Source organism: Mytilus edulis, chromosome 9 (assembly GCF_963676685.1).
Source record: "Mytilus edulis chromosome 9, xbMytEdul2.2, whole genome shotgun sequence".
NCBI classification, from domain to species: domain Eukaryota; kingdom Metazoa; phylum Mollusca; class Bivalvia; order Mytilida; family Mytilidae; genus Mytilus; species Mytilus edulis.
The window spans coordinates 5,566,788-5,689,689 of NC_092352.1; the positions used below are offsets into that span (position 1 = coordinate 5,566,788).

A 122,902-nucleotide genomic window follows, 5' to 3' on the forward strand; every position below is an offset into this window, starting at 1 on the left:
ATTCAACAGGATGGCAATTGAAAGAAGATATATTTGTTTTGTTGTTATCACGTTTTCATTTTCAAATCTGTAGATATTTGATTCGTTGTCTTTTGACCAACAAGCTCCTTTCAGAGATGTTTGTACTTTTCATGGTCAGATTTAAGACCTTATACTTTCCAATCTTTTTCATTGTTGGGGATAATTATAAAGAAAATTATTAGTGATAAAGTTCAGAAGGCTCTTTTGATTATTCCTTTTGGTCTGCTCAGAGTTGGTTTTCTTTGCTAAGACCAATTTTAATTTATTTGACAGTTAAAAGTTCTGCTAAACATAAAAGTTAGTAACAATGTTACATACTGAAAAATGCCTTTCTGTTAGGAAGAGATTTGATTTAACTGTGTATTGTAAAAAATATAAGTGAACCAACACCTGAAGGGTTGATTGTGCGGTAGGGTAAAAACGTGTGTATTATATTCAGAAATCACTTTAATATAAACAGGAGATTTCGAAATCATTTGTAAAATATATTTACACTTCATCTTGGAGATCATGCATCTATGGTCAAGCATTATCAATATTTTTTGAGAAATTTCATTATTTGGTGTGTTCAAAGAGAACCAATTCCTTATCACCATCTAAAAAGGATGTTATTGATTATTGAAAATTTTTGTAAAACACAAGCTTTTCATATTCAGCATGTTTAATGTGAATTTTACTTGTTTTATGTTGAAACAGACTTGATCCTTTAAGAAGTAGATGTTACTTAATTTGTTTGTTTACTACATGCATATGTGAAAGGTTGCTTAAGCCTGAATCTGCAATTGAAGAGTAAGATACTCGTTCACTGTGGAGATGAATTTAGTGCTATCTTTTTGAGTTCTTTATATTCATTAGAGGATTTTACATTGAAGACTGTCTTTTATACTTGTGTCTTTATTTGCCTTGACTACAACTGCCAAAGTACATTCTTTATCAGCTGTAGATTTACATTCTATGTCTTTCATTCAGAGACATGGCATTTCATTTTTTCATATACATGAGTTTTTGAAAAATACTAGATCTGTTAGTTAGTCTACCTAATGAGGTGATCAAGGGTTTTGATAAACCAAAACTTTGTGTTGTTAAGACAATGATTTATCATGTTTTGTGTACAAAATATGTGAGAGAATTCATCTAAGTCTTTTCGTAAAGTTTAGATAGTTAGAGATAGTTCTAATTTTAGCAGAGGTTTTAAGGATTACTCATTTAGAGGAACCTCTTCATAAGTGCATTTAGCTTCAGGATGTTCTATTAAAGACATTATGGCAACAGCTTAGTCTGGACATATGATAAAACTTTTTATAAGTTCTATAAAAGGGAAAGTGAATAATATCAGTACTAAAACACTTTTCTTCAGTTGTAGTTACTGGATGATCTTGTGATTTCTATGCTTTATTAAATGTTGGCATTTATAAAAATTGTTTTTAGTTTGTGTCTACACTTTAAACAAGCTAATTTATTACTTGAGACCGAAGGCGAAATATGAATAAGAATGTTCCTTCATCCAAGCATATCTTGGATGTGCAGGATGAAGGTCATTCTTAGAATATGAGCCTGAGGCTCGAAAGTAATTAATTCCCACCCTAGGGATTTTCAGTTAGACCCACCCTTTTTCCAATGGGTTTTATATTTGGTCGACACAAACTTGCTTTAAATTATGACAAGTTATTATGGAACAGGTGCTTATATACTAGGGTCAAGGTCACTGGCCAGCTATTATAGTTATAGTTTGTTTCTTTAAACAGAGATATTACATGTAAGCTTCACCCCTCATAGAGAAGTTAAGCTAATTTATTACTTTCGAGCCTCAGGCTCATATTCTAAGAATGACCTTCATCCTGCACATCCAAGATATGCTTGGATGAAGGAACATTCTTTGATATACCCATAGGCGGATCCAGGTGGCCCCCCCTTTTGTAGGAAATATTTGGTTGATTATATAGGGAATCACTGAAGCATGACTGGAGAGCTCCCCCCTTATGAAAAGTTATAAATACCACACACTGCTGTATATCTTTATTACATATCACAGATAAGTCATTATAAATACAATTATAATATTTTACAATATATAAAGTTGGTGTTCGGAGTTAAAGATCCTACTTTTACCATTAAATATAACTCTCATTGTTTTGTAAATATAATGTATATATTTTGTGAATGCTTCAAACATGTAGTTTATTTGGTTTCAAAAGTTTCAATGTGTTTTTCAAATTTAAAATGCTGCATTATGAAAAAATAATGTACTATTAGACAAATGTTCCTTTGTTTCATATGAATATCATCTAATTATTTAATTCATAATATATAAGAATAAAAACAATGATTTTTAAATGTAAAAGTTAATAAATGAAAATAAAGTTCATATCAAGTCTTGTAATAAGAAATTTTACAAACTTTAAGAACCTTCATAATTAAAGAATATTTAAAATATGTAGTCCGGTGGGTTTTTTTCCTCTCAAAGCAGCATCATTATTTTGAGAATGACCCATAAAGTTTTCGAAATATATAAATCTAATTTCAATTCAATAAATATTGTTGTAATTTTTATTTTTCACTACATCTACAAGTATTCTGAATGTTCCTCTCAACTGGTCTCAATCTTGAATGACATTTCGACCAGCACTTCCAGATATTCTAATAATTTAAACATTTTGAATATTCCACCTGTCAGCTATTGTCTCCGTCTCTCCAATTATAATTTCTTACATGTTGTTTATTCATAACTTTTTTCTTAGCCGGTTTGACTGAGGGTCTATAAGGCTGGGATTTAGATCTTTGTTCATATGTGGGTTTGGATCCTTGTAAAACAAAGTCCTCTGAACTTGACTTCCCCTCTGCTGATCTTGTGTTTCTTGTATCTAAATACAACATATTAAAAAGATTTTTAATTAATTAATCAACAGTACCAAGGACATTGCTTTTTTATATCTTTTTTTCACAAAAAGTGTTCAAGTTTGAAGTGATGCTGAAGAAGGCTTTTATGTACAGAAAGAAGAAAAAAACTAAAATATAAGTTTATAGCATTTTTAAAGACAATCTCTTTTATTTTCTAACAAAGAGATATTATTGGCATTTTTTTTATATAAATAATGAAATATTTGAATAGAATGTCTAGTTTAATATAATTTCATTGTATCCTGTCATGGAAGAAAAATGAGAAGACATTTAGTAGGGTCTTTTAAATCAAATTAAGTTTTCTGATTCTATGTCTATGACATATCAACATCTAAATTGTTTAAGTTATGCAATACAGAAATACTTTAAAATCTTTTAAACTTTTGGCCTCAGATGTACATGAGTATCATAGTTAAAGGTGTGTAGAATCAATAAAAATATAATGGTTTAAATTGAAATGATAGCAATATTACAATTTAACATATCACAGCTACCCATAACAACATCTTATCACAATAAGGTGAATGATGAATATACCTTTTCTAAGTGGAGATCTTGGTGTAGGAGTAGGTCTGTCTTCCAGAAGTTTCCATATCTCCTGTAACGATTCCCCTCCAACCGAGGACATACTGATCCCTAACTGTTCCCTCCGTGTTTTACCATCAGACTCGGGTATACTGATGTTTGTAGAGGCTAGAGATCTATCACCATAACTACCCCGTACATCCATATATTCATCCTGATCGGCAAAATCTTAAATTAAAAACAAAGCAAATATATAAATTTTAGTTTTGCACGGTGAATTGCTATTTAATTGCAATTTGCTCAAAACACAAAGGCATGAAAATAAAATGACAACTCATTGTATAAAAGAGACCCTTTTACAATTCTTTATGTTAAATCTATTTCCTAAAGGGTGACATCCTGTTTTTTATTTGGTAAACAAATTCACTTCGAAGTTTTACAAGTAATCTAGTAGCATTTGACTCCATAAACCTCTTCAAAATATAAGTGGAGGATTGAATAGTCTATTTCCTTTCTGGAGTGTGCAAATCTATTTGTTGAATGAGATATGATACACGTAAATATAGATATAAAGATTTTTCAATCTAGAGGGAGTTTTGTATGCTGCTAAAGATACTACAGTACCTATATCCTCCCCTAATTAAACAAGACTAAGATAAACTTCCCATTCTGTTAGACCAGAATAAAATAAACATCAGGCTGTTGTCTTTTGACACATTTCCCATTTGCATTCTCAATTTTATTCATACATATATATATATACTTTTTCAGCATTAATTGAGTCTACATTTCCTAAACTCCATATTCCAAGTAAGTTAAGAGTGTAATAAACCTACCTACCTATAGACTTTTTCATTATTGAAAGAGGTCTGGAGCCTTTTACTCGCCTTTCCTGTTAGATCATGTATAATAGACCTACCATTAGACTTTTTTTAGCATCAATTAAGGTCTACATCCACCTTTCCCCCATTCCCAAGTAAGATGAGTGTGTTATAGACCTACCTATAGACTTTTTCAGTATAGATGGAGGTCTATATTCCTCCTGTCCGTTGTTGTTATTGTTAGATGTAGATCCCATGGTACTTTTGCCGTCCTCTGGAAACTTTTGAGCATACTGTAATTGCTAAAACCATAAAAAATTTTGTACAATAGTGAATATCTTCTTTCATTTGATATATATATGAAGTAAGTTCCTGATGACCAAATTTGTACTTGATTAAATACAAGGCCCATAAATTCTATATATTGTGACCCTTGTTTAAATACAGTTTACCTCTGATTTAAAAATGTTTTATTTGCTTTGATTGGGCTTAATAGTCAATCAAGAATTGCTTCTGTAGAGTAAACCTGTCAGCACAAAATTGTTGTTTTTTGTTGGGCACATTTGGTGTGTAATTGTTCTTATGTGTTATAATGACATTAAAATAACCTAATACTGAAGGTTACAATCTTTGTCAACAGGGTACTTGTTGGTGTGAAGGTTATGCATAGGGAGCTGAATCATTTTACTTTTTAATCGATTGATTAATGGTGTTTATTGCCACTTTCTGCACTGTTGGGTATATTATGGCAGATAATTGTTAGTGGTGGGAAGATCTGGAGTGTCCTGAGAGATCCACTGTTCTTTAGCAGAAAAACAGAAATTCTAGTCAATTAAGACAAGAGTTGAACGAACATGCCACATAGTATTAGGATCAACATTGTATTGTAGAACTGTACAACACATTTATTATTTTGATGTTGGGCCACTGACTGAGTGCTCACCATTTTGTTGAGTACATACTTTGGCTTCTTGCCATTGGTCAGTTAACTGATAATTTATTTTCTCATAGGGTCACTGTTTAACTAGTGGTCACTCACCTGTTTGGTCAGTTCATACTGTAATTTCTCTAGCTGGGTCAGCTTATTTAGAAATTGTTGTGACAGTGGATTTGTAGGATCCTCACTTTGCAAAGACGGTGGAATATGTCTTGTAGTAGGTTGGTTGGATGGTGGAATATAGCTTGTGCTATGTGGCTTGGATGGTGGCGACACACCTGTGAATTAAGATTTATAAATTCAAATATGCTGAAACATATAGAATATTTCTAAGACAAGAGTGATAGTTGGAAATTAATCAAAGAGCTGAATAGCTCTGAGGGGAAAGACGGCCCTTGTTTCAATTATTATTTTATTTTTTTATTTTTTTGGGGGGTATCTTTTGATAGTCTTCATATAAAGAACGAAAAAAAGAACAGCTAGAACATGTAGAAAGGTTGAAAATATTGAAATCAATTGTTGTTTAATGTAATTTGGTTTCCTTAGTTTATGATTCAATTTGGACCATGGAAGAGATCTGCATCTTCTAAATCTAAACATTAGATTAAAGTTGATAGTAAATTATCTAAAATTCAACTGAATTCTGTCATTTAAAAACAACTACAATATTTTTTGAAATATTAATTGGGTACCACTGAACTGCAGGCAATGGCCATTTTCCATTTTTTGTGACAGTATTCTAAGATTTTTAATTTTTAAGAAAAATAGGACTGAAAAATCTATTTAGTTTTAAATTTCCATTGATAAAGATCCCAGTTACAACTCTCATCACAGGGATACAGGTACAGGTACTAATAAAAAACAATATGATCCTACATTTGTAAATTTCATGAATAAATAGGTTTAAACTACAAAATGCAACATTTATATTTTTTATTTTACCATTACAATGATTTATTTTTTGGCACACACAATTTAGTTTTAATGGAAGACTACTAAGCATATACTAAATGTCACATTTTAAGTGTTCAGATACATTTACTTTCATTTTAGTGGATAATTACTCATCAATTGAGTTGCTCCTGAATTGGAGGAAGATTCTCAAAACAGAATTTTACAGAAAAAATGAATAAAATCGTTTCTCTCCCCAATCTTATGTATACACACGGTCCTTGTTTACTTTGAAAGTTGTTGACCTACAAATTAAAGTATTGCATGTTTGAATCATCAACAGCAAACATAATTATGTTTAAATTTAACAAATAACAATTTTTGATTTGTGCACAAACTCTGAGAATGATTTAAATAACCAGGGAAGGATATCCCTGCTTCTGCGTAGTGTGGCATTCCCACAATGACGTCACTATTAAATATAATGTAGGTTGGATGTATTTAGAATATCTCGTCATACTGATTTTTCCGGATTGTAAAAGAAACGTATAAAGTGTAAAGGAGAGCTCAAGATACGACAATTTCATGAGAAACAGAAGGGAAATGTGTAAAAAAGTGTTTAAAGTCAATCTTTTCATGTGTGTGTCTACTTTTCATCAATCTCAGTAAGATTTGGGGGGGGGGTTCCACACTATCTAAACAAAATGAATGACGTGAGGTGATGTCACTCTGGTCAACCCCATAGGGGATTGATAGCTTGAAGCCGTCTATCCCCAAAAACAAAAAATAGAATTAAATAATAACAAATAACTGCATAAAATGAGTAAATGCATATTCTTTTAAGAAATGGATTGCTTCAGTTTTAGCAGCTATTAATTATTGGATGAAACAGATCCTTATGAAATACTTTGTCAGCTCTTTATTTAATACTATGATAAAACATCATGTGTGTCATTGTTTTTTTTTAGTGATATCTTCCCTTAATGCATATAAACTGGAACCTAAACACAAACCTGCTTTCTTTAGTTCGGCTCTTAGTCTGTTACCCATCTCTATCAACTGTTGTCTTTCCTTTGCCAGCTGTGCAATGTGTTTAGCAGCAGACTTCAGCTTTTCTTGTAGTTCCTCTACTTGGACATTAGAAGACTGTTTTCTGATTGGACCAGATGATGTCACATGACTTGCTTGTTGTTTTAATCTAGACATTTCATCCTGTAGTTGTTGTATAACTAGCTCCTATAAATCATTCCAAGAATAAATGTATGTATGCTCAAAACAAGAGGTAAAGAAATATGTGTCTGCAAATTTAACTGTAAATGCTATAATATGAAGAACATTTAATTAAAACATACATACAACTATAGCAAATGGATATGTTTGTAAATTTCCTAATTTTGTAATAATTTACTCACTTCTTTCTTTATAATGAATTTGGACTTTTGATTTCTCTATAAATTTCTTGTTGATTTATCCCTTTGTTGACCAGTTGTTTACTTTCTTTTATCAACGTGTGGTTCATTTGATTTCAGTTCTTTATTGGTCAAAATTCAATTATAACATCCAATTTTCTTACTTTCCTCTGATTCCTATTGTAACTAATGAAAAAAGCAACCATGCCCGATAGTGTCAGCTAGAAAAATCAAAGCGCGAAAGCGCTGTAAAGGCAGTTAATTACAGGTTGTGTGTATTTCTAGTCCAGTTATATCATTATCTTCCATAGAACAGAGGTGGTTTGTAGTATTTAAGATTTAGAGTTCTCTTGTACCTAGTTCACCTATATCTATAGTCTACTGTTTACAGTATATTTTCTGTACCTCGCCATGAAATGCATTTTTAAGACATAAGAACTTTTCCTTTTTAATGTAAATAAAACTATTTTTAATTATTGATTATATACACATATTCAATTACTCCTATCCTATGAAAAATAATTCACAAAGATTGACTAGTCTCCGTTCTGTGTGTATTGCTAGAACATCAAGTAACATAATGGTTAATGTACATAGTAACATGTCAACTCTTTTGAAGACAGAACTTTTTTTAAATTCTCCCTCCAAGCAAAATTATTTTTCAGTATAAACATGATAAAGTTATCTACCTGTATTAATGACCTAGAGACTCTCAAGAGCCTGTGTCGCTCACCTTGGACGGTCTATGTGCATATTAAACAACGGACACATATAAAATGACAAAATTATGTTTTTGATGATGGGGATGTGTTTGTAGATCTTTCTTTACTGAACATTCTTGGTGCTACAATTATCTCTATCTATAATAAACATGGCCCAGTATTTACAGTTGAAAATATTTTTTAAAAATTAACAAAAAATACAAAAATTTATGAAAATTGTTAAAAATTGACTATAAAGGGCAATAACTCTTTAAGGGGTCAACTTAAAATTTTGGTCATATTGACTTATTTGTAGATCTTACTTTGCAGAACATTATTGCTGTTTACAGTTTATCTCTATCTATAATAATATTTAAGATAATAACCAAACTCTGCAAAATTTCCTTCAAATTACTAATTTGGGGGCAGCAATCCATCAACGGGTTGTCAGATTTGTCTGAAAATTCCTGGGCAGATAGATCTTCACTGAAGAGACAATTTCACCCTATGTGAGATTTGCTCTAAATGCTTTGGTTTCAGAGTTATAAGCCAAAATCTACATTTTACCTGTATGTTCTATTTTTGGCCATAGTGGCCATCTCGGTTGGTTGACAGGGTCTAACCACACATTTTTTAAATTAGATACCGCAATGATGATTTTGGCTAAGTTTGGTTAAATTTGGCACAGTAGTTTCAGAGAAGATTTTTTGTAAAAGTTTATGGACGACAAAACCATAGTGATGAGTCAGGTCAGGTGAGCTAAAAAGGAGTTTTTAATCAAGGTAACAATGACATCTGGTGGCCATAAAAGCTGTCTCATTAGCATTTTAACCACTTCCCATATTTGCTTTTAAGACAATAGAAGAAAATTATTCAATGCAAAAACAAAACTTACTTGTAAATATGAAATTCTCTTTACAGTATGAGTTTTTCTCATTGTTGGAGATTGTACAGTAGTACAGTCCTGTAACTGCTTATACCCATTTCTTATCCCCTTTAGTTTGATAAACTCACAGAATATCATATATTTACATTGTGCCACATCTCCTTATTTTTATATGCATTACAATAACATGAACAATTGTAATTCAAATCTATATATCAAAGCAAAATGAATTTCACTACTTTCATTCATGCATCCTTTGGAAAAATATAAGTTCTAAAATGACACAATATATGTTTATTTATATAAAAATTATATTTAGTTTTCCACTCTTAACAGGTATAAACAAGAATGTGTCCCCAGTACACGAATGCCCCACTCGCACTATCATTTTCCATGTTCAGTGGACCATGACATTGGGGTAAAAACTCTAATTTGGCATTAAAATTAAAAAGATCATATCATAGGGAACATGTGTACCAAGTTTGAAGTCGATTGGACTTCAACTTCATCAAAAACTACCTTGACCAAAATCTTTAACCTGAAGAGGGACAGACGGACGGACGAACGGACGCACAGACCAGAAAACATAATGCCCCCCTACTATCGTAGGTGGGGCATAAAAATGCACAGCTGTGTCATGATTTGTGAAATCTGTGCTGGAAACATAGGCATTTATGGTGTTTGAGTAATTCCATCTGTGAAGCTCAACATTAGCTCGTCAGTTGGTGGTGGACAGTTATAAATCTTTCCTGCAGGATGAATGTACATCTGTTCAGGAAAACCAATTTCACAAATCAAAACTTTCCTCTAGATTTCTCATACAATATTCATCCAGTTTAGTTCTTTTGGTTTAACGGGACACCGTCCTGATTTTTAATTTTGTAAACCATTCAGTCTCTTGCTTACAAATGGTGCATGAAAATAGGATGGGAATGCATGGCAGTAGACAAGTCTCTATAAAGTGGGTATGTGCCCTGAAAAAAGTTTTATAACATTAGCTTTTTGAAACTTGTGAAAGACTTGTGCAACACACATACCTAAATAACTATAACATAGGTGGAGAGCATCATTCATGTCAATGTTTTGTTCCTGTTTACATTGTCATTGATATTTTTCAAGAAAGCCCGAGGCATAGCTCATGAATTCTTGTCATTACAACCGAAATTTACATAATTACTGCTAAAATAATTATCAGTATAATATATCTCTTGTAGAAAAACCATACAATTGTAGTATTAACCAAAAAATGTCAAACAGATGATATTGAATCGTAATCCCAAAAGTTATGACGTCTTGAATTCACCCCCTTTTTATTCTAAAACGATAATTGCGGTTGCAAACAGACTTTGGTTTACTTGCATGGCGATTATATAAATAACAGTATATATTTCTTAAAGAAAATAAAGTTTTACCATGAATAGTTTCCAGAACGTAGTCGTTTTCAGTAAAATGTGCCCTGCAAACAGCAGCTGATTGATATGGGTTCTACGATTGCATCGCACATGACAATCTACGTTTGAGCCATGGCGTTGATCCAACTTTTCCTTCTTATTAAGTCATTTAGAAATGCAAGTCCTCCTCTTAAATGACACTCAGGTACACACCAACAAGGACTAGGCATCGTTAATTGTGTGATTGTTTTGCAGTGCAAAAACGGAAGTTAAGGACGGAACTGACTGGTCTCACTAATAAGAGACAAGAAGAATTTTAGAGACAAACAGCGACAAGATGTTTAATTTAGTGACGAAGCGACAATAACTAACAAGGGACAAGCGAATCGTAATTCTCTCACGAGGCTATTCTCATTTGATGTGATAGGGTGAAGCTACACCTATCAAATATGTCCCTATGAAAAAGAAGAATTGCACTGTTAGAAAGGAAATGATATTGCATGGTTTTGATTCAATAAATTCTTTAAAAGGAAATTGATTTTTTTTTGTTTTGATGGCCAATTTTTAGCGTGTGCATAAAATATATTTTTTTTTTATATCTAATAAAAACTAATCCCTTTCTTCTTAATAAAAACATATTTTTATCTATCAATGTACAGTAATATAAAAAATGTTTTATAACCGCCTCTATAATAAAAAATAATGCATGTTTTTTTTAATATCTATGGGGAATAAGTTGTTGCAATGACATTTTTTTTTATTTATGTATAGTCGCTATATAGTCTTCTTGACGCTTCTTCTCGCTAAATTAATTACATTGTCGCTTCTTATCGCTATTTTAATTTTATTGTCGCTTCTTATCACTTTTTGACGCTTCTTGTCTTTAATTAGTGGAACCCTATTCAGGAACGATAATTTCATATTTTACATAACTGAGACCGAAATAACTATAACGTCATACGGCTTCACGTACAGAAATACTTTAAATTGTATATTATGCAATATAATTCACGGTCAGTCGACTTTTAATTATAATATCATGTTATATCAACGAGTGAAATGATTTTAAAATATCTTTAGATCGCAAATAGTACTCGAAATTGAACGGACCTCTTTCCACACGGAATTCGAATAATGATAGTTTGTAATCAGATTGACTGCTTATAATCAAGGACGTATATTAGAAGGATAGGAAACTCCCGATACCGTCTTGATAAAATCCGAGAAATGCCGCGAATCGCGAGAAAACACGAGATCTGCAGAAAATTTCAGCGGGAACCGTCGCCTCGAAATTTCTTCATCAATTTGTAAGTATAAAAACATTATATGAATAATTAAAAACGTATTTAGTAGAAGTATTTTTATGGTATTGAATGATATTTCACTACAAAAACAACATAAGACGCTTATAAACAGCATAATAAGTGATCATAAGTAAGGATGCGATATGCAGCCCATGATGCTGATACCGAGGTGGTATGACCCGTCATGTTGCATTGAAATAATTTATTCTTATTGCATTTACTTGTACAAAATTATTTGATTTCAAGTTTTAGATAATATTTCCGTTTGCAGATGAAAGATGGGCGTCTTTTGTTGTGTATTTCACGTGTAATATAACATATAAACCAGCCCTTTTCAGTAAACAAAATGGCGACATGTTAGTTATACGTCCTTGTTATAATGCAAAAGACACATTAATAAACAGATTTTTAAAACGAACAATACACACTGATCGTTTCTTTATTTCCCAATGTAAATGAAAGGAACAAAAACCAATACATACCACAAAAAGTAGAGGAGAAATTTAAACATTTCCGGATCTATTTCTTGCAAAATGACCCCCAGCAAAGATTTGCGTAAGGAAAGATGAACCTCATGACTTGAAAGTCAGGCCTTAAAGCACTGCCTTTAAAAAACCATCTTTCTGTGGGTTGTTTGAAAAGAATGAATTAAAGATTCCACCACCAAATCTTGTTCATTACCTGATGCCTTGCTTTTCAAATTTTCAAATTTAAAAGTCTTGAGTGGATAAATAGTATATCACACTTGGTGCAGTTGAAGAATCTGTATATATCTTTCTCTCATGTGCAGAACTGTCACCTATACACCTACACTTTATCCAATTAAATTTTGTACAAACTAATGTTATTATATTTCCATATTTTAGTTATTTTTTTATACAACAAAAGTATATACCTGAGCACCAAAGTTAACAACAGGTCTTTTCTCTGATAAATCAATCTTCAGTTGTGATATCTGTAATAGAAGTTACAACAACAGTCTTATAGTACAGACAAAGAATGTTATTTAATTCAACAAAACAAACCATACTGAATGAACAATGTGTAATATGCTTCATTTAATTACAAATATACTGAAAACTTAATATGTATTCACGCACTTGAATATTCAAAATATTTATGTCGGAAAACCTTAAAGAGGTTTCTCGACAAACGTCTCCATTTGCATAATATATTCTATCATTGTTTTTCTTTTTAGAAAAAAGACAAAGGTAATGTTACATATCGACTTTTAAAGTTACAAATATATTTTGATTGGCCAGAAAAATCCAAAATGTTTTTTAATAAGCTTTTGTAAAAAAATTGAACTTTAAATTAACTGAATGATAAAAGCAGAGTGATTTCAATATTTGTTCTTTTAAATGTTTGTAACAAAAATAAAAACATAGGTTTCTTTTCTTAACTTAACTGTCAAAAATATAGCTAATGGTGTTTATTTTAAAAAGTTATAGGAAAATCATTAAGTTTTACACCTATAAATCAAAAACACATTTGAAATTCTGAAAAAGCAGGGTTCTACAAATGTTTTGATTTTTTTTACTAAAATCTTATAATATAATTTCAATTTCAGGATAATGCTGTCAAACTGAGATCAATACTTTTACTTAAATTATATTTCCAAACTGTGTAAGCCTGAGAAATAGTTACTTTAGGATGATTGAAGTTTAAAATCTTTATCTCAGTTTTCCCATATTCTCAGGGGTAAACTTTGGCTGCTCCAGATGCTGTTAACACATGGTTAAACAATATGTTGGTCTATAACTAGAGTTTGTTCTAAGGGAAATTAAACTTGTACTCAGGAAAAAAAATACATGGGAAGGTGTGTTCAAGTAAATATAATAAAATTGAGAATGGAAACAGGGAATGTGTCAAAGAGACAACAACCCAACCAAACAACAGAAAACAACCAAAGGCCACCAATGGGTCTTCAACACAAAAAGAAAATCCTGCAGTGTTAATATATAATACCTGTTGTGATAATGAAGATATATCCATGTTTTTCTCCAGATTCCCTTTATAATATTCATCCGCCTCTTTCCGAGCCTCCACCAGCTGTATCTCGAGGTCTGATACTCGCTGTTTAAGGCTGGCTATTTCTGCTACAGAACGACGACCTTGAGCTCCAACCTCATACTGTAACTGATCTATCTCTATCTGTTTTGTCTTTGGCTGTATTAGAAAATATAATTCATTAATTATTAATTTTGCTTGCATAAGAAGATTTCTTAAAATAACACAAAACATTTAAAGCATAATATCATTTTGGTATCTTTTTATCAATATAGTTTATTTTAGGTTTAACAGAAATACATGTATTTGAAAACAATTATTAGGTCATTTCTGAAGAGACTTAGTTTGCTCTTAAATTTTACTGCATGTGACCTATGGTGAGTATTTTTTATACTAAATACCACACTTTTTTCTTTTGTTCATTTCACTTTAAAAAAAAAATCCTACACAAAACTGATATAATATTTTGTTAAAAATATTAGTCATAAAACCAAAATTGTAATTCTTTATAAGCATTTTTACTCTGTAGTTTATAAAAAATAACAATTAAACCAGTCATAGCAGCTAAATAAATTACTACATACAAAGAGCACTTGAAAATTAAACCTTCTGTAAAATAACTCCATGTATAAACTTATCTCACCTCTTTGGATAGTTTGTCTACAAGGTTATCTAGATATATAATACGAGCTTGCTGTTTCTTTACTTGTGCTGATAATTCTATTTTCTCGGTTCTGAAGGCCCCTGTATTGTTAAAATATTTCAAATGAAACTATATGAATCATTGTAAAATGTGCCTGTAGAGAGAATTGCTATGAAAAAGCTTTACAGGTGGCATATGTGTAAATATAAACAATGCAATTTTCCATAGAAACTCCCTTTACAGCTAAAACTGTTCCACTTTTACTATGAAGTTTGTAAAAATTTATATCGTAGAATGAAAAGCTGATATGCATTACTTTTTTAATCAAAGGTCAAAACATAGGATTTTGCGGCATATTTTCAACTTTTATATGCCCCAAACTTCTAAGAGTTCAAGTCCCCAAGGGTGACTGGGGAATAGAAATATGGTCACTTGGTCTTCTTCCGACCGGCAGTAAAACGCTTGCCGAAGTGGGGCGTCCGTTTGGCTGTGCGGGATGTATCAAGTTCGCAGTCACGTCCGGTCAGATTGGGGACGTTAAATCCGATGCCTCGTGTAAAGAGAATGCCACGCTCTTTGCACGTTAAGAACCCTTGCAACAACTCTTTGAGGTGTCCGTAGGTGGCCTGTTGTAAGGCAAAATTTCTGTCCCTATCCAATATACCCTCATTTTCCAGTGGCAGTCCAAATTTCCCAGACCATCATCCTAGATGGCCTCTATTACAACAACCTACCTATTGTATTTATTGTGAACTTGTTCTCGTCCTGAATATGCATGAAATATTTGCCACTGGACGTTAAGCAACCAACAATCAATCAATCAATCTAAGAGTTTAAACTTATACTAAAATTCTATACTACCCCACAAAATTACACAGAATTTTAATTCCAGCGACACCATGTGCATTGATACTGATAACATTTCCAAGTTATGTCTCTATGAAACAAAACATGGAGATCATATCTGGGAACCAGTACGTAAACAAAACAAAATATCTATGAATATTATATTTCTCCCAAAGAGGTGTTGTTTATGAAACAGCTGTTTTTCCAAAGTGCAATCTATAGACCTTTGAATATTACTTTATCATCTTCACCAAATTGTTATATTTCAAATTAATTTTGAAAGTCACAATTTCTTTTATAAAACCTTCACCAGTGGAATATTCCTTGCTGGCAATAATTTTCTCATCACAAGCTGTGCTCACTGATAAATATTTTAGTTGGACTATCCTATCTTTATTCGTATACAAAAATAAAAGGAACATCCTGATTTTTATGCAATTTTTAGGTTTTTTAACTTAATTTCAGGATTAACAGAACATTTATTTTTCAACTGGTGGTCATAAATATCCAACTCAGTTTAAATAGGGGATCTAGATAGTACTATTGCAACATTCAGTCCAAAGATGTTCTCAAGATTCATTTAATTACATCAAAAACATCAACTTTCTAAGAAATTAGATGACATGAGAAAAAAAGACAAACAAAATATAGTGGCACGCTTGACTATTTTACCTAATGATGTCTGTTTTGTTTACGCATCGTTGTAAATATAATGGAATTTGATGCGACTGTCATACAAGTCAGAGGTTTACCACTATAAAAACCAGGTTCAATTCACCATTTTCTACATTTGAAAATGCCTGTACCACTTTAGGAATATGACAGTTGTTGTCCATTTGTTTGATGTGTTTTATAATTTGATTTTGCCATTTGATTACAGACTTTCCATTTTGAATTCCTCTCTGAGTTCAGTACTTTTTTTTTTGTCATCAATTATTATCTAGAGTTTTGAGATATCTTTCCTTGAGATCCTCTTTTCTTTACACTCAAAATGTGGAACTAACTGGTGATACATACCTAGAGTTTCATTGAGGGACTGGATGTGACATTTCACAATGTGGTTGTCCTTGACCTGTGACATCACATCATGTTCATTAGTTACCATGGATACAGCAGGAATTTGTCCATGTTTTCTGGTATTACTTATTTGGCTTTCTAAATCTCTTGTTTTCTGTCTTAGTTTTTTTATTTCAGCTTCCAAGTCTGTGACATACTCTGCAAGAAAAACAGCTGGGTTCTTTTAGTGTATTTATTGAGAAAAAAGAGAGAAGTTTCAACTTTAACATTCTTTTGAAAAAAAGAAAAAAAAAGTCTTCAAATATGATTTATAAGCCATATTTCCTGTTTAGATTTGAGTTTCTTCCTGTATAACTGAGGTAGTGCTATAAGTTTCCTGTTTATGTCATACACTTATAGAGAATGAAACATAGATTTCAATTCCTTCCTGTATAACTGTTGAAGTATTCTTAAGTCTTTCCTATTTGTATCCTCCATTACACAACAAAAATAGAAAAATGAAATCTGATTTCCTGTATGACTGTAATATTCTCTGAAGCTTTTTATTTCAATACCTTTAAATCCAGTGGTTCTTCATTAGAACTGCTAATATAACTGAAATAGTCCTCCCCTTTTCATTATACTATCTATACTAGTTACCTAAGTAATTTTTCCTTACTTTGTGTGTGAACATATATGCTCCCACAACCCATCTGATGTATCAACTTTCAATGTGTCTGATAATATTTTTCAAATAGCAATCCCTTTAAATTATATAATTTGTCACCAAAAATTAAAAAAAAATGTTTTTCTACAGGCATGAATGCAGAAATCCTGAAAGCCAAGAAATTAGGTATCTATGAAAATTCCTTTTTTTCCTGAATCCAAGAAAATAAATAAATACAAAGTATTAACAGAGCTTTATGGGACTTTTACTTATCAAATAGAGTTATTGCAATTCTTTATAACCACCTACCATTTGAAGAATCTTTCTTCACTGGGTCCATAAGTGTCATCTGAGGTAGGTCATGACCTAAATTTTCCATCTGAGTTCTCATTTCTTTGATGACTGATTTTAAACTTTGATTTTGCTGTTTAAGATTTTCAACTTGTTCTTTGTCCACAAAGTTTAAACCTTTCTCAATATCAACCTGTTGTTACAAGAAATAATAGTAACGGTAGAAATTTAGTATTAAATAATGATGCTCATAAATAAGTAGTTGAATTCTTTTTCAAAACAATTACATCAGTAAACCCAGATCTACCAGATTAGGGTAATTCCATTAAAATGTATGTGGAGAGGTAGGAAGGGAGTTTAATTATTAAATGTGGGTCATAGGTCTTTTTTCAGTATGTGTCTGTTACTATAATGCAAAATTATCTAAAAAATGGTTCTTGGTTGTAGGGATATTTTGAAAGTCCCTTCCTACCCTCCCACATACATTTTAATGGAATAACCCTTAACCAAACTCTTTTAACTTGACATTTCCCTTTTATAAACAGTGTTGCATCTCTCTATTGTTGGAGACTTTTTGATGTCTTTTGGCTATTTAATTTGCATTGGGTTGCAGCCTCATTGACATTGACCCTACATCTCCTTTATTTATATATTACACTGGATTTTTTAAATGAACTTTCTCATGTCAAAATTATAGCTTATTTGGTTATTGGGACCAATGAAGTTAACAGTTTATAGCATTTTAAAAATTTCATTTGTTTTCAAAACCATCTTTTTTTATACATCCAGGGAGTTGATAAAGGTTATCAACATTTATAAACTCATATAATCGTCTTCTGAGATCATTGGCAACACACTTTGATTGAATTTTTTTATACAATGGGTTTGGAAAGGGGGGTTAAAGTGCCAAAAAATTAGAGAAATATCACTGCAATTGACGTACATTAATATTTTTATCTACTGTTATTCCATGTTTTTTCAGTGTAGAGAGAGCTTGTTCCCTGTCCCTGTATAGTGTCCGTATTAGTGTCTCTCTGTGCTCCAGTTCTCTGTTCTTTTCTTTAACAGTTGCTAAAGCCTGAAAAGGAAAATCAGTACACTCAAAATACTTTACTGACTAAGACAATGTATCCAAATATCAAATGAAATCTTTCAATATATTTTTCTTGTTTTGGACTTGTTTTGAAGCTGGATACTGTAAAAAGATTATCAATTGATTTGCCACTATAACAATCTGTCAATCATAAACCCTGAATTATTGATTGATTATATTTTGACAGGTTTAGTTAACAAACTCTGAGAAAAAAAGGTCATACCACTATATCTTAAAATGTCAAAACTCCTACAAGAAAACACCAAACACACTCTGTGGAATCAAAATGCTATCTGGTGTAGTCCTGTGGTATTATAAAATACTGGATGTTTTTCTTCAGTTTTGAAATCCAAACATGATATCTATTATGGTTTATTTTTATGAAAAATAGTTAATTTGACAATCTGAATCTTGGGATATGTAATAAGATAATTATCATCTCCCCTAAAACTGGTGTATATTCTATTGCTTCAATTCATTATAATACTTGGGAATCTTAAATCAATGCTGAACACTTTTTCTACAGTGAAATGAATAATAAGAAAAGAGTGAAAGACTAAAATGAACCTGATGTTCAGTAGTTGTTGTTTGTTAATGTGGTTCATACCTGTTTCTCATTTCTATAGAACAGACCTTTGGTTTTCCTGTTTGAATGGTTTTAAACTAGTTATTTTTGGGGTTCTTTACAGCTTGCTGTTCGATGTGACTTAAGGCTCTGTGTCGAAGACTGTACTTTGATCTATAATGGTTTACTTTTACAATTGTGACTTGGATGGAGAGTTGTCTCATTGGCACTAATACCACATCTTCTTATATCTGAACTATATACATTTTTAGCTTTTTATATCAGTGCTCTAGCTAGAAATCAAAAGGGGCAGGGTGCCAGTGGAGGGCAGGGCACTTTTTATGATAAGAAAAGGCACTGCTCATTTTTTTGTCTACGTTTCTGTGTGTATCACGAGTTAACGAATCTCTTTTTTTTTTTTACTGTATATGTTGTTTTTTTTAAATAAAGATTCTTTTCAACTATAGTCTTTATTTCATTGTTTGTGTAGTTATGAATGATATAGTACATCTTCATCAACATATTATGTTTTTACAGTTTAACTTCACTCTACCCATTATCAAAGAATATGTGTTTTTTTTTTTATCTATATAGGAATTATAGCTTTTTTAATACATCATACATGTCATATGATCTGAAACAACAACAAATGGAAGTTTTTAACGACCTTGACTGGCTATACAGCCCTTGCACGGTCGGCTCATGATCTGATACTGAGAGCATTACTAATTTAAAAATGTTTAGAACATGGATTGCTAAAAGTATAATTATCAAGTAGAAATTGCAATATATATTTTTTAATATGTTCAAAGACAGTTAATATCTTTAAGGTAACATTATTATGTTATTATATATTCAATTGGTAATTTATTCCTTTTTTTGATACTAGATAATATTTTTAGAGCACAAATTTGTAATAAGCTAAAACAGGGGAAGTAACTCCAAAATCAATTTCCACCACGTTTGGGTTAATTAAAAACTGTGCTTGTCGCTAACAAGTTGAGATGGAAGGCATTTCTGTAAAGGCATAGTTTTGTTTTGATGATTTAAATTCAATTCTAAAGTCATGAAAGTCTTCATTTATATACGCTCTTCCATTGTGACTTGGAGATCGAAAATGCCGACCCAAGCTAAACACACTCAATGACACATTCATCAAAAGTAGGACAAAAAGATACATTGTCCTAATTAAATTACCTAGTTATTAACACCTTTGAAGTCTTTATCATTGTAATTGATTGTAATGACATGATTAACCTGGGGGCAATCACACAGGTGTCATATATGTAATTAACTTGGAGATCAGAAATCGATGAAACAAAATTTTACCAAAACGGCACAAGATAATTTTGGAAAAAGACGTCAGGGCAGAAGGGCGCGGATGAAGGCACCCAGGGCGCTGCTGAGGGCACCCAGGGCGCGGCGCCCTTCTATTTTGGGCTAGCGAGACCACTGTATATAATATGGAACATCAGTTGACTAAATCTGAAATGTCAGTATGTACATGATGAACTAATCACTGATATAACATTAAATTCTATTCTTAAACTCACGTCATCTCTATTTCTGGTTAGTTTCTGTATCAGTTCTTCTGATTTCTCATACTGGTTTCTCTCTACATCCTCAAATCTTCTCTGCCAGTCAAGTTCTAATTGAGCCTGACTCCTGTCTAAACTGGCCTCTCTGTCAGCTGCCTGGCTTAACTCTTTTTTGTACCTGAATAAATGTACACCAAATGTGGTCAACTCTTTCACTTATAATGATAAAAGGCAAAAACAGGTTTAGGTAGATGAAAAGTTTAATCTCCAGCAGCAAATATTACATGCATGTCTTTTTCATTCAAAAAACAAACTCAACAGTTGGGATAAAAAAAATACTGTACGTATCAGATTAATATTAAATTGGCTGGATAAAAACAATATTTATACAGAGCAGGGAAATATAAAACTTATTGGCAAGCTGAGCTTTTTTCTCTGTTTCTAAATCTCTACACAGTACAAATACTATTTTAAAAGCAAATGACTTATTCAATAACATACAACCCAAACTAATAAGAATAATATATATATGTGTGTGTCAATGATGGGCAACACCATGATCTGATGGTAAAAGATGAATAGTTACAAACAAAACATTGTACCAGTATGAGACTAAGAAGTGGTACTGATGGCTAATAAGATATTTTTACACCAAAGTCCAAAGGCCCGGGTTGTAAACAGCTGACAAATCTTATAAACATCTGCATCCTGTTAAACACACAAACCTTTCTATATCTTGTTTCTTTTGGTTAATTTCTGCCCTCAGTTTTTCTTCATTTTCTCTCCGAGTTTGAACTTCTATGTCTTTATTGACCTGACTTCTCGACACTTCTACAATCTGTTTATCCCATTTCTCTTTTAATTGTACAATCTCATCATTCAATCTAAAAAACAAAAAACTTGTTTTTTTCTTTGATTTGACATCTTAATTCTTTACAGATTTGTAATTTTTAAATTTAAAATGAAAAGAAAAATTTTGATCAGAAAGCTAAATAAAATATATATATATAAAAATAGGTATTTAGTCACATGTAAAACATTAAAAACCAAATTACAATATGATTATTTCTATCATATTAAACAAATAGTTAAATTTTATTGGCTCCACTATATATATGCATGAGTAAATAATCACATTTTTTGTATATTAGAGAAATTTTCTATGTGACTCAGATTAAGTCTGATGTAAGTTCTTTTTATAGAACATAATCAAAACCAATAGCATTTTTGTACCAATTTTGCACATGTATGTATTCTTACATACCTGTTTTTTTTCAATACTCACTTTTCAGCCTGTATTTCTTTTTCTTTCTGTAGATCAGAATAAGACCATTGTAGTTTTCTTATTTCCACTTGACTGTCTTCTAACTTTGACTGTAGGTCTCTGATTGTATTCTGAAGTGACTGTTCTCTCTCAGCATACCCCTCCTTCACCTTGGCTAATGCTGCCTCCTTTTCACGCCCATATCTATCCATTTCAGCATGTCTGTAGAAAAAACAGTCATGTGTCATTCCTTTTTAGCTCACCTGACCTGAAAGGTCAAGTGAGCTTTTCTCATCACTTGGCGTCCGTCGTCCTGCGTCCGTCGTCCGTCGTCTGTAAACTTTTACAAAAATCTTCTCCTCTGAAACTACTGGGCCAAATTCTACCAAACTTGGCCACAATCATCCTTGGGATATCTAGTTTAAAAAATGTGTGGCGTGACCCGTCAAACCAACCAAGATGGCCGCCATGGCTAAAAATAGAACATAGGGGTAAAATGCAGTTTTTGGCTTATAACTCAAAAACCAAAGTATTTAGAGCAAATCTGACAGCGGTAAAATTGTTTATCAGGTGAAGATCTATCTGCCCTGAAATTTTCAGACGAATCAGACATTCCATTGTTGGGTTGCTGCCCCTGAAATGGTTATTTTAAGGAAATTTTGCAGTTTTTGGTTATTATCTTGAATACTATTATAGATAGAGATAAACTGTAAACAGCAATAATGTTCAGCAGAGTAAGACCTACAAATAAGTCAACATGACCAAAATTGCCAGTCGACCCCTTAAGGAGTTATTGCCCTTTATAACCAATTTTTAACAACTTTTCATCATTTTTTGTAACTTTTCTAAAAATCTTCTTCTCTAAAACTACTTTGCCAAATTTAATCAAACTTGGCGACAATTATCATTGTGGTTTATAGTTTAAAAAATGTGTCCCATGACCCAGCCTACAAAACAAAATGGCCGACATGGCTAAAATTAGAACATAGTGGTAAAATGCAGTTTTTGCTTTATATCTTTGAAACCAAGACATTTAGGGCAAATCTTTCAAAATTTTAATGTCCATCAGAATAAGATATATCCCCTCACAAATTTTCAGTTGAATCGGACAACCTGTTGTTGGGTTGCTGCCCTTAAATTGGTTATTTTAAGAAAATTTTGCAGTTTTTGGTTATTATCTTGAATGCTATTATAGATAGAGATAAAACTGTAAACAGCAATAATGTTCAGCAAAGTAAGATCTACAAATAAGTCAGCATGATCAAAATTGTTAGAGGACCCCCTAAGGAGTTATTGCCCTTTAGAGTCAATATTAAACAACTTTTCCTCATTTTTGTAACTTGAATAAAAATCTTTTCTAAAACTACTTGGCCAAATTTAACCAAACTTGGCCACAATCATAATACTAGGGTATCTATTTTTAAAAAGAGTGTCTAATGACCCCGCCTACCAACAAAGATGGCCGACATCAGTAAACACATTAACAGGTGAGCGACACAGGCTCTTGAGAGCCTCTAGTTCTAATCACTACTTATATATGAAAATGCAATCATACAATTATATGTACCTCCCACGTTCTCTTATTTAAGCTGACCTAATCTTTGAAATACAAAACCATACATGCTATAAAGAGTTTAAAGTTTTATATCATTCAAAGGTAAAATGCCATAGATTTTAGTTTCCTATAAATATACTGTCCATTGCAATCAACAGGAACATTTTAGTTCTTATCCTTCTATCCTGTCAAATAGCTTTTAACAGTTATGTATAGGAAGTCTATTTCATTCATTTTTAGAGTAACTTTCATAACATGTGCTTTAAGGGGAACAACCTATTACTTGGAAAAGTATAGTATCTATTGGTGCATGATCCGAGCATAATCTTCACACTAAACATCAATATAAATGTAGTTTTAACATAAACAATTTAGAGTTGTAAACTGTGTGAAGATTACATATAAAGTACTGGTACTAATTGATATTATGGAGTAGTACTGGAGTACTTGCTCTGGAAAATATTTACAAAATGGGAACACAATTTTACACTCTGTGTTACCCCGTATTTGTCATATCTTTTCTAACAAATGTTAATCCTTAACATAGAAATTTAACTGTCTTGAGTGGAGAAATATGGTAAACCACTTGTTGCAGTGGTGAAATCTATATTTCTCTGACAGTATCAATGAGCTAGAAATGTCATAAATGTAAAGTGAACAAAATGACTTCTGTGTTTCTCTACAGACAGACAAAACTAACTAACCCACAGACATACTAGTGCAATTAAGTGTATATACAAGGAAATGAAAGAAAAGAAAAAACGTAACTGTCAAATTGTATGTTTCCTTGATTAGACAGAAGAGTGTGATTGAGGACAAGTGTTTATGTAAATACTTTAAATAATTACAATAATTTACTTATGACTGATGTACAATAATAACCTATTAACTAGGACAACTTACTTCCTTTGAAAGTCTTCCTTCATTCTGTTCATAGACAATTCTGTCTGTTGCAATTTATTCTCTAATTCTGTTGTTCTGAAGTAAAAAAAGATTTATTACTATAAAGGTAACCAGATGCTCAGGGCGTAGATTTATATGCCCACAGAGGTTGAACCCTGAACAATTGGGGCAAGTATGGACACAACATACAAGCTTGATACAGCTCTGAATTTAGATTGTGATTAAATAGTTGACTCAGCAAAGGTTTCTGACACAGAATGAATGTGGTCCAATGAACTTAAAAAAAATGTTTTTGCTTTTGAGCAATACACTTTGCTGTTTCATATTTATCCCCTCAAAAAAAATATTTGAAGAAATTTCCTTTTTTTATTTCTGAAATCAGAAATTAGAAAATTTGTACCCCTTCTCCGATTTTTTTTCACCTCCCCTTTCCCTTATTTGAAAAAAATAACCTCAATTCAAATTTCTAATAAAGTTTGCAACAATAACTACTCATTTAAATACATCATAAACGGTTAAAATATAAATTAAAACTACAAAAATGATTATTTGGGCCCCTTTTTTGGCCCCTAATTCCTAAACCGTTGGAAACATAATCCCACAAACTCATTCCCAACCTTCCTTTAGTGGTATTAAAACCTTCTGGTAAAAATTTATAGAGATCCATTCACTTAAACTAAAGTTATTGTCCAGAAAATAAATGCGTCTTCAGTCGAAGACGCAGACAACATGATAGCATTATACGACGCACAAAACTTTTTGCGGTCGTATTAAAAATTGAAACTGATTTTTTTTCTGCTCTTTGGTTGGGATGTTGTCTCTTTGACTCTTTCTTTGTTTCCATTCTCAATTCTTTTGTGTATATACTTAAAACCTCCTGTTTCATTGTTATTGTTTTCCAGAAACATGAAATTATCATGTTTACATTGCTTAAGACTTTTAATGTCTTTCTGTCTGGAGTTTGTCAGTTTGAATGTCTGTCTGTCTGTCTGTCTGGGGTTTGTCAATTTGAATGTCTGTCAGTCTGGAATTTGTCATTTTGAATGTCTGTCTGTCTGTTTTTCATGTTCTTACTTAGCAGTATACATAGCTTTGCAATCAGCTAACTCCCAGTCTTTCTCTTTCAATATTTTATCTAGCTGTACGTTGCTTGTTTCCACCTGTTTATATTCATCTGAATTCTTCTTTTGCATTGACTTCATGATTTCTAGTTCCTTTGCAAGTAACTTGGCCTGAAAAAGAAGGATGTTTTCTTTTTATATAGTTTGAAACTTATAGATTCCTTAAAAGGTCAAACAAACCAATATGCAAGTGTATGACAGAAATGGAGGAAAACATCAGTGTATTGATTGATTGTTGGTTGCTTAACGTCCAGTGGCAAATATTTCATGCATATTCAGGACGAGAACAAGTTCACAATAAATACAATAGGTAGGTTGTTGTAATAGAGGCCATCTAGGATGATGGTCAGGGAAATTTGGACTGCCACTGGAAAATGAGGGTATATTGGATAGGGACAGAAATTTTGCCTTGCAACAGGCCACCTACGGACCCCTCAAAGAGTTGTTGCAAGGGTTCTTAACGTGCAATGAGCGTGGCACTCTCTTTACACGAGGCATCGGATTTAACGTCCCCTTCTGACGGACGTGACTGCGAAACTTGATACATCCCGCACAGCCAAACGGACGCCCCACTTCAGCAAGCGTTTTACTGCCGGTCGGGAGAAGACCAAGTGACCATATTTCTATACCCCAGTCACCCTTGGGGTAAAACATCAGTGTATATTTAATCTAAATCTGTCAAAAAAAATGAAGAGTGCACATGCTGAAATGTGTCAACTATTTTACTAATCATTGAAAGTCTGAAAATTGAAGGTTTTGCTACAAGTATCACATAAACCTTACGACCAATGAATTATAAAAATGAGGTCAAGTTCAAATGAACACTGCCAGACAGACATACACACCTTACAATCATTCCATACACCAATCATAGTTGACCTACTGCTTATAGTACCTGATAAACTAACAAAATTAAAAAACATATCATTGACCAATGAACCACAAAAATGAGGCCAATGTTCAAAAGAACCCTGACAGACAGACATGTACACCTCACAATTGTTCCATACTCTAAATATGTTGGACCTACTGCTTTAATATAATACCTGAGAAATAAACTAAACCACAAAAAATTTATGAAACCTGCCAGACAGACATGTAAACCTGAAATCATTTCATAAACAAAATATAGTGGTCCTATTTCTTACAATATCTGAGAAGTAGACCAATAGGCAATACACAACAACTAAACATTGTTCTAAGAATCAATAAATTAAGGTCATGGAGACTAAGGTCAGACAGACATGTACCCCTTATAATCATTCCATATACCAAATAAAGTTGATCTATTGCCCATAGAACCTAAAATACGGACTTGACCACATAACTTTAACCTTGAGCACAGATCCAGGGAATAAGGAAGGGGTCAGGTGAATCCTACCTGACATACATGTAGATGTTGCAAGGAACTCATACCAAATATATGAATCACATTAACCATCATAAGTGAGTATTTCACTGAACAAAAACACTGGTTTTTTTTTTAAAGCAGTCACTGAACCATGAAATGAGGTCAAGGATAATGGACATATGACAGACAGAAACTTGGTAACAAAAGGTATATGCACACAAGGTATGAAGAATCCACGTCTTCTACATTCTGAAATATAAAGCTTTAAACAAAAGCTTTAGCCATAATGATTGCCATTGTCACAACTGCCACTGCCAGATTGTAATACCTATGTATCGCAAATTGCTTTTGTCACAGGAAAAACTAGAGGCACTAAAGAGCCTGTGTCGCTCACCTTGGTCTTTGTGCATATTAAACAAAGGACACAGATGGATTCATGACAAAATTGTGTTATGTTATGGTGATGTGTTTGTAGATCTTACATTACTGAACATTCTTGCTGCGTACAATTATCTCTATCTATTATCAACTTGGCTCAGTAGTTTTAGAGGAGAAGATTTTTGAAGAAGATTACAAAAATTTTACTAAAAATTGTTAAAAATTGACTTTAAAGGGCAATAACTTAATAAGGTGTCCACTGACCGTTTTGGTCATGTCTGACTTATTTGTAGATCTCACTTTGCGGGAAATTATTGCTGTGAACAGTTAATCTCTATTAATAACAAAAATGGCAAAATTTCCTTAAAATTACCAATTCAAGTGCATCAACCAAACAACTGGTTGTCCGATTCATCTGCAAATTTCAGGGCAGATAGATCTTGACCTGATAAATAATTTTACCCCATGCCAGATTTGCTCTAAATGCTTTTGTTTCAGAGAATTAAACAAAAATCTGCATTTTACCCCTATGTTCTATTTTTGGCCATGGCTGCCATCTTGGTTGGTTGGTCAGTTCACCAGACACACATTTTTTCAACTAGATACCACAATCATGACAATGATGATTGTGACCAAGTTTGGTTGAATTTGGTCCAGTAGTTTCAGAGGAAAAGATTTTTGCAAAAGTAAACGACTGACGATGATGACGAACGACAGACGACGGACGCCTTTGGGCCAGATGACCTAAAAATGTGAACGTCAAATGATGTAGTCAACCTTATGTTATGTGATGATTTAAGATATTGTACTTGTTAGATCATTACTTCCTGTAAAGAAGTGCAAAACTTTACAATGGTTAATTTGGTCTTCTCAAGTGGTGTGTTCAAAGTGATTTTCTGTTTACGTTTTCTGATATAACTTGTGGCCGGAAAAAACACTTATTTAGTATCAACCAAAAATGGTCAAAAAATACATTTCTTTTATCTCATTGGATAAACAAAAGTTCATTCTTTCCTTGGAAGAACATACATATCTATTCATATTCATTCATGAAAGAATGTCAACTAAAATGTCATCGGAATTTACTAGATTTATTTTAAAGTTATCAAACATGTTGGACGAACAAGATGTTTCTAAAATAAAGTTAGTGATACAATTGAATTGTGAAGGATTTGCTGAAGATGAAGAATTTTCACATCTCAGGTTTCCATCTGATTTGTTAAGATATTTATGGAAAAGAAATTATTTCTCCAAAGAGGATCTGCATCCATTAATTGATCTACTGGACACCATTGAACAATATGATAAAGTTCGTTTGATACATCAACATACTGGACAGGCTATCTAAGGTTACAACCTACCACATAAGTTAAATTATGGAATGTTAATTGTACATAATTATTCTTAATTATTTATTGTGACAAGCTTATTGTGATTAACTACAGTAGTGAGAAGACTAGATACAAACAGACATGAGGAGAACAATCATCAACTGTAAAATTACTATAAATTTATTGACTTTTTATGTAAAATTCCTCTTCACCAAATGATCACGTTATGCACTAAAAACAGTTTAAAACTTAAAGGACTTAAAAAAAAGAAATAAAAATAAAAGCAGTGTTGACATTCGTTAGAAGACATTACATCCTAACAGGAAACGTTATTCTGACAATTAGCAGACCCATATCTATCATGTCATGCAAAATAGCTAACAATTAAACACTTAAAGGATTTGAAAATAATAAATGAACAGGTGACAGCTTATGAAGGTAATATCAATAACTGGACATTAAGTGACCAGTCATCATTTATTCATCAAAATGAACTGTAAAATAACTCATAACATTATTGTTCACTCATTTTGTGATTTGAGAGAAAATATGTATTTATAGACACAGATGATGAAATAAATTTGTTTTTGTTTGCACTTGCATTATTTATCATATGATGGAATGATGTTTTGCATTGCACTGTAAATAAAGGTACATGTACATTGTACACTGAAAGTAAAAAGCATGCACACATTTAAATGAAAAAGATACATTATCATTTTTAGTAAAGGCAAATAGGCTGTATAATGGACCATGAAAGAGTTATTAGAATTAGGTAAACTACAATGAAATCTGTAAAAATGATCTATGATGCATAACTGTCCACCAAAGAAAAACTATCCACCAAATCACAACATTGCATAAAAAACTTAACATCTACAGGACAGAATAAAGTGTTTTACAATGGACCATAATATAAGGTCAGCTGAAGCTCTATGAAAGAAAACATTGGTATGTTGGAAAGGGCACATATTAAGTCATGAAACAGGTAACATACAGAATCATCTGAAAATCAAATTTGTTGAAGAGTTCTTTTACATGCACAGTATGGCACTCACCAAACTTAACATGATCACTAATACATGAAATAAGGTCATGGTCAAGTAGAACCTGACAGAGATATGTATACCATGCATTATTTTACATGCAAAATAAAGTTGTCCTATTACTCATAATAAGTGAGAACTTTATGTGCTAAGTTACCACTAGTAACTGTATAAGCAGTAGATGAACAATGAAATGAGTTCATAGACAATGGATCAGGCTGAACCTTCACAACAAAAGGCATCTGTATACGAGACATGAAGTCATCTACTATCTTAAAAAATTAACTTTCATTAAGGTCACTAGATTGGCATCACTATGTGAAACAATGACAAGTAAAGGAGCTAATTGATAGAACTTCAAGTATAAGAACATTACTAGCCTGTAGCATTATCATTTCTATCAATCTGTAAGTGTGTGTTGTATAAGTGTCAAGAGTGGCTGCATAACAACAATAGCCTTTAAGAGCCCATTTCCTTATAAAGGAAATATAAAGTGACAATCTGTCAAAGTGTTTCAAATTAAAAAGTGAAGAATCTTTGTGGTCTCCTGGTTTTTCAAGAGATTTATTAAAAAAGAAACTTTCTTCCTGTATGATTTAACCATTTCAGTTTTCCTGGATTTTTTTTTTAATTTTCCAACAAAATGATGATATGTGTGCTATTTTTATGCAAGTTTTAAACATCTTGGTGCATCCTTGAGCTCACCAGTTTTCAAAATGATGAGTCCAGAAAGAATTGTTGACTCGCCTCGGTTAGAACCCTGCCCAATTTTTTATTTTTTTTTTTTTTTCAAAACCATAAAACAAATAACTAACTATATTACTTCTTCTTACCTTCAGTTCATATTCCAGAACTTTACTGTTCATTTCATTACTGTTAATTCTGAACTCATGTTCTCTCTTTTTCAGAACATCTTCATAACCTGTTGTTTAACCAAAATAAAAATTATATTTAATCCACTTTACTCTTTTCTACGTGTTTCCTCTTTTCTAAATCCCTGTCAGTGTACATGTAGGTATTTTATTTAATATCAACTTGAGAAGAAATTTTCCAGATGTTTTTTTTTCTCTCAAAATTCTCAGGTAGGTTGAAAAGAAATAACAAATTATAAACAGGTACTTTTGCTTGATTAAATGAAATATGTTCGTTCTTTTTCCACATAATGTGACATTTTTATTACAAAAAAAAAGATCTTGCAAAACCTAAATGTAAAAGCACATTGTCTTTTTATCTCAGATTCTGCTAGGTGTTCAACAACTTACACTTTGCCTTGGGAAATGCATGAGAGATGGATCTACTTTTCTAAAAACAAAGTTTTGTAGTCCTAATCAAAAATTATATTTTTCCTTACTGAATAAGCTAATATTTCCCCAGAAAAATTAAACGATAATATTGTATGCTATTTTGGATCTTCATAATCTCAAAAAACTATAGCAAGATAGAACTTTATTGAATATGAAAATAGCTATCTATACCATTGACAACAAGAGCATACAAAAATTGAAGGAAACAAGAATGTGTCCATAGTAAACTGATGCCCCACTGACACTTTCATTTTCTATGTTAAGTTTAGCATAAAATTGGGATTGAAAATCTAATTTGGCATTAAAATTAGAAAGATCATATTGTAGGAAACATGTGTACTCAGTTTCAAGTTTATTGGACTTTAACAAAAACTACCTTGACCAGAAACTTTAACTCATAACTTTAATCTTAAGCGGGACAAACAACAAAAGAACAGACGCACAGACCAGACAACAAAAGAACGGACGCACAGACCAGAAACATAATGCCCTTAGGTGGGGCATACAAACACATTAACATATTCAAAACAGTTTATAACGGTTATACAGGTTTATAAAGTATCTCATAAATATCATGTTGAAATGGTCAAACTTTTCATACAAAAAAGGAAAATGTAATATGACTTCCAATGAGAATTCTCCACCAGAAACCAAATGACCAAGAATTTAACAACCAAAGGTCACAATGAGGCCCTGCATTGTTAATTCTTCAATTATAAATTGGTGATAAGTAGTTACAGTGTAAAAAAGGCAGAGAAAAAAAAAAGGGGGAGTAGATAATTGCATTGTATGATGAAAATATCAAATATTACAAAATCTAAAATACAAGCCAATTATCTTCCTTGTATTTTCTTGTTTATTATATACACATTATGATGACAATCTTATTCCAGATCTATGAAATAAAACACATCAATAATTTACTTGTTTATGAAATAAAACACATCAATAATTTACTTGTTTATGAAATAAAACACATCAATAATTTACTTGTTTATAAAATAGAACACATCAATAATTTACTTGTTTATGAAATAAAACACATCAATAATTTACTTGTTTATGAAATAGAACACATCAATAATTTACTTGTTTATGAAATAGAACACATCAATAATTTACTTGTTAATAATTTACTTGTTTATGAAATAGAACACATCAATAATTTACTTGTTTCTAACTCCCTTCTCTGAGTATCAAGCTCTTCTTCAACTTCTGTCATTTTCCTCTGAAGATTTCTTTTAAACTGCTCAAATTCTTTTCTTTCATCTTGTAACTCAGCATCTTTATTGCTGTAGTAAAAGAAATGAAATTACTTTTAACTGGTTTAAATGAAAAAACAATTCCTTATTCTAAGATTTAGTTACATAGTAGTGTTTTATACCAAAAATAATCTAAATCCAATACAGAAATGACCAACAAAACAGGGATAATTGTGAAGGGTTGGGATCTATAAAAAATACTATAAACATGCCAAATTTGCATGTGCCTGTCCCAATCCTATCCCAAGTTGTTGTGTGTCACACCTAAATGTTTGTCTCTATTTAGAGTGTTTGAGATAAAAGTTGGTCTTTGGTTGTTTCTTTTAAATTTATTCACAAATTCTATAACCGATTTAAGAGCTTGACATATTGTAAAGACCCCTACATGTATTGTCAATGAATGAATGTTGTCCTCTAGAATCTAGATGTCTTTTTTGGTTATATTAGTTTTGTCATTAGAGTGATGTCTGTTGACTGCTGTCATACAAGTAAGAGGTTTACCTACCTTTAAAAACAGGTTTTATCCACTACTTTCTACATAATAAAATGCCTGTACCAAGTCAGGAATATGACAATTGTTGTCCATTTGTTTCAAGCGTTTGAGCTTTTGATTTTGCCATTTGATAAGGAACTTTCCATTTTGAATTTTTCTCGAAGTTCAGTATTTTTGTGATTTTACTTTTTGTTAATGTTAACTCCACAAATGTTTGTTATTCATAAAATAGTATTAAAAGTGAAATACCATTTAAATGAGTCAACTTCTGCTTGTTTTTCCTTAAGTCTTTGTTGATAATGTTTCTGTAGTTCATCCTTGGCTTGATTATCTCTACCTATCACAGATTTCAAGTCATCTATCTGTATCTTTAGTTCACTTGTCTCACCATTCTTCATGCTCAGTTCAGTTTTTAAATCTAAATAAAAAAAGGAAAAACAGGTAAAAATCAAAGAGCAGATTGCTCTGAGGGATACAATTGCCATTGTTTTCATTGACACATGTACATGTATAGCTGGATAGTATTATTTTCAAAACTAATTGAACTGCACATGTAAACTTTTAAAATAGCCAATCCCGGATACAAGTGTATGAACAATGTACTTATTGTGTTTTATTTTTGTACTATCAATTCCAAGTTTACTTTCCACAGCAGTCACTGAGAGTGAGAGAATGTATTTTACTTCGTATCTTATCACCTATTCTCCTACGTTAATTCTAGGAGGAACCCCATTTCTAACTATTTAAATATTTAATTTCCTTTGGGTCAGTTGGCATGACTCCTTTCTGTACACACTCCTCTGTTTAAATTGCGATCGTTTTTAATATAATACGACATTTATCAACATCTAACAAGTTAATTTTTCTGGAAGTGTCGAATCGTGTTTTGATTTTGACGGAAGTTACTTCCGGAAGGGAGACAACTCGAAACGAACATATGGAAGACTCCATTTCGGCTGAAGGGGTGTTGTAGTTACACCTTTACGATGTGGACTACCTTTATTTTAATTTAAATGATGCATATGATTTAAAATTATGTTACAACGATAACCCTCAATAGCAGACAGACATAGAAAGGATCCCATGAGTTTCAAATTAATCAATGGAGTGGGGAATCCAGAGCAACCATTCAATCTGATACCCCTTGAAGTCAAGAAAACTATACGCATGCGCATGATTACCTAAACAAACCCTAGATTTGTGATTTGGCAAGAACGTATATTAAATGTTAATTAAACGACCTAGATGGTTCTCCATTTCCTTATGAAAGTACAATATCAAATATCAGTTTCATAACAGTGACATATAAGAAAAACTCCACTTCAGCTCTTATATGACAGAAATAGATACCAATACTGTAGTCAACCAAATGGATGGTGTTCAGAACTGAGATAAGATCAAACTCAACCAAGAAAACAAAAGATTGTTAAGATTTGTTATAAATAGATTTATCGGAATTCAGAGAACTCTCGCATTTTATCAAAACTGGGGAATTCCTGAGAGATTCCCTCTGACGTGTTTCTAAATTTATAAAAACACTAAATATAAATACTGCTTAATTCTGATTTTCCGTGTTGTTAAAATCAAGCATATAAGTCAAGGGAAATATCAAACATGAAGATTATGAGAAGAACATTATAGGAAAGTTGTTTAAGTTCAATCCTTTTGTTTGTTTTTACCTTATAAAGCAAGACAATCATAAGAATCTGAGATGTTCCTTAATGTTTAGAATAAAACGATTGACGTGAGGGCATGACCCTGAGTCAATGGTATAAGTCTACAGATTGCTTGAAAGCAATTGTATCCCAAAAATATGAGTTGTAGAGGATGTCCTGCACACTATTCACAAATAAAACAATTTTAAATAATTTTTTTTTTTTAAGTTTTAGTATCTTGAATATAGTTTCCATAAATTATAAATCAAATATGAGAATTTAACACAAATGAGAGAACATAAATTTGACAGCTTGTGCCCCTTATTAAGAGGTCTATGGGAAACAAGGGAAAGACATAATTGAATCTGACCAATTGTTTCAGCTTATCACAACTGTAGTCAAGATTAACACATGATAATGGTATATCTGAGTATGCTAGAATTTATTCTTCAAGCAAATTAAATACTATTGAAAGAAATCAGTAAAGACAGACCAATCAAAATCTCAATATGGTGGTTTTTTTATAATGTTATAAAACAAGGTTCACTTACAATAACTTACCTACAAATATTTTATCATATCTGTCTAACTCTTGATCTCTCTCTTCTAAAAGCTTTAAATTATACTTAAAATCTTCCTTTAACTTCTGAAGTTTGGATTTTTCTTCATTTAACTGTTTGTCTTTTTCAACATAAGCTGCTTCTAAGGTTTCCATTCTGCACATACAAATATACAAATAAAGTCTATAAGTTAGAGATTAATTAAATGAGATATTATGTACCTCAATGAGACAACAACCTTTCAACAAGCTTCCTAATATAGAAATGATAAGAAATGTGAAGGTCACCTTCAACAACAGGCATCCTCCCAAATCATACCAAAAGCTGTAAATCAAGGTCTACATTTGGACAAATTGTTTATGAAGACAAAAGATGACTGAAAATACTGTTTAATCAAGAAAAATAATAATCAATGAATGTGTCCAGTACCTAAAACAAGCATACCATATAAGACCACCATATACATGTACATTGTAAATCTTAATTTTGTTGGTATTTTCATGATAGGTTGTCATTCTTATCAATTCTATAAATTTTTATAATTTCATTTATATTGTATAACCGTAAAGCCCTTTTTGCATATAGATATTAAAAGTGAACAGCAAGTGGCTATATTTAGTGACATATAGTTGTATATGGTACTGAGTTGTCTTAATGGCAATCATACCACATCATCTTATTTTCATGTACAATAATATAAGTTATATGGTTCGCTACTGACCCCCCATGGATTCATAGAGGGTTAGTAAAATTCATAGGGGATGAGGCCGGATAACTAATTTATCGCACGCTTAACTTATTCTGCTGCGTTTTGTTGAAAAATAATCGATGAAACACAACAAGATTAATAGATGACGTCACCATTGGCATTAACGCGTCATTAACCCCGTATGAAATTTACTAACCCCCTACAGTTTCGTAGGGGGTCACCACATGACAGTGTAAAACCAATCACAACGTGATTATTTACCTGCGGTGCAATAAGATAACAAATGAGGCTGTTTATGTCTGAGTAAAATACTGAGCCAGCTATTATTCTTTCTCTGATTCAGTGTTTTAAGTGTCTTCTAAGTACAATGTAAGTGCTATAATAGTACTAGGTGTTATAACATGTAATCCATTTATGAGGTGATTTAAGAGGTGGTTTATTTGACAAGGGTTTACACTTTGAATTCGGTAATCAGTCAAAGTTTTGATTCTAATAACTAATAAAATAGAACATCTAAGTTTGTTGTAATTAAAATAAAAAAAACATTTATACTCTGTATCAGACAGTATAACTCATTTTTCAAATATTTTTCATCCTCACCGGCATACTGCATTGTACTTTTCACTAACCGATTTATTTACATGAAAATTTTCAGATTCATCATCATATTTGCAATTCAACCCACACACAAATAATTTAAACAACAAGGATTGGCCTTCTACATTTATAATTTGACTTAAGTTTTACCAACTATTTTTGATGAAACACTTTTATTATATACACATAACATTTATACTTATGTCTTTAGAAACCTTGAAGTAGTATCTTTAAATGATTGATTGGTGTACAATGTTTGATTGATAATTGGCATTATAAACATGTTATAGGATACCATTTCTATAGCTGTATTGCATACTGATTTATAACTGTAATAATGCTTTGGTGACAATTTTATTAGGATTTGTCTTAATACCAATTATCACCAATGACATTTTCAGCAATTGAAGTACATAAGAACTTGCATTCTCACATTTTCATTTTCAGTAAATGCATTTATCTTTTATATAGATAACTTACAATAAACATGTGTATTAAAAGAGGGACGAAAGATACCAAAGGGACAGTCAAACTCATAAATCGAAAATAAACTGACAACGCCATGGCTAAAACTGAAAAAGACAAACAATAGTACACATGACACAACATAGAAAACTAAAGACTAAGCAACACAAACCCCACCAAAAACTGGATGATCTCAGTTGCTTCGGAATGGGTAAGCAGATCCTGCTCCACATGTTACACCCGTCGTGTTGCTTATGTTATTACAAATCTGGTAAATAGGCTAATTTGGTAGGTCAAGTTAAGTTTCAAGTTAATGTTGCCACAAATGTAAGCTAAAACTTTAACCTAATAAGAAACAGATGGACAGATAGACGCAGAGTCCAGAAAATATAATACCATATTAACCCAATTCAAATGACATTAGGATATAAGTACTGACAATTTTATATGGTCTCTGTCTTTGATAGGTAAATGAACTATTATGAGTTTCTTTAAAATTCTTAAACCAGAAGCACTGCAATATTTGCATTGAAACCTCAAAACAAGAATGAGTCTATAGTACACAGATACAAATGGACAGACAGAGGCACAGACTGGAAATCATAATGCCCCTAGGTGGGGCATATAAATAGATATGTACAGGTAATTCTTTACATAGAAAGTTTACAGAAAGATGAATCCATGACATTAAATAGCTCATATTTACTTTTCAGACAAGAGAGTTGATAATAAAGAAACCTTGTACATGTTGTATAACATACCTGAGCTCAGTTACTTCTTTCCATTCTCTTTCTTTCTGAGCAGCCAGTTCTTTCCAATTACTCTTCCTTTCTGTATTGTCTGCCATTCTCTTCAATTAAAACTTGTTTTCAATGTAGCTGGATAAAATATCTGTAGGCATCTACCAATTGTCCACATTTATCATCTGAGAGACAACAAAACTACTTAAACATATTATCACAATAAAATTTTTGAATCTTTTTTATCATATCATTCAGCAGTTCATGACAGTTGTTTGTATCTACAATGTATTTTAGCAATTCAAATAAATTAAAACTGAAAAAAAATATCAGATTTCCCTTTCACATCATCTCATCATGTTGTCTAATTTGCAATAATACCACACTTCCTTTTTTTTTTTTATCAATTACACAAATAAAGGACACACTGAAATAAGGTATAATAAATACAGATATCCATCAACACACTTCATTTCTCAAAAATAAATAATGAATTGAATAATATTCATCTAAACAAGAGGTTAGGGCTAAGTAAGTTTATACTGAAATATCAGTGAAAGTGAAATCAACCCTAGACATGTGTGCATGACCAACCCTATTTAGTTTCGTCAGTTTTTATTGTACATTTCTAATCAATTTTCTAGAATTTAAAATTATTCCTTATCTAAATAATGCCTTGCTTCTAAGTTTTTCTTAATAAATATGACATTGTTTCTTCATGATTATCATGGCAGTCAAATGGACCAATTCTGTTAATTTGATAATCTCTACATTTTTTTTTTTTTTAATGTTGAATGAACCAAATCACATAACTGATGAAATGGATCTGGGTTAGTTGGCCCTGAATCTCTTTCTCCCTTAACTGATGAAATGGATCTGGGTTAGTTGGCCCTGAACCTCTTTCTCCCTAGTCCAAATAATTATGATGTCTTGAGTAGCCTTTCAAGACGACTTAGAGGACATAACTATTTGGAATGCTTTCTCCCTTGATCCTGTTAGCCCAGATCTGAAAATGTTTACTATATGTAAGAAGCTTTATATTTGATATTCACTGTACAGCCTCCAACAATGATCAAATCCCATACTGTATAGTCAGCTATGAAAGCCACAAAATGGCAAAATTCAAAACAATTTGATGGTGAAATCTTAAGACGTTATCATTAATTGGAAATCTGTACCTCCTGAACAATTGATGTCATATAACAATCACGTTTGCATTGTAGCATCAGACATTTTCTATTGTGACATCAAAATTATACAGGAACCTTAGTGATGTCCAGCAATACATCATTGCTGGAATCATGTCTTTCATCAGGAAAGATAGTCAATTTTGCATGCCTTAATGACATCATTAACCAGATAGTAGCTGTGTCTATATCCCTGCTCTATTTAAAGTTTCCAGCACTTTTAGAATCTCCATTCTATAGGGTAGTTTAGAAATAATTTATGTTTCATAAATACGTAATCTTGATTCCCATATGACTGAGGGAGGGTGACCATATTATTAGATTTCAATTTCCCAAATATTTAGTGCAGTATCAAATTAAAATTTTTCACCTGAATTCTCAACATGTGTTGGAAGTGACAATGCCTACATTTGGGTCCCATGGTGATGGAAATCACTGTCACATGACAGGTTCAACTAAAATCTGTATCTCGGAAGTCTGAACTGTGGTATGGCAGACTAATGAGCGATAAGGTGTATTGTCTGACCACGGCTTAAGGGTGCTTATCCTAAATTGTTTGGGATAGAAATATATATGCCAGTCTACTGAAATGCGTTATGAATTGTGTTAATAGCTATATGCCAGTCAACAGGTATGCTCTATTAAAAACTTATGCAGATATTTAACTTCAATCTTAGAAATGTGAAATAATACAAGTAAAAATTGATACAGGTTTTAATGATAACATTTGGTGAAGAGTTATCTTTCTTTTGCTAAACTAACGACGTCTTATAAACTGTTCTTTTGTTTTTATATGAATCATTTAATTTCATATTATTACTAAACATGTATTTATGTTTTTTGTCTATGATGTATTTGTTTGATGCCTATAACAGCCCTTTGATTAGGAAATAAACATATTTGATATTTGATTTGATTTGATATTAACACAATGTATTACGCATACCAGTCAACTATAGTAGGTCTCATTGGGGTCTTAGCCTGACGAGGGATTGGTGATTTTTTGTAAGTGTGACACGTGAAAGTCAAATTATTGTGCTGTATAAACGAGAAATGAGGTCTTGTGGGACACAGGAAATTACAAAAAAAGAGAATTGCTTACATATGTAGTGTAAGCGGGATACTGGAATCTGACAAAACAGTAAAGACTAAAGACTAAGCGGGATCTGGATCAGAATCCCCCCAATGAGACCGCCACTATAGTATTTAGGGTTGATTATTTGCTGTATAATTAAGTTTCAAATTATTTTATATTAAGTAGTACTACGTACGATAGGTAGTCTTGTAATGAATGTTTGTATATTTGATTTATTTAATTTCACACCAGAAAACTCATTTCATTTGATTTTGACACTTCTGTAACTGACAGTTGAAGTGTGAAAATTTAAATATGAGTAAGGATGAATCTTAATTTGATACAATTAAAATTACGTTTAGTAACTGTGGTTTGGTAATATGCAATCAAATATAGACTTTTCTTGTAGTTTTGATATCATTTTCAAGTCAAAACAAGCGCCGTCTAAACACCGGAAATTAGTCTCATATTTGTCGTAAAAAATTATTAATGATATTATTTCTTATTTAAAGTAATATAAAAGAATTATCGTTTACACCAAGGATAAATGTTAATAAAAAAAACTATTTAATAGTTCTCTTTTTTATATCTGATTTAAATCAAACAGTCGTAAAATTGATATCATTTTTGGTAAAATGTGGATTTCACTTCCGGTGAGTTTCGATTTATTTTTATTCTGCCAAATTTTAATTTAATGTCACGTTTCGAGCTCTCCTGCTTTTGATAACAAACATTGAATGAAATGTTTAAATAAATATGGTACAAAAGTAATTATTTCTCAGTGAAACGTTTGCTAATTTATAATTAATAGACAAAACTGTAAAGTAGTCTTTTGTGGAAGAGCGCATACATGTATATGGCCGACAGGGTTACAAGTCAAATCAGCACCTGGTTTGGTCTTGCATCTTTTTTTTACTAGAAAGCTTGAAAGCATTTTCGAGGCTTCAGCACTGGCTCCTTGGGCCCAATCAATCCAATCACAATTTTATCTCCGTGTGCTGGGTATGGTACTGTCTAAGAAACGAGGGCAACATGTTAGAAAGTAACTTTTAAAATTTATGGTTTTCTGTACTGTATTCTGCACACAGAAAAAATAGACATTGTCAAAAAATCATGCCATCTTGGGCCTGTTTCAATTTAACGCCCCTTGTTGGTGAACTGTGCTAAAGACTCGCATGTACACGTACATTGTACATATATGTGTCGTTTTTACTGCTTATATACTTATTCACTAATTTCCTAATCTATTCACTTCAGTATCTGGACATATAGGCACATAGCTGTAATTTAAATCTGGTTTATTTGGTAACCAAGGTATTTTATTTCTGCACCCATGTTAAGGCTCAGCAAAAATAATGCCTACTCATGTTAAAATAAGAATAAAGCTGAGCATGCCCATGACAGTATCAGGTTCCGTTCGCACCCTATACATTTACACCCAATTTTAAATCGAAATTCTAGTTTAATAATTAGAAAATCATGGTTGTTTTTTATGCCCTATTTATGGGCAGTACGTTTTCTGGTTGTGCGTCCGTTCGTTCGTCTGTTCGTCCCAGGTCAAAGTTTTTGGTCAATGTAGTTTTTGATGAAGTTGAAGTCCAATCAACTTGAATCTTAGTACACATGTTCCCTATTATATGATCATTCTAATTTTAATGCCAAAATAGAGATTTCCCATCATTTTCACGAGCCATTCAACATAGAATTTAGAAAATGATAGTGCGGATGGCCATGCATCCGTGTACTGGGGACACATTCTTGTTTTAAATTGCTTTGATGTAAATATATAGGAATACACTAACCTAAACATGATTAAAATTTATTCAAGCTAAAAAAAAACATTGTAAGAATCTCACTTACAATATTTTGATACAATGAAAAAAATTATAGCAATACACTAACCAAAAACATGATTATCAGATTTATTCAACACGAAAAACACGTTGTTAGAATCTTTATTTATTTAGAAGCAATGATTTTTGTCGAGCCTGCAACTTTTGTTGCAGAAAGCTCGACATAGGGATAGTGATCCGGCGGCGGCAGCGTTAGCTAACTTCTTAAAAGGTTTATATTTTAGAAGGTGAAAGACCTGGATGCTTCATACTTTGTATATAGATGCCTCATGTTACAAAGTTTCCGTCAGTCACATGTCCAATGTCCTTGACCTTATTTTCATGGTTCAGTGATCACTTGGAAAAAAAGTTCAGAATTTTTGTAATGTTGAATTCTCTCTTATTATAAGTAATAGGATAACTATATTTGGTATGTGCGTACCTTACAAGGTCCTCATGCCCGTCAGACAGTTTTCACTTGACCGCGACCTCATTTCATGGATCAGTGAACAAGGTTAAGTTTTGGTGGTCAAGTCCATATCTCAGATACTATAAGCAATAGGTCTAGTATATTCGGTGTATGGAAGGACTGTAAGGTGTACATGTCCAACTGGCAGGTGTCATCTGATCTTGACCTCATTTTCATGGTTCAGTGGTTATAGTTAAGTTTTTGTGTTTTGGTCTGTTTTTCTCAAATTTTATGCAATAGGTCTACTATATTTGTTGTATGGAATGATTGTAAGGTGTACATGTCTAGCTGGCAGATGTCATCTGACCTTGACCTCATTTTCATGGTTCAGTGGTCAAAGTTAAGTTTTTAAGTTTTGGTCTTTTTATCTAATATTATATGCCAAAGGTCAACTATATTTGGTGTATGGAAATATATTATGATCTATATGTCAGTCCCGCAAGTTTTATTTGACCATGACCTCAATTGCACGGTTCATTGCACAGTGTTAAGTTTTTGTGTTTTGGTCTATTTTTCTTAAACTATAAGTAGTAGGTCAACTATATTTGTTGTATGGAAGCTTTGTTAGCTGTACATGTCTGCCTGGCATGGTTCATTTGACCTTGACCTCATTTTCATGGTTTAATTGGTCTTTATTTAGCTATCTTGGTTAATGTTAAGTTTATTTGACAGTTGTAATAAAGCTTTATACTTAGGACTATCAACATAACATGATAATATCAATGATTAGTAAAGAAGGCGAGACATTTCAGTGTGTGCACTCTTGTTTTTATAGCAATAAACATGATAAACTATCCAAAACATGATAAAGATTTATTCAACACAAAAAAACTGTTGTCTCACTTTATTTTAAGACAATGACAACAAAAATATTTATAGCAATACACTTGCCAAAACTTGATTACAAAAACAAAACCAATATAAAAAGGGTGCGAACGGAATTTGGACGCAAACATGTAGAGCATTGTAGAGTGCGAAAGTGAAAGGGTGCGAACAGACCTGGATTCGGTCATGACATGAAGGAATTAGTTCTTGAGTATGCTTACATGTATATACAGACTTTTAAAAACAAAACACAAATTTTGGTGATTTCTCAACTCATGATTAATATCCATATAATTGCTGTATACGTTGGTATGCTAATTTCTTACATTTGTACTATACTACTTCCTCTTTAGAAAATCCTGACTTAATTGAGGTGATTGTGCCTACTGTATATTTATCAATAGTTTTGGACCATGAATTAATTAATAAGAAGAATGCCACAGTCCAGTATGATTGTGATGCTATCACTTTACACATTTAAATCATTTTGTTGTATACATTTACAGTTTTGGACCATGCATTGATAAGAATGCCACAGTCCAATATGATTGTGATGCTATTACTTTACACATTTAAATCATTTAAATCCATATATTTACAGTTTTGGACCATGTATTGATAAGAAGAATGCCACAGTCTAGTATGATAGAGATGATAGAGAACGATTGTTGTTCACACTCGGATGAATGTGAGGCCCACTGTGTGGATCTCTCAGCAAGAGACTTAACATTGTTTCCTGTGGAAGGGGTCAACTTCTCACAAATCACAAAACTTCTTCTAGATCATAATGATATTGAAAGTATCCCTGATTCCATTGCTAGTTTTCCATCTCTCCAGGTATTATCTATGACAGGTAATCGTCTGATTGGACTGCCAGATTGTATTGGTTGTCTCACATGTCTCCAGGAGTTACTTTTAAATGAAAATGAACTTTGCAGTTTACCTGATCGTATTTCAGAGTTATCACAATTACAGATTTTGAACTTGACAGGAAACTGTTTGAAAGAGTTACCAGAAAGTTTTGGTGATATGATCAAATTAAAAACATTGCATATTGAGGAAAATAAACTTGAGATATTGCCTTCTACATTAGGACTGTTAGAGAACCTAGAGGTACTAGAATTGTGTGATAATACAATATCTTATTTACCAGTGAGTATTGGACGTCTGAAATCATTGAAGATATTGAACATGTGCAATAATAAACTGGATAGCATACCAGAGACTGTGGGTGATATGCTTTCTTTAGAAACTATTGACTTGTCAGGCAATAATGTAGAACTTTTACCTAGTCACTTCTCCTCTTCTGTTACCCTGAAAAGATTATTTTTGGATAGGAACAGGATTACCCAATTACCGGATTGGGTAGCAGAACTTAGTTGTATTGAGGAATTTACAGCTAGTGATAATAAGTTACATGAACAATCTCTAACAGAAAAGTTTGGAATGACATGTAGAATGATAAAACATTTGGACCTAGGTGGTAATTTTATGAGTCAACTACCAGACTCCTTTGGCCATTTAGAAAATTTAGAACAGTTACATTTAGGAAGTGTTATTGATGAATTAGAAAGACGTAATTTTCAAAACGGCAATTGGATTGGATATTTACCAACAAACTTTTGTCAATTGATAAAACTTACTGAGCTTCACTTTGATGAGAATCAGCTTCATGAATTACCTGATGACTTTGGAAACTTAATTAACCTGGAGTTTATAGATCTTGGTAAGTACATGTAGTTAATTATGCATGGTTAAATGTATTGCATTCGAATATGAACAGTAAGAATCACAACATTGGGATTTTTATTGAGAAAAAAAATGATTTTGGGGTCTGGGGATGAAAAGTAAATTAAATGTTTGTAATCAAAGCCAAATCAAGTTTTAATCATACTCTACGTGAGGCTTCCATCCTCACTGAGATCACCTTAGGACACCTGCATTACCTTTTGACGGATGTACCACCCCAGTCAAACTCCCCGCCTGACACTGTCTTCAGAGCGGATCACCCCAGAATAAGGCCGAGGGCTTAATTCCAGAATTGAGGAGCTCACACCCTGCTCTCAGCTGGAGATGAGAACTATGTAGATGCACAAATGTAAATTCTCAAAATTTCACGTTACAAAGATGAAATTTATAAGTAAACTTATTCATAATGAAATTATTGCACATCTTATATTATGAACATGTAAAATTTTAACATGAAATAAATCAAAGTGTTCTTTATTCTTTTTTCACAGGCCAGAATTTACTGTATGAACTACCTCAATCTTTTGGGAATTTAAAATCACTCAGAATTTGTCAATTATCTAAAAATAATCTACAACTGTTACCCTCTTCATTTGGTAATTTAACCTTATTAGAAGACCTTAGAATGGATAATAATTTGGTAAGTAAATAATATCCTTATGTACATTGTACATGTATGTTTATTTAATGTTTTATTAAGTTTGTGTCTTGAGTGTTTACAGAAAAACCCAAAAACCCAAAATAGGATAATTTATACATGTATGTGATTTTATTCTTGTACACATTTTAAAAGATCTACTCTTTTTTTAAACCAAGTTTTATGAAACTCATATACAATGCTGAGAACCCCAACATGCAGACAGAGTTTGAATTTGGGTTGTGAGTCATTTACCATTCTAGAGTTATGCCCATTTTTAACTTGTAAACTTTCAAAGCTTAAGTGAGGGGCTTTTTTGTCCTCAGAAACATTTTTGTCGAGCCTTCGACTTTAGTCGAAAAAGCGAAACTAAGCGATCCTACATTTCGGTGTCATCGGCTGCGGCATCCACAAATATTCACTCTGTGGTTAAAGTTTTTGAAATTTGAATCACTTTCTCAAACGATCCTGGATTTCTACCAAACTTGGACAGAAGCTTGTTTATGATCAAAAGATAGTTTCCAGAAGTAAATTTTGTAAAAATAAAATTCCATTTTTTCCGTATTTTACTTATAAATGGACTTAGTTTTTCTGCCGGGAAATATTACATTCACTCTGTGGTTAAAGTTTTTAAAATTTTAATAACTTTCTTAAACTATCCTGGGTTGGTAACTTGGTACCAAACTTGGACAGAAGATTGTTTATGATCATAAGATAGTATCCAGAAGTAAATTTTGTAAAAACAAAATCCATTTTTCTGTATTTTACTTTTAAATGGACTTAGATTTGCTGCGAAACAACACATTCACTCTGTGGTTTAACTTTTTCAAATTTTAATAACTTTCTTATACTATTTTGGATTTGTACTTAACTTGGAAAGAACCCCTTACAAATATAGATTTATTTCGTCTTCAAGCCATTGTTCAACTACTAAATTGTCTATTCTTCTTACCAGCACACTTGGTACAATTAAAAACCTGATAATAAATTGTTCAAATAAGGCCTTCGAAAATAGTGGAATAAATTACTTTTGGAGTGTCAAGAACTCGTTGGAAGTACTTGATAAATTGCATGCTTATATTGGTGATTTTGAATCTGTTCAAAGTTTTGATTTTTCTACCCTGTATACCACATTGCCTCACATTCTCATTAAGAAAAAATTCACACACCTAATTAAATGGGCATTCAAAAAATCAGAATGTGAATATATATGTTCAAACTCTTTTAGGTCATTTTTTAGTAGCAATAAACAAAAAAACTATGTTAATTGGACATGCTTTGATACTATATATGCCCTTGAATTTTTACTAGATAACATTTTTGTTCGCTTTGGGGATTCCGTACATCGTCAGATTATCGGAATTCCAATGGGGACTAACTGTGCACCACTTATTGCGGACCTGTTTTTGTATTGTTATGAGTTACAATTTATGACAAAAATAAGCAAAGACCCATCGAAACAACATCTGATAAACAAATTTAATAATACTTTTAGATATTTGGATGATATTTTGGCTCTCAATAATGACGACTTCAGTATGTATATTAATGAAATTTATCCTGTTGAACTTACTTTAAATAAAGCTAATACTAACAATGACCACTGCCCTTTTCTCGATCTTGATATCTATATCACTAATGGAAAGCTGAATACTAAAATTTATGATAAAAGGGATGATTTTTCATTTCCTATCGTTAATTATCCGTTTTTAGATGGTGACGTTCCCTTGTCACCATCTTACGGTGTTTATATATCTCAACTTGTACGATTCGCTCGTGTATGTAACAATGTTTTAGATTTTAACGAGAGAAATTTATGTATTACTGAAAAATTATTACACCAGGGTTTTCGATATCACAAACTAGTCAAAACATTTACTAAATTTTATCATCGGTATAAAGACATTATTCGTAAATATAGCTCAACATGCAGACTTTTAATACGTTCAGGTATTTCACATCCAATTTTTTATGGTAATATTCTTTATACAGCACAAAGGTGTCAGTATTCACCTCAGAAACTTACAAAACCTTTGAATAGACTTATTAAGAAGGGATATAATTACGATACTGTTGTCAAGTCATTAAAGATTGCATATTTTGGCGTTAATATTGAGTCATTGATAAGGTCTTTGCATCGGAACTAAACACATTTATTCTAAAAACAGTTGTTGGCATGACACGGGTTATGTTCTTCTCATATATGTTATGATGGTATGATACTAAACCCCTAACGGGAAGGATTGTGCCTGATGTTCATATGATGAAATCATAATCTTTCAGTCAGTTTAGTTGAAGTCTGGAGCTGGCATGTCAGTTAACTGCTAGTAGTCTGTTGTTATTTATGTATTATTGTCATTTTGTTTATTTTCTTTGGTTACATCTTCTGACATCAGACTCGGATTTCTCTTGAACTGAATTTTAATGTGCGTATTGTTATGCGTTTACTTTACTACATTGGTTAGAGGTATAGGGGGAGGGTTGAGATCTCACAAACATGTTTAACCCCGCCGCATTTTTGCGCCTGTCCCAAGTCAGGAGCCTCTGGCCTTTGTTAGTCTTGTATTATTTTAAAGTTTCTTGTGTACAATTTGGAAATTAGTATGGCGTTCATTATCACTGGACTAGTATATATTTGTTTAGGGGCCAGCTGAAGGACGCCTCCGGGTGCGGGAATTTCTCGCTACATTGAAGACCTGTTGGTGACCCTCTGCTGTTGTTTTTTATTTGGGCGGGTTGTTGTCTCTTTGACACATTCCCCATTTCCATTCTCAATTTTATTGTTTATGATCAAAAGCTAGTATCTAGAAGGAAATTTTGTTTTCTTCTAGTTAACATTACATTCAGTGTGCAGTTAAATTTTTTAAACATTTATTACATAAACTATCCTGGATTTTTACCAAACTTGGACAGAAGCTTCTTACAATCAAAAGATAGTATCAACAGGAATATTTTATTGATTTGTTTCCTCATTTTTGTTGAGCTTGCGATAAACAGAAAGAGTAGGCGAGAAACTGTGTTCCGCGGAACCCTTACAAATTTTTCTATCAATTTGATAATGAATTTTAAAAGAAAATTGAAGGAACAATATACATTCAGAAGAAGCATAAAATATGAATCCAGATTGATTATATTTTATGAAATTAACTGAGGTTTGTAGAAGTTCCTGGCTCCCAATTGCAAAAGACAGACATGTTAATTAAATCAGATGGATTTGAAAAAAAAACCATCAATTTATACAATTGTCTTCAAACACAGAAATATTAGATTTCTATATATTTTTTTTTCAACGGCAATAAACAATAACTATATATTAGGAACTTATCAATGACCAGTGCATTGTTGTATTATTCTATTTATTTTTTAGTTGGCAGAACTTCCAGAATCTTTTTGTCAACTTATTAACCTGAAGACCTTAGATGTATTTAACAACAGACTGACTGAGATCCCGTCAGCTTTGATGTATTTAACTAAACTGGTCAGGCTTGATTTAGTAGATGTAAGTTCAAGTAGTTAAACTGGTTATGCTTTACCTAATAGATGTATACTGAACTCCTAGGAAATTTCAAAACGGAAAGTCTAGTCAAATGGCAAAATCAAAAACAGACATTATATAACAGGCTATTATTTCAACTTTAATAGAATTATTTTAAATTATGGATATTGCAAAATTTCTGGTTAATGAAATTTTTTATAAATTCCATGTTTATTCTGTATTTTAATACAGAGCAGATAGCAGATTTTCAATAGAATGTACTGTGCGGTGCACAACACTATCTATACAAAATACATTGTATAGAAAGTGCTATGCACTGCTCGAAACATACAGTATAAATATGGAATTTATGAAAAATTTCAACCGCAAAAATTATGCAAATTCCATAATTAGAAATATTTCCAAGTTGAAATAATAGCCAGTTATATGTAAAATTTCCTGACTTTGGTACAGCAGTCTTTTCCTGACTTTGGTACAGCAGTCTTTTCATGACTTTGGTACAGCAGTCTTTTCATGACTTTGGTACAGCAGTCTTTTCATGACTTTGGTACAGCAGTCTTTTCATGACTTTGGTACAGCAGTCTTTTCATGACTTTGGTACAGCAGTCTTTTCCTGACTTTGGTACAGCAGTCTTTTCCTGACTTTGGTACAGCAGTCTTTTCCTGACTTTGGTACAGCAGTCTTTCCATGACTTTGGTACAGCAGTCTTTCCATGACTTTGGTACAGCAGTCTTTTCATGACTTTGGTACAGCAGTCTTTTCATGACATTGGTACAGCAGTCTTTTCATGACATTGGTACAGCAGTCTTTCCATGACTTTGGTACAGCAGTCTTTTCATGACTTTGGTACAGCAGTCTTTTCCTGACTTTGGTACAGCAGTCTTTTCATGACTTTGGTACAGCAGTCTTTTCCTGACTTTGGTACAGCAATCTTTTCCTGACTTTGGTACAGCAGTCTTTTCATGACTTTGGTACAGCAGTCTTTCCATGACTTTGGTACAGCAGTCTTTCCATGACTTTGGTACAGCAGTCTTTTCCTGACTTTGGTACCACAGTCTTTTCATGACATTGGTACAGCAGTCTTTTCATGACTTTGGTACAGCAGTCTTTTCATGACTTTGGTACAGCAGTCAACATTGTGTTATATTGTAAACCATCTTATTTTCAGGGATGCTTTATTTTGCATTTAGTCCTTTCTAGCTAAATTCATGACTATTTTAATTTGCTGTTTTTTAATTTACTTGATGTAATTAAACAAGAAAAGATCCAAGTTTTAAATATGGCAACGATTTATACGAAAAATAAATCGCTGGCAAAGATTAGTTGGTTTACAGTAATCTTATCACTGTAAAAACAATCAAAGAAACACAAAAAGGCATAAGATACAGTAAATGGCTCAATATCTTTAATTGTTTTTCCATAGGCGATAATGGTAACGTTTTTTCCTGTAGCTCAGTCCATATCGTAAACTTGGATATGTATGATACCTTGTTTCGAAGCTGTGACATTTTCACATATGTGGTTAAATTTTCGGGGTACGAAGTGAGATTACTTTTTCCGTAAATTAGCAAACCCCGAACATCCTTTTGTGATGCGGCTCCTTGTGGTAAAATATCCCCTTTTTAACACAATGAGTTCTTTGAAAATTTAATACTTTGAACACATTCAATAGCTCCATAGTTTTTACACATTTATTCTATGTTCCTCTACTTTCCTAATCACCACAAATAATTAAGTTCAGTCATTTGTTAAAAATAGAAACATGTCCAATATCACTACACAGAGATTTTTTCTTTACACGTGACTTTTGAGTTCCTCATTTCAAGGCGCATTAGGGATGTTGTCCCATATTGCAATCCATAGTTCTGATTTTTCCAAATATTTTTATGTGATCTTCATCGGTATGACATTCTGAATAAATCTGTTTATTTTTGTCCATTTCTGAAAAAAAATAAAGTTGTTTCAGCACTATAAGGCAATGACACTTTTATCGTTATATTTATTTATTTTGAATACAAAGTGTATGCATAATTAATTTCTAACAGTATACCTTCACTAGTCAAAAGAAGGACAAAACATCTGAATGTAACCTTAAAATACAACACACAGACCCTGTTAAAGCATTCAATAAAATTTTCTGGTGCCTAAAAGTGCATTTTGACAGAGAAATTATGCAAAAATGAAGATTTCATAAAAAAAACACCAAAATACTTAATTATTCTAGCCGGTGGAAACCTGGTATTTTATACTGTAGAAACCACTATAAACTACTGTAAAAGTCATTTGAATCATATAATTAGAGTGCGATGAAGTGCAAATTTTCAAAACTTGGTTCTTTCACATAATTGTATTTGAGAAAAAATGTTTTTTACATGTATTTCAGTGAAAATCTTTTATCAGTGAGATATCGGCATGAGGTTTTTAAAGGAAACATTGTGACATCACACGTAATATGGCGTCATTAAATAACGACATATCAAAATAATGCTAATTATAGTTTGCAGTGTTACATGAGGAACAGTTGCCGCAAGGTTTAACTTGAAATATGGAGTCGAAAAGATCAGTAACCAAGCATTTTCATTTAATGCCAAGACCATAGCAACAGTTTGCATATCAGTATATTTTTAACATACCGACTGTAATTTGAATTGCATAAATACCATAAATAAACAATTTAGAGCTTGCCAAATAAAACAAAATGCTTACCAGTTATTCAGGACCTTTTAAAACCTCTAGTTTGTCATCTCAGGTTAAAAAGTAATGATATGACTGGAACTGAAATAAGACAAAAAAATTACTCAGGCTGTGTTATTATTTGGTTTGAATGCATAAGTATTATTGAGAGAGCAAAAATCAAATTCTTGAACGTTTTATCGCAAAGAAAGAAAAATGCTTCTCCCTTGTGGCTTATCAACCTTCATTTAAATCTTTTATATTAGAAGCAACGAGTGGTAGCTAACTAGCTTAATAGTTGAAAAGGTGCAGCAATATTGTTTTCGAAAGGTTTGTTGACCCTCCCCCTTTTTCACTGAGAAAAGACAATATCTTGTGATTTGCTAGTGTGCATTACAAATAATAATTCATGATTTCTTTAATACATGTACATGTTTGTCTGTTTATTAACTGCCTATGATATCTACTGACTGACCATGGGTCAAATTATTGGATAAAAGCACATGATGATGATGTATTTCACTTTACTCGTATGGAGTGTGTTATCTCCCTTGATTATCAGTTATTCCTGTAAACCGGAGTGATAATTACATAACAAAGACTGTATTGTGTCATGTTTACTTACAGATAAAACTATTATGTTAGTTCATGCCCTTTTCAATTCATAAACAAATTCCTTTCGGATCTCTCGGGGGTGTAAACAAAGTTAGAATTGTGCCTAAAAAAAGTGTTCAGCCCCGTGCCTGTAATGCTTTCTAAAAGCGAAAATTTCATTGAGTATCTGCTGGTATTTATCTATAATGGTTATCTGAAATCATCTGGGATATCTGGGTATAAATAAAAAAATACTTACCATCATTTTCACAATTTTCCCGGGTGTACAAGGTGAAATCATCCATAGATCACTCTGATAACTTCTGATTTATCTTTTGTAAATTGGCTCAATATCTTTAATTGTTTTTCCATAGGCGATAATGGTAACGTTTTTTCCTGTAGCTCAGTCCATATCGTAAACTTGGATATGTATGATACCTTGTTTCGAAGCTGTGACATTTTCACATATGTGGTTAAATTTTCGGGGTACGAAGTGAGATTACTTTTTCCGTAAATTAGCAAACCCCGAACATCCTTTTGTGATGCGGCTCCTTGTGGTAAAATATCCCCTTTTTAACACAATGAGTTCTTTGAAAATTTAATACTTTGAACACATTCAATAGCTCCATAGTTTTTACACATTTATTCTATGTTCCTCTACTTTCCTAATCACCACAAATAATTAAGTTCAGTCATTTGTTAAAAATAGAAACATGTCCAATATCACTACACAGAGATTTTTTCTTTACACGTGACTTTTGAGTTCCTCATTTCAAGGCGCATTAGGGATGTTGTCCCAAATCTGGAGTGTCATGATTGTAAATGATAATAAGCTTTGGTATACATGAAGAGGGATTCAACAGGGAGCCTTGTGGGAATTTGCAGAAGCTATTATACCATTTTACCTCTTTTAAATGCCTTTATGAATGTATGTTTTGATGTTATTAATTGCTTTTTTGTAAACACTGGAAGAATACAGACAATAACAATCAAAACCAAGGAGTAAACAAAGACTCATAAAACCAAAAGACATTTACATCAACAGTTATGAATAAGAAATAAGAAACAACACGAATTCCACTAAAAACCGGGAGTAAAATCAGGTGCTACGGAAGGGTAAGCATTCCCTGCACTATTTACGGCACCCGTCATGTTATTTCTTTGTTCAGTTTGGTAATGATGGAGGGTTATTATGACTGAGGAAGAATATCAGATATGATTTCTGACACACTTTTGTCATAATTGCCAATCAGCTCATGATGGCGACCGTAAAATTTCTTGAGTAATGACCTTAATTTGATTGATTCATAGCCCTGTCTTAGCAACTTTTGAGAAAGCAGTATTCCTCGTTCAACAAAATCAACGTACTTTGAGCTAGCTGTAGTGTAATGTATCTCCCATGATCAAAAATAATATAAACAAAACAAAATATAACACATTTTATCTGATTCAGTATTGTATGACATTATGTTTATACTTATAGAATCAGTTTAACATACCATGGGATGAAGTTCCACAGATTATAAACAGTTCTCAATATCCTGATAGAGATCCAACTTTGAAGAACAACTGGAGAGGAAGACCAAGACAAGATCTATCTATGAATGATGTTCCAATAATTAAGGTATCAGTAGGTCTTCAGTGCAGTCAGAAGTTAATTGTGTTTCACACCTTGTATATCACACTATACATTTCTGTGATAAAAGTCTCAAAATGTATGACACATCATCGGACATGGATGCTAAGACTGCCGTAGCATTAATCCAGCATCTTTCACCAATAAACATCCATGAAATAGCCCAAAAGCAGTGCTTAAAAAGTGGTGTTAAGAACACAAAAATTAAAATCAAATCATAAACCAGTAAGAATGTTTAAATTGTCATTAATGTAAAACAAAATGAAGACAGATCTCTACAAACAAATACATAAAAAAACATAAATTAGTATTTAAGTGATTGTGATTGATTTTATTTTATCAGCTGGAAATGCAGGAAGTTGAAGAATTTGAATTACCTCCACCATCTCTAAACTACAGTGAAGATGTTTTAAAATCTGCAGCTATAAATAACTTATCTATTTGGAGAAGTCACAATGGGAATCAAAAGAGAGAAAGATTTATCAGGAAGTTTTCCACTATGCCACTATTTGGTCAATACAACAGGAAAGAGACAGAAAGTGAGGAAGACCAGGATGATAGTGATTATGAGGTGGATGGAGATGAGGATGAAGACTATGAACCGCCAATATTTGTATCTAAAAATAGAAATGGTAATATTAGAAACCAGACACACAAAAAAACACATCGGGGTATGACTAGGGTCCTCCATTTCTGTTTCTTTCAATTTTTAGGCCATTTTTCTCTATTTTGTTATTTTTTCCCCCATCTTTTCTCTTTTCTTTATTATATTTGCCTATTTTAATATGATCTATATTTTTTGGCTGATTAATTTTTCACTTTTTGCCCATTATTCTTTATTTCTCACATGAGGGGGGGTTCTTTTTTCTGAGAAAGGGGGTGTTTTTCAGTTGATCTGACCAAAAACCAGAATAATGTTTGCTATCATTATGCATCCGGTCCGAGTACACAGTTATCGTCCCTTGATTTTCATTGTCCACGGATAAAGTCCCTAGTATGGACAGTGTGTTACTTGCCAATCCTTTTTATACCCCTTCCAAATTTATTTCTTTATGTTTTATGCCTCAAATATAGGGGGATAAAATTACACTGTGAGAAAATTTGAATCATGAATTTTAAAGTAAAGTAGTGATTTGCTCCAGCTGAAAAAGGTTAAAAATAAGTATTTTGGAAGCTGTCAAAAGATATCAAGACCCCCTGAACATAAAATTGTCCATATTTTGAGTTAGAGCCGATTATGTTTTCTATAATTTTGATATAATTTGTTCCAAAAGTAGTACATAACACTGTAAAAATGTTATTGAGAAAGCGCAGGTGGGATTTTTAGCTCACCTGGCCCGAAGGGCCAAGTGAGCTTTTCTCACCACTTGGCGTCTGTCGTCCGTCGTCGTCCGTCGTCGTCGTCGTTAACAATTTACATTTTGAACTTCTTCTAGAGAACCACTGAATGGAATGGAACCAAACATGGCATGAATGTTCCTTATGAGATGCTGACCAAGTGTTGTTACTTTGTAGCCGATCCATCATCCAAGATGGCCGCCAGCGGGGGACTTAGTTTAACATAGGACCCTATGGGAAATGCATACAAATGACTTCTTTTAGAGAACCACTGAATGGAATGAAACCAAACATGGCATGAATGTTCCTTATGAGGTACTGACCAAGTGTTGTTACTTTGTAGCCAATCCATCATCCAAGATGGCTGCCAGCGGGGGACTTAGTTTAACATAGGACCCTATGGGAAATGCATACAAATGACTTCTTCTAGAGAACCACTAAATGGAATGAAACCAAACATAGCATGAATGTTCCTTATGAAGTGCTGACCAAGTGTTGTTACTTTGTAGCCGATCCATCATCCAAGATGGCCGCCAGCGGGGGACTTAGTTTAACATAGGACCCTATGGGAAGTGCATACAAATGACTTCCTCTAGAGAACTACTGAATGGAATGAAACCAAACATGGCATGAATGTTCCTTATGAGGTGCTGACCAAGTGTTGTTACTTTGTTGCCGATCCATCATCCAAGATGGCCGCCAGCCGGGAACTTAGTTTAACATAGGACCCTATGGGAAATGCATACAAATGACTTCTTTTAGAGAACCACTGAATGGAATAAAACCAAACATAGCATGAATGTTCCTTATGGGGTGCTGACCAAGTGTTGTTACTTTGTAGCCAATCCATCATCCAAGATGGCTGCCAGCGGGGGACTTAGTTTAACAAAGGACCCTATGGGAAATGCATACAAATGACTTCTTCTAGAGAACCACTAAATGGAATGAAACCAAACATAGCATGAATGTTCCTTATGGAGTGCTGACCAAGTGTTGTTACTTTGTAGCCGATCCATCATCCAAGATGGCCGCCAGCGGGGGACTTAGTTTAACATAGGACCCTATGGGAAGTGCATACAAATGACTTCTTCTAGAGAACCACTAAATGGAATGAAACCAAACATAGCATGAATGTTCCTTATGGAGTGCTGACCAAGTGTTGTTACTTTGTAGCCAATCCATCATCCAAGATGGCCGCCAGCGGGGGACTTAGTTTAACATAGGACCCTATGGGAAATGCATACAAATGACTTCTTTTAGAGAACCACTGAATGGAATGAAATCTAACATGGCATGAATGTTCCTAATGTGGTGCTGACCAAGTGTTGTTACTTTGTAGCCGATCCATTATCCAAGATGGACGCCAGCGGGGGACTTAGTTTAACATAGGACCCTATGGGAAATGCATACAAATGACTTCTTTTAGAGAACAACTGAATGGAATGAAACCAAACATTACATGAATGTTCCTTATGCCGTGCTGACCATGTGTTGTTACTTTGTAGCCCATCCATCATCCAAGATGGCCGCCAGCATGGGACTTAGTTTAAGATTGAAATAAACAATTAATTTCCCATAGGCGACAATGGTAGCCTTTTTCGAGACACAGACTTTAGGAAGTTGATTTTTTTAACGAAACCTTGCTAGAATCAAAGAAAAGTTATTAGGACAGTATTTTTTGGTCCAAAAAATATAGGTTCGCGTTGCTTTTCTTAGCGTATTTTGTACTTATCTCCCATGCCTATCAATTTTGCCCTTAAAAATACGTGTCTTGTCCTAGCGTTGAAAAGTCATCTCAGTGCCTTTAGGGCTACGGAATAATTTTTATTTTGCCTTTTGTATAAAGCAGAGTGCACGAAGTCTCTAATAATAAAAAATAACGGGCGCACATATCGACCAATCAGGATTCGCCATACTCTTAATTCTGAATACCATGTTATGCTCATAAAATGGCTGCGCCCATAAAATCTAATGGTGTATTGTAACCTATACGGTATTTAATACTTTCTTGTATCGTGCAATTCATAGTGCGTTAGATGCACAAATATATATGCCACAAATAAATCATCTTCAAACCGTTCTGGCTTTACTCTCTGAATTTTCACAATTTTTTATCGGAGGTGACCCCAGTCGAAAAATGTGAAGAAAATTTTTTTGTTTTTTTGAGTAAATGCGGTACTGTTAAAAAGGGACTGAAGATAATGCCCACTTTCTCCAATGATTCTTTATATATCATCAAGTACTGATTATATTGATACCAAAACCAATCCAATATATAACTACTACGGTGAATTTTGAACAACAGTTTTAAATGAAACCATTTTCGTATAAAAGTACATTTTTGAAACAGACTATAGCATTTCAAAATATGGAATATGTGTAAATATTTGTGTTTTGACATCGATAACTGTTTGTTAACTACAAAATGGCATGCTTATTCTTATTCTTTTAGTTTGTTATTCGTGTGAACATTTCAATGTTCGAAGGGGATCATTTCCGTACATTTTCGCTGAATTTGGTAATTTCGATAACAGCACTTGGGTCGAGATTGTTATGTTTAAAAATCGATTTATATTCACAAACTCTAGACGTGTACTTGCTCTATTCGAACAAATCAACAGAACTTCAGAAAATGACATATTCGTTCCACAGTAAGTCAAAAGTCGAGCCCACCCATGTTTCTAAGGTGAAACGCAATACAAATATGAAACAGACTATAAATTAAAAACTAGATAATCAATATTTCATTTGTCACCAAAAAATACGGTTTCACATAAAATGTCAAGTAAAATGACTGTTCTTGACACTTTTTGAGCACTATGATAAAGAAATGTCGATGCTGTATAGATTGAAATAAACAATTAATTTCCCCATAGGCGACAATGGTAGCCTTTTTCGAGACACAGACTTTAGGAAGTTGATTTTTTTAACGAAACCTTGCTAGAATCAAAGAAAAGTTATTAGGACAGTATTTTTTGGTCCAAAAAATATAGGTTCGCGTTGCTTTTCTTAGCGTATTTTGTACTTATCTCCCATGCCTATCAATTTTGCCCTTAAAAATACGTGTCTTGTCCTAGCGTTGAAAAGTCATCTCAGTGCCTTTAGGGCTACGGAATAATTTTTATTTTGCCTTTTGTATAAAGCAGAGTGCACGAAGTCTCTAATAATAAAAAATAACGGGCGCACATATCGACCAATCAGGATTCGCCATACTCTTAATTCTGAATACCATGTTATGCTCATAAAATGGCTGCGCCCATAAAATCTAATGGTGTATTGTAACCTTAACATAGGACCCTATGGGAAATGCATACAAATGACTTCTTTTAGAGAACCACTGAATGGAATGAAATCAAACATGGCATGAATGTTCCTAATGTTTTGCTGACCAAGTGTTGTTACTTTGTAGCCGATCCATTATCCAAGATGGCCGCCAGCAGGGACTTAGTTTAACATAGGACCCTATTGGAAATGCATACAAATGACTTCTTTTAGAGAACCACTGAATGGAATAAAACTAAACATTGCTTGAATGTTCCTTATGAGGTGCTGACCAAGTGTTGTTACTTTGTAGCAGATCCATCATCCAAGATGGCCGCCAGCAGGGGACTTAGTTTAACATAGGACCCTATGGGAAATGCATACAAATGACTTCTTTTAGAGAACCACTGAATGGAATAAAACCAAACATGGCATGAATGTTCCTTATGAGGTGCTGACCAAGTGTTGTTACTTTGTAGCCGATCTGCGATCCAAGATGGCCGCCAGTGGGGGACTTTTGAATGAAATTAAACATGTTCCTTTCCTTATCAATGAGGTTGTGTTGTCACTTTTAGCCAAATTTTATATTTTTTCATATGATTTCAAAAACCCAAGTAGAATCAGGTGAGCGATACAGGCTCTTGAGAGCCTCTAGTTTTATTTCCATTTATTGTCTAAAAGAAATGCACTACGAAATAACTATGTACTCATACCATCTGTGGTCTATAGGCTTCTCAAAAACCACTGAACCAAATGGAATAACACTTTACTTTACATGAATTATTATTAGTGTTTTTAGAATTTAGTTGGTTGATTATAACTTCTTAATCAACCAACAGGAACGCCATAAATTAAAAATATAATGTACACACTTATCTATAGGTCATTGTTTCTTGAAATGTGTATGAAGTAAGGCTATGAAGATCAATATAAATTTAAGGAGATGTGGTATGATTGCTAATGAGACAAATATCCACCAGTGAACAAATGACATGGATACAAACAAGTAGAGGTCCCAAAGCAATTAAAAGGATGGCCTAATTTATAACAATACAATTTACACTAAAACAAAAGCAACCGCTGAACTACAGGTTTTGGCCTTGAATCAGGCTCAGAAAGAATGTAATCATGTTAATCATGTTTGTGATTCTCAACCCTCCTCTAGCCTGGGGCAGTGGTGTAACAGTACAACATAAGAATAAACTATAAAAGTCAGTCACAAAAGGTTTAACTCAATAGATTGGCAAAAAGCAAATAAAACGAATTACATACATGTAAGAACATTAAGAAAAGAATCTGGTATTTTCTAATTTTAAAGAAAGTTGTCTACAATATTACATTATTGTATAATTAATCTCATTACTTATAATTTATTAAGTGTCATAGCCATAACAAGTCATGTTGTTGCACTTAATTTTAGAGACAGAAGATAAACCAGTAGAAGCAGCGACATCTGGTGAGAACTGGGATGATGAGATAGAAGATATTGAGATACCAGTAGACAACCCATACAGTAAGATTTGATTACTTTAAGAAATATATTTAAGATAGAAGATATTGAGATACCAGTAGACAACCCATACAGTAAGATTTGATTACTTTAAGAAATATATTTAGTTAATCTAATGACCATCTAACTTGGCTGCCATTACTGAAAGGAGGGGTAAAAAGTAAATTTTTTATAGGACATCATTCCCAGCTCACACTAGCATGTGTCCATGTTCAATGAACTGTGAAATTCAGGTCAAAATTGTAATATGGTATATGATTTTTAAATATATAACATCATAATAAACATGTTGCCGTATTTAGTTTACAACGTAATGGATAACTACCTTTACAAAAAGCTTTAATCAGATATAGGACAGGTGGAGATACAGACCAGAACACACCCCATCCTCTCCCGTAGAACTTTTATCAAAAATAGAATTAAACGTAAAAATTGTCTTTTTAATAGAAATTGCATAAGGTTCTTCACAACAAACAAGTTTTTATTTTGCTTTATGTTTCAGAATTCCAGGATATATATGTTCACCCTGCACCAAAGACTTTAGCTGAGGCTGGTTACACTGTAGATAGTCATTTATTTCTGCCTTATGACATGCACTCACAGCCGTTTGTTAGACAGAAATATATATACCCAATAGAGGATGGACAGTTTGATGATAACAGTGATGAAAATACAGAAGAAACATGATTTATATAGGGGTAAAAACAGAGAGCAAATAGGATTATCATAGTGATGAAAATAGAGAGGAAATATGAGTAATATAAGGGTTAAAATCTAGAACAAATACGAATATTATAGTGATCCAAAATACAGATCAAACATGATTGATATAGGGTTAAACTCAAGATCAAGTACAATTATTATAGTGATTAAAATACAGAGGAAATATGAATGATATAGTGGTGAAAATAGAGAGCAAATAGGATTATTATAGCGATCAAAATACAAAGAAAACATGAATGGTATAGGGCTGAAAAAAAGAAAGGATATAGGATTATTATAGTGGAGAGAACAGAGAGGAAATAGGATTTATATAGGAGTGAATAAAGAGAACAAATTGGATTATGGTGGTTAAAATAGAGAACAAATGATTATTATAGTGGCGAAAATACAGTACAGATATGATCATTATAGTGGCGAAAATACAGTACAGATATGATCATTATAGTGATGTATACAGTACAGATATGATCATTATAGTGATGTATACAGTACAGATATGATCATTATAGTGATGAAGATAGATATTGTTGACAGCCTTTTATTATCTTAAAACAAAACAAAAATGTCTGTCTTCTTCGTTTGTGAAACTGTTTTTAGAAACAAGCTGTTTAGTAAGATCATTTTAAGACACCTGAATTTGGTTTCTCCTCAATTAAATGGAAAAGACATATCTCTTGGTGTATAATCTCTTATTGTATAAGTTTGGTTTAATTATTTAGTGGATGTAATTCAATGAAAATAGGAGAATGTATACAGAGTTTCTAGTCAATGAACAAAGTAACTGAAATATATAGTGTTTTCAGTATCTAAGGTTAGAATCACCATGTTAAGTTTTTACCTATGATATGATATAAAAGATAATTATAATCCATCAATATCCATGATTAAAAATTATTGTACAAAGTCTTAACATCTGAATAAGTGGTTTCTGAATAAATCTGAATTTTTTGAAACAACAACCTGTCATGTTGGTATGTGGTTGTAATTTATTTTGCCACATTCAACAATGCCACATACAGTCAGGAAGACAATGATAAGGCTTCTTAGCTATATTCGACAAATGTTTTATTTGTACAAATGATGAAAATGAATGTCTCATTAATAAATAAAAAAACACTGCATTGTATATATAAAACATGGTACTGTTCATTGTGTTGATTGATACCTTTTGTGTAAATGGTAAATAAATACAAATTCAACTGTAGATATGAATTAAGAAACCTAAATGTGAATACTTTTAGGAACTATTACTATCAATTGGCTGACCAGTCTGAAAAAAAAATAGTTCAATCTATATCATTAAAGAACTTGTTATTCAATTTGTACAATTTTGATTCAGAAGTTGATTTTTTACAAACCTGAGTATATTTGGTCAGTTGACCTAGTAAAGTTTTAGATTTATATTTGTAAATTGTATTATTTTATATAACACCAGATAGAGGTGTTTAATATTATTTTTCAAATTGAAATACAAGGGAGATAATTATTAAACTGTTTTTAGATTTATCTCCTTTTATAATAAAAACTGAATTTAGATCTTTTTCTTTTTTACTCATTTATGTAGTACATAATAATGTCTGATGTTAGTACATAATAATGTCTGATGTAGTACATAATAATGTCTGATGTTAGTACATAATAATGTCTGATGTAGTACATAATAATGTCTGATGTAGTACATAATAATGTCTGATGTAGTACATAATAATGTCTGATGTTAGTACATAATGTTTTATGTAGTACATAATAATGTCTGATGTTAGTTTTACTCATTTATGTAGTACATAATAATGTCTGATGTTAGTTTTATGTAGTACATAATAATGTCTGATGTTAGTACATAATAATGTCTGATGTTAGTACATAATAATGTCTGATGTAGTACATAATAATGCCTGATGTTAGTACATAATAATGTCTGATGTTAGTACATAATAATGTCTGATGTAGTACATAATAATGTCTGATGTTAGTACATAATAATGTCTGATGTAGTACATAATAATGTCTGATGTAGTACATAATAATGTCTGATGTAGTACATAATAATGTCTGATGTTAGTACATAATGTTTTATGTAGTACATAATAATGTCTGATGTTAGTTTTACTCATTTATGTAGTACATAATAATGTCTGATGTTAGTTTTATGTAGTACATAATAATGTCTGATGTTAGTACATAATAATGTCTGATGTTAGTACATAATAATGTCTGATGTAGTACATAATAATGTCTGATGTTAGTACATAATAATGTCTGATGTTAGTTTTATGTAGTACATAATAATGTCTGATGTTAGTACATAATAATGTCTGATGTAGTACATAATAATGTCTGATGTAGTACATAATAATGTCTGATGTAGTACATAATAATGTCTGATGTAGTACATAATAATGTCTGATGTAGTACATAATAATGTCTGATGTAGTACATAATAATGTCTGATGTTAGTACATAATAATGTCTGATGTAGTACATAATAATGTCTGATGTAGTACATAATAATGTCTGATGTAGTACATAATAATGTCTGATGTTAGTACATAATGTTTTATGTAGTACATAATAATGTCTGATGTAAGTTTAACTCATTTATGTAGTACATAATAATGTCTGATGTTAGTACAAAATAATGTCTGATGTTAGTTTTATTTGAAGTTTGGTTGTTTTATATTTTACAATCAATAGTTTTCACATGTAGACCATATCCAATTAAAAAAACAAACTCTTTCTTATGAGATGAGTCTCTCCTGTAGATGCATGATTGTTTTATGATTTAACTGTATACCATTGGTTTTCCTTTTCTATAAGTCATTTAAGCAATAAGTACAGACTTTGGAACTAAGTATGAATTGTATATAGGCTTGTATGAAAATATTCACAATCCGTGAAATCAAATTTCTCTTCAATGCATTTTTCTTTAATCCAGAAAAAATGATACCAACCAAAATAAATAAAACTTCATTATATAAAGAATAAAGCCCTTTAATTGTTTTTGATTTTTAAATTCTTGGCTTTCAAATTCTCTGATTTGTGCATTCCTGATGAAGGAAATTCCAGAAAAGCGCTTTGGATGCATGAAATTCATAACATGTTGTTTTCATTTTATTGTTTAGAGAAAATCATGTAAATATTATGAAAATTCTCTAGACTAAGGAGTAATTTGTACATTTTATTTTTAGGAACACACACACTATAATAGAGTGTATAAAATCAATTATTACTCTTGTGTAGATTATGTACACATATTAATGTATTATAGTTGTGTAACAAGAACATAATCATTTCAATTAATGATATGCAAGGCATGCATTTTATAGAATATAGTTTGAAAATTACAATTCTTGTGGAGAATTTGTGAATAATGAAGTAAAATAAATTATCATCAACTATTGAAAACAAATGTGAATTTTTCATTGGTCACTTGTATCTTTTATGTGCTTGTTTATAATACTGTATTTCTTGTGATAATTTGTACAATATAAGTATTCTGATCTCGTTTTTCGCACATTTTCAACATTTGTATGATTTAATATTTCTTATCTCGTTTATCACATGATTATAGCAAAGGGAATCATATTTGAATAAAGCTTGAATATTCCTTCAAAATGTTAATTAATATTAGAATGGTTTTGTATGACCTGTAGATGTGTCATGGAGTTTGATTGGTGTTTCATAGTATCACCATTGTCCAAGACTTGTATTACCTGTGGATGTGTCATGGAGTTTAATTGGTGTTTCATAGTACCACTTTTGTCCATGACTTATATTACCCTTGAACGTGTCATGGCGTTTAATTGGTGTTTCATAGTACCACCATTGTCCACGACTTGTATTACCTGTGGATGTGTCATGGAGTTTAATTGGTGTTTCATATATATAGTACCACTTTTGTCCAAGACTTGTATTACCTGTGGATGTTTCATGGAGTTTAATTGGTGTTTCATAGTACCACTTTTGTCCATGACTATTGTTTTACCTGTGGATGTGTCATGGAGTTTAATTGGTGTTGCATAGTACCACTTTTGTCCATGACTATTGTTTTACCTGTGGATGTGTCATGGAGTTTAATTGGTGTTTCATAGTACCACTTTTGTCCAAGACTTGTATTACCTGTGGATGTGTCATGGAGTTTAATTGGTGTTTCATAGTACCACTTTTGTCCATGACTTGTTTTACCTGTGGATGTGTCATGGAGTTTAATTGGTGTTTCATAGTACCACTTTTGTCCATGACTATTGTTTTACCTGTGGATGTGTCATGGAGTTTAATTGGTGTTTCATAGTATAACTCATGTCCATGATTTGAATAAACTGTGGATGTGTCATGGAGTTTAATTGATGTTTCATAGTACCACTTTTGTCCACAACTTGTATTACCTGTGGATGTGTCATGGAGTTTAATTGGTGTTTCATAGTATAACTTTTGTCCATTTGATGGCTTGCTCACTGAAGTTCTTTAAAGGAGATCAATATTAGTAATTGGTATAATATACTTGCATAATGTACATGACTACTGCATGACCAGTGAATATGTCACAAAGCTGAATATAGCCAGCAGATGTACATGTGTCATGGGGTTGAATTGACGATTCATGGTATGATTTTTATTATACCCCTGCTTTGAAAAAGGGAGGTATACTGTTTTACCTCTGTCTGTCCATCCATCCATCTGTCCGTCCGTCAGTCCATCAGTCACATGAATATTTTTCGTCACATTTTTCTCAGGAACTACAATACAAGGATTTCTGAAATTTGGTTTCAGGGTTTATACAAGTCTGCTATACTGTGTGACATGTTTTCAGATTCATCACTTGACAACTTCCTGTTTACCGAACACTTGTATGATTTAACACATGATAGCTAAGTTGAAAATTTTCGTCACATTTTTCTCAGGAACTACAATACAAGGATTTCTGAAATTTGGTTTCGGGGTTTATATAAGTCTTCTATACCATGTGATGCATTTTCAGATTCATCACTCAACAACTTCCTGTTTACCGAACACTTTTATCATTTTACACATGATAGCCAAGTTGAAAATTTTCGTCACATTTTTCTCAGGAACTACAATACAAGGATTTCTGAAATTTGGTTTCAGGATTTATACAAGTCAGCTATTCGGGGTGATGCTTTTTCAGATTCATAACTTAACACTTTCCTGTTTATCAAACACTTAAAATTGAGAATGGAAATGGGGAATGTGTCAAAGAGACAACAACCCGACCAAATAAAAAACAACAGCAGAGGGTCCCCAACAGGTCTTCAATGTAGCGAGAAATTCCCGCACCCGGAGGCGTCCTTCAGCTGGCCCCTAAACAAATATATACTAGTCCAGTGATAATGAACGCCATACTAATTTGCATTTTTTTACACTTAAAATTATCCACTTGTGGCAGGGGTATCATCAGTGAGCAGCAGCTGGCAGTTTCACTTATTTTTCAAGACTTTTATAATCAGTGGATGTGTCATGGAGTTAAGTTGGTGTGGTTCATTATATGATTATTGTCCATGACTTTTATAATCAGTGAACAGGTCATGGTGTTGAGTTGGTGTGGTTCATTATATGATTATTGTCTATGACTTTTATAATCATTGGACAAGTCATGGAGTTGAGTTTGTGTGGTTCATTATATGATTATTGTCCATGACTTTTATAATCAGTGAACGGGTCATGGAGTTGAGTTAGTGTGGTTCATTATATGATTATTGTCTATGACTTTTATAATCAGTGGATGTGTCATGGAGCTGAGTTGGTGTGGTTTATTATATGAGTATTGTCTATGACTTTTATAATCAGTGGACGGGTCATGGTGTTGAGTTGGTGTGGTTCATTATATGAGTATTGTCGATGACTTTTATAATCAGTGGATGTGTCATGGTGTTGAGTTGGTGTGGTTCATTATATGATTATTGTCTATGACTTTTATAATCAGTGGACGGGTCATGGTGTTGAGTTGGTGTGGTTCATTATATGATTATTGTCCATGACTTTTATAATCAGTGGACGGGTCATGGTGTTGAGTTGGTGTGGTTCATTATATGATTATTGTCTATGACTTTTATAATCAGTGGACGGGTCATGGTGTTGAGTTGGTTTGGTTCATTATATGAATATTGTCTATGACTTTTATAATCAGTGGACGGGTCATGGTGTTCCGTTGGTATGGTTCATTATATGATTATTGTCTATGACTTTTATAATTAGTGGATGGGTCACGGAGTTGAGTTGGTGTGTTTCATGGTATAATCATCGCCCATTACTTTTGTGACCAGTGGATGTTCACTGGAGATTATGCAAAACTAGAGGCTCTAAAGAGCCTGTGTCGCTCACCTTTGTCTATATTGAATATTAAACAAAGGACACAGATGGATTTATGGCAAAATTGTGTTTTGGTGATGGTGATGTGTTTGTTGATCTTACTTTACTGAACATTCTTGCTGCTTACAATTATCTCTATCTATAATAAACTTTGCCCAGATACCCCAATGATGATTGTGGCCAAGTTTGGTTTAATTTGGATTTAATTTAGTTTCAGAGGAGAAGATTTTTGTAAAAGTTAAAGACAACGACAGACGACGACAACAGACGACAGACGCCAAATGATGAGAAAAGCTCACCTGGCCTTAAGAGTAAGAAAACATAGCCAAGTGTCTGTACTTGTTTTTCAGTGAACTAAGGGCCTGCATTCCATGAAACTAGCTGAATTTGCTAGGAAATATTTGTTATATACAATCAGCAAATTTTACTTTCAATTGGCTGTTTAACAAAAAAGAAGAAATAATTTTTACATAAATTTAATGAATTGTATGAATATAAACAAGGTTTTGGCAAGTAGAGATATTACAACACTACACATTAATGCTGCAACAAATATAGAATGTTCAATATGCTGTAATGTAAAGTTGACACCAGAAATTAGGTTTTTTAATCGCTGTCTTTCACCTTAACACTTTGAGCAATTACTGTAAATACTTTTTCCAAATTAACATTTCCTGGCCTTGTAATCAAATAAAAGTGTAAGTCATAGCCTCTTAAATATTCTCTTTTCTTCATACAGAACAAAGTTATATAAATTACAAGGAAATTAAACCAATGTTCATCAAGTAATGAAAAAATAACATGCATTTCAAAACATTTAGGTACAACACAAAAATGTTAAAGGAGTAGGTCCGGTAAGGACCGATTTTGGCCTCAAATTTCAAGTTTATCTTACGAAAGATTTTGACCCATTTTTAAACACTTAAGTGTCTATTTCATTTGAATCAATTAATTTATGTGAAAGATTTCAACTGATATAGTCATAATAAACAACCCGATTCAAGCTCAAATATGAAAAATCTACCAAATATGCCGAAAAATGTCACTTTTCAGATGATTTTTGTCAAAAATGAAAGTGGCTGCATCCGTGTTCATCCTCAACCTTTTATATTTTATGTATTATCATAAAATACAACTTACATTTCAATATTAAGGATGAACACGAATGCGGCCACTTTCGTTTCACACGAAAACTGTCTAAAATTTAACTAAAATGCTAGAATTGTGAAGATTTCAGTAATTTAGCATGACTTAATGGTGCTAGTACCCGATATATGTGCATTGTATTGTCAAAAACAGCCCATATTTATGTAGCAGAAGCATTCTACTGTCTAATAAATAACTAAAAGTTTACATTTTAACAATTTTGTAAAACTGCTATATTTTGGGGCCAAAAAGGGGTCTTACTGAATCTACTCCTTTCAGATCTCAAAACACATTTTTTTAAATGAAATACTTTAATTTGTAACTGAAGGGATAAATTCACCACAGTAGACAGTTGCTATGAAAAGTAAATAGTAAGCAGGTGGTCTTGGGTGGCTGCACGCCCCCAGAAGATGAACATTTATAGTAAAAAATTCTTATTGAAACAAGATGTTTTTTTTAAATTGTTTTTAAGCTCATGCCTACAAAGCTACTACACTGGTAGACAAAAATTAAAGCTATAAAGCTTTTTGCACAGGATTTTTAATGAGGGTCAGGTGTCACAATATACATGCATATAAGGAATAGATTATTCTAAAATCATTAAACAATTTACCCTGACAATACACTCTCTTTAAAATAAAATTTATTTTAGCATGAAAATTGAGCAAATAAAACATAAATAGACATCTATAAACTGCTGTTGGAGAAGACAAACAATATTTAAAGAAAAGACTAGGATTAACTGCCAGACATTTTAAATCTGATTACATGCACATAAAGAGGACCTTTATGATGGCATTAACATAATGGAAAATAAACATTCTAGTAAAGATAAACTGCTGGAGATGTACAGACAAACTATGTAAAGACAGGGGTAAAACAATATGTTTGTTGCATGGGCCAAAAACAAATAAAATAAACATCAACTTTCTAAAAGTGGCTCAAGACTGTCCCTAAATCTATGGAAAGTATTTTTGAACAAGTAAAAGAGGATTTTCATTTACTGATGGTATGTACATGGTGATTAGCAGATATGCTGTAAAGATGTCATACAAAAGCAATAAGCAAGCTGAAATAACAAATTATACCGGTATACTATATAGCTTATTAAACAAATCAACAATATATATTTGTAGTAAATAAATAAATATATTTCTTTATAAACAACATAAACAAAATCCTCTGTAAAGGAAGACTGAGGTATTTCATACTCATTTATAAGTTAAACCATTAACTACCATATGTCATTTCACATAAACTCAGGACCATCGGAATTGTCTTGTTCTAAACAAAAATCAAATTGAAAATTTTGGAAAGGGGTAGGGGTTCTGATGTACCAGCAGGGCATCCAAGCAAAGTTCCCAAATCCTGGTTTATGGTTATAAACTTCATGATAATGCAAATTTTTCACGGGTACAATATGCTAATGCAGGGCAATTCAAGGGAGTTTTTGGAAAATTCAATTCAATTTAGACCCACCAGTGATAAGGTATTAAGAGAAAACTATTCAAAGACTTAATTTTTAAATATAAAACCTACCCCCCACATATAGTAACTGGTTTTTTTCACTCCCAAGACATACACAGTAACATGCCTCACCCTTATCTTCTAGTGTGTATAATTCTTGTGTTACTATTAAACAACATTCAGATCATGCATGGAAAGTTAATTTCCATCATTAAGTGCTAGGTAAGAAAATATAAAACAAGTAATGTGACCACAGGCACTTGTCTCAGAATTTTTTCCCCTTATATACCTTAATACAATATGTTATATTAAGGTATATAGGGGGGGGGGGATCTGAGACAAGTGCCTGTGAATGTGACTTTGAAATACTTCAGTCTTATATTCACACAAACTACATAACAATGAAAAACACAACCCTTCTTTGGTAAATACACCAGAAATTCAATAAACAATTTTACTAATATACATACATTTTTACAAATGACTATTCAAATACATGTAGTGAGAATTTATACTTATACAAATCTATATCAACATTTTGCAAAAGGTAAATTTTTACACGTCTTTTTTAAAAAGATCAATATAAAATAAATAAGAAGTACACAACAAAATGTAATGCTTATATGATCTTTGAGAATTAGATTGCTTTTGAAAAAAAACATTATGCTGAGCTTTTATATAGTAAAGCACCTTAACAATAAACATCCTCAGCTATAATGTATGTGTACTGGGGCAGAGAATTATCTCCCCTGTCAAACAGGCTAAAGGGAGATAATTGTCTATTGAATGTCAATTTTCTATACGTAGATGGTTTGAAAGAAACATCATTTATAATTCTTATTATAAGAAATATTAGTCAAATGTAAATGTAACGAGTTCTCACTTTGGTTGTTTATATATATGTGACCCTTTTTAATAAGTTGAGCAAAACAAGGGTAAAAAAGTACATTAATACATCAACCAAGCACCAATTTACAAATATCAAATATAACAATATAATACAATAAAAATAATATAACTAAATCTTATTAACAAAGACAGTTGTATATGATATAAACAAACATTCATGAGAACCTTCAGTCTGAAGATCACAATTCTTTTAAAATTTCCTTATTGAAAAATCTGAACTCGTTTAAGATGCTGTACTGAACTTTGAAAGTCCCCATAAAAAAAGCTAACTTATGGATCACAAATTTTAAACAGCAAATTGTGATACATATATTATATCACTGTTGGTGTGTATTTCAAACATTCACACTTGCTCTTCATCTGTGCCAATCTTCAAGGTCGTTTCATGTTGGCCATTTTTTTTAGATTTTAATGAGTCTCCTCATTTGAGATTACTGACTGTCAGAATCAAACGTTGAATTCAGTCACATGCTGATGGATTCTGACACATCATACATTCAAATGTCAAATTAAACATGTAGATTTCTAGACAGAATGTTGATGGTTAGGTTGTTCTTGTCACAACAAAGAACATTCAATAAAGTATTCTGTAAATTGGATATATCTGTGTACCTGGTTAGTCTAAAGGCATATCAATCATCTTACAAAACTCACTTCACAAAGTTTATACAAGTATTAGCAGTCAATCAAATCTTTGGTGCAGATCTGTCCTTTGTTTCAGTCTTCCGAAGTTGTATTCCAGCAAACTTAGGATTTTTCTTGAATCTAGTGAAAAAAGAATGAGTAATAAAATATATGACAATAATTAAAACTAAGTATTCTAATTCTATATCTATAGTTCAATTTTAATATGTTGTTCATAGCTCTAAGATTTTAAACTTGTAATATAAAGTGTACAGTGTATTCTAAAAGTATTTATGAAATAAAGAAAAAGGTATTGTCAGAGACTGTAAAATATTGTTAAAAAGGTCCATAATGGAGGCTACAAAATATATCCTGTATTGTTCATAGCAATATTGTAAAAAAATTGACTTATGGAATTAATAATAATCATTGTTATAAATTGTTTGTAATTATACTGCTCTCTTAGGGCATCCTTGATTGACAATAAAAAGATTGTATTGTATTGTATTTAGATTATCAGGGGTTCGATCACCATACAAAGTTGGTTGTTTGCATTTTCCCATTAATACTGCCTTATAACAATATAACTTCAAAAAAAAAAAATGATTTTGTTATTTGCATTTGATTTTAACTGAAAAAGAAATTTCCTTTACCAAGCAAAAGGTCAAAAGCAGGTCAACCTTACTGCCACTTACAAAATATGTAAACTACTCACACACATATACACAAAAATTCAATAAGAATTAACTCAATTGTTGTAATGAGGTCAGAAAATAACATAGAAAACTCCATTTTACAAGGAATGTTTTGTGATCAAGGGTTGTTTTTGAAAAAAAAAACTCAATCAAAACTAATGAGAGTGTTATAAGTAATAATTTATTACATAATTGCCAAATTTAAAAGAAATATCCCCTTCAAGGTTTACTGGAAACTGGTTAAAAATTACCTTTTCATAATATTTTCCTTAGTCCCATGGTTGTACTAGGGGTAATGTACCTTACATTTAACCCTATTACAGCTATAGGGCTGAGATGACTTACATATAAAGATCTACTTGCTTTTTTTCTTTTTATTATGTTTTAAGGATACAAAAAACTACACTGTGTAAAGCAGTGAAGATAATTTATATATTTTTTTAATCAAATTTTTCATGAAATCTTCTGAACCCTTTCCTAACATTTAAAACTAAATTTGATTATTGCATTTGAATGCTTAGCTCAAAACATAAATATCTAAATCTAAAATGAAACCATCACCAAATTGCATGATATACCAATGTATAATTACATGCATGTAAACATTCTCTAATATTAGCACTGACTGGTCTTTGGACATTACAGCCAGGAACATCTTAGACCAGAAAGTTTAAGAGAGGTTTTTAAAAGATATTTGGCTAATTAATCCTTAAAACTTATTCTTCAGAATTCAGAGTAGATGTATGGAGTTTACAAAATTTAAACAATTAAAATGAACTTGTATATCAAAGCAACTGTTGACTTGAAATGATGAAGTGCAGGACATAGTAATTTTATTTTAGTTAACATAAAACTGCAATTACTTGCTTCCCCCTTTTTTAGCCTGAGAACCATTAAAGTTATCAAAGTTGGACATAAAATAAAATCTCTATGCACCAAATAAAAGTTTAATTTCTGGCCCTTGGACTCATATTACTAGGAGCTAACTAAATTTAATTTGAAAAAAAATTATTTTGTAAGTTTATCCATAGTTTTAGGGAGGATTTTTTTTTTTAAATAAACAAATTATTGTGGGCCTTAACAAGTATACAAATAAAATGATTTCCACATCATGCTGTTTCATGCATCCCATCTCCTGGTTTATATTATATACTACATAGTGATACATCTATATGAATATATATGTTATCAGACTTGGACTTCTCTTGAATTGAATTTTAAATGTGCGTATTGTTATGCATTTACTTTTCTACATTGGCTAGAGGTATAGGGGGAGGGTTGAGATCTCATAAACATGTTTAACCCCACCACATTTTTGCGCCTGTCCCAAGTCAGGAGCCTCTGGCCTTTGTTAGTCTTGTATTTTTTAAATTTTAGTTTCATGTGTACAATTTGGAAATTAGTATGGCGTTCATTATCACTGAACAAGTATATATTTGTTTAGGGGCCAGCTGAAAGATGCCTCCGGGTGCGGGAATTTTTCGCTACATTGAAGACCTGTAAATGACCTTCTGCTGTTGTTTTTTCTATGGTCGGGTTGTTGTCTCTTTGACACATTCCCCATTTCCATTCTCAATTTTATACTATGTAATATATTGTAGGAAAATTCAGTTGTATTTTATTGTGGTTCATAATTTACAGTCTGCTTATAAAATATTGATATGTAGAACCGTAATGTATTGCCTGATGACTTAGTTGTGTAAAAAAGTCCACATTGACATAACTGTAGTCAGAAAGAAATAACTTGAAATGTGTTTTACATACTTTTTTTTTAATCTTTGGGTGGGAGTTTACGCAAAAATAAACACACAAAACATAACTCAACAATGAGTATTAGTTTGCTAAATCTACTTTTATAGGATATGAAACATTACAAAAACCAATAAAGGATCCTCCTTAATTTCTATTGATGAAAAATGTGTGACAATTTGTTTCTGACAGAAAAAAAACTACCTGCTCGAAATGTGGTTATCCCTTCTCCAAAAAGAACCTTTTCAATAAGCTAGCTTTATACAATGGAATGATTTTTTTTTCAAATAAAGTGTGATGAAGTTTGCCTCAACTTTTAATTATATGAGAATATAAAGAAATAATCTAACACTGGTCATTTTTCACAATTTTTTGTTCATCTGTGCAAATTGTAATACTTTGCACTATCTTCTTCTGTGTGGTTGTAGTCTGCTACTGGAGTACTTGGTGGCGCCATCTTTGGTCCTGGTCCAGGAGGAGGTGGTGGTGGAGCTGGGGGCGGCTGGCTCATCTGTTGTCGATTGCTGTACGCTGCTCCATTCTGAGAAATGACAGAAGATTTAGACTGTGCCCCAGGTAGAGGAGGGGGAGGAGGGGCAGTAGGTATAGGAGGTGCTGGGGGGACAGCAGTGCCGTGAGATGGTGCTGGGGGGATAGCAGTGCCATGAGATGGTGCATGGAAGCTTGGTTTCCTGCTTAGGGCAGGAGAAGGAAGGCGACTGGCAGAGAACAGAGTGGCAAGAGATGTAGCTGGGTTAGAATTAGTAGTGATTGGAGGGGGAGGGGGAGGAAGTGGGGGTGAGGGTGCAGAGTGTCCCATGTTACGACCTCCTTGCTGTAACTACAAAGAAAGAACAGACTATCCTAAACATGCTATAGATCAATAACCAATGTTAATATTGACATGAAATTATTCTCCTTCATTTATTATTAAAACCAAACTTAAAAAATATTGAATTGCAGATAAAATATTTCTAAAGGAATTGATAAATTTGGTTGAATTAACTTTATTAGTTGTTTTAATTCTAATTTTTTTTTTACTTTCTTGAATAAGTTTATAAATGTAAAAAAAAATCATATTTTGCATAAAAGCATTTTGAATTTAAATTATATTATTTAATACATTAATATACAACGAATTAATTTTACAATACCTAAAGGGAACTCAATTATATGCTTGGGTAAAGAACAACAAAATCATACCTTTATTTCAGACTGAATTACCATTATTAAAAAAAAAACTTAGATTTTTACAACAAAACACGTAAATTTTAATAATATATTTGTTAATTTCCCAATCAAAACCAACTCATGCTTTTTGAACGTATCTAAATATATTTAAAGCAAAATTATGACATTAGACAGGAATGTATACACCAGATATTTGGACATGCTTGATACAATAGCCATATTACAAACATATACTGAGCATGCCCAGGACTACCTGAGAAAGAGGCGGTTGTTGAGAATAATGGGTATGATACTGTCTGGCATCAGCTGGATGCCGCGGTAGGGAGTAATAACCCTGGTGTACAGGAGGGTAATCAACCCAGTCACTATAAGGCTGAAAATTACAAACGCAGATGAAAGGTAATAAACTGAAGATTTTCTCATCACAGAATTCTAGGATGTAAATTTCGTAAATGGAAGGCTTTATAAAAGAAATTAACCAAGAAAGGAGTATGTTTCGATAAGGTCCTAAAATGGCCCCCTTTTTTAGCGTAAATTTCAAATTCGGATTTATTGACCAATATCACGATAAATTATAGCTAATACATTGACTAGATAGGATATAAGCCATTTTGTTGAAAATTTTACGTCTCTGCGTTTCATTATGACGTCACAAGTTGTACTCATATTGATTTTTCACGAAAAAATCAATGAAAATGGGTAAATTTCCAAAGATTATTTGACAGGAAACACAGAGCGCTTACGTCGACAACAAAGATCTTTTAAAATAATGTTTGTGAAGACATTTAACATGTCTTGTTTAAATATTAAGCTTGTCGATGCCTGCGCTCTATGTTTCCTGGTCCTTTATTTTGTTGAAATCCAGCTGATTTTGTCAAATTTCACCAAAATCCCTTATCTTGACCTTTTTGGGATGTAAAAATCAACGTGTTAAAATTTAAACTTGGACAAAAACAGCTCTGTTTAACTTTCTCACATGTCTCTAAGGCAACTTAAAACAAGTATTGTCTTGTAACCATGAACTTTATAATTGGGGCCAAATATGGCGCTTACCAAACTTACTCCTTTACAGTTGACTCTTTGTAAGACTGATATCCATGCATCATCAGAGACAGAATTAAATAATAATTAGTGTTCAGATGTATAAATTAATTTTGTTTATTATTGAGAGTCAAATAAAATCATATCAGTTAATTCAAAACTATTTAGTGCAATTCTGTTTTGAGAAAGTCTTTTCTAGCTAAAAGAATGGGAAAAGCAAATAAAGTAGACAGATTCTAATGAAATGCATTGTGTAAGTAGTATAATGTATATATATCATTAACAGACAATGAAAATAAAAACTTAGATAGTTATTATTATTTCAAAAGATATTTCAAAGAATCTTAATCATCAATCTTTCATAAACAAACTTTATTTTAACCATAAATGTATTAAATTAATTTCAACTTTCTTGACTAATACAGCTTGATTTAAGATTTTTTAAAAGTATTGTTAAATGTTATTTTTCATTTAAGCAAAGTACCAGGGTAATAAAAATAAATTCAATACTGCAACAAAATATTCAAAACAATAATTAAACCTGATATATTCATAAAAATTAATGAAACTGGACCCAAATTGCCATGCAAGTAAAACACAGCCAATACATACCTGATTTGTGGCGTTTACAAGTCTGAGATTTGAGCCCTCGTACATAGATTTAGGTCGTGAGGTTCTCCCTGGAACATCATCCATGAGGTAATCACCATGGTCTGATAACGACCTGTTATCTAACAGATCACCCATACTCTTTACTCTCCCATTTAACCTAATTTAATATAAATATAGATAAATAGCAAGTATAAAATGGAATATTTTTTTAAATGTTCTTTAAATGTTCAGATTAGTTATAAAGAAATTCAGTTTAAATCACTTTAAATACTATGAATACTTATTTTAGTTCATTTATTACAAGCCTATGTAATATTTAATAATAAGTCTCTTCTTTAATGAACTGATGAACTGATAAATTGGACAAAGACAGACAAATCTGAAGATACCAAACGCAGCAATAACAGAAAATGCGTGTTTCTAAGGTAAAATAAGTTATTGTATTACCGTGGGTTGTATACTGTCACTATAGAAAATCGACAGTCAAAGACAACTCTTTAAACGTTCCATGAATTCATTATCTTCTGATTTTTTATAATAAAGATAAATTAACTTACTGAGGAGGTGGTTCTCTTGGAGGAGAAACCGTAGGTTCTGTGAAGGACATTGGAAACCAACCATATCTGTAAACAAATAAACAACAGTGTATAAATATTCTTATTCATCTATAGAAAACAGATACACTACAAAAGAACATTAACAATAGTGAAAAAAATATTCATTAATTCTAGCTTTTAATAATTTTGAAATTTCTACAACAAATATACAATGGTTGCAATCACATTGCCAACAATTTGAATTGTTTCCCTGGTACATAATGTGAAAACAATCTGAGTTATCTCCCATTGTAGTTATTATACAGAACGCATTTTTTCACCATGTTACCAACAAATTTAATTATCCTGTAAATTTTAAGCTTCAGCATATATTGCTATCAATTTGAAACATGTAGCAAACAATTGTAATCATTTTCCTTGTACCTACTGTCCCTTTACATATTTATAGTATACATCAAACCCTTCACATTTTCCCACTTGTTCACAATGATTTTAAATTATAAGAATTATCTCCCTTGTACTAACTGTCCACTACAAGTATTTACATCACATTCAATGCAAAGCATTAGAATTTTAAATCTTATGCTTATTGCCAACATTGAGTATTACCCAACATAATTATCTCCCTTGTACTTACTGTCCACTACGAGTATTAACACCATATTGCCAACCCTCTGCCGGTTCACCTATCACATTAATCATATCACCTTCTGTAAAACTTAATTTCTTATCTCCCTCTCCAACATGACTGTAAATTGCACGAACCTGCATGGTACCAGGGGGAGCTGCTGGTGGCACACTTATGCCACGGGAATGTGGCATTGTTTTGGCTGGAATTAGATAATTAAACCTATTAATTTTTGAGAATGTGGCAATGTTTTAGATGGAATTAAGATTATTGAAACACTTATAACACTTCTTCCATGAGAAAGTGGCATTGTTTCAATTGGAATTGGATAATTGAAACACTTCTTCCATGCAATGAGAATGTGGCATTGTTTTGTCTGGAATTAGAAAATTAAAACCACCTATCCTACGATTTATAGAAACTAAGATTTGTTTTGTCTTGTTTTCACTGATGGATACATCATGCATTCTTAGTAATGCTTCATCTTCTGGCAAAGAAGAAGTTTATTGATAGTGATTCTTTTTTAAGTTATTTTCAGAGGAACATGTCCACTTCTACTTTTAACACTTTTAGGTATTTTGCGTTTATAAAATATTTACCACCAAAGTTTCCAGCATAAAATGATTCTGGACTAGCATATTCTGACACAGGTCTCCGCTGCATATCATGAGCACTATTGGACCTTCTGTATGGACTACCAAGAGATCTGGTCTCGTCAGGTAGATGGCCATTACCCCAGTATACATTGCCATTGCCTACTTCTTCCTATATTCAAAATATAACAAAAATAAGATGTGGTGTGATTAATAATAATTATCCACCTGAAACCAAAAGTATTTAGATGAAAACTACAGGCTACACTACCCCATTCAAATATAAGCAAAACAATGCTGACTTTGTGTAGACTTTTTCAGTCTATATTAAAATAAGATGATGTGGTATGATTGCCAATGAGACAACTCTCCACCAGAGTCTAAATGATATAGAACAACTAGAACAACTATAGGTCACTGTGTGGTCTTCAACAATGAGCAAAAAAAATCTTTTTACAAGAACTTAAGATTATAGTTGTAACAAAACATACCTTTGTTTGGTAAAGAAATCTTTCTGCCTCTGGAGGTAATATCTGAGGCCGTGATGACAACTGTTTCCATTGAGGCAAACCCGCCAGTAAGGTGTCTGCAGACTTAAAAGTAAAGAATATAATAATAAGTGTTTCCATTGAGGCAATTCAAAGATTCCGATTTCTGCAGACAGCAAAGTCAATGTTATTATTTAATAAAAGATTACTAATAAAAAAATCCAAAATAAGAAAATTACAAAAATTTCATTCAATTTTAAAAACTAAAAAGGTATAGTTATCTCCCTTTTCATACAGAAATTTCTTGAATTAAATGCAAATCTGAAACATTGTTGACCTGTCATGCATATATAATGAGTTCCAGAGGAAGATATCTAATTTTGAAAACCTAACCTGAAACGTGGAAATAAAGTCAAGGCCATACAATATCTATAATGTCAGATGGACTTGTATCAACATGCTCAACCATACCTGTTTATGATGATTTGCATATAAATAAGCTACTGCACTGAGTCGATCTAATAAGAAACAGTGACATTTTCTGTCCTCTAATAAAGCCTACAAAATAAAAAAAACACTTATTATTAGGATATTAAATTATTCATGTAAATAAAACTTCTTTTATTATGTAATGCACGCATTGATGCTCTGCTACAAATTGGTTATTAACCAATTTCATTATGCTAAGAAATTGTTGGGTATTTTAAATGTTTTAAATGAAAGAACTTAAGATTTATTTGTTCTTCAATGAAAATTTGATTGGTATTTTTTTATATCATGAAATTTTTTTTTAATTTTGATATGAATCATGATTTTTTGTTTGATTATTGATGCATTTTATTAAATATATTTATTCAAACACCACTCAAGTGTATGGTTATATTACTCAAATTAAATTAATGTAAATAATAATTTTTATAAAAAAACAGGTTCTATTTAATTTCTTTTTTCTAATTTCATAAGGTATAGTTAGTGTTGGACTATGATGAAGTGAAAAAGTGTAAAGAAAGCTGAAATAAATATTAGAGTTATTCATTAAATACCTAAATTACTTTAAAGTGATAAACAGGAGGTAAGATATTTGAATGATATAAAAGGGGGACTGTCTGATTTTCTTTAAATAAAGATTTGTGGCATGCCAATTGTGTGTTGAAATAATACATCCAAACTTGTAGAAAAAAGTTTCACTTACTTATCTCAACATAGAAATTATTACATATACTTGTGAGTTATCAGCCGAAAATGCAAATCTCATATTAACATAATAATCCATTCCACATGCACTCATGTGTGTCCTTTAATTTGGTTTCAAAATACCTAACCATCATTAGGTATGCATAGCTACTATTGTTTTATTTGTTAATTTTGAAAGGCAAAGGCTTAATTAGCTAAAACAGTGTAAATATGAGAGATGGATCCAGTCATTTAAAAAGGGAGGGTACCTCACCCAAAACCAATTGGGGTGGGGGGGTCCTACTACATGTCCCCATTCAAATGCATTGATCGTCCCAGAACCACATCCCCCCTGGATCCATCACTGAATACTGAATAGCTCAGCAAGGTGAAGAATTGTTTCATGTTTGGACAATTTTATGCTAAAAAATAATACATATTCCAATCACAGGGTATGCACATACCATTTCTTTCCCCCTAAATTGACCACTGGTTTTTGATACAATCAAAATTCAATTGACCAGTTGCAATATAATTGGTTACAACTTGTATGTTTTATGATGTAATAATAATTTTATCTGACAAAAAGTTACATTCCACTACTGCTAGGCTTTATTCATAATGCTTTAATAAATTAATTTATGTAAACTTCAGAAGTATTAAAATGATTTTCCTACAAATATCTGATTTGATTGGACCTTTGTGACATTCAGGATGAATCTAATTATCTATATATCAGTAGTCAAACATCCTATTTGGTCAATATTTATATTTGTATAAGTTATCTTTAATTGATATGTTATCGATAAAAACATAACAAACAGCTTTCACACCAAATATGGTCATAACTACTATGTACTTATGTATTGGTAACATGTTATAGTCAAAACAGTACAATAAACAGATAAGAGATATCAAGATAGTGGGAGTGGGGATCTAGGCATTAAAAATATTACCTTATTTCATTTCTGAACTTTTAACCTAAAACTAATTACAAACAGAAAATTTGACAAATTTCATTCTAATACATTTATTTGTTGATTTGTTAATTTTAGAACTTTATTAATTTCCAATGACAACAAATTTCTACTCTCATTTGTTCCGCATACAAAGTGATAGAATCAAGGATGTTTTTTAAAAGTCCTTGAAGGTATATAGCTTTCAATATAACATAAAATTACCAGTTTTAGACCCTGTACTCTGTATTCATATAATTTTTCATGACATCTTTCTAATGCGTTTATGTACTGAAAAAAATAAGAAAAAAGCATAAAAACATTTATATCACACATTTTTTATTCTGGTTGTGGTTGGAAATTGTTTGGTTTTTTTTATTTTCTACATAAATTAGGAATTTAGTTTTCTCTTATGAATTGTTTTACATTTGTAATTTATGGGCCTTTTATAGATTTCTATGTAGTATGGGTTTGCTCATTGTTGAAGGCTGTATGGTGACCTATATTGGTTGTCTTCTCTGTCATTTGGTCTCTGGTGGACTGTTGTCTCATTGGCAATCATACCATGTCATATTTTAACAACTCCACGTACCATCCCTGTTGATACCTGAACCATCTGATGCTTTACCAAATAAATATCAGATTCAGATTGATAATTTTTCAAGATTCTTTGTTTTGTCTTTCTATTTTTGAAATCCTTTGTTTTCACAAGATTTGATAGTAAATCTGAATCATCTGATAAAAGAAATGTCATTGATCAAGGTTAAATCTTAAGTTCTTAATCTTAAATTGCTACTTCATTGGTGTTAACCCTTTGTTTTCATTTATACCTGAACTATTACTGTTATTGAGTTTAATTTTCTATTAAGTTTCTCTAATTTTTATCATCTGATAAAAGAAATGTCATTGATCAAGGTTAAATCTGGATAACATGAACTTTGGTTCACCTCAATTCTTTTATCAAATTTTTATGAGTTTCAGTTCTTATCCTCTTTCTTTAATACAGAACTTCAAATTTATGGTTTCAACATAGTCAAATTTGACCTGATACCTTAGAGGTCTTGCTGCCAACCTTGTCACCAGACATCTGAAGTGATCTGGTGATCTGAGGCAATTTTCAAATGTGACCTTGTGATCTCAGAGGGGTACCTTACTGGAGTCACAATTTTTTCTGATTTGTCCCTAGATGATATGATATTATTTTTGTCTGTCATTTATTGCTTGGTTGCTACTTCATTGGTGTTAACCCTTATATGTTTTCATTTATACTTGAACTATTACTGTTATTGAGTTTAATTTTCTATTAAGTTTCTCTAATCTTGAACTTAATACTTGTCTTACATGAGCTTCTTTTTGGTCATCATAGACCACTTTGTTCTTTGTTTTCTTCCTGAACTTTTTCAGATTATCACTGGCCTTGACATATGGACTGATGACTGCTTTGTGACCTTGAGTATATCTTCTGTGTTGTGCCTGTAGATATATCATCAAATAAGGGAGATAAGAACAAAAATATATCACTTCAAAAATATATTTCGGTATTCATGGACTAAAGAATTGGTAAATCACATTCTATCTTTTAACATTTCAAAATTTAATTAAAATTTGAAGTGTAACTTCAGTATAATTGTTTAAGATATTAAGACTGAATCATAGCTACCAATTCAAACTCAAATCAATACAAGTATTATATAATATTTGCTTTTATAATTATTGTTAAGTGCATGGCTTCCTCTTTTTAAGTATTAAAGACACATTCAGTTAGCTTTGCAAATTTATGTATTGTTTATGCACAAAACGTGACAAAGTATACAGAAAGTCATTTGGTTACTATTGCTCAATACTTTTGTTAAATACATTCTATATGACAAATGTCAATTCAGTAGATCAATCTTATACAGAAAACTGATTAGAATTACAGTTTCACCACTTAATTATCTATAAATATGTCCATAAACAGGGGCGGATGCAGGAATTTTCGAAAGGGGGGGTGCTAACCCAGGGCAAAGGGGGGGGTGCAGGGGGGTGCAAAACATATGTCCCGATACAAATGCATTGATCGGCAAAAATAAAGGGGGGGTGCGCACCCCCGGAACCCCCCCCCCCCCCCTGGATCCGCCACTGCTAAAACCAGGAAAAAAGTCTTTTTTCAAAACAGAATAGAATTCCATCCATCAAATGTTTTCTAATATTTGTTGTTGGTTTTTCATATTGTAACCAATGATTTGAGAAATATAGATTTCATAACTGCAACAAGTATGTTACAATATTTTGAATTTTCTCCACTAGAGACAGTGAAATTTCATATTCAAAGTGCGAGGCTTGCAGAGCTTTTTAAATAAATGTAATATAACTGTTGAGAGTGGAGAAATATACTAGTACACAAAGTGGAATCTGTTTTTCTATTGGTTTTCATCCTTCCTTTTCAGACATTAGCAGACAGTTGTGTTCTTTTTAAAAATTTCCTGCATACAAAACTTTGAATTTTTCAAAAAACAAAGGATTTTCTTATCCCAGGAGTAGATTACCTTAGCTGTATTTTGGCAAAACTTTTTGGAATTTTGGGTCCTCAATGCTCTTCAACTTTGTACTTGTTTGGCTTTTTAACTGTTTTGATATGAGCGTCACTAATGAGTCTTATGTAGACAAAACGCGTGTCTGGCGTATAAATTATAATCCTGGTACTTTTGATAACTATTTTAAATTACGTCATTAGGTATGGTCACATTTTTCATGGTGTCACAAAGACTCACAATTCAGAAGAAGTCAAGAAAATTTGTCATAATTAAATTTCAACCAATCATTTACTGAGAACAGATTTTCACTAGTGAGGAGAAATATTTTTCTGACACCGCTTAAGAAATGTGAAAATAGTACAAAAAATAGAGAAGAAAATATCTCAGCCCAGCAAATCCTGTTTGCCCTTCTTGATGTATTGAAAACAGGTGGCTCTTCATATTAAGGATGTACACCTCTGAGGAGCCAAATATTTCTAGAATTAAACTTTTTTTCTTAACCTGATTTTGGGGTTTATAAAACTGTAACAAAATAATTGGTGAAGAAAAATCATATGGTGGTGCACTTCTTTTTTTACTACCGCCCTTTGAAAATGCACAATTTTGATGATTCTCCCATTTTTCATTGATTTTTACCTATTTTTGGGCTATTATCATGAAAAAAATCAGTTTCACAATTAAACTTTTTTTCATACTTTCTATAAAGATGAAGTGGACCAATCTGAATAAATTTTATTAAAAAAACTATAAGTAGGTGTTAGTATAAGAAAGTTTTATCATATTTTGACGCTGTTTTGTGTAAAATTTACCATCCTGTCAATTTTGTATTTTTGTGATTTTTATCAGTTTTAAGAACAAAATGTATATTATTTCAACTTTTTTGTTATAAAAATGATTGAAAAAATACCATTTTCTCAAAATTTTGGCTAAAAATACTGACTTGATTGGTCGTCAAATTTGAAAACTGGAAGACTCAAAAACCATTCATTGTAAATACACAATTTTTTCACAGAGTTAGGTTTGATTATAATATTTTTAAATTCCTTGATATTTTCCACTTGTATCACATGTTTTGTAAATAATCCAAGAACGAGATTTCAACGAGACTGAACAAGACAGAAAAGTCAGAAGAATACATCCTTAAATCAGAGTGTAATTGGTTAATTCTATACATTGTGTTTTATAGCCATGGCTCTTCACATTGAATTAAGAGTTTAATTGGTGACTCTATACATTGTATTTTACAGCCAATGGCTCTTCATATTGAATTAGAGTTTAATTGGTAAAATCTAAACATTATATTTTACTATAAAAAACAATAAGACTCTTCAATGGTATAATCCAAAATGCCTGAACCTAGCAACCCAGTATTGGATTGATTAGTCTGTAAGTTTACTATGTTATTTAGGATTACATTTAGCTTGACCTTGACAAGGACAACATACCTAGGACTCTGTGGACCTACCAAATCTTCATATAACTAAAAGCTTTAAATAAATACAAAACTGTCAATGTAACTTCCTTATTATTACTCAGACATCAATTTGGGTACATTTATCTACTAGTAATATATTATCCTATATTATAGCTCTATAAGCTATTTTGGGGTGGCCATCTGTTATTGGCGGAGGAAGCTGGACTGCAAGGCGAGAACCATGACCTTTGGCATGAAAATTTAATTCTGCACACTGGAGAAGGACTCCTAAGCGCATAATAAACTGGAGGACTCACATAATGAAAGCTTTGGTTTATTTGCTTCATCAGTTTAAGATTTAATGGCCATTTTATTTTGTATATGAAATGTGATTTTACATCTATGTACTTTAATGAACTATTGTAATTTTGGTTTTTAATATGAATGAAAAGAGTAGTAGAGTATAGGTTAATGAGAGACAGCAACCCTAAATCACAACAAAAATCAATGTCTACTATTCATGGATAATACAACTATTAATTAACTGATATATCTGTGATATGACAAATTAAAATAACAGAATCTTAAATTTTTAGATTCATCTGGTTACCATAGTTATGATGTCAATATATTCTAATATTTGACATTTTTGCAGTAGTTTAAAAAAAAATGTTAAGTACAGACATCTTAAAAACCACATGAATAAAATATGACATCTAAATTAATAGTACAGAAATGTGATATTACTACAAAAGATATTTTGGAAATTTTAAATTATGTCATACTTTTTAAATGACATGGAACTCAATGTACACAATTTGATCAACTTAAAACGGTTTTGTATTATTTCTAAATGAAGCTGTTAAAATAAAATTGCCTTTTAAAATTCAATTCAATTACTTTAAATTTCAATCACCTATCAAAAAGTGCAGGTTTTATCTGTGTCAAATATGTTTATGAATGTAATTTATAGAATTATAGCCTAACTCTGAGTACATACAAATTTGTAAATGTTCATAACAAGATTTTTTTCCATAACTAATAAATTGCTCAGACATTTCTGGTGTTTTAAATATCCATCTTTTCATAACTTGATTTTTATATAACTATAGTTTATATTCTGTTTAACTAAGTTTTCCCTGTAATTATTTATTAACGCAATTCTACTCTTTTTAAAAAAAATATTTCTTGAAAAAAAATATCAGGAAATAAATCAGTTTATTGTACCAAACTTATCGAAAGATGTGTTTATTTAATTATTTTAGAAAGAAGCATAGTTTGTCTCTTTCAAAAAAAAATCTAGGTTATAAATCATCTAAAGTAACAAATTCATGCTCAACTTTTCATTAACTTTAAGGTTATAGCACTTTTTTATAATTGTTTGGTGACAAAAATATACTAAACTATTTTAAGCATAACATTTAAAAGAAAAAGATAATTAGGAGAAAATAAACAACGATTTAATGATAATTTCCGTGAGTAAATAAACATTTAATAGGATTTTACCCAAGTAACCAGACAGGCTGACAAAACTCTCTCATTAACAAACAATTGACATTCTCAATGTTCAAGTTTTGTAATGTAAATTGTCAAAATGAGAAAGGTGATTTGTCCACAAACATTGAGGGTAGAAATTAGGTCCTCATCAGCGCAATGAGACAAAACTATGATGAATATGTTTAAGGTTTTATCTTAGAATGTGGAAAGTGATTTGGCCACAAACATTGAAGGTAGAAATTAGGTCCTTGTCACCCCAATGAGACAAGGACTATGATGAATATGTTTAAGGTTTTATCTTAGAATGTGGAAAGTGATTTGGCCACAAACATTGAAGGTAGAAATTAGGTCCTTGTCACCCCAATGAGACAAGGACTATGATGAATATGTTTAAGGTTTTATCTTAGAATGTGGAAAGTGATTTGGCCACAAACATTGAAGGTAGAATTAGGTCCTTGTCACCCCAATGAGACAAGGACTATGATGAATATGTTTAAGGTTTTATCTTAGAATGTGGAAAGTGATTTGGCCACAAACATTGAAGGTAGAAATTAGGTCCTTGTCACCCCAATGAGACAGGACTATGATGAATATGTTTGAGCTTTTATCTTAGAATGTGGAAAGTCAACAACACTTAACATGGCTCTTCAAACCTATTGACTATCTATAGATTTATCATCATCAAGATAAAGACACATTTGTTGTGTACAGTATGATATATAATCAGATGTTATCCGGGTCTTCAATTATCAAAGAGAAGAACCCTGTATTTAAAGGTGTAAATTTTGATGTATCATTTAATTAGTGAAACAGACATTAAAACTGTCAGGCATCAATTACAAATAGTTTGATCCAATGTAATTTTCTATTATTCAATTTTCTTTCTTTTAAGTCTGTTCTTTTTAAGAAAGATTTTTCTTATTAGGATCATATAATTTTATAGACAAAACATTCATGACAGAATAAATTGTTGACAGCCTTATAAGCAGCCCTCTGCACCAGGTCATTCAGGTTAAATTAGTTTCTGTTTATCAAAGGTAGCCTTCATTGTAATGTAGTTGATAAAATTGTAAAAATCAGACTTTTTCTACAAAAAATCGGTATTTACCATATATTACTCAAATGTTGTTACTTGCAATGGGAAAACAAACGCATGAAATTGATTTCAATGGTATGACACACACACCCTTTTTTTGCCAGCCCTTATATTTTAAATCCATCCTGATCAATGAGGTTGTGACTTTATAACTTAAAAGTTTCTCATGAAAAAATATTCTTATATACTTTCTTGAAGACAACTAGTTAAATTTTCCATCTTATATTCCTTCTTTTAGGCCACGAACTATGAACTTATGTAAAAGGTGTACTTTAAGCAATTATAGATATCTTAATACTAATATGTCATGTTTATAACATAAATATAATGGGCTAAATCTGGCTTACCCTAATGGTCTATATATCTTTACACAAAGAGGGTTCACTACAATAGCATCTTGAAGGACTTGAACAATCACAACAATACAACAATTTGATAATTTACTACCATTTCTTTTCTTATTGATATCAACCTTCTTTTAAACCCACAGAATGTGATACAGATTACTACAGCCATTAATAACTTTATTTCTCTAGTTTTTACATATAATATAAACCAGTATAAAGTATTAGGGGGTATAGGTGATAACAATCACAATAAGTGCTGGTATCTAACCATTTATGAAAGGACAATGATTTTTATTGCTGCACTTCATCTGAACGATTACAGTCTCATGAGATATTAGACCTATCTATCAGTTGTCTCTAGTCATGGGCGGATCCAGCCATTTTTAAAAGGGGGTCCAAACCCAGGATAAGGGGAGGGTTTCATTTATATGTCCCCATTGAAATGCATTGATCGTCAACAAAAGGGGGGTTCCACCCCCGACCACCCTCCCTGGATCCTCCACTTCTAGTAATACACCTTTATAGTACATTCAACCAAGGAAGTTTGATATTGAGCTTCCTGAATGTAATCAATCAATAGAGATTGTTTATGAACCAAGGTATCAAAGTGCACTATAGTTGATTGAACATTTGATTTCCACCTTTGGATAGACATCTCACATATACATTCTACAATAATTTAATTGTTATGTCTTTCTATTGTGTTCTATACCAATCCATCTACAAGAAATGAATATCTAACTACAAAAGACTTACAAAGGTATGTCATATACAGAAAGATCAAAATATGGGCGTGGTTCATACAGGTAATCAAAAGTGATTACAACCAAAATTACAATCAAATCTTACCGAAGATCTTTTAAAGTCATTTTCTAATCTCTGCTCCAAGGGGAGGATAAGTTCTGAAAACAAAGCTTTGCTCTGTAATAGAAACAGCAAATAAAATTAATTTAATAGGATCATTATAAAACCTAGAGATTTTCTCTTGTTGAAGATGAAATCTCTGAATAAATAGAATATGTAATAAAGATATATTTGTTTTGTTCATGTTTTAATTCTTTAAAGAATTTAAAGTTCAATGATGAAAATTTTTGTTTTTCCTCTTAAAATTTTGAATTAAGAAACAAATTGCATTACCGCTAAAAGAAAACCTTTTTTTTTATTTTAGAAAAAAAAAGCATAAATAAAAAAGCCTAGTAAGTACCATGGTGGATTCAGAAATTTCTCACAGCTGATCAGATCCAGAACTATTCATTTTGACCAAGATCACATATTTATGACTGTATTTGTGCATCCCGTCATACATTGAACGACAAAATTATTTCATGTCTACCTGTGCGAATTTCAAACGCGCAATTTTACACCAGTACCCATACCCTCCTTCCTTGATGGGTGCATTTTACATAGACAAATATAATCGTATAATATAATCAAAATGAGGATGTTAATTTGATGTATGCCTTTTTGTGCTTCTTCGTTACATTTGTTGTTTTATAGTGATTAAGATGATAACACAATGTTGACTGCTGTACCCCTATTTTTGACATTTTTACCTATTATGTCTGTTTGTTTTGTTCACGCATCGGTGACTATATAATGGAATTTGATGCGACTGTCATACAAGTGAGAGGTTTAGCTAGCTATAAAACCAGGTTCAATCCACCATTTTCTACATTTGAAAATGCCTGTACCAAGTCAGGAATATGACAGTTCTTGTCCATTCGTTTTTGATGCGTTTTGTTATTTGATTTTGCCATGTGATTATGGACTTTCCGAATTGATTTTTCTCTGAGTTCAGTATTTTTGTGATTTTACTTTTTACATATATAATAAACACTCACAATTTATTATTACTAAATTTTTGAGTTTTTTAAGTTGAATAATGTCCTCATATTGAATTGAAAATCTGTTCAGAATATGAAAAGAATATTTTAGTACATAGTTTTATTCATTTTATAAGAACTGTCTCCATGGTGACATTATGCTTAAAAAGTATTTAATATTTTCTGACATATTTCTCAGTGCTTCACAAATATAAAATTTCAATCCCAGTCTTAAATTCATTGACAAAAAAAATGTAAAGATTACACCTATAATTAAAATTTACCTGAAAACTTATGTTAATATAGGGGAGGGCAGACATAATACACTATATTTAAATGCATCATATTATAAATGTTTGATTTAACAATTATTCTTTTCAATATTCATGGTCTGTTCACTATTTCAATAAATATGCACTTTTGAAAATTTGCATCTAACTGGTGCATGTGAAGTGTAAAAAAGTAGGTCCTTCAGAATTTCAATGGCAAGTGGATTTAAAATATCAATTAAGCCATGAAAAATTCACATAAATTTTGTTATCTGTAATATGAATAAAACGAGTTTTGGGGACATATGAATAGGACAGCAGCCAAACAATACAAAAAGACATTAAGATGCCATCAGATGCCCACTATATATTTTAAGGCTCTAATAAACCCAAATCTAGAAACAAAATGTCAATAGATTTACATCTACTCAAAGATCTATCACCAAAACCATCAGAGGAACACATCTTAGCTTTGTACATTTTGTTATTTCGTGGGGGGAAATTTTCTCAATAAAAACGTATGGAATGGTAACACAATACCAATATTGAGTATAAGAAGATGTGGTATGTGTGCCAATGAGACAAATCATTTGTAAAAGTAAACCATTATAGGTCAAAGTACACTACGTTTTTTTTCTTTCATTTTTTCCCTTCATATTTCTGTTCTACACTTTCCTATCAAAATAAAATTCCTGAGCTCATACTACAATATTCCAGGAACGGTTAGTTAAAGGCTGGCCTGCTAACCGTTTGATAGACGAAATTATGATAATACTCACATTTTCCTCGATTCTTGACTGGATTTCTTTTTGAGCTTCGGCAATCTGATATATAGCTTCACCTACAAAATAAATTTGTACCTTTATATGTTATATTCAGGTTATATTTGTGTCATTGGGACGCTGTTTCGTTGGTACATGAGATCGTACATACTACCCCCGATGATATCCATCTAGACATAAGAAGATGTGTTATGAGTAAATGGCTTAACTCAATCAAAAGACATATTAACACAAGCGCCCTGCGCTAAACGAATAAATGTGATGTGTACAATAGAGCCCTTTAATTGGTACTAAAATATTACCTTTTCTTATTCTTATACACACATATGCAGTCTTTTTGTAAGTCTTCTTCTCCTGACAAAGTCATATCCATTACAAGAAAAAGGACAGCGTATCAAGAACCAAAAGAAAGTATTCAAAAGGACTAACAAGTATGCAGATCCTGCTCCACATGTGGAACCTGTCGTTAACAAGGTTCACATCTTTAATGGCATGTTTTCTTTTATGGTAAATAAACATAGCAATAACATTTAAATAATTTACGGTGTCAAGATGGGCTCTGCAAAACTAGAAGCTGGGGTGATTACTTGGGACAGTATGACTATATTGGTGTTCATAGCAAACAGTTACACGAAAACACCATGGATTCATATATATGCAGATATGCATGCCGCATAAACTGAAGAAAATAAAAGATTTTCTCATTAGCGTACACAACAATACTACATTGCCTTATTACAGCCGAAGTGTGCATTCGTCCTCCTAATAACAAAAGCCTTAATTTGCTCTGGTTCTCCGTGTGAATGCAGATGCAGTACTTTTAACAAATTTAAATGATTTAAAGGGATATTGTATATTAAAATAACTCTTATATTCAAGCCATTATGTAATATGTATACAGGTGACTTCTAGGTAACTTTTGTTTTCAAAACAAATCATAACAAAGATATTGATAGGCAGGTCTTATTTGATTTTCCACTGACGCACACACAGACAGGCGTTGGAACGGAAAATAGTTAACCGATGTGCTAAATCTTGTCTGTTTGTAGTGACATCGTCTTCGGTGATCGGAAATAACATTAGGATGATAGAAATGTAAATAAAGTTAATAGTTTAATGATGACACGTGTGTCCTGTCTGTAGGAAGTTTGTAACTGTTTTAAAGTTCAATGTCTTTAAAGTTAACATGTAAAATAACAAACTTATCCATTACAGGGTTACGGTGTTAGTCAGTTTAACTGTCGAAAAAATGAAAACTCAGTTCAAATCCTAATGCATCACACTTTGTGTCTAGTATTCAGAGGTATACTCTGGTAAAATCCTAATGCAACACACTTTGTGTCTAGTATTCAGAGGTATACTCTGGTAAAATTATAATGCAACACACTTTGTGTCTAGTATTCAGAGGTATACTCTGGTAAAATCATAATGCAACACACTTAGTGTCTAGTATTCAGAGGTATACTCTGGTAAAATCCTTAAGCATCACACTTTGTGTCTAGTATTCAGAGGTATACTCTGGTAAAATCATAATGCAACACACTTAGTGTCTAGTATTCAGAGGTATACTCAGGTAAAATCCTTAAGCATCACACTTTGTGTCTAGTATTCAGAGGTATACTCTGGTAAAATTATAATGCAACACACTTTGTGTCTAGTACTCAGAGGTATACTCTGGTAAAATCCTAAAGCAACACACTTTGTGTCTAGTATTCAGAGGTATACTCTGGTAAAATCCTAAAGCAACACACTTTGTGTCTAGTATTCAGAGGTATACTCTGGTAAAATCCTAATGCATCACACGTTGTGTCTAGTATTCAGAGGTATACTCTGGTAAAATCCTAAAGCAACACACTTTGTGTCTAGTATTCAGAGGTATACTCTGTTAAAATCATAATGCAACACACTTTGTGTCTAGTACTCAGAGGTATACTCTGGTAAAATCCTAATGCAACACACTTTGTGCCTAGTATTCAGAGGTAAACTCTGGTAAAATCCTAATGCAACACACTTTGTGTCTAGTATTCAGAGGTATACTCTGGTAAAATCCTAATGCAACACACTTTGTGTCTAGTGTTCAGAGGTATACTCTGGTAAAATCCTAATGCAACACACTGTGTCTAGTATTCAGAGGTATACTCTGGTAAAATCCTAATGCATCACACTTTGTGTCTAGTATTCAGAGGTATATACTCTGGTAAAATCATAATGCAACACACTTTGTGTCTAGTGTTCAGCGGTATACTCTGTTAAAATCATAATGCAACACACTAGTTAATCTAGTACTCAGAGGTATACTCTGGTAAAATCCTAATGCAATACACTGTGTCTAGTATTCAGAGGTATACTCTGGTAAAATCCTAATGCAACACACTTTGTGTCTAGTATTCAGAGGTATACTCTGTTAAAATCCTAATGCAACACACTTTGTGTCTAGTACTCAGAGGTATACTCTGGTAAAATCCTAATGCAACACACTTTGTGCCTAGTATTCAGAGGTAAACTCTGGTAAAATCCTAATGCAACACACTTTGTGTCTAGTATTCAGAGGTATACTCTGGTAAAATCCTAATGCAACACACTTTGTGTCTAGTGTTCAGAGGTATACTCTGGTAAAATCCTAATGCAACACACTGTGTCTAGTATTCAGAGGTATACTCTGGTAAAATCCTAATGCATCACACTTTGTGTCTAGTATTCAGAGGTATATACTCTGGTAAAATCATAATGCAACACACTTTGTGTCTAGTGTTCAGCGGTATACTCTGTTAAAATCATAATGCAACACACTAGTTAATCTAGTACTCAGAGGTATACTCTAGTAAAATCATAATGCAATACACTGTGTCTAGTATTCAGAGGTATACTCTGGTAAAATCCTAATGCAACACACTTTGTGTCTAGTATTCAGAGGTATACTCTGTTAAAATCCTAATGCAACACACTTTGTGTCTAGTACTCAGAGGTATACTCTGGTAAAATCCTAATGCAACACACTTTGTGCCTAGTATTCAGAGGTAAACTCTGGTAAAATCCTAATGCAACACACTTTGTGTCTAGTATTCAGAGGTATACTCTGGTAAAATCCTAATGCAACACACTTTGTGTCTAGTGTTCAGAGGTATACTCTGGTAAAATCCTAATGCAACACACTGTGTCTAGTATTCAGAGGTATACTCTGGTAAAATCCTAATGCATCACACTTTGTGTCTAGTATTCAGAGGTATATACTCTGGTAAAATCATAATGCAACACACTTTGTGTCTAGTGTTCAGCGGTATACTCTGTTAAAATCATAATGCAACACACTAGTTAATCTAGTACTCAGAGGTATACTCTGGTAAAATCCTAATGCAATACACTGTGTCTAGTATTCAGAGGTATACTCTGGTAAAATCCTAATGCAACACACTTTGTGTCTAGTATTCAGAGGTATACTCTGTTAAAATCCTAATGCAACACACTTGTTAGTCTAGTACTCAGAGGAGATCTTCTATCACATCGTTAAGCAACACACTTTTTGTCTAGTACTCAGAGGAGATCTCCAATCACATCTTAAGCAACACACTTTTTTATTAGAACTCAGAGCAGAACTTTTGACACTTTCTAAAGCAACACACTGTGCTGATCAACACTCAGAGGAGAACTCTAGTCACACCCATAAGCAACTAGATTTTTGTCTAGTACCGAGAGGAGAACTCTGGTCACACCCTAAGGCAACAAACGAGCAAGTACTCAGAGAACAACTAGGGTCACTACCAAAAGAAACTAACTGTTTTGTCTGGTTCTCAGAGAACAACTAGGGTCACATCCAAAAGCACTAACTGTTTGGTCTAGTACTCAGAGAACAACTAGGGTCACTACCAAAAGCAACTAACTATTTGGTCTAGTACTCAGAGAACAAATAGGGTCACTACCAAAAGCAACACACTGTTTTGTCTAGTATTCAGAGGACAACTAGGGTCACTACCAAAAGCAACTAACTGTTTGGTCTAGTACTCAAAGGACAACTAGGGTCACTACCAAAAGCAACACACTGTTGTGTCTAGTAATCAGAGAACAACTAAGGTCACTACCAAAAACAACTAACTGTTTTGTCTAGTACTCAGAGGACAACTAGGGTCACTACCAAAAGCAACACACTGTTGTGTCTAGTAATCAGAGAACAACTAAGGTCACTACCAAAAACAACTAACTGTTTGGTCTAGTACTCAGAGGACAACTAGGGTCACTACCAAAAGCAACACACTGTTGTGTCTAGTAATCAGAGAACAACTAAGGTCACTACCAAAAGCAACTAACTGGTTGGTCTAGTACTCAGAGGACAACTAGGGTCACTACCAAAAGCAACTAACTGTTTTGTCTAGTACTCAGAGGACAACTAGGGTCACTACCAAAAGCAACACACTGTTTTGTCTAGTACTCAGAGAACAACTAGGGTCACTACCAAAAGCAACTAACTGTTTTGTCTAGTACTCAGAGGACAACTAGGGTCACTACCAAAAGCAACACACTGTTTTGTCTAGTACTCAGAGGACAACTAGGGTCACTACCAAAATCAACACACTGTGTTGTCTAGTACTCAGAGGGCAACTAGGGTCACTACCAAAAGCAACACACTGTTTTGTCTAGTACTCAGAGGACAATTAGGGTCACTACCAAAAGCAACTAACTGTTGTGTCTAGTACTCAGAGAACAACTAAGGTCACTACCAAAAGCAACTAACTGTTTGGTCTAGTACTCAGAGAACAACTAGGGTCACTACCAAAAGCAACTAACTGTTTTGTCTAGTACTCAGAGAACAACTAGGGTCACTACCAAAAACAACACACTGTTTTGTCTAGTACTCAGATGACAACTAGGGTCACTACCAAAAGCAAGTAACTGTTTTGTCTAGTACTCAGAGGACAACTAGGGTCACTACCAAAAGCAACTAACTGTTGTGTCTAGTAATCAGAGGACAACTAGGGTCACTACCAAAAGCAACTAACTGTTTTGTCTAGTACTCAGAGGACAACTAGGGTCACTACCAAAATCAACACACTGTGTTGTCTAGTACTCAGAGGGCAACTAGGGTCACTACCAAAAGCAACTTACTGTTTTGTCTAGTACTCAGAGAACAACTAGGGTCACTACCAAAAACAACTAACTGTTTTGTCTAGTACTCAGAGGACAATTAGGGTCACTACCAAAAGCAACTAACTGTTGTGTCTAGTACTCAGAGAACAACTAAGGTCACTACCAAAAGCAACTAACTGTTTGGTCTAGTACTCAGAGAACAACTAGGGTCACTACCAAAAGCAACTAACTGTTTTGTCTAGTACTCAGAGAACAACTAGGGTCACTACCAAAAACAACACACTGTTTTGTCTAGTACTCAGATGACAACTAGGGTCACTACCAAAAGCAAGTAACTGTTTTGTCTAGTACTCAGAGGACAACTAGGGTCACTACCAAAAGCAACTAACTGTTGTGTCTAGTATTCAGAGAACAACTAGGGTCACTACCAAAAACAACACACTGTTTTGTCTAGTACTCAGATGACAACTAGGGTCACTACCAAAAGCAAGTAACTGTTTTGTCTAGTACTCAGAGGACAACTAGGGTCACTACCAAAAGCAACTAACTGTTGTGTCTAGTACTCAGAGAACAACTAGGGTCACTACCAAAAACAACACACTGTTTTGTCTAGTACTCAGATGACAACTAGGGTCACTACCAAAAGCAAGTAACTGTTTTGTCTAGTACTCAGAGAACAACTAGGGTCACTACCAAAAGCAACACACTGTTGTGTCTAGTAATCAGAGAACAACTAGGGTCACTACCAAAAACAACTAACTGTTTTGTCTAGTACTCAGAGGACAACTAGGGTCACTACCAAAAGCAACACACTGTTGTGTCTAGTAATCAGAGAACAACTAAGGTCACTACCAAAAGCAACTAACTGTTTTGTCTAGTACTCAGAGGACAACTAGGGTCACTACCAAAAGCAACTAACTGTTGTGTCTAGTATTCAGAGGACAACTAGGGTCACTACCAAAAGCAAGTAACTGTTGTGTCTAGTACTCAGAGGACAACTAGGGTCACTACCAAAAGCAACTAACTGTTGTTTCTAGTAATCAGAGGACAACTAGGGTCACTACCAAAAACAACTAACTATTTGGTCTAGTACTCAGAGAACAACTAGGGTCACTACCAAAAGCAACTAACTGTTTGGTCTAGTACTCAGAGGACAACTATGGTCACTACCAAAAGCAACTTACTGTTTTGTCTAGTACTCAGAGGACAACTAGGGTCACTACCAAAAGCAAGTAACTGCTGTGTCTAGTACTCAGAGGACAACTAGGGTCACTACCAAAAGCAAGTAACTGTTGTGTCTAGTACTCAGAGGACAACTAGGGTCACTACCAAAAGCAACTAACTGTTGTTTCTAGTAATCAGAGGACAACTAGGGTCACTACCAAAAGCAACTAACTATTTGGTCTAGTACTCAGAAAACAAGTAGGGTCACTACCAAAAGCAACTAACTGTTTTGTCTAGTACTCAGAGAACAACTAGGGTCACTACCAAAAGCAACACACTGTTTTGTCTAGTACTCAGAGGACAACTAGGGTCACTACCAAAAGCAACTAACTATTTGGTCTAGTACTCAGAAAACAAGTAGGGTCACTACCAAAAGCAACTAACTGTTGTGTCTAGTACTCAGAGGACAACTAGGGTCACTACCAAAAGCAACACACTGTTTTGTCTAGTACTCAGAGGACAACTAGGGTCACTACCAAAAGCAACACACTGTTGTGTCTAGTAATCAGAGAACAACTAAGGTCACTACCAAAAGCAACTAACTGTTTTGTCTGGTTCTCAGAGGACAACTAGGGTCACTACCAAAAGCAACTAACTGGTTGGTCTAGTACTCAGAGGACAACTAGGGTCACTACCAAAAGCAACTAACTGTTTTGTCTAGTACTCAGAGAACAAATATGGTCACTACCAAAAGCAACTAACTGTTTTGTCTAGTACTCAGAGGGCAACTAGGGTCACTACCAAAAGCAACACACTGTTTTGTCTAGTACTCAGAGAACAACTAGGGTCACTACCAAAAGCAACTAACTGTTTTGTCTAGTACTCAGAGGACAACTAGGGTCACTACCAAAAGCAAGTAACTGTTTTGTCTAGTACTCAGAGGACAACTAGGGTCACTACCAAAAGCAACTAACTGTTTTGTCTAGTACTCAGAGAACAACTAGGGTCACTACCAAAAGCAACTAACTGTTTTGTCTAGTACTCAGAGAACAACTAGGGTCACTACCAAAAGCACTAACTGTTTTGTCTAGTACTCAGAGGACAACTAGGGTCACTACCAAAAACAACTAACTGTTTTGTCTAGTACTCAGAGGACAACTAGGGTCACTACCAAAAACAACTAACTGTTGTGTCTAGTACTCAGAGAACAACTAGGGTCACTACCAAAAACAACACACTGTTTTGTCTAGTACTCAGAGGACAACTAGGGTCACTACCAAAAGCAACTAACTGTTTTGTCTAGTACTCAGAGGACAACTAGGGTCACTACCAAAAGCAACTAACTGTTTTGTCTAGTACTCAGAGGACAACTAGGGTCACTACCAAAAGCAACTAACTGTTTGGTCTAGTACTCAGAGAACAACTAGGGTCACTACCAAAAACAACTAACTGTTTGGTCTAGTACTCAGAGGACAACTAGGGGCACTACCAAAAGCAACACACTGTTTTGTCTAGTACTCAGAGAACAACTAGGGTCACTACCAAAAGCAACTAACTGTTTTGTCTAGTACTCAGAGAACAACTAGGGTCACTACCAAAAACAACTAACTGTTTGGTCTAGTACTCAGAGAACAACTAGGGTCACTACCAAAAGCAAGTAACTGTTTTGTCTAGTACTCAGAGGACAACTAGGGTCACTACCAAAAGCAACACACTGTTTTGTCTAGTACTCAGAGAACAACTTGGGTCACTACCAAAAACAACTAACTGTTTTGTCTAGTACTCAGAGGACAACTAGGGTCACTACCAAAAGCAACACACTGTTGTGTCTAGTAATCAGAGAACAACTAAGGTCACTACCAAAAGCAACTAACTGTTTTGTCTAGTACTCAGAGAACAACTAGGGTCACTACCAAAAGCAACTAACTGTTTTGTCTAGTACTCAGAGGACAACTAGGGTCACTACCAAAAGCAACACACTGTTTTGTCTAGTACTCAGAGAACAACTAGGGTCACTACCAAAAGCAACTAACTGTTTGGTCTAGTACTCAGAGAACAACTAGGGTCACTACCAAAAACAACTAACTGTTTGGTCTAGTACTCAGAGAACAACTAGGGTCACTACCAAAAGCAACTAACTGTTTTGTCTAGTACTCAGAGGACAACTAGGGTCACTACCAAAAACAACTAACTGGTTGGTCTAGTACTCAGAGGACAACTAGGGTCACTACCAAAAACAACTAACTGGTTGGTCTAGTACTCAGAGGACAACTAGGGTCACTACCAAAAACAACTAACTGTTTTGTCTAGTACTCAGAGGACAACTAGGGTCACTACCAAAAGCAACACACTGTTGTGTCTAGTAATCAGAGAACAACTAAGGTCACTACCAAAAGCAACTAACTGTTTTGTCTAGTACTCAGAGAACAACTAGGGTCACTACCAAAAGCAACACACTGTTTTGTCTAGTACTCAGAGAACAACTAGGGTCACTACCAAAAGCAACTAACTGTTTGGTCTAGTACTCAGAGAACAACTAGGGTCACTACCAAAAGCAACTAACTGTTTTGTCTAGTACTCAGAGAACAACTAGGGTCACTACCAAAAGCAACACACTGTTGTGTCTAGTACTCAGAGAACAACTAGGGTCACTACCAAAAACAACACACTGTTGTGTCTAGTACTCAGAGGACAACTAGGGTCACATCCAAAAGCAACACACTGTTTTGTCTAGTACTCAGAGAACAACTTGGGTCACTACCAAAAACAACTAACTGTTTTGTCTAGTACTCAGAGGACAACTAGGGTCACTACCAAAAGCAACACACTGTTGTGTCTAGTAATCAGAGAACAACTAAGGTCACTACCAAAAACAACTAACTGTTTTGTCTAGTACTCAGAGAACAACTAGGGTCACTACCAAAAGCAACTAACTGTTTTGTCTAGTACTCAGAGAACAACTAGGGTCACTACCAAAAACAACACACTGTTTTGTCTAGTACTCAGATGACAACTAGGGTCACTACCAAAAGCAACACACTGTTTTGTCTAGTACTCAGAGAACAACTAGGGTCACTACCAAAAGCAACACACTGTTTTGTCTAGTACTCAGAGGACAACTAGGGTCACTACCAAAAGCAACACACTGTTTTGTCTAGTACTCAGAGGACAACTAGGGTCACTACCAAAAGCAACTAACTGTTTTGTCTAGTACTCAGAGGACAACTAGGGTCACTACCAAAAGCAACACACTGTTTTGTCTAGTACTCAGAGAACAACTTGGGTCACTACCAAAAGCAACTAACTGTTTTGTCTAGTACTCAGAGAACAACTAGGGTCACTACCAAAAACAACTAACTGTTTTGTCTAGTACTCAGAGGACAACTAGGGTCACTACCAAAAGCAACACACTGTTGTGTCTAGTAATCAGAGAACAACTAAGGTCACTACCAAAAACAACTAACTGTTTTGTCTAGTACTCAGAGAACAACTAGGGTCACTACCAAAAACAACTAACTGTTTGGTCTAGTACTCAGAGAACAACTAGGGTCACTACCAAAAGCAACACACTGTTTTGTCTAGTACTCAGAGGACAACTAGGGTCACTACCAAAAGCAACTAACTGTTGTGTCTAGTACTCAGAGAACAACTAGGGTCACTACCAAAAGCAACTAACTGTTTTGTCTAGTACTCAGAGGACAACTAGGGTCACTACCAAAAGCAAGTAACTGTTTTGTCTAGTACTCAGAGGACAACTAGGGTCACTACCAAAAGCAACTAACTGTTGTGTCTAGTATTCAGAGGACAACTAGGGTCACTACCAAAAGCAAGTAACTGTTTTGTCTAGTACTCAGAGGACAACTAGGGTCACTACCAAAAGCAACTAACTGTTTTGTCTAGTACTCAGAGGACAACTAGGGTCACTACCAAAAGCAACTAACTGTTGTGTCTAGTATTCAGAGGACAACTAGGGTCACTACCAAAAGCAAGTAACTGTTTTGTCTAGTACTCAGAGAACAACTAGGGTCACTACCAAAAGCAACTAACTGTTTTGTCTAGTACTCAGAGGACAACTAGGGTCACTACCAAAAGCAACTAACTGTTGTGTCTAGTATTCAGAGGACAACTAGGGTCACTACCAAAAGCAAGTAACTGTTGTGTCTAGTACTCAGAGGACAACTAGGGTCACTACCAAAAGCAACTAACTGTTGTTTCTAGTAATCAGAGGACAACTAGGGTCACTACCAAAAGCAACACACTGTTTTGTCTAGTACTCAGAGGACAACTAGGGTCACTACCAAAAGCAACTAACTGTTTTGTCTAGTACTCAGAGGACAACTAGGGTCACATCCAAAAGCAACTAACTGGTTGGTCTAGTAATCAGAGGACAACTAGGGTCACTACCAAAAGCAACTAACTGTTGTGTCTAGTATTCAGAGGACAACTAGGGTCACTACCAAAAGCAACTTACTGTTTTGTCTAGTACTCAGAGGACAACTAGGGTCACTACCAAAAGCAAGTAACTGCTGTGTCTAGTACTCAGAGGACAACTAGGGTCACTACCAAAAGCAAGTAACTGTTGTGTCTAGTACTCAGAGGACAACTAGGGTCACTACCAAAAGCAACTAACTGTTGTTTCTAGTAATCAGAGGACAACTAGGGTCACTACCAAAAGCAACACACTGTTTTGTCTAGTACTCAGAGGACAACTAGGGTCACTACCAAAAGCAACACACTGTTGTGTCTAGTAATCAGAGAACAACTAAGGTCACTACCAAAAGCAACTAACTGTTTTGTCTGGTTCTCAGAGGACAACTAGGGTCACTACCAAAAGCAACTAACTGTTGTGTCTAGTACTCAGAGGACAACTAGGGTCACTACCAAAAGCAACTAACTGTTTTGTCTAGTAATCAGAGAACAACTAGGGTCACTACCAAAAGCAACTAACTGTTTTGTCTAGTACTCAGAGGACAACTAGGGTCACTACCAAAAGCAAGTAACTGTTGTGTCTAGTACTCAGAGGACAACTAGGGTCACTACCAAAAGCAACTAACTGTTGTGTCTAGTAATCAGAGGACAACTAGGGTCACTACCAAAAGCAACACACTGTTTTGTCTAGTACTCAGAGGACAACTAGGGTCACTACCAAAAGCAAGTAACTGTTGTGTCTAGTACTCAGAGGACAACTAGGGTCACTACCAAAAGCAACTAACTGTTGGGTCTAGTAATCAGAGGACAACTAGGGTCACTACCAAAAGCAACACACTGTTTTGTCTAGTACTCAGAGGACAACTAGGGTCACTACCAAAAGCAACACACTGTTGTGTCTAGTACTCAGAGAACAACTAGGGTCACTACCAAAAGCAACTAACTGTTTGGTCTAGTACTCAGAGAACAAATAGGGTCACTACCAAAAGCAACTTACTGTTTTGTCTAGTAATCAGAGGACAACTAGGGTCACTACCAAAAGCAACACACTGTTGTGTCTAGTACTCAGAGAACAACTAGGGTCACTACCAAAAGCAACACACTGTTTTGTCTAGTACTCAGAGAACAACTAGGGTCACTACCAAAAACAACTAACTGTTTTGTCTAGTACTCAGAGGACAACTAGGGTCACTACCAAAAGCAAGTAACTGTTTTGTCTAGTACTCAGAGGACAACTAGGGTCACTACCAAAAGCAACTAACTGTTTTGTCTAGTACTCAGAGAACAACTAGGGTCACTACCAAAAACAACTAACTGTTTGGTCTAGTACTCAGAGAACAACTAGGGTCACTACCAAAAGCAACTAACTGTTTTGTCTAGTACTCAGAGGACAACTAGGGTCACTACCAAAAGCAAGTAACTGTTTTGTCTAGTACTCAGAGGACAACTAGGGTCACTACCAAAAGCAAGTAACTGTTTTGTCTAGTACTCAGAGGACAACTAGGGTCACTACCAAAAGCAACTAACTGTTTTGTCTAGTACTCAGAGAACAACTAGGGTCACTACCAAAAACAACTAACTGTTTGGTCTAGTACTCAGAGAACAACTAGGGTCACTACCAAAAGCACTAACTGTTTTGTCTAGTACTCAGAGAACAACTAGGGTCACTACCAAAAGCAACTAACTGTTTTGTCTAGTACTCAGAGAACAACTAGGGTCACTACCAAAAACAACTAACTGTTTGGTCTAGTACTCAGAGAACAACTAGGGTCACTACCAAAAGCAACTAACTGTTTTGTCTAGTACTCAGAAGACAACTAGGGGCACTACCAAAAGCAACTAACTGTTGTTTCTAGTAATCAGAGGACAACTAGGGTCACTACCAAAAGCAACACACTGTTTTGTCTAGTACTCAGAGAACAACTAGGGTCACTACCAAAAGCAACTAACTGTTTGGTCTAGTACTCAGAGGACAACTAGGGTCACTACCAAAAGCAACACACTGTTTTGTCTAGTACTCAGAGAACAACTAGGGTCACTACCAAAAACAACACACTGTTTTGTCTAGTACTCAGAGGACAACTAGGGTCACTACCAAAAGCAAGTAACTGTTTTGTCTAGTACTCAGAGAACAACTAGGGTCACTACCAAAAGCAACTAACTGGTTGGTCTAGTACTCAGAGGACAACTAGGGTCACTACCAAAAGCAACACACTGTTTTGTCTAGTACTCAGAGAACAACTAGGGTCACTACCAAAAACAACACACTGTTTTGTCTAGTACTCAGAGGACAACTAGGGTCACTACCAAAAGCAACTTACTGTTTTGTCTAGTACTCAGAGGACAACTAGGGTCACTACCAAAAGCAAGTAACTGTTTTGTCTAGTAATCAGAGGACAACTAGGGTCACTACCAAAAGCAACACACTGTTTTGTCTAGTACTCAGAGGACAACTAGGGTCACTACCAAAAGCAACACACTGTTTTGTCTAGTACTCAGAGAACAACTAGGGTCACTACCAAAAACAACTAACTGTTTTGTCTAGTAATCAGAGGACAACTAGGGTCACTACCAAAAGCAACTAACTGTTTGGTCTAGTACTCAGAGAACAACTAGGGTCACTACCAAAAGCAACTAACTGTTTGGTCTAGTACTCAGAGAACAACTAGGGTCACTACCAAAAACAACACACTGTTTTGTCTAGTACTCAGAGGACAACTAGGGTCACTACCAAAAGCAACTAACTGTTGTTTCTAGTAATCAGAGGACAACTAGGGTCACTACCAAAAGCAACACACTGTTTTGTCTAGTACTCAGAGGACAACTAGGGTCACTACCAAAAGCAACACACTGTTTTGTCTAGTACTCAGAGAACAACTAGGGTCACTACCAAAAACAACTAACTGTTTTGTCTAGTAATCAGAGGACAACTAGGGTCACTACCAAAAGCAACTAACTGTTTGGTCTAGTACTCAGAGAACAACTAGGGTCACTACCAAAAGCAACTAACTGTTTGGTCTAGTACTCAGAGAACAACTAGGGTCACTACCAAAAACAACACACTGTTTTGTCTAGTACTCAGAGGGCAACTAGGGTCACTACCAAAAGCAACACACTGTTTTGTCTAGTACTCAGAGGGCAACTAGGGTCACTACCAAAAACAACTAACTGTTGTGTCTAGTATTCAGAGGACAACTAGGGTCACTACCAAAAGCAACACACTGTTTTGTCTAGTACTCAGAGGACAACTAGGGTCACTACCAAAAGCAACTAACTGTTTTGTCTAGTACTCAGAGGGCAACTAGGGTCACTACCAAAAGCAACTAACTGTTTTGTCTAGTATTCAGAGGACAACTAGGGTCACTACCAAAAGCAACTAACTGTTGTGTCTAGTACTCAGAGGACAACTAGGGTCACTACCAAAAGCAACACACTGTTTTGTCTAGTACTCAGAGGGCAACTAGGGTCACTACCAAAAGCAACACACTGTTTTGTCTAGTACTCAGAGAACAACTAGGGTCACTACCAAAAGCAACTAACTGTTTTGTCTAGTACTCAGAGGACAACTAGGGTCACTACCAAAAGCAACACACTGTTGTGTCTAGTACTCAAAGAACAACTAGGGTCACTACCAAAAGCAACACACTGTTGTGTCTAGTACTCAGAGGGCAACTAAGGTCACTACCAAAAGCAACTAACTGCTGTGTCTAGTACTCAGATGACAACTAGGGTCACTACCAAAAGCAACTAACTGTTGTGTCTAGTATTCAGAGGACAACTAGGGTCACTACCAAAAGCAACTAACTGTTTTGTCTAGTACTCAGAGGACAACTAGGGTCACTACCAAAAGCAACACACTGTTTTGTCTAGTATTCAGAGGACAACTAGGGTCACTACCAAAAACAACACACTGTTTTGTCTAGTACTCAGATGACAACTAGGGTCACTACCAAAAGCAACACACTGTTTTGTCTGGTTCTCAGAGGACAACTAGGGTCACTACCAAAAGCAACTAACTGTTTTGTCTAGTACTCAGAGGACAACTAGGGTCACTACCAAAAGCAACACACTGTTTTGTCTGGTTCTCAGAGGACAACTAGGGTCACTACCAAAAGCAACTAACTGTTTTGTCTAGTACTCAGAGGGCAACTATGGTCACTACCAAAAGCAACTAACTGTTTTGTCTAGTACTCAGAGAACAACTAGGGTCACTACCAAAAGCAACACACTGTTTTGTCTAGTACTCAGAGGGCAATTAGGGTCACTACCAAAAGCAACTAACTGTTTTGTCTAGTACTCAGAGAACAACTAGGGTCACTACCAAAAACAACACACTGTTGTGTCTAGTACTCAGAGGACAACTAGGGTCACTACCAAAAGCAACACACTGTTTTGTCTAGTACTCAGAGGGCAATTAGGGTCACTACCAAAAGCAACACACTGTTTTGTCTAGTACTCAGAGAACAACTAGGGTCACTACCAAAAACAACACACTGTTGTGTCTAGTACTCAGAGGACAACTAGGGTCACTACCAAAAGCAACTAACTGTTGTGTCTAGTACTCAGAGGACAACTAGGGTCACTACCAAAAGCAAGTAACTGTTGTGTCTAGTACTCAGAGGGCAATTAGGGTCACTACCAAAAGCAAGTAACTGTTGTGTCTAGTACTCAGAGGGCAACTAGGGTCACTACCAAAAGCAACACACTGTTGTGTCTAGTATTCAGAGGACAACTAGGGTCACTACCAAAGGCAACTAACTGTTGTGTCTAGTATTCAGAGGACAACTAGGGTCACTACCAAAAGCACTAACTGTTTTGTCTAGTACTCAGAGGGCAACTAGGGTCACTACCAAAAGCAACTAACTGTTGTGTCTAGTATTCAGAGGACAACTAGGGTCACTACCAAAAGCAACTAACTGGTTGGTCTAGTACTCAGAGGACAACTAGGGTCACTACCAAAAGCAACTAACTGGTTGGTCTAGTACTCAGAGAACAACTAGGGTCACTACCAAAAGCAACTAACTGGTTGGTCTAGTACTCAGAGGACAACTAGGGTCACTACCAAAAGCAACACACTGTTGTGTCTAGTATTCAGAGGACAACTAGGGTCACTACCAAAGGCAACTAACTGTTGTGTCTAGTATTCAGAGGACAACTAGGGTCACTACCAAAAGCACTAACTGTTTTGTCTAGTACTCAGAGGGCAACTAGGGTCACTACCAAAAGCAACTAACTGTTGTGTCTAGTATTCAGAGGACAACTAGGGTCACTACCAAAAGCAACTAACTGGTTGGTCTAGTACTCAGAGGACAACTAGGGTCACTACCAAAAGCAACTAACTGGTTGGTCTAGTACTCAGAGAACAACTAGGGTCACTACCAAAAGCAACTAACTGGTTGGTCTAGTACTCAGAGGACAACTAGGGTCACTACCAAAAGCAACTAACTGGTTGGTCTAGTATTCAGAGAACAACTAGGGTCACTACCAAAAGCACTAACTGTTTTGTCTAGTACTCAGAGGGCAACTAGGGTCACTACCAAAAGCAACTAACTGGTTGGTCTAGTACTCAGAGGGCAACTAGGGTCACTACCAAAAACAACTAACTGTTTGGTCTAGTACTCAGAGAACAACTAGGGTCACTACCAAAAGCAACTAACTGGTTGGTCTAGTACTCAGAGGACAACTAGGGTCACTACCAAAAGCAACTAACTGTTGTGTCTAGTATTCAGAGGACAACTAGGGTCACTACCAAAAGCACTAACTGTTTTGTCTAGTACTCAGAGGGCAACTAGGGTCACTACCAAAAGCAACTAACTGTTGTGTCTAGTATTCAGAGGACAACTAGGGTCACTACCAAAAGCAACTAACTGGTTGGTCTAGTACTCAGAGGACAACTAGGGTCACTACCAAAAGCAACTAACTGTTGTGTCTAGTATTCAGAGGACAACTAGGGTCACTACCAAAAGCAACTAACTGGTTGGTCTAGTACTCAGAGGGCAACTAGGGTCACTACCAAAAGCAACTAACTGTTGTGTCTAGTATTCAGAGGACAACTAGGGTCACTACCAAAAGCAACTAACTGGTTGGTCTAGTACTCAGAGAACAACTAGGGTCACTACCAAAAGCAACTAACTGGTTGGTCTAGTACTCAGAGGACAACTAGGGTCACTACCAAAAACAACTAACTGTTTGGTCTAGTACTCAGAGGACAACTAGGGTCACTACCAAAAGCAACACACTGTTTTGTCTAGTACTCAGAGAACAACTAGGGTCACTACCAAAAGCAACTAACTGTTTGGTCTAGTACTCAGAGGACAACTAGGGTCACTACCAAAAGCAACTAACTGTTTTGTCTAGTACTCAGAGAACAACTAGGGTCACTACCAAAAGCAACTAACTGGTTGGTCTAGTACTCAGAGGACAACTAGGGTCACTACCAAAAGCAACTAACTGGTTGGTCTAGTACTCAGAGAACAACTAGGGTCACTACCAAAAGCAACTAACTGGTTGGTCTAGTACTCAGAGGACAACTAGGGTCACTACCAAAAGCAACTAACTGTTTGGTCTAGTACTCAGAGGACAACTAGGGTCACTACCAAAAGCAAGTAACTGTTGTGTCTAGTACTCAGAGGACAACTAGGGTCACTACCAAAAGCAACTAACTGTTGTGTCTAGTAATCAGAGGACAACTAGGGTCACTACCAAAAGCAACTTACTGTTTTGTCTAGTACTCAGAGAACAACTAGGGTCACTACCAAAAGCAACACACTGTTGTGTCTAGTAATCAGAGAACAACTTGGGTCACTACCAAAAACAACTAACTGTTTTGTCTAGTACTCAGAGAACAACTAGGGTCACTACCAAAAGCAACTAACTGGTTGGTCTAGTACTCAGAGAACAACTAGGGTCACTACCAAAAGCAACTAACTGGTTGGTCTAGTACTCAGAGGACAACTAGGGTCACTACCAAAAGCAACACACTGTTTTGTCTAGTACTCAGAGGACAACTATGGTCACTACCAAAAGCAACACACTGTTTTGTCTAGTACTCAGAGGACAACTAGGGTCACTACCAAAAGCAACTTACTGTTTTGTCTAGTACTCAGAGAACAACTAGGGTCACTACCAAAAGCAACTAACTGTTGTGTCTAGTACTCAGAGAACAACTAGGGTCACTACCAAAAACAACTAACTGTTTTGTCTAGTACTCAGAGGACAACTAGGGTCACTACCAAAAACAACTAACTGTTTTGTCTAGTACTCAGAGGACAACTAGGGTCACTACCAAAAGCAACTTACTGTTTTGTCTAGTACTCAGAGAACAACTAAGGTCACTACCAAAAGCAAGTAACTGTTGTGTCTAGTACTCAGAGAACAACTAGGGTCACTACCAAAAACAACTAACTGTTTTGTCTAGTACTCAGAGGACAACTAGGGTCACTACCAAAAGCAACTAACTGTTTTGTCTAGTACTCAGAGGACAACTAGGGTCACTACCAAAAACAACTAACTGGTTGGTCTAGTACTCAGAGGACAACTAGGGTCACTACCAAAAACAACTAACTGTTTTGTCTAGTACTCAGAGGACAACTAGGGTCACTACCAAAAACAACTAACTGTTGTGTCTAGTACTCAGAGAACAACTATGGTCACTACCAAAAGCAACTAACTGTTTTGTCTAGTACTCAGAGGACAACTAGGGTCACTACCAAAAACAACTAACTGTTTTGTCTAGTACTCAGAGGACAACTTGGGTCACTACCAAAAACAACTAACTATTTTGTCTAGTACTCAGAGGACAACTATGGTCACTACCAAAAGCAACTAACTGGTTGGTCTAGTACTCAGAGAACAACTAGGGTCACATCCAAAAACAACTAACTGTTTTGTCTAGTACTCAGAGGACAACTATGGTCACTACCAAAAGCAACTAACTGGTTGGTCTAGTACTCAGAGAACAACTAGGGTCACATCCAAAAACAACTAACTGGTTGGTCTAGTACTCAGAGGACAACTATGGTCACTACCAAAAGCAACTAACTGGTTGGTCTAGTACTCAGAGAACAACTAGGGTCACATCCAAAAACAACTAACTGGTTGGTCTAGTACTCAGAGGACAACTAAGGTCACTACCAAAAGCAACACACTGTTGTGTCTAGTACTCAGAGGACAACTAGGGTCACATCCAAAAGCACTAACTGTTTTGTCTAGTACTCAGAGAACAACTAGGGTCACTACCAAAAGCAACTAACTGGTTGGTCTAGTACTCAGAGAACAACTAGGGTCACATCCAAAAACAACTAACTGTTTTGTCTAGTACTCAGAGGACAACTATGGTCACTACCAAAAGCAACTAACTGGTTGGTCTAGTACTCAGAGAACAACTAGGGTCACTACCAAAAGCAACTAACTGGTTGGTCTAGTACTCAGAGAACAACTAGGGTCACATCCAAAAACAACACACTGTTTTGTCTAGTACTCAGAGAACAACTAGGGTCACTACCAAAAACAACTAACTGTTTTGTCTAGTACTCAGAGGACAACTAGGGTCACTACCAAAAACAACTAACTGTTTTGTCTAGTACTCAGAGAACAATTAGGGTCACTACCAAAAGCAACTAACTGTTTTGTCTAGTACTCAGAGAACAATTAGGGTCACTACCAAAAGCAACTAACTGTTTTGTCTAGTACTCAGAGGACAACTAGGGTCACTACCAAAAACAACTAACTGTTTTGTCTAGTACTCAGAGAACAACTAGGGTCACTACCAAAAGCAACTAACTGTTGTTTCTAGTAATCAGAGGACAACTAGGGTCACTACCAAAAGCAACACACTGTTTTGTCTAGTACTCAGAGGACAACTAGGGTCACTACCAAAAGCACTAACTGTTTTGTCTAGTACTCAGAGGACAACTAGGGTCACATCCAAAAGCACTAACTGTTTTGTCTAGTACTCAGAGGGCAACTAGGGTCACTACCAAAAGCAACTAACTGTTTTGTCTAGTACACCTAAAAGCAACATATTTTTGCTACTCACTAAAGGAGTAGAACTCAGATCACATTTTAAACCAACTATCTTTGTTGTCTTGTACTCAGAGAGGACTCTGGTCCCAAACTAAATAAACAAACTTGTTTTGCATATAGCATCTGCTATCATGAAACAATGAAATTGACAGGAATTTATATTAAATGAAAAACAAGAACATATTTCTTAATACCAATAAGAAGTCATTAGATTTCACATGGACATGCACAATACACAATCTGTTACTTTATAACCATTCTATTTAATAGTTATGATTTAAACTAGGCTAAATTGGAGAGAAGGAAAAGAAGAAAAATAGTTTCTGTTTGTTGACATTATACCACTTATGACGTTATGATATATTTGTTCTGACATCCTTTTGTTATAATGCACTTATGATGCGGTCACAGTGTTATATGATGTATAGTCGGTAACAGATGTACATTTATAATTTGTATACAAAACATTTATGTTATATATTTTCATATAGATTTCTTGTATCTGCAACAAATCCTCCTACACATAATACTTGCAATAATCGAAAAAGTTTTACACAATGCTATTACATCTAGGCAAAAGTTGAGGCATGTGTTTTACTTTCTCAAGATGCACATGCAATTTTAATATGCTTATTAGATTCATATCGATTCATTTTTTTTTCGTACAAAATGTACATATTTTGCATTTACACGAAGTTGGATCGATCTTCAACACACAAGAAACATTTGCACGAAATTCGAATTGCAAGTCTGTCACAGTCGCCGATGTATCGGACGAAATCTTCGAAACTCATCATCCCGATTCTACGTTGAAACTGTTCCTTTTTTCAGAACAAACTGGCTGCAAGTGAAACCTATCTTTCAAAATGATAGCACTTACAACGTCAGAATTCTTTGTTTTCATATTTTGCCGGAGAGTGTATACAAAAATATAAGAGTTTAAAAAAATTGACCACATGTCTTTTATGTCATGATGATTTTTTGTCTGATAATTTTGTTTAAAGTCTACGTTGCACATGACATTATTTGAGAATATGTAATGAATTAATATAGCTCTACAAACAGAGCCTGCAGTTACCTGCATCCGCTCACTTGCTCGTCTTTTCTTTTTCTATGATATCTGCATACAAACACATTTTTTTTTAATCCCGATACCTTTCAAAGAAGGATTCTGTTGTGGTTTTATTTCATAGTAAGATGTATATATAAAATAACTATATAGTTACATTTAAGGTAAAACCAATAATTATATCAATATGCATTAAACAAGAACACTGAACACATTTTCCATCGATGAAATTGTATTCAACAAAATGACCTAGTTAGACAACCCACGTGAATTGGTGTGGGTTTTAATGTCCAGTGACAAATATATTCCATGCACATATAGGACAAGAATTGGTGTGTGCTTAAATGTCCAGTGACAAATATATTCCACGCACATATAGGACGAGAACCAATTTAACAACATGGAACATCTAGCTCAAACTGTTTACACAAAATTTATTCTGTTTGAATGCACTCCTAAAATGAACCGTTATTTGAAGAAAAAAAAACATGAACCTTTTTCAGTCAAAACAAAGATACTGTTTTAAGGGAGTAGGCTAAAGTTTTGAAGGAAAAGTTAACACAAACGGTAAGGATAGATGTCCTTCATGAGAGAGGGTTTAAGTTTTGAAGGAATATTTGTTCGTGCGGTCAATATCGTTGTTCATCTCTAGATATCATTAGAACTGTTATATCATATATCAGCATCCCGTCATGTTATATCATATATCATATATCAGCATCCCGGCATGTTATATCATAAGCCGGGATGAAGTTTTGAAACATCAATAAATACATTACTTTCATTTGATCTAGGGATATATGTTTGAATAATCTTTTATAACAATACATAACTGCTAGAAGGTATGGATTTTTTCACTGCTCAACGGATTGTTGTCAGATTGTATATATATGTATTATATGTAAATTAATGAAATGCTTGGTGATGCAAAGGGCAACATGTCATAAACATTTATCTTGGTATTTTGCCTCTGAGCTAGTGTCATTATAAATTGTAATGCATCATGTTCATACAACGAATATCTCGTCTTTTTCACACCTGTTTCAGTAAACTATCTCCTTGTTCAACTGATCTCTGTCCTTTGAGGTCGTTTACGTTAGAAAAATAAATAGACCGCAGTAACTGATGAAAAATTTTCAAAAGGCAAATATCAGAAAGAAAAAAAAAGTTTAAAAAAACAAGACATGAATTTTCGGCCTCAATGAGTAGCTCGGGTGGTCTCGCTCCCTCGGTTCGCTCTCTGAATCAAACCCTGAATCGCCTATTTGAAGATGTGTGTGTCTCGGTGACTACAGTGTTACTACAGGATCATCATCGGGTTCTCGGTGTTACAGTAGGATCTACAGCTACCTCTAACGGCTGTTTGGAGGGAAACAACATTTCTTTATTTCGACCAATTAAATTATATATGATGGGCATATAAGGAATACGGAAAATGCGACTATGAGACCGCAACCATTGTCAAAACAATTCATATGAACAGAAAATACGCTTTAACTAAATATTGTGTAGCACGAAACCTACTTAAACATATAAACCTTTGTTACAAATGGTGTAAATGGCAGATCAGAAAGTTTTTGTGGCATAGACTTGTTTCGATCAACCACATTTATGCCTGGAGATCCTGGCAGGAAAAAATCTCTGCAATATCCATCTAGAGATATATATATATACTGAATCTGAAAGAACTTTACACACTTTTGATTGAATACAAGTCCAATCCCTAACGTTGTCTTTTCGGGAGACCCCCCCCCCCCCCCCTCAAAATCCAGGAACCATACCTTATTTTACCAATCTGTACAATTTCTTTTGAAATGTACTTTATTTGTAATTTGAAATTGAGATCGATTGTCATGAAGATAAATCGGTGTAAGTGAAATAGGAGTTTCCGATAATTATAATCCTGTACATGACTTTCTGTACATTTTATATTGGATTCGGGAAGTGATCAGTGAGAATCGCTGTTTATAGGGAAACAATTAAAATTCGCTCTTATTAGTCGTTGGCAACCAGCGGCGAAAGTCGCGACAGATCAAACTATAAATGGGATTGCATATTTTAAAAGTATTTCGTTAGTTATTATTAAAATTTTACTTCGTTGTTATTGAAAAAAATAAATTGCAAAAGACTAAATTTTGATATAATATACATTGTTGCAAATGTGCGAGTAGCCTGCACATATCATAGCATACGTGATGCATGATTTTTTTATTAGTTGTTAAAGGCTTTGATCAAGCTGTCAGTTAACTGTCAGTACTCTCACATCTGTACCTAGTGTTTTTTTGTTGTTGTTGGGATGTACAAGTATCCGTCCACGTCCATTTGTATTTTTTTTTCATCTGATGAGTTCGTTCTTATGTTGTACTGTTATACCGCTGTCCCAGGTTAGGGGGATCCCGCTTACATATTTAACCCCGCCACATTCTGTATGTATGTGCCTGTCCCAAGTCAGGATCCTGTAATTCAGTGGTTGACGTTTGTTTATGTGTTACATATTTGTTTTTCGTTCATTTGTTGTACATAAATTAGGCCGTTAGTTTTCTCGTTTGAATTGTTTTACATTGTCATTTAGGGGCCTCATGATTATAGCTGACTCTGCGGTATGGGCTTAGCTCATTGTTGAAGGCCGTACGGTGACCTACAGTTGTTAATTTCTGTGCCATTTTCGTCTCTTGTGGAGAGTTGTCTCATTGGCAATCATTCCATATCTTTTTCAAATGATGGCTCAAAACTGCATTTTTGATAGATTTGGACAAATTTTGAGTATCTATCCAGAACACTTTTAAGATGAAGAAGGAAAACGTAACGTTTTCAGTGCTAAGATACATTGTAAAGACTGTGAATTTCAACTTCTTAATGTACGGCCAGAGAAGGACAGTTCTGTGAAAATGACGGACAGAATCAAAAGCTTAAACTAATCCATTTACTTACTTAAAGATTATGAAATTACCATTAACCGCTGAATTCGATATTTACATTTTTTGTACAAAAAAATAATATGTGGACATAGTTCATACCATTATGTAGCCTAGCTAATTCAACATGTCTTTATACTAAATGTATGTGATACAATATCTAAACCAATTTTGGAAAAGTGCAGAAAACTTTTAAATCCTTTGAATTTATATGTTTATTTATTTATGAAATGCACATTTATATCCATAGGGATTGAAGGCATATACAAACAATACAATACAATATACATAATGGAAAAATTAACATTTTAAACCTCATATATAAAGTGGTAAAACAGTAATATTTATGCAGGCGTTGTGTCCACTCCCCTCAGTGCAAATGACTTTTTAATTAACGGAACAGTAAGCTGCATAATATCAAATGAAGATAGAATTAATTGTAATCTATCTGCTTCAGACAATTTAAAGTATTCTGGACATATATTATTTATTTATTTTTCAAACTGATTACGTAAAGATTTATTAATTTTACATTTTAAGAAAAGTGGGTTTCATCTTCAACCGCATTTATAATATATGACCCGTGTTAATTACATTTCAAATATGTATTTTCAAAAATGGAGAAATAATTTAAATATCAGCAAGCTTTTATGGTATTCAAATATTCAATTTTTGCAACAGAAAGATTCTGAAAACTTAATAGAAACAAAGTAAAAGATGAAGTCCACTTCCAGTTATATTGTCCTCTATACAAAAACCTTTTACAGAAGAATTTGATTAAATTGGTGATATAAAATCAGAAATACATTTACTTAATCGAATGATTTGTTTAATGCCAGAGAGATGAGTAATAAATTAAGTCAATCGTTTCAAGTTCGTTGTCAGTTGGTCTACCCATGGAAGTAATATAGAGAATATAATACTTCCACGGTCTACCATAAGCGGTAATAGGATAGGAATAATTATCACTTTATTTACATTATTTGTCATGGTTTACATGGTGTACACCTAATACGCATTGTATCATATGTGCTTGGGCAACTGATATTTTATTAAATTGAATATCTAAATGGATTGCCACCTCCTCATAAAACAAAACCACAATAAAATGTTCCAAATTGTCAGTTCGTTCTATTAACAATTAGATGTATACCTCCCTAAGCCAAATTTCAATTTCAAGAAGAAGAAAAAAATATCAGAAGAAAAAGGTTGCAAATCGTTGTTTAAAGTAGTTTTAAGATAAATGTTAGAACTTTTCATAACAACGAAAGGTCCGTTTGTTGGAGCATGTACTGTAAATATTAAAATGAAAAAGTATTTATTTTTGTAAGTACTGTTATCGTTTGTTGTATCTGTGAAAAGTATAATATATCATATCCCAGGTTGTATATCATATGCATATAACCTTATATTTGACGTATTTCGAGGACCCTCAGGAAGATAAGCTTTGGCTAATGAGGTTATCTTTTTGAAATAAAGATTGACTTTTCATGAAACTTATATCCCAATGGTCTTGCATTTTTAAAAATGAACAGAAAGCTGACAGACGGAGATATTTCAAATCTTCACCCCCGTTCAGCTACGATGTGGTGGGGCGGTTAACATATAGAAATATAGCCTAGCTATTTGATATGATGACTTTTTAATCAACAGAAATTAATGCCTACCTATATCTTCTGTCCCTCCTTTACATGTAGTCCGGGCGGTCTGTCCTACCCGTAACAACACTTCGTTGTATGTTCTTGCAGCCGCTGCTACACCTGTTAAGAGTAAAAATTGTATGAATAAAAAATATTTTTTTACGCTACATTAAAACTTATATTGCATTACACGACAGAGGACCAAAATATGAGGGCTGATAAGATACAATGTTAATATTGTTGCTTACTAGAATGTTTTCATATATCAAAACAAATGACAAGTCTTGTATAGCCCAGATTTAAAACTGAATATATAATTATAATCCAAAACCAAATAATTAAAAACTGAGAGTCAACTTTTTACTTTGGTTCTTTGTGCTATCTTTGACTTCACAAACATTTTGTCTCAACCAAACCAAATGAAGATCAATTCTAAAACAATTGTCGTGGGCATCGAAATTCGTATCATACTTTTTATCACATGACGAGTACATGTGACATAGTACTGGAACATATGCAATCATGGACTGCACCTCCCCATGTTGCACATATATGTAAGACTCAGATCGACGTCCGGTCTCTAATCGACGTCCGTTCCTCAAATCGACGTCCAAATCTGACGTCCCAATGAAATAGCATTCCAAATCGACGTCCATTTTTTGGCTTCACTAATCGACGTCCAATTTATAGCTACTCGAATCAACGTTCGTTTTGAACACAGAAAACCAAATTGAACTGAACCGATAGCAGTTGAAAATTTAGACCTTCAAACATATTATGTGTGACAAATAAGATCTATTCAAAAGAATTAAAAAAAAAATTACATACTAGACTACGTATGTAAACAGGTTGTGATATCAATTTTAAAATTTTAGAGATTATATAAAAATAAGGTGCGGTTTGATTTCCAACAGAGTTCAAATGAAGTAGATGTGAGCAATTTAAGGCAACCGTACGGCTTTCAACAATGATAAGAAAAAAAATCAAAATTGGACAATTTATAGAAATTTTATAAAAAAAAAAAAAAAAAATCCCCAAAACAAATATGACAAACATACGCACCGTGTATCATCAGTCCAGCGGAAATTGGTGCTAACCAAGCGGGCATGATCGATTTTGAACTTACAACATTTGAAATTCCTGCTCCCAAATAATTTTCGCATCGATTTTTCCTATTCGTAAAACAACTTTGATATTCTAATAACAACAATTAACTTGTTTATGTGCAAATAGTTGTAAATGTCAACACTAACTTTCAGTTTCGATACAGTTCTTGAGACATTTACATGTTTTATCTGAACGAAACCTAATACTGGGCAAAAGTAAAAGCTACCAATCATAAACCTACCTGTGATTACTCATTCCTTCAAACTTTTTGGGTAATAAACGAGTATGAAAATAATTTTTTTGTGTACGGTGTACAACAACTTAACTACTATGCACCGTACATAAGGATTTATGTGGTCAGCTAAACACCGTACACAACGCTTTTTTCGGGATAAAATATCGAAAAATAACATATGTATGAAAGATTATAATGCCAATTATTGAAACAGCTATATTTATTACACACAGACAGTGGCCTTCTATCAGAAAAAAGAGTTGCAATGAATATAGAATATATCGGATGAGACGAGGGCCAACTTCTTTGACAAGTATTTACACATGTTTTCTGTGATCGTTCTTGTTTTGGGAAAATAATGAGACATCTCTTATCATCAACCTACGACCACATCATTTTTTTAAAACAGCAATTATGTTTAAATTGGAGTACACATTGATATTATGTGAACAAAACACAGATTTTCGTTACCGTGTAAGATCAAAATCGCTCACGCCCGCTTGGTTAGTACCTACATCCGCTGTACGATGATACACAGAGATACGTATACTTTCAATCCAGGTGTAAAACTCAGAAATTTGTTGAAAAATATTTTGCATAGACCGAAATTTACCTTCGCAACAACTGCCTCAGTGTACTTCTTTATTTTGTCTATTGTTGAAGACTGAATAATGTTCCTATAAGTCGTTTGGTTTTCTTGGTCGTTGGGTTGCCTTTTCGTTATTAATATGAATAGGAATGACACGATTGAATCAATTTTTCATCAAGCATTTTACCTATTTCGGTTTGAAAAAATCTTTATACTATTAGAAAGTATGTATAAATGTTTGAAAATTTAGTTGTCATAAAAACCCTACAATACATGTACATGTATACATAAGTGTAAATTAAGTCTAGTAAATTATTATTTATTGATAATTTGGACATCGATTAAAGACGACTACAATCAATCGGAAGTCGTTTTAGCAAAACATTACGTCACAATAGACGTCGATTAGAGTATCAAAATATTGGACGTCGATTTGAAAATGTAACGTCAGATTTGGTCGTCGATTTGAGGAACGGACGTCGATTAGAGGCCGGACATTGATTTGAGTCTAACTTATATATATATATATATATATATACTACACAAACTTTTGGTACAAGGCTTTTAGCAAATGGGCATGGAAAACTTCAGTGGAACGGATAGTTTTGTAATTTGATTCAACCTTCAAGGCACTGGATAGTTTTTACACAGTATCCCGGCAAATATATATAACCCTTTGTAATACCTGGTTCGAAATTGCATGTAATTACCACGCACGATGCATTGAGATAAACATTTTATTGAAATATTTCTATAGTGTTATTTTTTCCCATATTGTTTTTAATTTTTCGCCATTTGTTTTTCTTCAGTCAATGACACCGAATTTTAAGAGTAGAAGCAATGCATAGAACCAGTGATGGCTAAATAGAACGATCTTCTTGCCTTAACAAAATCACTTTAAAAAGTTCTTGGATGTTCCATATAAAAATACCTTATCTTTTTGTGTTTATACCAATCTTTTTATTATCAATTTAAATCTTCCAATCTTCATATTACGTTCCCTATGGATTTATCCGTGGAACATCTTCCTCATTTTTCATTCTATACGTTTTATATAAATATAACAAATGATTTTTTGCGGAGGTAAATGTCTTCTTCATTCTAATATAATAACGTGTAATAAAAGAAGATATTAAGTTGGACGGATTACTTTTGTTTACTAATGGGATTAATCTGTAGAAAATGCCGTCAAGTAAGATAGAAGTAAACATTGGGGGTTTATATTATTTCTCTATTATCTTAAGAGCACGGTCAACATATCGGAAAACCAAAGCAGTGTAGGACTATGGGGCTTACTTTTCAGAGTGTTGTGGGAAACAAACAGTGGATACTATATTCTATCAAAATCATACACGATATCTGTAAGGGTTTTTTTCTTTCTCGGGGGCAGTACATATAGCCGGCGAAATGTGGGGTCCATGTTTTGCCCTCTCTCAAATATCTACAAAAAAACTCCCTCTTCTCAAATCATTTTTTTTTATTACCCGGTGAAAGAAAGTAAAGATAGTCGCCTTTCGCGTTAAAGTCTAAGGTCCCAAGATGACTGAAACGTAGCAGTTACTTGATGTGCAGTGACAAATATTTCATGCATATCATTCTTACAGGCGCCCATTTCAGCAAGAAGGTTTGACGGAACGAGAAAACTCAAAAGATGATATAATTTGTATACCCAAGTCAGTGTTTGGTGCCTTGCTAGGAGCTTACCGATGTGCTGACCACTTGGAGAATCAACCGCTGTCGTCCTCGAAAGTCCGAATATTTGGTGAATTATAAATCATTAAGGACTCACAGTCGAATTCATAATAATTTTGGTGAATGATAAAATCTTAAGGGTTGTCAGTATTGAAATATTGAATTCTTAGAAGATAACAATCTTAAAAACAGTAGACTTTAGGAAGTTATGGACTACATATACGAACAATAATAATAGAACATTGAAAGAGGCGAGAGTAAAAGTCTAACATGTAACTAACTTCTTTCGGGTATGTTTTGCCCTCCTCGTTTGCCTGAGGCTTGCCTGGGTGATCAGTTGATGATCAGTTAGATACAGTATATGCCTGTATTGTATTTTTTCTTTGGGATGTCTTGCCTTGGAAAATTAACATTCAAATATATTTTTATCAAAGGAACAGATGTTTGTATTTTTGTATTTGAAAAAAAATCCAAACAAAGTCTAAATTGAATTTGGTTGTTCGCTTTTCGTCCCGATTCGAGCTTTATCATTTTTTTTTTAATTTTGGGACCTAACTATAAAAAAAAAGACATAGCCCTGAGTAAATGTTTATCTGACGCCTAGAGTACGTGTTCACCTCACGCCCTGTGTAGGCCTGTAACCCTTCTTATCCTTCATGTCAAACAACCTGTCACTCAACTACAAGAATGACTAGGGTACTAATTTATAATGATAATCATTTATCTTGAGAGTGTAAACTACATTTAAAACAAACATACCAACCAACGCCTTGTGATAAACTTTCCCTGCTAAAATAATCTGTCGTACACCCGGTGTAAAATTCTCTGTTAAACCCTGTAAATATACAAGAAAATTATAGTTCAGAAAATAATTGAAAGATTGCTTAATTTGGGAATGTAACATGCCATCTTAAAATGAAACTACACCCCTCCCCCATACAAGTTTTAATCATATAGATCATACAATTGTAATGACATATATCATTGCTTTATATTCTCTGATCATACCAAGAATATAATAATGATAATTCTTTTATCGTTTTACATTTAAACAAACATGATAAATGAAATAGTAAACTGTGGTAAGATATAACGTTCTACAATATTAATTGCAAGTGACAACAAAATTAACATTAACAACTTTTTGCTGTATTAAATTCAAGAGGAATATGTATACATGTAATTTGTATCTTAAACACTATTTTATTTTAAAATATTGTTGTTATTTGATAGAAGAAAATATTAAATACATTATTAATCGATAATCATCGCTGTCACAATATTACGATTATGCATCTTAAATGACAGGTGTGGCCAGGTGTACCTACCTTATAAATTGTCTCCGTTAATTTGTGGGTCTCGTCGGTGTCCTTCATGTTTCTCTCTGCACTTAAAATCCACAAATAAAATAGATCCTCACATTAAAAACGTGTATCCTTGTTTCCGCAACAAGGACGTATATAAACAGCCAGGTGTATTACCGTTAGACGTCAAAGTTCAGAGGTAACAGGTAAAATCAATAATATGTATTATAGGTAAAAAATGATAAAATTTGTAAAGCTGACGTAATCGGATTATCTTTGTGAGTGTCAGATACATTGAAATGTGAAAAACCAGCTGATAAATAAGAGGTGAACACGTTTATTAAAAATGTTTTATTGCGATTTCATAATTTCAAACATCGCCTTTACATGTAGTTCGTATCATAAAGTCTTTTGTGTATATGATAATTCTTTTGTATAAATACCTCTATCTGGACCAAAATTAACACATCATACACTTATCAGAGTACTTGTGCATGGCAATGGACTTTTTTAGAAAGAAAAAAAAATTATACAGTTGAAAAAAAAGAAGAAAAAAAAAGATACTTTTGAATGTCAAAAAGACAACAACCCGACCAATGGGTCTTCTTGAATTTAAGTTAAAATGTAAATTTTGTTAAACTATTCCGAGAGAAAGAAAAATATGATATTCGATAATGTCGACATAGTATTTAAAAAGCCAAGAACTTCGGATAAGATAAAAAGATCAGGATATTCGGATAACAAGAAGAAACAGGAGTTGCTTCAATTCGTTGATCGATATTGTAGAGGTGAACGATATACACAGGAATATACACTTCTATCTAGAACAAGATTTGTTGTATTTGAGTTCAGAAACTAATGATTCAATTACTAGTAGATGAGATCAGTGTTGTTTTATTTTCGGGGGGATTAAAAATGTCTCTAAAATGGGCATCGATAATCAAAGTTAATTTACGTTAAATATGGATAAAAATCCAGTGCTAAAATGGGATATACTTTGGTGTCACAACCTCTTATTTATTCTCGCTACAATGTCTGACCTCCACCGCATGTGCAGTCAAGGTTATACTCAGTGTTTTGGTAATCACTTACACACAGCAGAACCAGATGCTCCACAGGGCGCAGCTTTATACGACCGCAGAGGTCGAACCCCGAACGGTTGGGGCTAGTATGGACACAACATTCAAACTGGATACAGCTCTGAATTTGGATTGTGATTATTAAATTGTTGATACAGCATAGGTTTCTGACACAGAATTAATGTGGTCTAATGAACTTAAAATGTTTTTTTTTTTGCTTTTGAGCATTGCACTATGCTGTTGAATATTAATCCTTTGATATTTGAAGAAATTTTCTTTTTCATTTCTGAAATCTGAAATAAGAAAAATTGAACCGCACCAATTTTTTTTCACCTCCCCCATTCCCTTATTCCAAAAACGATCTCAATTCAAAATTCTAATGAAGTTTTCAACATCATAAAATATAAAATGTCATACAGTCATGATTTAAGTTGATTTGACTACTATTCTGGACAAAGAAAGATAACTCCAATGCAACATTTTATATTGGCAAATTTCCAATGAAGTTCATTAAACTAAAGTTTTTGGCAAAGGAGTAAGTTCGGTAAGGGCCATATTTGGCCCCAATTATAAAGTTCATAGTTACAAGACAGTAAATGTTTTAAGTTGCCTTAAAGATATGTGAGAAAGTTTAACAGAACTGTTTTTGTCAAAATTTTATTCTAACACGTTGATTTTTACATCCCAAATAGGTCAAAATAAAGGGTTTTGGTGAAATTTGACAAAAACAGCTAGATTTCAACAAATTTAAGGACCAGGAAAGATAGAGCGCAGGCGTCGACAAACTTAATATTCAAATAAAACATGTAAAATGTCTTCACAAACATTATATTAAAAGATCTTTGTTGTCGACGTATGCGCTCTATGTTTCCTGTCTAATAATTTATGGGAAATTTCCCCATTTTCATTGGTTTTTTCGTGAAAAATCAATATGCGTACAGATTGTGACGTCATAATGAAACGCAAAAACGTAAAATTTTCAACAAAATGGCTTATTTCCTATCTAGTCACTGTATAAGCTATAATTTATTGTGATATTGGTCAATAAATCCGAATTTGAAATTGACGCTAAAAATGGGGGCCATTTTAGGACATACTCCTTTCCAATGGAATTTATTAATAATAAAGTTTTTGGCAAATTTCCAATATACATAATCTAAGAGCAGTTTAGGTGAGCTATTAAAATGAGTTTCAATTACCAACCTTACGCTGCTTTTAAATTATGTTTTGTACTTAAGTAATTGTCCATTAACCTGGAAACCCTCCTCCCCCTTTTTGCACCTTATTCCTTAACGGTTTGAGCCATAACTCCCAAAGACAATTCTTACCATCCCTTTGTGGTATTCCAATATCCAAAATCTAAATACATGGTTAGATTAATCATATCAAAGAACCCCAATAATTAAATTTTTGATGAAATCAAATAAAGTTCAATATTGGACCCTTTAGACCTCAATGTGGACCAATTCGATAACCGGTCCTAAATATTAAAAATCTAAATACA

The 122,902-nt window shown here is 33.4% G+C and overlaps 3 protein-coding genes across 6 annotated transcripts; 1 reads left to right on the forward strand and 2 right to left on the reverse strand.

Moving 5' to 3' along the window:
* Positions 1 to 2,025: 2,025 nt before the first annotated feature.
* On the reverse strand, positions 2,026 to 39,904 carry LOC139489456 (coiled-coil domain-containing protein 57-like). The gene is made up of 22 exons (XM_071275787.1): positions 39,786 to 39,904; positions 37,189 to 37,352; positions 34,658 to 34,812; positions 32,691 to 32,859; positions 31,857 to 31,978; positions 30,216 to 30,304; positions 25,230 to 25,387; positions 24,156 to 24,230; positions 21,719 to 21,919; positions 21,159 to 21,317; positions 20,449 to 20,611; positions 18,181 to 18,315; positions 17,256 to 17,430; positions 16,301 to 16,498; positions 14,438 to 14,538; positions 13,753 to 13,953; positions 12,680 to 12,739; positions 7,107 to 7,329; positions 5,305 to 5,480; positions 4,447 to 4,567; positions 3,457 to 3,672; positions 2,026 to 2,882 (listed from the first exon to the last, which is right to left on the reverse strand). The coding sequence occupies exons 2-22, from the start codon at positions 37,272 to 37,274 to the stop codon at positions 2,692 to 2,694; spliced, it is 3,174 nt and encodes a 1,057-aa protein (XP_071131888.1). The 5' UTR covers positions 37,275 to 37,352; positions 39,786 to 39,904; the 3' UTR covers positions 2,026 to 2,691.
* Positions 39,905 to 40,053: 149 nt separating this feature from the next.
* LOC139487539 (leucine-rich repeat protein lrrA-like) lies at positions 40,054 to 61,029 on the forward strand. 2 transcript variants are annotated; one of them, XM_071272411.1, is made up of 8 exons: positions 40,054 to 40,082; positions 43,157 to 44,281; positions 44,796 to 44,944; positions 48,309 to 48,440; positions 53,189 to 53,329; positions 53,685 to 53,973; positions 59,361 to 59,453; positions 59,953 to 61,029. In XM_071272411.1, the coding sequence occupies exons 2-8, from the start codon at positions 43,183 to 43,185 to the stop codon at positions 60,135 to 60,137; spliced, it is 2,088 nt and encodes a 695-aa protein (XP_071128512.1). In that variant the 5' UTR covers positions 40,054 to 40,082; positions 43,157 to 43,182; the 3' UTR covers positions 60,138 to 61,029. The 2 variants fall into 2 exon arrangements, with proteins under 2 accessions (XP_071128512.1, XP_071128511.1); XM_071272410.1 differs by having other exon boundaries at positions 40,082 to 40,188.
* A 5,931-nt stretch (positions 61,030 to 66,960) lies between these two features.
* Positions 66,961 to 120,526, reverse strand: LOC139487536 (BAR/IMD domain-containing adapter protein 2-like). Of its 3 annotated transcripts, none has more exons than XM_071272403.1 (15): positions 120,344 to 120,526; positions 119,775 to 119,850; positions 115,420 to 115,512; positions 90,071 to 90,132; positions 88,049 to 88,120; positions 81,671 to 81,802; positions 80,555 to 80,620; positions 78,672 to 78,758; positions 78,204 to 78,305; positions 77,719 to 77,884; positions 77,129 to 77,321; positions 76,492 to 76,557; positions 75,935 to 76,091; positions 73,489 to 73,631; positions 66,961 to 70,787 (listed from the first exon to the last, which is right to left on the reverse strand). In XM_071272403.1, exons 1-15 carry the CDS (start codon positions 120,389 to 120,391, stop codon positions 70,709 to 70,711), a joined length of 1,542 nt encoding a protein of 513 aa, XP_071128504.1. In that variant the 5' UTR covers positions 120,392 to 120,526; the 3' UTR covers positions 66,961 to 70,708. The 3 variants fall into 3 exon arrangements, with proteins under 3 accessions (XP_071128504.1, XP_071128505.1, XP_071128503.1); XM_071272404.1 differs by having other exon boundaries at positions 73,441 to 73,631; positions 120,344 to 120,511; XM_071272402.1 differs by having other exon boundaries at positions 73,489 to 73,931; positions 120,344 to 120,511.
* Between the last annotated feature and the right edge of the window lie 2,376 nt (positions 120,527 to 122,902).

Coding starts and splice junctions, on each gene's coding strand:
- LOC139489456 (XM_071275787.1), bottom strand. CDS start 37,274: ATGGCAGACAATACAGAAAGGAAGAGTAATTGGAAAGAACTGGCTGCT. Junction 32,860..34,657: donor ATATGATAAAATATTTGTAG/GTAAGTTATTGT, acceptor TTTTTTATTTAG/ATTTAAAAACTGAACTGAGC. Junction 20,612..21,158: donor AAGAAACAAGATATAGAAAG/GTTTGTGTGTTT, acceptor ACATTTATTCAG/GTACAAAAAAGAGTTAAGCC.
- LOC139487536 (XM_071272402.1), bottom strand. CDS start 120,391: ATGAAGGACACCGACGAGACCCACAAATTAACGGAGACAATTTATAAG. Junction 88,121..90,070: donor AGTCAAGAATCGAGGAAAAT/GTGAGTATTATC, acceptor TTTCTATTACAG/AGCAAAGCTTTGTTTTCAGA. Junction 81,803..88,048: donor ATGACTTTAAAAGATCTTCG/GTAAGATTTGAT, acceptor ATATATCTACAG/GCACAACACAGAAGATATAC.
- LOC139487539 (XM_071272410.1), top strand. CDS start 40,167: ATGAAATGTTTAAATAAATATG. Junction 53,330..53,684: donor ATGATGTTCCAATAATTAAG/GTATCAGTAGGT, acceptor TTATTTTATCAG/CTGGAAATGCAGGAAGTTGA. Junction 59,454..59,952: donor ACCAGTAGACAACCCATACA/GTAAGATTTGAT, acceptor TTTATGTTTCAG/AATTCCAGGATATATATGTT.